General features: G+C 37.8%; 3 protein-coding genes across 5 annotated transcripts in view; all 3 read right to left on the reverse strand.

Annotated features, from left to right (window-relative positions):
- LOC132154528 (ephrin type-B receptor 1-B-like) overlaps positions 1-23,391 on the reverse strand; it is a 228,184-nt gene extending 204,793 nt beyond the window's left edge. For all 3 annotated transcript variants that reach the window (XM_059563116.1, XM_059563117.1, XM_059563118.1), the window contains exon 1: positions 23,122-23,391. In XM_059563116.1, coding sequence (XP_059419099.1) covers positions 23,122-23,191 — 70 coding nt within the window. In that variant the 5' untranslated portion in view covers positions 23,192-23,391. The remainder of the gene's footprint in view (positions 1-23,121) is intronic.
- Positions 23,392-52,595: 29,204 nt separating this feature from the next.
- On the reverse strand, positions 52,596-121,112 carry LOC132154571 (glypican-1-like). Its single transcript, XM_059563180.1, has 9 exons — positions 120,627-121,112; positions 81,587-81,745; positions 71,957-72,348; positions 58,188-58,353; positions 57,945-58,075; positions 57,666-57,782; positions 56,612-56,742; positions 56,259-56,434; positions 52,596-55,330 (listed from the first exon to the last, which is right to left on the reverse strand). Exons 1-9 carry the CDS (start codon positions 120,769-120,771, stop codon positions 55,122-55,124), a joined length of 1,626 nt encoding a protein of 541 aa, XP_059419163.1. The 5' UTR covers positions 120,772-121,112; the 3' UTR covers positions 52,596-55,121.
- A 16,672-nt stretch (positions 121,113-137,784) lies between these two features.
- The window catches only part of LOC132154572 (glypican-5-like), a 121,919-nt gene continuing 116,896 nt past the window's right edge, over positions 137,785-142,807 (reverse strand). Inside the window, exon 8 of the mRNA XM_059563181.1 lies at positions 137,785-138,049. Within this exon, the coding sequence (XP_059419164.1) occupies positions 137,901-138,049 (149 nt within the window). The 3' untranslated portion in view covers positions 137,785-137,900. The remainder of the gene's footprint in view (positions 138,050-142,807) is intronic.

Genomic DNA, 142,807 nt, shown 5'->3' on the forward strand with positions numbered 1-142,807 from the left:
TAATGCACTTCCTAGTCCTACAGAGAACAAATTCAAATGCACTTCACCTAAATGCACTTTGTTTTTATGAGAGAACAGTTCATTTTAAAACCTTTCTGCAGGCCAGTAGGCCTGTACATTATTATTTAATATACACATGAGTGGGATAAATTTTTAGTTTGAATTTTATTTTAATACTGTGCATTGTTGCAATGTGCTTAATAAATATTTGCATAATTTGTAATTATGTATTTTTATGTTTTTTTTTAATAATTTATGTAATTGTAATTATCTTTGAAACTTTAATATTAATTTATGCCATTTGCAATGTCTTAATTTTAGTAAAGTTAGTACACGGTCATAGCAATAAATGCAATGGTACTAATAATTGGAATAATTTCTTTCGGTGTTTCGGTTTCGGTTTTCGGCCTTGGTTTTCTATTTTTCGGTTTTCGGTTTCGGCCAAGAATTTTCATTTCGGTGCATCCCTAATTTGAGTAACTAGAAGCATTTACGTTCACAAATTTGTATAGTGTAAGTTTTGTCCCTTTGATACAAGGAATGAGGGGAAATAAATAATGACATCTTCTCTCTTTCATACGCACAGATAAACATGCCTCACGAGCTTGCCAACTGGAAACCATTATCCAATTGAGTGGAATTACAGCATTAACATAATTAAGGCATTCACTACATTACATGGGAAAAATGCTCATTTGCTTGCCTAAATTGCAGTACAATTCCATGATTCCCTGTACATTCCTCTTTCGGCACTATGCTATAATTTCCGCTCTGGTGTCTGTTTCATCACTATCAACTTTGTGAATGGGTCCTGGTATTGGGGACCATAGTTCTTTCTCTCTGTATCATGATAGAAGGACAGAAAGGATATTCAGATCATATTTCTGCAAGAAAAAACTGCCCTTCCTGTCTCTCTGAAAAGCCACAGATCAACCAAATTCCAACCCAAAGCACTTTTATCCGTCATTTTTTTGTAATTTCTGACTGGATTCGGTTACAGATCTTCTCTGCTTTTCCACCGAGGATCAAGGACACAAAAAAGTACTTACTGTAGACATTGAAAAGATTATTGCACTGTCATATTTTTAAATTCAGTAACCTCTTCCTTCTGCCAATTACAGCCCATTATACCGCTATTATAGAGCCACTGATGTCAAGACGATGGACAACATGGCAGCTTGTAAGAGTTCCAACAGTAGGATGAGAGATGATAACTGGCATTAAAGAACTGTTTTTTCTGTACAGATTGTGGGTGTCTGAGAGGATTCCCACAGCTTCACATGTTTACACAAGTGTCCACAGTCACCGTTCCTTGAATCATTGAACATGGTTCTGTGCCTTGCAAACATAAACATTTGGTTTTCTGTGATGTACTGCTCACTGTTGATGCAAACTCAATTTAAATCTGGTATGCTAGAATTACATTATAAAACAAATTTAGTAATCTTCATTCATATTACAAGCCTGGAATATATCCGTTCAAATGAATAATGTTGCATATGCGTATTGTGGACATGTCCTTATTGGTTTCTTCCTCATCCACTCTTATAGCACATTACAAATTAATTGCAGTATTTCTGTTGTATTTTCATACAACATAAAAAATAAATTACGCACACACACACACACACACACACACACACACACACATAGGGGCTAGTGAAACCACTACCAGACCAAGTAAAAATAACTATTTGCATGGCAGAACCTGAAGAAAAATGCTTACGGTTGAGTCCTGCTATATGTGAAACATTACTGCAATAAAACACTGTGATTTGCATCAATGCACAGAACATCAGCAACATACTCTAAATGTCAAACTCATGAATAAAAGTGATGCAAGGTTCATATCGGTTGATTTATATCATTAGCCTATGCTGGATTACCAGAGCAGATTGTGCATCCAAATCTCTTTTTTCATCTTTTGACACCATGGCATTTAGAGCCAGATCTACATACTGCTGAGAGTTTCACTGTGAAGCACCTGGTAAAATAAAACCCATTTGTCCAACACTACTGTATCTGTGCTAACACAACTCATACAATAAATCATTACTTTGTTCATTAAATAAAGAAAAAAATTCCAAGCAGGTACCGTTCCATTTACAACAGAAATCGAGAGCTTTTCATTGAAAAAAAATCATTTGATGTGTTGCAGTTTTATAAGCCACTTTATCTGCATAAGATCTGCATGAAACTGTTTTGTAGAACCTTTCTACGCCTCTCTGAGGTGCCTGCCTATGTTTTTGGTAAACAGAGACTTTCTGCTAATGCGACTTTCTAATGCCACACAGTGAAAGCAAACTAACAGCAGGGTACCGAACTCTTTATGTGTCTCCCTTCAATCCTCTTTGGATTGTTTTTGTCATTTTCCCTGCTAGCCAGTGCGGGCAGCTTTTTATCAGCTGGAGAGCTCCTCTTTTACAGGGCTTTCTATCTTTAAAAGATGGCATCGAAAAAGTAATAAAGACTGCATTAAATGTTTACAGCCTGCAATCATTTGAAATAAAGCCTCTCTTTGCTGCATTTGGACTCAGTATGGAGAGAGAAAAAGAGAGAGGGACTCCAAGGTCAACATACTCTTGTGTTTCAAAGGTGCTAAAACAAACAGGCTGGAACGGGAATCCAGCTAATTCTCCACCTCTTTCTGTTTAGCGAAAAATTACATCAATTCAAGGACTATGAACAGGTCAGAAGAATGAAATGGCTGCTCGAAATGTGTATGCTTCTGAAAAACTGTAGTTAAAGGGGACAGTTCGCCCAAAAATTGAAATTCTGTCATTTTTTAGCAAATAATGGCAGTTGTGGATTTGTAGAATCGCATGACTGTCTTGAGATCACATGAACATTATGTAATTCCACTTTTCGCTTGTGAAATATTTTGAATACTGCCAAGGAAGTAAAAATGTTTAACGTTTTTATTTATTATTTGTATATATTAATCACAAGTGTATTTTATCCTATTGCTGTTGCTTTTGTTATCCAAAATGAATTGATTCACCCGTGTGTGTTTTATGCCTTTCAACAAACCTTTATTACGGTCAATCACTAACACTCAGCCTCTATAGTGTCTTTTTTGCTTTACTTCAAAGCAGTAATAAATGTAAAACTCATGTAATATTATTTAAATGAGTGTGTTTTCCACTCCAGCTGTCACCGAACTGCAGATTAAACATAAGCGCAAAGCAAATCGGCCAACAAAGAGAAACTAAACGAAAAGACCACACAGCATGATCATCAGATGTTCATGCATCACATAACTAAATGATTGTCTCCATTCGCTTTCATATATATGCTAGACATGCACAGATCCCAGAATAGCTCTATACAGACTGGCGTGGACATCGGAGTCACAATCACGGCACTGATTTTTCAAACGAAGAACCCACTGTTTGTGACAGTCATTCCAAGACGACGAAAGAACAAAAATTAGATTAAATACCCATTTAAAATACAATTATTTATGAAGAAAATTAGGACTGTCAATCAACTTAATTACATTATAATTCATTGATTTTAAATACAGGGTGAGCCAATTAATTAACAACAATTAAATTCACCAAATTAATAAACATGAAAAGTGTCATTCTAAGATGGATGAATAAAAGGGGAATAAATACTCATGAAAAAAAGAGTTTAGTAATAAAGCTAGTTTGCTATCTTTGAAATTGCTGCAATAATTTATTAAAAAAAAAAAAATATATATATATATATATAATAAAAAATCTAGGGTGGTCAATCAAAAAGGTAATTAATTAAATCACACCACAAAAGTGAAATAGAAAATAATAATAATTAAATAACCATATTTATATATATATATATATAAATTAGTCTGGAATGACTGGCATTACAGTAATAATTTATGAAAAAAAATAGGACTGTTAATTTAATTACATAATATTTAACTCATTAATTACAGGATGTGCCAATTAATTAATAAAAATGAACTGATCTGATTTATCATTCTAAGACAGCAATAGAACAAATAAATAAATTAGATTAAATACACATGAAAAAAATGGTTTAATAAAGTTAGTTTGGCATTAAAGAAATAAGTTATGAAAAAAAAGGCTGTCGTTCTTTCTAATCGCATAATATTTAATTCACTGAAATTAAAGTATATGGCAGTTAATTTATGTAATTAAATCACAATTAATGGTATATTTTTATACTGAATTAATGCTTGAAACTGAACAGCGCTTCTTAAAAACAACAAGCGCCTCGAACATATGAGAGTAAAAGATCTCCTCTGACATGTGTCCCTTCCTGTTTATCTTCACTAATCCTTAACATGAACCCTCTGAGCTCATGACATTCAGCTGAGCAACTTCAAAAAGTGTGCATGACAGACAGCAGAATATTACAGATGTCACTCAGACCAGTGATGAAATTGTGTTTCTGTCGCTCAACACAGATAGATACTCCACATATTTCAGCACTGAGCCATTTTCAGAGACTTCAAGGAGGAGCAGAGACTGTAAGGAACCGATCAATGTAAAAACAAGTCCAGTTTGTTGCACAGATTGAAAACCTGACCACTATTTAAAAAAAACTTCAAAAAGGAACTCGCAGATCTTTCTTAGATTAAAAAAACAAAACGTGTCATGTGACTACAGAATCGTCTGGATACGGAGAAAGAGAGAAAGCCTTAAGAAATACCCTTAGAGTCGAGCTCAGCTAAGAGCTTCATTTACACATTAAAGAATTGAAAAGTGGGGCATGCTATTTTCAGAGCTCAACCTTTCCACGACTCCAGCGAAAGCTGAGAGGTAAAACAGGTGTTGCTGTGGTGCATGGGAGGGCAGGTATCTGGGTTGAAAGCCGGTAGGAGACCCGGGGCTCAAATACAGTCCCAGCTAACGAGACACTGGATGAAATGTTGAGCAGCCAGCAACACACAGTTTGAACCACAGCCTACAGTCTGAAAAATAAAGCCTCCAATTAAAAGCAGGAAGACTGTACAACCTGATGCAATTCAAGAACCATTTTAAAAACAAAGAACTTTTACATATTAAGTTGCACAAAAACAAAAACAGGAACTGTCAAGGGTAGTCAATAAAATTATCATAAAAACAATACTTAAGTTATTAAACAATGCTACTGAGAAAAGATAACTTTTTTTTAGTGGCTGGGGGTATTTTTAGCTGTGCTTTAATTAAGTAATTTGATGCTTGCTTAGAGATCAGTGATGCGCGGGTCAATGTATAAACAACCCGCACCCGACCGATGTTTTCAAATAACCCGACCACAACTCGGACCGCAAAATTTTTTTAATAAAATATTTTACCAGACCCGCTTCCTGACCCGCATTTTTAAAAGTAGTAAATGCGTCGACCCTTTATATTAATATAATTACTTAAATAGGCTTTAGCCTACAGGATAATAATGAATGCACACATAAGGCTTGCCACAAAGAACCGGTTAAAGTAATGATTATGCATGTGTCTAAATTAGCAAGGAGACATTTAATTGTTTGACGATGTGGACTCGCCATGAACGCGAGAGAGAAATGCACATTTCATATGGATTACATAATCAGAGAGTAGCCTATTTATTTTGGTTAGAATATTTTCATTTAAAAGTAGACATTTCAAGCTTTCTGTAATATATTGCCTATATTTCTTTTTAAACCCACCGACTAAAAGATTAAGACACTACCTGACCCAAAATATCACCAAGTTTCTACAGCTTTTTTCTTAGCTATTTCAGAATCTGGGAAAATGACTGGGGCAAACTTGTTACTGCAGTCATGTACGGCTTGATAAATGCTCGTCACTTCTGCTGCCCAAACTTTGGCAGCCTGTGGGTCATTTGGTTTATTGAAAAACGATTGCACTGATTTGCATGTTTCTTGATGATGTGCATTTTTTTTCTGTGGTACTCACATGCACCATGTCGCTTCACGTCGTATTCTCCTCCATGTCCCACAGAAAAAAAACTCTCTCTGCTTCGCCATCTAAAGGTCTTAATCAAGGGTATGCTGCGGTCCATTCACTATTAAAAGTGCATCTTCTCTTTTTAATAAGTTAACAGTACGCCTATGGACGTATCCGTGTATTTATTAGGCAGGGTCGAATGAAAAAGCGGGACAGATGCTCAATCTGCGTGAGGCGGGACAAAGGGTAAAATTGCTGTACAACGTAAAGCGTGACAGATAGTCACTCTATTCACGCCAGCTATTCAGCCGCTCATTTTGGATCAACCCGCGCATCACTGTTAGAGATATAGATAGATAAATGGATACAGATGATAGATACAGACAGACAGACAGAAAGAAAGAAGTTAAAAAAGAAAGAAAGAAAGAAAGAAAGAAAGAAAGAAAGAAAGAAAGAAAGAAAGAAAGAAAGAAAGAAAGAAAGAAAGAAAGAAAGAAAGAAAGAAAGAAAGAAAGAAAGAAAGAAAGAAAGAAAAATGTATCAAGGGAAAATACCATTATAGCCAATTGGGGATGAAGTGTTTTTTTTTTTCTTCACCAACCACCACCAAGAACACCCTAGCAACAACATAGCAATATGATAGCAACCATTTATAACATTATAGCATTGTCTGCGAATCATATGCATGCCGAACCGTAGGGCATGGTCTGTACGGATCAAGGAGCAACTACAATTGCTACAACTACAACCGATTCACCCCTACCCAGAACCCCTTAGCAACCACACAGCAACATCCTAATAACCACTTTTAACTCTCTAGCTTAATGGTAGTGATTTTTTTCTAGGGCAAACACCACTCACATTTTCTTCATAAAATATAAAAAGCTACTTGGAAAATGTCAGGAAATAAGAAAAAGAAACCTGGAAAGAATACTCAGAGGCAAGAGAAAGAGAAATAAAAGAGAAGAAAAGGACTCCAGAAAGCCTCCTCTGAGAGACGGGGCTGGATGTGTTATTTATGTGGAGATGCTGTGGACGTCTTACTGCTTGGACACACCAGTGGGGCAGACCTACACCCCATTCATTTACTTTGCCAACACTGCACATCGCCATGGGAACCTCATTACCACACTCCTGCACTCTCTAGTCAGCGCCTTTGCCGAGCAGATTCAGCCACTTTTCAGAAAACAGGGGATGAAATGGGGAGAGAGAAATAGAGAGAGAACAGAGAGACCAGCACAAGTGAAATCAGCCTTCACCTCCAGTGTAGAGAGAGTTGGAGAATAACAATGAGTGAAGCTCAGATAAAAAGAAAGACAGCGGTTTTAATAACTTTCAGCCGAGAGGACAGACAAGGCAACAGCTTGGAAAAAAACATAGGAATATAAGAGGCACTGTAGCGAGATTCAGATAATGATCTGAGCGAATGCCAGCCCCATTAGACGGCAAGATGGTTGGTGTGTGTCCACCTGTCCATGGACGTCAGTGAGCGACTGCTGTGACGCTTGTTAGAACATGGAAGTTTGTGTCTCAGGGGAAGTACTTGAACCGGAGGGGAAATCTCTCAGACATCTTTCCTCTTGTTCTCCTTCCTCGGTTTCTGTCTCACTCCATCTCCTGCAGTGACACTTTCATATTCAGATAAGCCAGGAACAATGGCACACATGCCTGATTGAAGCATCACGCACATACGCTTCATCACACTGCCTTGTTAGACTGACCGGGGAGGTGGACGAGACAAAGGGACCAACGTCCCACTGTGGGAAATTATCTCAGAGTTTGAATCAGTGAAGCAGGAACAGCTGCTGGGGATTTAACTCTTCATACCAGGCTGTGGACAACTGCATCAGTCTGGTGATGATGATTAAAAAAGGTGGACATTCTTATTTTGGATTACTGATGTTAAACTTAACATTGAGTTTTACTGCACTAAAGTAATAAAATGCTTTTTTTTTTTTTTTTGCATAGTTTCACAAAACTACAGGCAAACCTAAAGTTCTGACATTATACTATGTAATTTTAGATTAAAAACTGCTCATGTTGCATGTATTCAGCATCTTTGTTTGGATTGTGATTAACATGCAGGGGTTGACTCTAATTTTAAATGGAAAGAGCACAGAAAAAGCATTTTTTATATGAAGAGATTTATTTTATTTGTGTTATTTATTTTATTTGGGGCTTGTTTTAAAATTTCAACATTATATTTAACTGTTGTTATTTAGCAAACGCTTTTATCCAAAGCGACTTACAAATGAGGACAATAGAAGTAATCAAAACCAACAAAAGAGCAATAATTTACCATTGCTATATTTGTATATTATTACAGTGTTATGTTTAAATTTCTCAAAGAAAAGTACAGTATTTTGTTCTGAGAGTATTTTCCCTGTGGATAAATATATGTAATAAGATTTTCTGTCGATTTACTGTATGGAGAAGTAGACGCTAGTTGCTGAAAGTCAGAGTCAGTCAGATTTGACTTATAGAAAATTTTGTTATTGGAGGATATCAAACATGTTTGATATTTTCAGCCGATTTTAGAACACATGTGGTTTTGTCAGTATTTTAAGTCAATAAGTGTATGATGTCTAGTGTTTTAAAAATCTGTTCAGATTTTAAAAGTCATGTAGTGTATTCCAGCCTTAAAACGTAAAAAAATAATAATAAACACTCACAAACAAATTACTAAATCAAAATAAATCAAATATTATACAAAATATTAACAAATGCTATAACTGTCTGTATGCAAATAACACTAAAGTACCACGGAATAGAACAGAACAGAATAGAATGTCTGTTCACAAGACTGTTTATGTATTATTAGTACTAACTGCTAAAACGACAAACTGAAATAAACTGAAATTTAAAAAGCAACTGAAATAAACTGAAATTATAAAAGCAAATGTTTAGAAATAAAAATTAAGACAAACATAAACATTACTTTTTAATTTATTTTATAAAAATAAGTTAATTGAAAATATGAATAAATACTATAGAAGTATGAATTATACTAAAATAACAGAATATAATAGAATAGAATTCATTCATTCACTTTATTTATAGAGCACTTTACAACTGCACCACTTCACAAGTGCTGTACGATCAAAAAACACTTCATTAAAACATAGTTAAAACTAGACACATCCTATTAAACAACAAAGACTAGCCCACCCTCTCACAGGCTAAAGACAAAAAGTAGTTTTTGGCTTCAATTTAAAAAGCATTTAAAGATGTGAAATCTCGAAGTTCCTGAGGAAGACTATTCCAGAGCCTCTGCCCTGCAACAGCAAAGGCCTGATCCCCCTTTAACTTTAAAATAGTATGATGGACAGTAACAATAACTAGGTGCTTGACGAATAGCAATGAGCTCAGACATGTAAGCAGGGGCCAACCCATGCACTGCTTTAAAAACATACAAGAGAGTTTTATATTTTATCCTGTAGTTCACTGGTAGCCACTTGAGAGAAGCTAAAATAGGAGAGATACAATGACTTTTGTTAGCATCCACTAGCAGCCTAGCTGCTGCATTCTGAACTAATTGCAAGCGTGAAATAGTGGTCTGGCAGGACTCCACAAACAACACATTGCAATAGCCCAGACGAGACAAAATAAAGGCATGAATAACCTTCTCTAAGTCTTTTCTTGACCGAATAGGCTTTATTCGAGCAATAGATCTAAACTGAAAACAACTCTTTATTACAGCATTAATCTGCTTGTCAAATTTCAGTTCTGGGTCTAACACCACACCAAAATTCCTTTTTTGGTCATGGCAATAATCGGACCATGAACCCAAATATGTGAACATATCTAAACATCCTCTGGCAGGGCCAAAAAACATAATCTCAGTTTTACTCTGGGTCAACTGAAGCAGATTTTGAGTCATCCAGCACTTAACCTCCTCTAGACATGCAAGTAACAAAATTGGAATCATTGTTCTCTCCCACTCTCATAGGTAAATAGATCTGTTTATCATCCGCATACAAATGGTAAGACATGCCGCATTTAAAAAAATTTAGCCCAGGGGCAACATATACAAGGAAAATAAAATAGGGCCAATAACAGAACCCTGGGGAACCCCACAAGTAACAGGCACTGCCGTTGAAACAAAGTTACCATACTTTACAGAAAATTATCTAATTGACAGATACGACTTGAACCACTCTAAAACCATCCCACTAATTCCAATTAAATGGGATAACCAGATAGAAGTAAAAAGAACAACTGGCAAATTCTCTATTCACATTTATTTTTAACACATTGTGCCTAAAGAGATTGAATTGATTCCTCCGTTAATTCCATCTCAAATTTCCCACGTCTGTTTAGCAGTTACTCAGTTAATGAACATTTTTAACAACTGAACATCTGAGTTTGTCCACATAATCTATGCAAACAGATTCTGTTTAACAACTGTGACCACTTTTAGATTCACAGTGTTTTGGCTCCTGTTTTGTGAATGCAGGACACTAACCTGACTTTATGGTCCCTCCCAAACTGCCCAGTCGCTGCATAGAAACTACTGTTGTAAAAGATTTATGTCTAGATAAAAGTAAGACTGCCATTGGGTATGAAATCCACAGCCCCCAGAGATGATACAAGATCAGCGTCATAAAAGCCCAGATGGCTGATAGCCTGTAGCAGACCTGCAGGACTATAGATGGCCATTCCACTATGGCCAATTATAGCAATTGCAACGTCTCCGAGGAAAAATGAATGGCTAGAAGTGACAACTTAGACAGACTGTTGAAAAATGGAAGGAGTAGTGCACACCGATCCATCAAAAGACAGAAGCAAAGAGAACGGCCCCAAAGTGTATTGTGTAAATTAGTAGAATGATCTTGATCTTTGTGGTGGATCTCCATGCTTCCCAACTAGACTGTAAGTTCTTCTGGCTCACTTTGTTGTTGTTTTTTGATTAATGATCAGGCTTGTGATAAGTAGAATCATCAATGCCGTCGAAATGCTGTTCCAAGCATAGCAAATCAAAAGGCCTTTATAGAGGAATGTCTTCTTAAATGTAATCTCTGTTTTTTTTTTAAGACGTTCTCCTAATTCGAGTTAAATTAGACAATGATAGGACAAGCTTCATTCACACTGACACTGTTTGTACGTTACTACAAGAACAGACAGCAGACATAAAAAATAATATATGAAAATGTCACAAGAAAAATAATATAAATAAAAATATATAAAACATACATTTATAGGTATACCGAACTCAAAAACTCTGAAATGTTTTATATTTGATGCTTTTAATTGTAATTTACTACTTTTTATAATATTACACTTGATATATATTAATATCTACTTTTCATATCTTACGGTTTTATAAAAGATGTGTATCAATATATACATTATAAATATACATTATTATATAATACTATAATAAAATAAATATATAATATATATTGAATTTGTGTGTTTGTGTGTGTGTGTGTTTGTGTGATACCTTAAAAAATATTTAAGAAAATGTTTAACATATTTCAGAATTTTTGAGTTCAGCATAACTACATAACACAAATGTTTAATATCAATATTTCAAATATTTAAATAATATTTAGTAATATAGCCAATTTTTTTTTTTCATATATTTCAACAGTTTTGAGTTGAATAACAAATAGTAAAAAAAATTTATCTGATATTAACTGGTAAAGTGAACTAGCTTATCTTGTTTTGTTTTGTTTTGCTATAAAATTATCCATCCATCCCGGATTTCTACTACATCCCGTCAGCGTGTAATCAAAAAAGCTCATTTAGGCAATAGATTCAAGGTGTTGGTTGACCACATGGGCAAAAGCCACTAATTAATCTGCTATAATGACGAGGCAGCAGCCGCTCTGGCTGGGAGCCACGCTCACCCCTATAGCACACCGCTGCAGTCCAGACACCCTCTATCTGGCAGCCAGCTGTAATTAGGACCAAATCGCCTATTTCCCATCATCTTGCATGCTTAGAAATCAATACTTAATTACCTCCGAGCCCTCCCTTTTCAAACACACACTGGTCTGAATAGAAAACCCAACACAGACGGGAAGCTTCAAACACAAAATAAAACAGACCCTCTTCTATCCATTTGAATGATCCGGATCTTTTTGCCTCATTTTCCTTTTCTTCCACCTCTTTCATCCTTTCCTACATGCTCAGTGTTTTTTTTTCTCCTGCCTAAGCTGGAGATTACACAGTGAAACAGCACAGTGAAATATGTTTTTATGATGATTCTGCATAGGCAAAGAGGTCATAATTCAGTCTTAATGAGAGAAAGAGCGAGAGAGAGAGAGAGAGAGAGAGAGAGAGAGAGAGAGAGAGAGAGAGAGAGAGAGAGAGAGAGAGAGAGAGCGAGAGAGAGACAGAGCAAGTGCAAGAGGAGGCCCAATCAACTGCCTCTTCACACATCACATATTACCCTAACTGCCACAGTAAAAATAACACCTGACAAACTGCTTTTTGATGAAATATTAATGATCTAATAACATTAGTCAGCCCTCCTGCTGACCCAAACCTTGATTTTCTGAGGTGAGCTGATTGCGTGCAGCAAGCAGTTTAAAATCAGTGAAGGTGAGCAGGAAACGCCGCATTCAGTCACACAGTGCTGGTGATACATGACACAGATGAGAGGACAGAAGATCGGAGCGGAAATAATTGTGTCAGATACAGGATGTTGAAATCCTCATGCTAATGATGTAGGCCTAAACTCAAAATATGTAAAAGACACTGGTGCGCAATGAGAGTACAAATTGTGTAGCTTTTTGAGGATAATAATAATGTTCTTTTTTTAAAGCATTTAGACTTTTGCATGGTAGACAATAAAATGGACAAAACCATGAAATTAACTTTTTTCCCCATCTTTACCAAAAATTTGGGTCAAAATGACCTGAAGAGAGGATTGGCGATAAAATTATTTCTGATACCAATAAGTCTATAATTATTTAAATGAAACAGCAAAATCTAAAATAAAATTTAAAATAAAATTAACCTATACATTGATTATACATTATACATTTAGAAGACCATTTTATCGAAAGCGACCTACATAAGAGGAAAAAAGAGCAATGTCAAAAAGCCAACATTTCTATTTTTTAAAAGCTACAAGTGAGTTTAGACATCATATACATTATAATATACAATATGAAATCTTTAGCTTTGCTAATGATTATATTTTAGCATGTTATTAAATCTTATATTTTACTATATTTTATGTTTTAAAAGATTGGAGCATTGGGGATGTTAATCTAACCTTAAACATAATGAACATATACAATCAAATATCCAATATTACCAACCCCAACACCCTAGCAACTAGACACTAAAGCCCTGGCAACCAACCACAACACCCTAACATAATGGCAGCATGTAAAGACCAATTGCTCTTCTTCAAAAAAAAAAACAGAAAAAAAAAAAAATTCACTTCACTCTTTCAATAACAACCATATAAAGACTATTAATGGCCATATGGCTGAAAAAGTTTCTGGGAGAGCAACTACGTGAGAACTCTAAAATCAACCCAGAAGCCCCTTCATCTCCCTCCACCCCAGTGTTCCTGTGCCTCCCGGACTAATTCAGGGGTTCGAGAGGTGAAATTAAACCATTATGGCAGAGCACTGGAAGAAGCTTTCATTAAGAGTTTAATAAATGAGCTGCTTTGTTTCTCAGGCTCCTAAAACTCAAACCCGTCTTTCAAACGCCCAGATCTTTACAGCCCCTCCGTCTGCAACCCAAACACAGACCTGGACTCAGGTCTGTTTCAACTCTGTTTGGAGAGGTAGAAAAAGTGGTGGAGGGGGGCAGCAAATGAAAAGGCGAAAAATTCCAACAAACTGAACAACTGCATCTGTTTAACCGAGTATAGCTGGAGAGAGCGAGAGGGAACAGAACCAATTATTGGCTGCATTCTGGGCAGGAAGCAGAACTCTCTGTTGCTGCCTGTGCCGCCTCAAGTTTTAATTAAAATGCCTCCTTTCTTTCAAAAAATGCCAGTGCAGGGTAAGAAAAAAGACAATGAGAAAAAACAGTCCCAGTCAAAACAGACCCCAGGACGACAACAGGCTTTTGTGATGTGCTGAGGGAAGTTTGGGAGTTTAAAGTAATAGTTTACTTGAAAATTACAATTCTGTCATTATTTACTCACCCTCGTATTGTCCCAAACCTGCATGCAGGCTCTATTAGGATGGCTGAATGGGCTTATTGGGAGAGTGCTTCCCTTCCCACATTCTACAACTATTCTTTTTACTGGTGTAAATCTGCCACCAAGCTATCTACAGTACATGTACTCATTTGGCAGATGCTTCCATCTAAAGCAACTTATGAATGCAACAAAGATTTATATGAAGGAGGCAGTGACATCTAAAGCAAACACCAGCCAGCTGACTTGTGATAGACCTGAAGCATCAGTTAGAATAGGGTGAAAATCATGAACAAATCTGTAACGTTTTGCACCATATGGCATCATCACCCAGAAAAACTGTTCATGAGGTTTAGAGCCGCCACTGCAAAATTTCCAGCTAATTTATATACACTACTGCACAACAGTTTTCAACATCGATAATATGAAGAAACGTATCTTCAGCACCAAATCAGCAAATACCAATGATTTCTGAAGGATCATTTGACACTGAAAACAAACTGCAAATTCACAGGAATAAACAGGAATAAATACAATTTTAAAATATAATCAAATAGATAGCAGTTATTTTAAATTGGAATAATATTTCATAATATTACTGCTTTTACTGTATTTTTGAACAAATAAATACAGCCTTGGTGAAACTTATTTAAAAAACAACAACAAAAAAGTTTTACTGACCTCAAATTTTGAACATTAGTATAAGAGAATATATTGCTTTAAATAAATGAATATGCATAGCATTTTTTCACAAATAACCAAGATTTTAAGTGAATAATGACTTTGTCTGTTCCTCGCAAAGTTTTCATATGATTTGAGAGGACTTAGGAATCTACAGTAGTGTAAGATTAGTATGGATGAAATACTTTGACAATATTTTATGATTTTTTTTGTCATTTTTAAAACTTGACAGCATTCAGCATTCCATGACAGCAACTTGACCCATTCAGTTTCACTGTAAAGATAATTTTTGAACATTCCTCATAGTGTTGTCAAAAGACCCGGTACTTCGGTACCAAGCCAGTACTACAAAAATGAAAATGTTACGGTACCATTTTTTTTTTTTTAAGTACCTGTGGTACCAAGTACCCGGTCAACCCAGTTCTTGATGGGCTATCCGAAAGGTGCGCAGATGCGCTCTCCTCATAAAAGCACTGAGAGATGGTGACCTCAAAAGGAGGAAACACACCAAACTAACAAAACACTTTAAAGACAGACACCCAGTTCAAATGAAAGAGCTCAATCGGGTAAGTTTCATTGTATTTCCCATACATTGATTTATTTGTGGTGGCCTGACACATTATCAAAACTGACCGCCACAAATAGATTTTCCAAAAGGCTTTGACTTCGTTGAATAAACATGAGCACTGCGTGTCAAAGTCGAAACCCAATGCGAGTGTTTTTATATCACCGTATTTCTGAAGGAAACCGGCTATGTTCAGAAAATTATGGATGTCATTTTTATTTCATCTTGCCTGTAATACCTAAGCAGCGCTTGTGAGCACTGGCTCAGCGCTTATCTGATTACAGCCGTTACCGGGGAAACCTCTCTCTCTCGCTCTACAAGCTCCTCCTGCTGGCAGAGAATGAATTTGCATATATGCCGACACAAATAATATTGTATAATAATATTAATAAGCGTGTTTTTGTGTTTTGCTTTGGTACCGAAACTTGTACCGAGAACTGTGGATTTTCACTGGTATTGGAACCGAATATTTAAATTTTGTACAGTGACAACACTAATTCCTCAGAATGTCTTCTTTGTTTTCTGCAGCCAAAGTTTGGCACAGAATGAGAGAGAGGATTTTTCATTTTTAAGGTGAACTATCCCTTTAATTAGGCCTGAAGCTTGGCCTTAACAAGCTTTGGAAACATGCCACAATTATCAATTTACCCTGCCACAATCTCTCCTTTCGGACACACTGGGGAGGATCCTATTATCTGCTGACGGGGCCATTTACCCAAAGCACCATTTGACCAGTCTCACATAGAGAGAAAGAGAGAAGAAAAACAAGGTGTTTGCACTTACATATATTCGCTCTGCCCCAACCAGGTGACTTTTAAATCATCTGATAAAATGTTTTTTTAAGGTGAGGCCGAGGAAGGTATTCTATGACGCAGCAGGGCGATAAATCCAAAAGGACAGCGCAGCATTTTCAGAGACTTTTTTTAAACTTTAAACTTTTATAGTATTTTTAACTATTTAACCAAACTTCGATTGTTAACACAAGAACAGAAACAAATCAATTACTGCATTAGATAAAAACAAAGTAGGAATGTATTTTTTCGTAGACATTTTTGCTGTTACCTTCAATTAGCTGGTCGGAATGTGATTTCTGGGGATATTTCAGACCTCGTTTGCCAATCTAGTGATGCTGAAAAAGCCACAGAGCGTGAAGTGGGACTGATGGCGGTCTGAGACAGGAAAATCAGAACCCATAAAAGACAAGAAATCAACCGGGCTTTGAGGTCTGCCGGTCCCACCGTGATGCCACACACCAACACACAAACACACACCCCATCGACCATCTGGCTGCTGTGTCTGGAGAGTACGGAGATCTCGAAGGACCAAAGATGGTCTCGCTGAGCTGCATCACCCAGATGCCCCGAAACAATTTATCAGGGTCCAAAACTGCAGCAGGGAGAGTGTGTGAGCACGGATACAGAGATCGACACACCTGGATACTTCAATCTGATTTATGACAACCCACACTACCCTGTTAGCTGGTCACCACAATATACTGTGTTTTGGAAGATCTCACCACCAGCAAGATTTCTTTGATCAACCGGCATGGTTATGCTGATACACAAGCTAAACTGGCACCATACTAGGGCGGTCACAAAATCAGACTTTCATTCATTCAGCCCTATTACTTACATGATATCACCCCTACACCAAACGACCAACATACCAGTAACAACCAGCACTTGCTAAAACCAACCTGAAAGCACATTAACTATCAGTTAAACCAGCATCAAACCAACACCACCCAGCTTGGACCAGCACTAAAAAATATAATCCAACCTGGACCAACATGAATTCTCAGTTAAACTAGCAAACAATAGTGTAAACCAGCCAGAACCTGCATTATTTTTCTGCTACAACCTTTTATAACTAGCACAAAATTAACTTGCACAGAACCAATCACTATCCAGCATGTAACTACCCAAAAATCAACACCAAACCAGCACTAACGAGTATAATTCAACCTGGACCAACATGAAATCATGGCTAAACTAGCAATAAACCAATCTGGACCTACATGAATTCTCAGAATAAACATTTAGAGCAAAACATAGACTTAATTAACCAGAACAGAGACATCATTATCCAGTGTGTAACTACCTAGATCAACACCAAACCAGCACTAACAAGTGTAATCCGACCTGGACCAACATAAATACTCAGCTAAACTAGCAATAAATGGCATATACCAACCTGAACCTATATGAATTCTCAGGTAAACCAGCAATGAGCAGTGTAAACCAGCCTGACCCTACATGAATTCTAAACTAAAAACTTTTAGCATAAACTTAAGACTAAATTAACCAGAACAGAACCAATACTATCCAACATGTTATTACCTATATCAACACCAAACCATCACTAATCAGTGTGATCCAACATTGAACAGCATTAATTGTCAATTAAAACCAACCAGAACAAAATTATTTCAAGTTAAACCTTTTTAAATCAGTCTAGACCAGAACTAACAAGTCTAATCAAATTTGGACCAACATAACTTCTCAGATAAACCAGCAACAAATCAGCACTAAACCAAATTAGACCAACAAAAATCTGGCAGTTTTAGCAGATTATGCAAACTAAACGGTGTGCACTCAAATCCACCCTACATTTTACAAATCTGTATTTTAGGATATTTCTTGGACATTCACATATAGCTGGAGCTGTCAGCATCAGAAGACAAACTCAATTTTAAAGTCTGACAGTCCGCATACACACACAATGAAAAGAAAACATCAGGTCAGCACATCCATAAAGATATCTAAGTCAGTGTATTCTGCCTTTATGGAGAAAAAAAATACAATATCTGTTTCCATCACCTTTCCGAGCAAGCGTTCATTTAGAGAGAGATGAGAGATCTCATTTACAGGTGCATTAGTGCTTTTCGCTCGCTGCTCTCTGAGCCTCAGACATGGCTGACAGCGATATGTAAGATAGAAGAGACATGAAAACTTATTTTAACCCCTTGTGAGTAAAGATGACTCAGCCTGTTAACGATGAAGAGGTTTATAATCATCCATATAAGAACAACTTCTCTCCCCCGAGCGCCTGTGAGTTTATGTGTGCAGTATTAGTATTTTAGCTGTCTAAAATACTTGATTCTGATTGGACAGTGGCAGCAATCAGATGTCAAATGTATTTGCATAATGACTACTAAACTGAAATGTGTGAATAACTGTTAATCAGTATTGATCACTATTTCACACAAATTAAAAGTAGCAGAATAATAAATGGGATATTATTACAATCATCTGGTCATCATTATAAAATAAGAGAGATATATGTGTTCCTGTAGCTCAAGTGGTAAAGCAAGGTTGGGGGTTCGATTCCCCGGGATCACATGATAGGTAAAAATTGATAGCCTGAGTGCACCGTAAGTCGCTTTGGATAAAAGCGTCTGCTAAATGCATTCATTTTTTAAATAAAATGTATAGAGAAAAAGATCATGATCATCCAGCATGGCTGGATCTCCACCAGCATGGCACAGCAAGAGAGAGATAAGATGAATTTGCATGCCATAGTAGAAAAAAAAAAGAGAATGGGGAAATAGGAAAAGTGTGGTCAGCATCTGTAGCTCATTATTCACATCAGCTGCAGTAATTTCTAACACACAGTCCTGTCCACCCTTAAATAAATTATGACCACGTTGTGTGCATTTAGTCAACTGCGTGATAGAGACTGATTGGAGAGAAAGCATGAATAAATCTTCACACAGACAGAGAAACACGGATGAATGTCTACATATTATAAATAGGGATATCAATAGATTTAAATATTTAACTATCAAGCAACTTATTTGTGATTATTATAGTAATATATATATATATATATATATATATATATATATATATATATATATATATATATATATATATATATATATATATATATATATATATATATATATAAAATAAAAAATAAATAAACAATATATCTCAAAGTGTGTAAATTAGTATGCTGTCCTGGGTTGACGTGTTCAACAGAGTAATCATTTAGTGGCTTGGATGGGGCCGGTGATTTGAGGTCAACTCAATACACCGATGACAGTGCCATCTCCCTGCAGCGGGTGTAGATGAACTCCACTGGGTCCTTTGTCTCGAACAGAACAACAGTGTCGGGCTGGATGTTGGCTCAGTCTGCGGTGAAGTCATTTGATAAAACGAACTTCGACCAAGGCAGTAACAGAGGACAGAATGAGTGACTTTAAATGGTGAGGGCTTGACCGAGGGTTTGGATGTCTGAGTGTGTGTGTGTTAGGAGTCTAGAGTGCTTTCTATAACCTATTTGATGTTTCCACAGAGAGAAAAAAAATGTCAAAATAATTCTTTATAATAAAGCTCACTTTTATGACTCACATCAGTTACTTATCAACTCAAGTGAAAATTCTAACAGATCATTTTCCTTTAAATCAAGATTATCAACCTACCTAATTTACCGTAATGCGATGCTTTTCTGAGTAAAACATGACGCATAATGTCAAAAAGCCAAACAATGTATGAAACAATTAATTATGAAAAATAAAGACCTAAAGCAAAACAAAAATTAAGGTGGTCAAATTCTAAATCCTATTGAATTTAAAGATGGGTCAATTATAAAGACCATTTATGTACTTGGTTAACAGGATAATAATAAAACACTTACTATAAATACATTTATACACACACACACACACATATATATACATATATATATATATATATATGTATATATATGTGTGTGTGTGTGTGTGTGTGTGTGTATATATATATATATATATATATATAATTACTATTGTTAGAAATAATATTAATATGTATTTGTTATGCTGTTATGTAAAGTTGATTTAATATTTTGTTAATTTATATATTCAAAACAATATTAAATTAATAAATGATATAATTCTATATAGTGTTGTCACGGTACTAAATTTTAAGTATTCGGTACCGATACCAGTGAAAATCCACGGTTCTCGGTACCTATTTCAGTCCCAAAGCAAAACACACAAATATGCTAATTAACACTTTTTATCACTAAAAATAAAACCAATGCCATTCTTTATACTTAATTACAATTGTGTTTAAAGTTTTTCTACAAGTAATAAAATTATGAAAAACAGTAAACAAGTTTCACCCAAATTTAATTTGTCTTTTAATTTATGAAATATAAACACATTTTATTTTTTGGAAAATAAAGGGGATTTGCTATTAAAATTAAAACATGGAAGAAATAAAAAATAAAGTTTTATAAATGTTTTCAACAGTAGTAGCAGTATCACATACATTCTACTAAATAGAAGTAATATTTCTAGCACAATGCCTTTATGTAAAAATGAACTTTTATTTTGATGGGTTACCGTGAATACCTTTAAAATTAACATTGGTTTTACTCAAATGAAACGGTAAAATGCTTGTGAAGTGACTCAGAACAGTTCTTGTGATGTTGTTTATGTATTTATGTCCTCATTGAAATTACTGCAAGCGTCAGGCGCTTCAGTCTATGTAGTAAACAAACCTTCATGTCTCTGCCATTCATTCATTCACACAAAACATGAAGGATTCAGATTTCACTCTTCAACTTTTGTGGCTTAACATTTACAGATACTGGTCCATATGGAGATTTGATTTGATTCATTTATGCTAACTTTAACAAATTATTATAAATTATTATTATACCATATTAAAATGTTAGTTTCATTTTCATGACTTTTTTCTGCTTTGCGGAAATCCTAGCGCTGTATGCGTCAAGAACCGGGTTGAGAACCAATGAAGCCACCGGTACTTAATGAAACCTCGTACCGTGACATTTTAATTTATTATTTTGTACCAACTTGGTACCGAAGTAGCGGGTCTTTTGACAACACAAATTCTATATTTATTAATTATATTAGGATTACTAATAATACTCTTACTGTGCTACATTTTTTTTTTTTTTTATAAACATCTGTTCCTTAAACCACAGACTGAAAATTGTAAACCATCTAACATCATCTAACCTGGACAGGTTTAAGCATTAGTAGCGTTTCACAAGTGCAACGAAATATGTGTGCATTCTTAATTCATCATATTTTTGATTATTAGGCACGGCTTATGAACTGTGCTCATTGACGCATGGAAAGATCTCAAAGCGGAGTCACTCCACTTTCCATTAACCCAGATGGTCCCCCAGACCCTCCTCTTCCTCACATGCACACAAACACACACACACACACACATTTTTGCTTTTCATCTCCCTCCCCCATCTCTTTCATCCGCTCTCTCGCCTTCTCAGAAGTGCACATGGCATTGACACATTGTTTGTGGTCACTAGGCTGGTTTGGCAATTAGTAGCCATAATCTGATCTGCTTGATATAGGCTCAAGGAGAGGCTAATACACACAAACCTACCACAGCAAACACACTTCAGACCACAAAGGCCAATTGCCTTTTAATTAGCCACTAAAGAAGGGATCACTAACACCTTCAGACATACTTCAACTTGAACATGGGGTTAAAACTCTCCTAAATGAATTTCAGCAATACTTTTTTCTGTTCGGTATTGCTGGAATCTAAATCAGACACATTAGAGCTTGCACAGACATCTTTTAGCGTTGACTGCCTGTGCTAAATCATTGAGAGTTTTGGTTTATCATGAAAAAATAGCATGCACGATTAAGCAAAGTGAGTTAGCGAGCAGCAGAGGGTTGCAAATAAAACTGTGTGAACAATGCACAGACTTACGCAATACCTGTAAGAGTGTTTTCAGACAGAAAAACAAGCAAATAGGATGTGTGATGGATGAAATTGGACAGGCAGTGGAGATTGAAAAAAATAGACAATCCCTTCACATTGGCTGTGTGTTTATTACTGATCTCGAGACCAGGCTCTACACACACACACACAGCATGCCGAACTGAACGTCTGATTTCTGGCATGGCCACAACAACCAGTCAACCACCATCTGTCAAATGCCAGACAAGGAGGGAGATTTTTTCTCCCCCCTCTCGTTCTCGCTGTGTTTCTGCTTGATTTTTCAGAATCAATCATGCACTGACGTGACCTGAAAACAACATGACACCGGTGATCTTCATTGGTGGTTTGTGTTCACACAAATGTTCCTAACAGGACGCTGGTATTAGCCTACTAGTCCAATACAGGTTTGCAAATTAAAGCTAAATGAAATTGTCATTATTTATTAACCCTCATATCATTCCGAAACTGTTTGACTTTCTTCTTTTGTTTCAGTGGAACACAAAAGGCTACGTTAGGCAGAATGATAGTCGCCATTCACTTTCATTACATGGAAGAAAAATGCAATTAAAGTAAATGGTGACTGAAAGCTGACAGTCTCTAACATTTTTCCTAATTTTTTAAGATACTCGGAAAATTCAGCACAAAACATGTTTGTCTTAAAGGTTACTCAGAATCCTTCACCCACACACATAAAAGCGTTAGCGGGTAGACAGACTCTTTTGAAGCAGCATAAGGTGAACCAGCTGGTTTCTCTTGTCCTAATTTAACATTAGCCAGTCCAAGATGGTCAGCTGGTTTCTAGCTGGTCCCAGTCTAGAAGACCATCTTGGACCAGCAACAAACCAGCTTAAGCGGAATAATGTTAGCTGGTTGATCGTAACATGACCCGCTACTATGTTCTTAACCACAGTTGCCATAAATCCAGCAGGGTTTTTAAGTAATGCAACCATTTAAAGTCATCTCGTTCATTCCGCAACATTCAGCACAACGCGTCTGTCAAACCACCACAGAAACTCCTTCCCAACTCCGCTGGATGCCAAAAATATATTTTTTCCACTCAACTTAGTTCTCGCGAATAAATCCCAACGCAAATCTCCGCTACGAGACATTCACCTGTCAAACCTGAAGCGCGCGGCGCGTGTAACACTCCACAGAGACAAACATCCACATATTTACCTTCCATTGCGAAAACGGCCGTTACAGCACACAATATCATTATTAATCCCACAGTCATGGTAAAAGGCATTAGCCGCTGCAGCGGTGTCCTCTTGATTTTAGAAAACAGGACGGCGTGGTGTGCGCGTAAAATCCGTCACTTGTCACGCAGGGTGATATTCCAGCGAGCGAGCGGCGTGGAGTCACATCTCAGGCAGTAGTAAAAGAGTGAGTGGATGCTGCCACGGACGCGGAGCGCAGAGATGAGAGCTTGAGAAAGACGGACACGCGCTCCCCCGAAACTCCCTTTAAAACCTATGGACCAATAAGAGACTGCACACCGAAAATCGCCAACCAATCACAGACAGGCTCTCTTTACAGCATGCATTGTTATTCCAAACAAAAACTTTTCAGTGTTTCTCAGTGAGGCAAAATACGAGTTCGGTTGGAAGGGAAACAGCGACCTCAGATGGCCAAGCTTCACCAGTGGAAATCACTTCTCTCAGGTGCTTTTAACACGATGTCTATTTTTAACTTAATATTTTGCAATGAAGCATGGCACCATGTGATATGACAAAAAGGCATCATTCTAAATTATATTTATATCTTAAAATTAATGTTTTTTTTAATGGTTTGACTCTAAAGTGAAACAGGTGGTGAAATTTAGGTTTTCTTTTTGTGATTGTTTTCTAAGCAAAAGCAGTAGTAAAAGTTTTTTTTTTTTTGTGAGATAGTAATATATAACGCTAATATAATATTGAAAAATAATAATAATAATAATAATAATAATATAATAATACATAACTGTACAACTAAATCTATTATTAAACATTAAAACAATAATTTATATCTTTCATATTTATGAGTTATATATATATATATATATATATATATATATATATATATATATATATATATAATGAAATTATAATATTTTATAATATTTTTACCTGTGTGACAGTGTTAAATAATAATAATTATTATTATAATAATAATTATTATTATTATACATTTTGTAAAAAAAAACAAATAATAATAATAACATACTGTACAATTAAGTTTACAATGATATTACATTTAGTGTCCTTTAGTTTTCCTGAAATAACGTGCGATAAATCTACACAGATAACTAAAGCAGATAAATAAATCTGGATGTTGCTGCTTTTGTAATCAACCTTAGAAATAACTAAATTAAAAATATCATAATGAATGGCTACATTTAGAGAATGAATAAAGACTGTGTCAGTGGAACATGATTCAGGACTGAACAACAGAAAAGCATTTGTCTAAAGACAGATTTGGCCCTGGTTTGTGTCTTTTCTCTTATGGTGACTAATAGTTTTAGAATAAGCGTTTGACATGAAACTTAATAAAAATGACAGGGTCTGGGTCTCTCTTGCAACAGGTCTGTCAGGAGGTATAAATCAAATAGTTCCTTGTCTCGCTAATCATCTGGGCACGTTGTAGTAGTAAATGATTTTGAAAGCAATAGAACAAGGCATAAATGCAACGTCTTTCATCATCCTGCAAGACTCAAGCCCAAAGATAGAGAGCAATTACAATTAAAGTAATGAGCAAAGTGAAAGTGGCGTTCAAGAAGCTGGGCAAAATGAAGAGAGACAAAGAGCAAGTCAGAGAGACCATACGGTTGATTCACTTAAGGAGAGATACAAGGTGAACACACCATTATTGTCTTTCCTTTAGGCCTAAATGCAATGTAAGACATATAAAAGTCATATGGCAGCATTTTTGCACCCTTATCTTGAATTTTTGTGAATTATAATAGTATTTTAATCGACTAAATCACACAGTGAAAGCGGGAACTCTAAATATGCTCGAGCTGTTTCCATATATCATGTAGTGTATGCATGCATTCTCTGCATTTATTTTAGTTTTTTACGATATATTAGATAATGTCAAATATTATCACAATATTATCACAATATTATCGCATACCCCTAGATCTCAGTCATATCGATATGAGATTTTTATATTTATCTAAATGTCATTTTTAGAAAATAGCTACAAAAATGCTAAAAGGTGATCAAAACAAACTACTTCCCTATAGCAATTTAAAATTATTCATATAAAAAGAAAATCACATAGGCAATAATCACATAAGAAAAATCTTATTGTTGTTAAACTTCTTTAACCAGTTACCAGCTACCCTGAACCCATGTTGAATTCCTTCCGAAAGCAAGTGTATGGTTTCTTTATGAACCATGTCCGCTTAATAAACATTGTGAAATGTATTGGTGTTAATTGGAGCTCTCTTCATTTGCACACGGAGCTTAATAAGCAGAGGATATAAATGAGTTTGAGCTGGCTGTGCGCAGTGGGCCATTGCTCGGGAACCGCTATTCTCGAGCACTGACTTTACAAGACTACTAGCAAGATAAGAACAAAACCGACCTGTCAGGTGTTCACCACACACACACAGAGACGCATGCACCTCGAGGTTTGTGTGATGCACGCAGCCAAACGGGTGTGCACGTGCCCTTCCCAGTGCCAGCAGAGTTGTTTTGAGAATTGTGTGTGCATGCTGAAACCATCATTATCTTCATAAGGGCAGGAGAAAGACATTTGCATTCAAATTGGACTCTAATTGCACTGCAAAGTCATGGACATTTTGTAATAATATTTTTCACAGTTTCTACACTCCCTTACTCTGTTCCCTTGGATTAACTATTTTAAAAGTACACAGGCATATAGTATACAAATGTTCATATATGCGTGCATATGCATGGAAGACCCTGATGATTCTCAGCAAACATTATTGAATACTGTATCTCACAATCGAATGTCTTCGACTTGATCTAAATTTTACAGAGTGACAAATGAACCAGAATTATGATTTTAAAACATCTATTCTGATGTATTTGATAGCAAATGCCGAAAGTTCAGAGACTTAAAATTGGTTAACAACATGCCAACTGGCTGCATATACTGAGGTCATATAACAACAGGATACTACTTCTTGAAATATTCATCATTACATTTTGCATACAAGGGTTTTGCATTTCTCCAAGGTGGAAAAATTGGATGAGAAAAAAATTGACAGTACAGAAATTAGCTTACCTTGGGGTATAAATATCCATGAATAAATGCACACAAATGTAAAAAAAAATTATTTAAGTCATTGTGGACCATGCAACTGAATGTGAACTTTTCCTTTAATGTAACACAATATTTACATTTTAAAAAAATTCTGCTCTTTTTAACTTTATATTCATCAAAAAAAAAAAAAGTATCACAGCTTCCAAATATTAGGCAGCATAACTGTTTTTAAAATTGATAATAATAATTCTAATAATAATACATATTTATTGAGCAGCAAATCAGCATATTACAATGATTTCTGAAGAATCACTGAAGACTAAAATAATAATGCGCAAAATGTAGCTTTGTCATCACAGGAATAAATTACATTTAAAAATATTTTATTTTAAATTGTAATGATATTTCACATTATTATTGTGTTTACTGTATTTCTGGTCAAATAAGTGCAGCCTTGGTGAGCATAAGAGACTTTTATCAAATTCAAATACTGACCAAAAACCTTTGAAAGGTAGTGTAGGCGGACTCCACCCACTGTCGACCTGAGCCAATAAGATTTTAGAACATTTTGCTACTTGAATATATAGTTAGATAATAGTCTGATGAGGTCACAGTGTTAAACACCATTTAAACAGTATTTCAATATAAATTATAATATAATTTGTTGTGTTTTAATAGCAGTCAGTATATAGTATACTCCCACTAAGACTGTGTTCTGAATTGAATACAGAATACTGTGCAGAACACAGTGGATCTAATCTACGTGTAATCTACCAGCAGTGTGCTGTCTTTTCTTTGTGTTCAATGGCCCTCTCTCAAAGGTGTGCTAAAACAGATGGTCTATAGACAAAGAGTCTTCCGTAAGGGACAGACATCAGAGTGGGGTTTACAGACTGGTCCTACAGTTATCAATAAAGAGGCCGTCCCACCTGCCTCGCTCTTTTCCAGTTCATCTCCTCATCTGCATCCCATCAGCCTGATTTGGCATTGGCCATCCTGCACCTGATAACACTCAAAAAGTGTCCACTCTTTCTCTCTCTTTCTTTCACACACTGGCTCATATCACTCCTTGGTTCCTTCCCCAATACTGGAGAAGAAATGTTATCGTTCTTTAATAATCTCGTCGAGGCCCGCAGCCAGACCGGGCTACACCAACATGACCGTCACACAACAGTATTACATAAGAAACACCCAGCATGCCGTTTTCTCCACTCCAATAACAGCAGTACATGGTAAGAGGCCGCTGTATGCTGACAGACTATTGATTACGCCTTGCAAATTACAGTTAGATCCTGGACGAGCTGAAACACCAGCACTGGCCCAGAAACACACTTCAAGGCTGAAAATATTCACAAGAGGGATCAACACAGGATGTGCTGGGAACCTACAGTCTGCCGAAAGCATTTACCCTAGGACTAGGATGGGGGAGAAATACTTAGAATACAACTTACAAATTAAGAAAAGTATCATATAAATTCACTAACTATGTGATAAACCTGGAGGTAAAGACTCAAATCATAACTAATAATTTTTCTTAAAGCAATCATAATTGGGAGTGCAATCAAATAATGAGTCAAGAAAGAGATGGGCTGAATTCGGAATATTGCATAGGGCTATTTCTATCATATATAGCAAGTATAGTAAGAGATGTGAAAAATCATGACTAAAATATCATCCAGTTCAACACACTGGAAATGGAAGGTCACGTCGAATACACTGTATTGTGGAATAAAGTATTCCACAGAGTATCACTTCTGTATAATGTTTATTTCTGCAAAGATCATTCAGGTATTCCATGTAAATGCAGCAATTAGTCCAGCATTTCAAGAAAACAAATGAGGTTTATAATAAAAGTTGTATCCAAAACCAACACGTAACCTTGTATATTAAAGCTGTGGTGTTCTTCTACCTCTAATTTAAGCTAAAAATGCAAGGTTATGCTGGGTAACTTGGTAATTGTGAGTATTATACAGAGTAATGATTTTTCACAGAAAGACAGCAGTATAAACTCAAACAGAGCTCTAAACACCTTGAGATTTCTCCCCCGGGGAAACTTCAAGGGCAGAAGCAGAGATTCAAACAGACGATTCGTGCTCTAACTGCATTTAAACAGAAGCAGGATCCATGCACATCATTTATTAAAACTCAAAATGCAACTATAAGGCCACAGTATCAAAATGAATCATTAACTAAAACTAACAGATACTTTAAAAAGTTAATGCAACATCCAACAGAGCAGAATTACTTAGATGAATAAGTTGAAATGCATTGCCACATGAAACCACCTGCTCAGCATCTCACAAAATTCTATAGTGCAAGAGTACAGACACTTTTGGAAGGCGGGCAATGAGGAAAGATGTTTTTTGATGCATAATGGTCAATACTAAAACAATGTGAATGTGTGCTTGAAACTTGAAACTGTGCTTGAAACTTTATTAACTTGAAGCCAGTTAATAAAAGTATAATGACAAAAACCTCTGATGACACAGCAGGGAACACCCAGAAATGGGATATGACATTCCTTGGACAGGAAACACATCTTAAAGAAATAAATCTCCAATAAAAGAAAAGCTAAGAAAATTAAAGCATATTATTAGTTACTAAAAGTACCCTTTATTACAGCACTTTAAACACTGATCTGTGTGAACATGGTTTCACACCAATACCAAACTGCACAACATGGCATGTGACTGACCTTCACCATTGAAATATCAGTTGTTTCAATAATAATAATTAAAAAAAAAATCATAGTTTATTAGCATGTATTCTATCAGATTAAAAATATACTCAATTGAGCGCATCATTTTTTTCTGCACATTTTTAGAATTTATTCACATCATGGTCTTTCCATCCCGCATTTTTTATGTGATACCCCAAATTTGCATAAAAATAGCTGAATGGAAACATGGCTTCTGTTTGATGTAAGAAAAGGTTTAGATTTCAACAAGGTCTATGAATGTTGAGTCGCCTTGCAAAATATAAACAAAATTCTAAACAAACATCAGCTTTTCAACCTTGATCCAATCTTAATGTTCTAGAAACACTGAACCAATAGTATTAAAAAAAAGAAAGAAAGAAAAAACAGACCAGTAGATAAGAACTAGATTGAAACAAGAGCAGTGAAGACTTCAGAATCGCTCTAGATTGAGTGTGTATGTGTCAGGTACCGAACTAGGACAGAGTTTTACCCTAAACACAGCACTTTGTGCCACTGCTTCTGTCATCTGCTTCTGCTGCTTTCTGAGCCCATTCATCATTTTTAATGGTGTCTCTCTGCCTCCTCGTTTCAGTGAGTGTGTGTGTACTCTTCTGTGGATTTACGATGGTGTGGATTCTTCATGTCTACTTCCAACACACTTAATCCAACCTCTGACCTCTCTCTAGAGAGGAACTGCAGCCTTGACCAATCAATCCCTGTCTGCTTGTGCTCTGGAAACACACAAGTGAGTGAGACAAGGAAACACACTTCAGTTTGAACTTGTTCCTTCTGTTACACATTTGCATTCTGGTCATTTTCATGCAATAAAGATACATAAAACACACAAAACACGGCCCAGCTCACAGAGCAGTGGACAAAGAAGAAACAAATACCCAGAGGAGGGTAAACAAATTCTGCTCAAATCAATCTGGGTTTTGTTTGGGCTTTATTGATACAGGTGTTGAGTGAGAGCGAAGGAGAAGAGAGAAACACAATAATGGAGAGAAAAGAAAGTCACCTCCATGTTTAAGAATTTAGTCATGCTTAAATAAACTACATTTAGTCTGGACAATCAAATAAACTAATAAATAAATAAAGACTCAAATTATTATAAATAAATAACAAATATATTACATTATATATTATAAATAAAGGTAAATATTATAAATATAAACAAATAATATTTTAAATATAAGATAAATATTATTAATAAATAATATATATGAATAAATCAATAAATACAAATACTAATATTATTATAAAATTAAACATACATATTATAAATAAGGTAAATATTATGAATATAAATACTATTTAAGTATAAATAAGATAAATAATATTAATAAATAGGATAAATAAATAGGGAAAATATTTTACATATTAAACGGAAACATTCAGTAAAACATCAGGTTTGAAAAGACATATGGTTGAACAAATATAGGTTTGTAAAAGCATATGGTTGAACAAATAATGACATAATTTTGATTTCTTGGGTGAACTAAGGTTTACTTTTAGTTCAAACTGCTGTGGGTTGGCTCTCGGTTATTAAAGTAGGTCACCACGAGCAGGACTGTGGTTTCTCAGGTCACTGAATCACACAAATGGCCCTTCAACCATTTCTTTTAAACAGCTGGGAGTTGCTCTGTGTGGATTCTAATTCTAAACAATTTTGTCAAGTTGCATTGTAGCTGAAAGCAGTTGGTACACAGGAGATTTTTAGACACTGTTTGGGCTGATCCACCTCAAATACATTAGATGGTGCAGTTAATAATGAAAAACATACTCACCAAGGCAAAACAGAGAGCCTGCCACAAGACTGGGGCTAAATGTAGAAGACTTATTAATCCACTCAACACAGAGACAGATTGTTCCTGCTCTCTCCAAATATATACACACACACAAGTATTTTAGGGGGCATTTACATAGCGCTGTTTTCAACTAAAAAGTAAAAAAAAGAAATTTAATAAAATAAAGATTTTATGAGTTTTGACCATTCCTTTACAGGACAACAGTGATTTGGCCTGAAAACGCAAACTTTTGAATACGGGTTTCAAAGCTGTTTTGTAAACTACAAAAAAGTGAATTTGTGAAACATTATGCATATTTGTGTTACATTTTAAGTCTATAATTAAGTACATACAGTGTTTCTTAACACAGCGACATCGCCAACTACTGGCCTAGCATGCATAATACAGCGTTTTAGCTGTTTTTGTGCATCTGTGTGGACGGGGATCAAATCTGCATGCAAATCTTTTAATAAATAACTACATAGTTTTTAATAAAAACTATAATAGTATCTCAATAATATGAAAATTACATTGGCTTTGCCTGAACTTCTGTCCATTTTGTAAGTTCCAATTATTTCACATATTAACATTTTTGTTTGGTATGGTACAATAGTTTGTGCATACTGAGGTACACAAAATGAGCAAGTTTAGAAAAAGGAATATTATAACATTGCATGTGTATCTGCACGTGAGTTAGTGAAGCTCTGAAGCTTTCATAATTAAAACACAGGCCCTGTTTGCCATCTTGGTCTCTCAGCAGCAGTCATGGTGATCTTTTGTTTATTGAATTTTGTTGGATTAATAAGCGTCAGCTCCGTTTGAGACTCTGAGCTGACACTCCAGCAGAAGGTGTGCAGGTGGCAGGAGGTAATCAACCTCTGACCTTTACTCATAAACACAACATCATCCATCGCCGAGAGGGTGATCAGCCAGATCTCTAACAGCTAATACGACAGCATGTACAGAACAACCTCTGGGTCCTGCTGGGAGTTTTATTTCATTATTGAAAGAGTGAACACACACTGATGAGCTTGAGAGACACATAAACAACTGTTTCCTGAATGCTGACATTCAGATGCAAACTCATACACATATTTTGAAATATCAGATATATGCTCAAGGGAAATTGGAGTGTTTAACAGACTTAATTGAAACTATTTTAAATGTTGAATGTTGGCCAGTGTAATGCAAGTCTTTTGCTATCTTCATACGCTTAACTCTGAGGAAAAGGGGAGCCATTTATCAGAGCCACAATGAATAATGAATTTTCTAAAATTAAACACATAAAACATTTATAATTAAGGTCATTAACCATTTTCAGGGTTAATTGGTGTTTCGTTCACCCCAAATGAGCCAAATAACTTTTTTTTGGGGGGGGGGGGGGGGTTGTCTGTTTGGATGGGCTTCTATAATTAGCTGGTGACACTACTGACCGTCAGTACAATGACAACCATGAATTTTAAAAGAGATGTTTTTTGACAAAAGCATCAGCTGAGCTGAGCTGCGGACATCAACATGATCTTAAATGTCTGTGATTTTATTTCTCCTACAAATAACAAGTCTAGAAGTAAATGAACAACACGAATCAAGGAATTATTTTTTTTTTCTTTCACTATTTAAGTTGGTCAATCGGGCAGTACAGTAATATATTTTGGCAGGCCAACTGGAAGACACAATAGCCCCGGGATATAGGGCTACCAATTTTGCTAGCCCTAAATATTTACATAGTATCATGTAATTATTAAGTCTTAAAAGTTATGAGCAAAAACAGCCTGTTTAATCTGTAACACTGGGGATAAATGGTTGTGTAAAACTTATTAAAAAAAAATTATTCAAGAAAAATTTACTTATTGTTACATTACCTTTAGTCAACTTCAGTGTGAAAAACAGAACAATACGAAACTCTAAATCACTACCTGATAAATAATGACTGAAGAGGTAAGTGACTGACATGGGGAACTTCTTCAGATTCACCTAACTGCCGGTTCTGCTGTATTCATTTGAAAAAGAAATGATTCTCAAAACCATTTCTGACTACTTTCTAGTCAACTTTCCAAAGTTTTTTTTTTCCCTTAAGAGAGACTGATGTTCTAGAGATAGCAGTAACATCAATACAACATGCTTTCTTTTCTTCTGACGGTTGTGGAGACACACACATCACCTTAGATAAAAACTTTCCCCAATGACATTGCAGAGAAAAGCTAGAATCATTTCTTTTTCAGATCCCTTAAAATCTCCAGACTCGCCCACTGCGGCATCACAGGAGTGTACCTATGGCTGCCAGAGAGCAAAGCGAGAACTCACCCTGGCAGAAAGCTTTATCACATCTCCATGACACATGAAGATGTTTCTCTAATCTCTTCCAGAAAAGCATTTGAACTTTACCTCTCTGAGCTGGCAGTCTTGTGAGAGCAGCTGAGCTCTGACTGATAAAGATGGAGCAGAGAGATGGAGCAGCACTGCACATGTCTGAGGGTAAGGGTCAAGCCATTAAATCACGCTCTTATCTGCCGACACAATAATGAAAGTATTCCTCCATTTCTCTTATAGCAAAGTCACAGACCTGAAGCAGAAACCCAACAAAACTCTTTCAACTTTGTGATTTCATTATGTTAATTAAATACAATTCCGATATTTTTAGAATATAATCATAACATGATTTTATTTTTCGCAAACCAATTCTAATTCTGTTATAAAACAGGATATGCACGGAGGAAAAGGAAAAGAGTAAACTTAAATTTTTCCATAGGTAAATAATTGGATTTAGAATGCTACAGCAACACCAAAGTCATAAGTTTGATTACCAAAGGCAAAATGAATGGCTCAAATTTACTCAGGTAGCTATATAATTTAATATATAGCTGTAATGAATTAAACCTTGCTAATCATCGGGAAGAAGGAGGCGGGAACCGGCGGACAATCAAAGGACATTTTAATAATTCAAAATAAACACAAAACAGCGCACCAGCCCCTCACGGACGACTGGTGCGCTCAAATAAAAACACAAAATACAACTAAAAGCCCAGGCCTGGTCCTCTCTCGTCCTTCACTGTCGTCGCTCCAGTTTTATATCCTTCCGTCTCCTCTGTGGGACTCAAGACCGGTGGTGGGTCGCAGGTGTAGCGGATTTCCCAATCACTCCACCGGCCTCACTCGTGTTCCCACATCCCTCGGCCCCGCCCCACTCGTCACATACCCCAATCGCCCCTAGCAGGCCGGGGGGTACCCTCGAGACTGCGCTCTACTCCCCCCCCCCTCCCTCCGGGGGGGACCGCTCACGGGGACCTGCGGGAACCTGGGGGTAGGACAGACGAGGCAAGAGAAACGGAGATGGAAGGAGGACCGACAGAGACGAGAGAGGGGAGAGAGAGAGAGAAAAAAAAATAAAATAAATTCCGGTTCCCAGACGCACTGCTGCTCGGCCCTCCACTGGTTGGGTGATCTCCTCCGCGGTGCCTTGCGGTGGCACTGGATGGCCCTCGGCGAACGGCACGACACTCCTCCGCTGCCCGGTGGACGGTGACGGCTCCTCCGGTTTTGGGCAGCCGGCAGGAGTCCCCCGTTCCCTGCTCCTCCGGATACCTTCACGGAGGCAGCAGGCTCCGGTCCCCTGGCGAACGGCGCCGACTCCTCCGCTCCCTCACGGACGGCAGCCGTCCCTCCATATCGTGGGCGGTCGGCAGCGAGCTCGCCCGTCCCCGGCAACTCGCTCCAGTCCACCGCCTCGAGCGTCCATGGCGGCATCCTCCTCGCCTGCTCTGTGGTACCGCGGATTCACCACAGCGGCAAGGGGATTTTCAGCAGCGCGTCCCTCCTTCTCCCGGGCTTCGGCACCACTGTAATGAATTAACCCTTAATAATCATCGGGAAGAAGGAGGCGGGAACCGGCGGACAATCAAAGGACATTTTAATAATAACAAAATAAACACAAAGCAGCGCACCAGCCCCTCACGGACGACTGGTGCGCCTGGTCCTCTCTCGTCCTTCACTGTCGTCGCTCCAGTTTTATATCCTTCCATCTCCTCTGTGGGACTCAAGACCGGTGGTGGGTCGCAGGTGTAGCGGATTTCCCAATCACTCAACCGGCCTCACTCGTGTTCCCACATCCCTCGGCCCCGCCCCACTCGTCACAATAGCCTAGATAAGCTTTGGATAAAAGTGTCTTCCAAATGCGTAAATTATGAGGAATTTTTTTCTTTGGAATAACATTTACCGATTAATTGTGGACAAGGAGATGCTTTCATAATGTTCACATTGACATTATACATAAAACATCTCCCTCGTTCTGTCTTCAGTGTGTTATGACTGGTATATGTGGCATTATCACATATCAGCTAACAGGATTATCAGTACAAATATTACAATAGTCCCATAATACCAATCAGCCAGCTTGCTGGTGCTACAAAGACAAACCTTTCCTGTGACATTTCTGCAGTCTGACAGCGTAATGTAGACAAACTTGAAGTTCATGTTCAAAGAGTCACATTATCTTAAAGTAGTTTCATCACAAAGATGCACGCTCTCCCTATATTTTAGAGGAAGTCTCCTCTGTAGCGCTCAGATTGCATTGGTTCTTGTGCATGTTATAATTTGCTCTATTGCATCAAGATGTCAGATTTGTAGTGTCAGCTTTGATGTCTGTGAACTGCCATTGGTTCTAATCTAAGAGCTACAGTGAAGAGCAAGAATTTGAGTGAAATTTCACTGAGTTCCTCTAGAAACCAGGTTTTTAGAAAAAGGCAGCTGGTTTGTTGCTAGTCCAAATCCTGCTAGGCTTGACCAATATCTACCAGGCAAAATAAGACCCCAATTACAGGTCCAAATGACAGACCATCTTGGATGGGTTTATGACTATAAAAGGCCTGAATCTGAAATTCAAGTTAAACCAGAATTTGATCGGATATGATCCATACTTTCAGTACTGTTGGTAACAGTTCATCTCCTGTAGCATGTAAGATAAGTGTGATCTAGAGAGAATAGGCCAAGCACTGCCATGCCACAGGAGCAGACTGTCTCATTCACATGGAACGAGAAGAAGGATGAGCATTTAGACAAACAAATCATTTCAGCACAAGATTGCTCCGGCAGCACAGAGCTATTCCATTATCATGCCACGGCTATCTGGGTTACACTCAATAACAGTGTCATTAGGCTGAAGAGTGGAGCTGCCAGCACTTGGAAATGAGGGGCTGACGAGAGAGAGATTGAGGGAGACCCTGAACAAAGAAGATACTAGAATTGACTTAAAGAATCGAGCCTATAAGCCTGGGTTTTTCTAAGTAAGGCTAGGCTTGCTTAACTATTACATTTGAAATCCAATTAAGTAAATATTCAGAAACCTGTAGTCCCAGGTCTTGTTTACTGGGCGGCTGAAACTAAACTTTCTGTACTGAAGAATTTAAATGAAGAACTCCAGATTTATTCCAGATGAGTTGATAAGAGGAAGATGAAGCTAAAGCTAAATCATAAGAGAAATTATGACTTATCACTGTTGATTAACCCTGAGTGGTTTTGTTTCCCAACATAACAGACGACAAGTGGAGTGTTTTAGAAGAACAGAACTAGATTTTCTAGCTTGAATTACAATATACCAATATAAACTGTATACCACTTACTTTTTAAATGACATTATTTAGTGTCAGCTATTAAAATAATTTCATATATTTCAAACATGCCCATTATTTTTTACTTCCACATAAATAACTAATAACAGCACAAACATCTGTTACTCAAAATTCTCTTCAAAACTACACTATAAACACTCTTCACATCAAACACATCATATACTACATTCACTTAATGTAGCTGCATTGAAAAGCTCTGTGAAATAATGTAAAATAGATACCAAGTCTTTCAACTGTTGTCATCAAGTTAGAGATGTTGTCTGAAAGGAAGGGTAAATCCATTTACATCCTCAAGCAAGTAAAAAAATCCAGACTGTTTCTTCCAACCATTGAGTCTATTTCAGAGAATTAATTCCACAGAGAATTAAATGCCCTATAACTGACTTTCTTCAATTATTTCAAATAATGAATTCATGCATGTACAAAAAATGCAGTTCTCTAGCTTCTCTGTATAGAACACACCCACTTCTCCATTGCTGCTACGTATGCTTCGATTGTCCTATAAAGTAGTCAGTACCTGACAGAATAAAGCCATTTTTTCAAAATAACAGTATATTTGCCGAAACTGGTTGGTAATTACGGAACAGTTGACCCTATTGGTACAGTAGATGCTGAAATTACATCAATATAACAGAAATGTATCTTTCTACATATGACCGCAATTCAAATTTAACAGCATATTCTAAAAAATAAAAATAAATAAAAAATAATAAAAACGTTTGAATAAATCTACATTTGTTACTACATAGAGATATACTGTAGGATATAATCAGCAATCAGTGTCATCCATACAAATTCCCGACTCAATTTTCATGTCGCGTCATTCAGAAACACTCGATTCTGATTGGTCAATCGCGGCATATATTCTAACAATGGCAACGCTACAAAATCACTCTGATTATCGTGCGTTACTTTCAATCCTTTTATAAAACATATAACTAGCACCATTTTGCGTCTGTTGTTGCGTTCTATTATTTTGAAAATTAATTTCAGTTCTTTTGTATAGAGTATTTGTATAGAGTATTAGAGTATACTACTTTATACAAATGCTTCACAGAGAAAAAGGAAAACATCAGAATCAGTTGTGATTCTATGGAGATACTTTATTCTGATTGTCCACTTTGAACATTCTTCTAAATAGGCCTATAAGTAACTTGCAACATGCAACTACATGTCAACTAACTCTCATTAGAGTACTAGTAGACTGGTTATATGGTTAGGGTAAGTAGTTGACGTTGCAAAGTCACTTATAGTCAGTAGAATGTCTGTTGGGGAAAATCAAAACAAAGTTGTTACCTTCTTTAGCCTCAAGTCTGTTCAGTGTTAGTTCAGTTCAGAACATTTTGAACTTCATCGACTTGAAATGAGTTCAATTCAGCTGTATAAGCAGTCGTACAAAATATTAATATTTTAATGTTAAAATAGTCATCACTAAAATGTTAAATCATCATTTATTTTTCGTTTGTCTATTACATTTTTTATGTAAACTAGCTTGCTCACCCAGTAAATAGAAATTAGCCTGAATTCAACTAAACAACAAACATCCAATCATCGTCAATTATGCTGTATTAAAAAGGTTGATATTCTAAAATTAAAATGTTGTCATTTTGACCTACACATTTCAATGTGAGATTCACAGCTGAAACGCATAGATACCTTTTAGTAGCTTGGTTACATGTCATTTTGCAGACACCTTTTCCAAAGTGACTTTTTGACAGCAGAAACTAATTACATTGAGGGTCCCTCTGGAGCAGCCTGATATTAACCGCTTTGCTAATAAAAATGTGCCTATCTCTCAGAGATACTGAAAGTCTTGCCGATGCACATGACCCTGTGGGTCCACCAATCAAAGGAGAACAAAGAACTGGGACACTGTCCGAGCCGGTTGCTGATTAGCAATTCAAAGAAAATGTTGCTGCCTCCATGAATGTTTTTCTGACCAGCCAGAGTTGTGTCTCTTTAGATTTTGCACGGGTGGGTCTAGAGATATAATTGGCCATTCGTAATGCCGTGCCAAAATATTTTGTCTTCATAAAATCTCAATAATTTTTTTGGGTTTGAATAAGTCTTTTAGTTGTGCTTGCTAAGGCACACATAACTTGTGCTATTCCTCATATCAAGGGTTAGAGATTTCAACAAACCTTGTATGCATGTGACTATTCCTGTATCATTTGTAGGTATGCATGATGTCTAAAATCATGTGGCTTGTTGAGGAGAGATGTGCTATTACTTTTCACTTTTCATGATTTTCACCTGTGGACAAACAGGCACAAAATCCCATAGATTTATACCGAGGAAGAGCTCCAACAGAGACTTCTAAGTGTAACTGTAAGGGAGTTCTGAGTGGTTCTAGGTTACTGGTCATCTTTTAACACATTAGCAACCATTCAGAACTCCCTAACAATCACCCAGAACTTCCTAAGTCACCGGGAATTCGCTTGCAACCACTTAGAAAACCATAACACTGGAACTCCCTAGCATCCACCTGGAAAAACCTAGCAATCCCTAACAATCAGCTAGAAATCCCTTGCACCCACTCAGAACATCCCAGCAACCACCTAGAACAGCCTAGAAAACACTCAGAACCCACAGAACACCCTATATATCAAACCACCCAGAACACATTAATAATCACACAGAACTCCCTAAAAGTCACCCGGAATTCCTGAGAGCAACCTCCAAAAAACTCCCTAACAATCAAACACTAGGAACTCCGTATTATCCATCAGGAACATCCTACAAATGACTAGAAAACCCTAGCAACTGCCCAGATCATCCTGGGAACAACTCATAACTCCCTAACAATCTCTCTGAACTCCCTAACATTCACCACGAGCATTCTAGTAATTATCTAGAAAACCAGAATAACTGCAGAGATAATCCTAGCAACCACCCTTAAGTCCCTAACAACCAGCAAAATCCAAGTAACCTCATTTCAGAACTCCCTAACAACCATCATGAACATCCTAGAAATTACCTAGAAAACTCTACTAACTGCATAGACCATCCTAGCAGCCACCCTTATGTCCCTAACAAAGTCTTAGCAACCACCCATAACACCCTGGCAACCACTCTGGACACCATAACAACCACCCAGAACTTTATAAAAAAATATAAAAAAATAGTTATTATATTTTCTGCAATACTGTTGCACCATCATAACAGCTGTCATTTGTAAAATAACAGGAAGGAACGATCCTGTCACAGTGTCTGGGTTGTGTTCCCTGGGTTTCCACTAGGTGTCCTCAGTTCCCACGGTGTTTATCATATTATCACCTCCTGTCTCCTTATTTGGTCACCTTCCTCCTTGTTTAGTTAATTGATTGTTCCCCACCTGTCTCCTGTTTCCCCATTATCCTTTTGTGTATTTATACCTGGTCTGTCTGAGTCTTAGTCACGGAGTCCTTGTTGTATGTGAGATACAGTTCGTAGTCTTGCCCTTGCCGTGTGTTCTGTTCTGTTTTCTTGTTGGTTTGGATTCTCTGGTTTTGACCCTGCCTGGACTGTTTACCCTTTGGATTTGCCCTTTAATAAAGTCACATACCTGCACTTGGATCTCTCCTCGTTTTCTGTATCACCGTACGTGACAGAAGGACTCCGTCACACTGAGATCCAGTGGTATGTCTTTTTCCCGTTCCCCAGCCAAGATGGCGGAGCGGAGAGCTAAGTATCTCCGGCTGATCGCCCTCCGCCAAGAGGGCAATGAGGTGGGTGCCCTGGCACAGGTGTTCTGGTCCCTGGCCGAGGGTATGGGATACAACGATGCGGCCCTGAAGGATTATTTCAACAGCGGGCTGGATGATCCAGTTTCTCAGGAGGAGATGGGGCATTTAGAGACACTGGAATTCTGGGAATCCGTGTACTTCTTGCAGCATAGGCTTCCGTGGGATGCCCCAGCCACTCCTGTCTCTTCCGCCAAGATGGCCGCTTACCCAGCGCCAATGCCCAAGTCAGTCACCGATCCAGATTCATGGCCCAAGATGGCCGCCAGCCCAGTGCCACAGCACAAGATGGCCGCCAGCTTACAGCCACAGCACAAGATGGCCGCCAGCCCAGCACCACAGCACAAGATGGCCGACTCAACACCTGAGTCTCCAGACAAGGTGCCACCGACTCGCCATCATAGAGGGCGGAGGAGGAGACAGGCGTCTACCGTTCCTCAAAGCCCGGAGAATGTTCCCGAGCGGACCGCTGCCGTCCAGGAGGACATTCCCGAGGCGGTGCCCGAGACTGTTCCGGAGGCCGAGGCGGTGCCCGATGCTGTTCCGGAGGCCGAGGCGGTGCCCGATGCCGAGGCGGTCCCCGATGCTGTTCCGGAGGCCGAGGCGGTGCCCGATGCCGTTCCGGAGGCCGAGGCGGTGCCCGATGCCGTTCCGGAGGCCGAGGCGGTGCCCGATGCTGTTTTCCGGAGGCCGAGGCGGTGCCCGATGCTGTTTTCCGGAGGCCGAGGCGGTGCCCGATGCTGTTTTCCGGAGGCCGAGGCGGTGCCCGATGCTGTTTTCCGGAGGCCGAGGCGGTGCCCGATGCTGTTTTCCGGAGGCCGAGGCGGTGCCCGATGCTGTTTTCCGGAGGCCGAGGCGGTGCCCGATGCTGTTTTCCGGAGGCCGAGGCGGTGCCCGATGCTGTTTTCCGGAGGCCGAGGCGGTGCCCGATGCCGTTCCGGAGGCCGAGGCGGTGCCCGATGCCGTTCCGGAGGCCGAGGCGGTGCCCGATGCCGAGGCGGTGCCCGAGGCCGCTCCCGATGCGGTGCCCGAGACCGGTCTAGAGTCAGGGCTAGTTCCTGTTGACCTTCCAGAGTCGAGTCAGGTTCCAGTTGACCCTCCAGAGTCGAGTCAGATGTTTGTGGACCCTCCAGAGTCAGGGTTAGTTACCGTTTACCCTCTAGAGTTAGGGCTAGCTCCTGTTGATCATCCAGAATCGAGTCATGTTCCAGTTGTTACTCTTGAATCAAGTAGTGTTCCTTTTGACCCTCCAAGGTCGAGTCAAGTTCCTGTTGACCTTCCAGAGTCGAGTCAGGTGACTGTTGAATTTTCAGAGTTGAGTGAGGTTCCGGTTGACCTTCCAGAGGCTAGTCAGTTGCTTGTGGACCCTCCAGATTCAGGGTTAGTCACCGTTGACCTCCCAGAGTCAGGGCTAGTCACCGTTGACCTCCCAGAGTCAGGGCTAGTCACCGATGACCTCCCAGAGTCAGGGCTAGTCACCGATGACCTCCCAGAGTCAGGGCCAATCCCCGATGACCATCCAGAGTCAGGACCAGTCACAGATGACCTTCCAGAGCCAGGGCTAGGTACCATGGACTTTCAAGAGACAAGGCTAGTCATCGTGGACCTTTCAGAGTCAGGTCAAGTCACTGGGTGGCCTTCTGCTCCGCCCTGTTGGACTCCGGCATCGACCACAGGGGCGTGGTGGTCATCTGCTCCGCCCTGGGGGGCTTCCGCTCTGACCACACGGACATGGTTGTCTTCTGCTCCGCCCTGGGGGGCGCTTGCCCTTACTACACGGTTGTGGTGGTCCTCTGCTCTGCCCTGGGGGGCTTCCGCTCTGACCACGCGGACGTGGTGGTCCTCTGCTCCGCCCTGGGGGGCTTCCGCTCTGACCACACGGACGTGGTGGTCTTCTGCTCCGCCCTGGGGGGCTTCCGCTCTAACCACACGGACATGGTGGTCTTCTGCTCCGCCCTGGGGGGCGCTTGCCCTGACTACACGGTTGTGGAGGTCTTCCGCTCCGCCCTGGAGGACTCTGGCCTTGACCACAAGGGTGTGGTGGTCTTCTGCTCCGCCCTGGGGGGCTTCATGTTTTTTCCTTTTGTTTTTGTGTTTATGTCTGGCCCTCCGGTCCTCCTCCCTCCTGGTCTTTCTGTGTTGTGTTTACATTCTGGTGCCTTTTCCCCATGTTTTTCTTTTCTGGCCCTCCGTCCCTCCCCCTGAGCCTCCACCTGTCCGCCTCCCTCCTGGTCTCTGTTTTGTGTCTGTCTTGGAGCGTCTGGGAGCCGCTCCGTAGAAGGGGGGTACTGTCACAGTGTCTGGGTTGTGTTCCCTGGGTTTCCACTAGGTGTCCTCAGTTCCCACGGTGTTTATCATATTATCACTTCCTGTCTCCTTATTTGGTCACCTTCCTCCTTGTTTAGTTAATTGATTGTTCCCCACCTGTTTCCTGTTTCCCCATTATCCTTTTGTGTATTTATACCTGGTCTGTCTGAGTCTTAGTCACGGAGTCCTTGTTGTATGTGAGATACAGTTCGTAGTCTTGCCCTTGCCTTGTGTTCTGTTCTGTTTTCTTGTTGGTTTGGATTCTCTGGTTTTGACCCTGCCTGGACTGTTTACCCTTTGGATTTGCCCTTTAATAAAGTCACATACCTGCACTTGGATCTCTCCTCGTTTTCTGTATCACCGTACGTGACAGATCCATTGTTCTGATGCTTTTCATGCATGTTACAAATTGCATGCACCGATAAAAAGCATTGTATGATTGCATAATTTTATACATGCAGCGGAGAATCAGCTCTTGGTCAGTCATTACACTCTTTGTTTTAATCTTATAAATATTTAAAAGGCATCTGCTCTTTTTCATACTTAATTTGATATTCAAACAGGGCCACAAAGACAGACTCGATTAACACACCCCACCCCTACCCAAAGCCCCCACCCCATAGACTCTAACTCACTATCAAATTGTGTTGAGATCTTGTTAAACTGCAGTGAGGTCCTGTTACTTGCCAATTTGTGGGAGGTGGGGGTGGGTTTGTGTTCCAGGCATCCGGAAAACAAACAGCAGCATTAGGGAATGCAAATTGAAACCACAGACATGCTGGAAAGGCCCCATCGCAGACACAAATGTAGCACATCCTTGTCTCCTTATTGAAATATATCAGCAAACACTTTGCCCTAAGGGACGTTTAGCATCACGAATAACCTGTCGTAATCCATATCTGTGCCAGCGAATATTCAGCCAAAACACAATTTGCTTCAGTGACTGCTGATATATTATTACCTGTCCCTGAACTCATCGCCCTCAGAGTGTAATTTGTTTATGCCAATCAGATGTAAATACAGCATTTGCCTCTCATTTTCACATCTTGCTTTCGGTTGGCCACAGATTTTGTCTGGAGCCATGAAGTCTACTGATGACTGGTATCTGAAAGAAATGATTGGCATGTTCCTAGAAGACACTGTCCATCTTTATTAATTCATACAGTATGTCACCATGACAAGTTAAGAATCATTTACTTTACAAGAAATCTTCCTCTTTATTACTGGCTAATCAGTTCTATTGCTCCCTGCCTCCAGAGCCTGGGTTACCGTATTTTCCGGACTATAAGTCTAAATTTTTGGACTGATGCGACTTATACTCCGGTGCGACTTATAGTCCGATAAATACGGTATATAAAAAATCATGTTGCAGAGGCAAAGTTCATTCAAATATTGCATTTAAAAAAATTTTTTTTACACAATATTTCAATATAAAAATTAAACATACATTTTACATGTATATATAAAAGTAAAATACGACGTATACATGTACTGTATGTATGCTGTATATATACTTTTTAAATATATTAATATAAATTTTAAACACTACACTACTTACATTGACATTACTTATAAAATATAAATAAAATATAATGTTTAATGTATCGTTTTACACTATTTATGTATATATACATACTTTCTAAAAAATACTGTACATTTCTTTTAACAACTGAACTATTTATAAGCTATAAATATATAAAATGTTGTGTACATTATTTAATAATTTACATATAAAGATTATGAAAACATGAACACATAATGGAGCTATTCCACAAACCAATCTGTATCCTTATTTATGTAAATAATGCTATTATATATATATATATATATATATATATATATATATATATATATATATATATATATATATATATATATATATATATATATATATATATATATATTATATATAGAAATATATAATATTTGTTTATTTTTTATAATATGTTGGCATGTATTTTAAAATCTATTTAAATATGTGTATATACAAACATACATATACATTATATATGTGTGTGCACATGCATGATTGGGTATAATTTATAATCTATTTGAAAGGAAATAAATATAATGGACAGAAAAAAAAGAAAGAAAAATGCACATAACTTTCATCTACTAATGGCTTCATTTCCTGTGCCTCACACGGGGTATCGTGATGCTTTTGGGGGCAGTCTTGCGCTAATATCAGAGAGTCGGACTTAACCCGAAGTTTGTGGGTTTGAGTCTCAGGACAGGATTGTAGGTTGGGGAAGTGAATAACCAGCTCTCTCTTCCACCCTCATTACCACGACTGAGGTGAGGCACTTGAGCAAGTCACCAAAACCCCCAACTGCTCCCCAGGTGCGTGCGTGCGTGTGTGTGAGTGCGCGCGCGCGCACTTGGATGGGTTAAATGCAGAGCATTAACTCCAACTCGAGTATGGGACAGCGTACTGCACTTGGCCAAACTTCACTTAATTTGGTGTTTTCAAAGTATTGTTTTCATAATATTGTTAAATAGTATAGGCATATTTTATGTTCTGTATAATATGTTTAAATATGTGTGCCCTAGCCTTAAATGTCTCAATGTTTCCAGTGAAACAGCTGGACAGATGGTTGCAGGTTAATGCAGTTGTGGTTCCCTCGCTGCACCAGAGCGTTTCTGACTTCACCTGACACTTTCTTTTTTACTGGTCAGATAAGAAAGGCAGGGTAGTTTTGGAATATGGAATATTGACTTAGTTCTGTTGCACTCCACCAGGTTGATCAATAAGAATCTGGGGAGTAAAATGAAATGCATTACTGAGTTATTCCACTCACTCATCCGTATCCTTAATTTTGTAAATAATAAGAAAACACACCTGAAATAAAAAATATTGGGTTGTAATGGAATTTTTTTTATTGATTATAACCTTCTTAATGGAACCAAGCTGATTTCAGATTAGACCTTAAATGTGTGTGTGTAACAGTTTATCTTACTGAAAGTGTATTTGCATTGCAATCCCTTTCTTTACAGAGTTTATGCCAACACGCTTAATGGGTTTAAGACTTCTCTGAGTCTGATTATGCACTTTTCTGTGAATATTACCAACTACATTTGAAAACGGCATCACACAGTGCAACACATTCAACTTTTACCAAAATGTCAAAAGCACATTTGTTTCCACCATCAACTAAATGATCACACTGCCAGGAGATTAAACCTTTATCCAAAATCGAAACAGTTTCTGCCTAGTTTAAACTGACTTTTTTATTTTAGTACGTTATTATTTGCAAATGTCGATGCATTGTTTTCCAGTGAAGATTTAAGCAGCATTTAAAATTAAGTAATGCTTTGCTCCATTTCATAACGATTTTTGCAGGTTGCTAATGAAAAGCAGTTTTATGAGTGCATTTAACAATGTTCCTCTATAATGACTTTATTTCAATATGCCACAGATTCTCTTACATAAGGACTAGCCATTTTTACACCGGCTGGGCAGTGTTTTGAGATGTATGGTATAAGATGTTGCTTAAGGGAAGCCACCAAGGCTTGTGTTTTTATTTTATTTCTTTATTTATTCAGATGAAGCTTCAAGCTTCCTCTCTCACACACTTCAGCATGGCTACAGTAAAATGTTCTGGAAGCTCAGGACGTTCTCCAGGATTGCTGAGAATTACATCTAACTCACATCCTTTCTCCTATGATAACGTGTCTCCCTGGTATAATGCCCTCAAACACCCTCACATATAATTGGATGCAGGATTTGTATAGAATAATATTAAAATACGACATGATTTCCTCTTCTGAATGAACTGAACTCAGGTTGAGTGTGTTTCTCAGGGTTTTTACACTCAAAAAGTACTTTGATGTTAACACACTGCTCATACCTTGATATATAAAATAAAACATATATTTTAAAGAAAGTAATAATTTTATTCAATAAGGATGCATTCAGTTTATTAGTTAAGACATGTATGTTTGTTATTTCAAATAAATGATGTTAAACGTTCTATTCATAAAAATGAGTCAATTTCCACAAACAATTTCCACAGCAAATCAGCATATTAGAATGATTTCATGTGACACTGAAAACGGGAGTAATGATGCTGAAAAATCAACAATGCATCACAGGAATTAATTAAATGACTTTAAAATGTATTAAAATATAAAACATTTATTGTAAATTGTAACATTATTTCACAATATTACTGTTTTGATCAAATAAATGCAGCCTCTGAAAACACACACACACACACACCTTAACAACCCCAAATGGTAGTATGTGTGCTAGGTTTATATGTATTTCAAAACATACAGTGATTCTTCAAAAAAATAGGTAGTACACAGTAAAAAAAATAATAATAAATAAAAAAATTGTTAGTGCTGTAGACTCTCTACACTAGTTTTCTTTTGTTTATTCCTTCATTTCTGCAAAAATTTCACAGTGAAAACTTTCTCATAAGCCATGTGCTTTACTGCCTACCAATGGACAGGTGAAGAATTGAAGCTCACAGTTTCAATTCCAAATGTGTCATTCTTTCTATTCATGAGCACAAAAGGAGAAATGTCTCATGTGATAACAAAGGAGACTGTTTCTTTCAAGCTTCAAAAAAGACACAAGCGATATAAAAGTAGCTCCTATAATATATATATTCCAAGTCATTTGAAACCTGTGTTTATGAAACAGACTGAAATTTAATATGAAAATTTTAGCATTCACCCCCTAAGTCTCCTTGGTTACAGATGCCTGATTCATTAATTAATCAATCTTTTGTGTTGATCTTTTACATTTTTTAAATGTATTTATTTGTATTAATCAATTAATCAGAATCACACAACTGTCTGAAATTCTGATATAATGTAGAAGGACAAATACACAGACAAATCATGCTCTGAGTCTGATTTGCACATGATGTTTAACTTAAAATTCTCTATAAAATAAGGTGGTCACTGCAGCATTGAGCCATTTTTGTTGCTCTTTGTAAGATTACACTCACCTAAAGGATTATTAGGAACACCATACTAATACTGTGTTTGACCCCCTTTCACCTTCAGAACTGCCTTAATTCTACGTGGCATTGATTCAACGAGGTGCTGAAAGCATTCTTTAGAAATGTTGGCCCATATTGATAGGATAGCATCTTGCAGTTGATGGAGATTTGTGGGATGCACATCCAGGGCACGAAGCTCCCGTTCCACCACATCCCAAAGATGCTCTATTGGGTTGAGATCTGGTGACTGTGGGCGCCATTTTAGTACAGTGAACTCATTGTCATGTTCAAGAAACCAATTTGAAATGTTCGAGCTTTCATTATCCTGCTGGAAGTAGCCATCAGAGGATGGGTACATGGTGGTCATAAAGGGATGCACATGGTCAGAAACAATGCTCAGGTAGGCCGTGGCATTTAAACGATGCCCAATTGGCACTAAGGGGCCTAAAGTGTGCCAAGAAAACATCCCTCACACCATTACACCACCACCACCAGCCTGCACAGTGGTAACAAGGCATGATGGATCCATGTTCTCATTCTGTTTACGCCAAATTCTGACTCTACCATCTGAATGTCTCAACAGAAATCGAGACTCATCAGACCAGGCAACAATTTTCCAGTCTTCAACGGTCCAATTTTGGTGAGCTCGTGCAAATTGTAGCCTCTTTTTCCTATTTGTAGTGGAGATGAGTGGTACCCGGTGGGGTCTTCTGCTGTTGTAGCCCATCCGCCTCAAGGTTGTGCGTGTTGTGGCTTCACAAATGCTTTGCTGCATACCTCGGTTGTAACGAGTGGTTATTTCAGTCAAAGTTGCTCTTCTATCAGCTTAAATCAGTCGGCCCATTCTCCTCTGACCTCTAGCATCAACAAGGCATTTTCGCCCACAGGACAGCCGCATACTGGATGTTTTTCCCTTTTCACACCATTCTTTGTAAACCCTAGAAATGGTTGTGCGTGAAAATCCCAGTAACTGAGCAGATTGTGAAATACTCAGACCGGCCCGTGTGGCACCAACAACCATGCCACGCTCAAAATTGCTTAAATCACCTTTCTTTACCATTCTGACTTTCAGTTTGGAGTTCAGGAGATTGTCTTGACCAGGACTACACCCCTAAATGCATTGAAGCAACTGCCATGTGATTGGTTGATTAGATAATTGCATTAATGAGAAATTGAACAGGTGTTCCTAATAATCCTTTAGGTGAGTGTATATGGGCCATTGAAAAAAAAAAAAAACACACCCTGTTTTCTGGCTTTTCTGTCTGTCATAAAAATATATACTAAACTTTAACCTGCTCCACTCCATCAGAGCCGGTGGAATTGATTATCTTTGTGTGAAGTGACCCAGAACCACACCAACCAAGCAAGTGAGTTGGAATGTAGGCCAACCTCACAATTATCTGAGAAGTTCAGACTCTCTCCTCGTCTGACTCTCTCCTCCAAATGTCTTTAAGAGGTGGGATGTTAAAGCCTTAAAGCCAGGAGAGACAGGAGAGAGTAGTAGAATGCTTTCTAAACACCTGCACTATGAACAACACATGTGGCTGCTGTTGAATATCACCCTAAATAATGTCTATTGGGTAATATGGGGTACACTGAAATAATAATAATAATAATAATATAAAATGCTTTATTATTATCATTGTTATTATTTGTGTAGAAATAAACAGAATGCCATGGATATTTTAGTTTGAATACAAAAAAAATCCTTTATATTAAGTAATAACCACTTGATGGCAGCAAATGCTAATGAAATGGCTTATATTTAAAAACGTTCTAATTTCCATTAGAATTTCTAAAAACTTCAAATCTGCATTTATTTATTAAATCAGCAACGCATAATAAGACGCAGCATTTTATTTATTTATTTATTTTTAATAAATGTTTTAAATTTTTATTAACAAGAAAATCAGGACGTTGACTTTTGGACTCACAGCTTTAATAATACTTACTAAATTGTTCCAGTGGTTTGCCTTATGTGTATTTTATTGTTAAAGGTAAACAAACTCACTGCAAATTTAAGGCTTGAAATGCATCAGATGTTACTAGGATCAAAACCAGCTAACTTTAAAACTTAGAGGTTTATTCTGAATATAAGTTATGCAAGTATTGGAAAGGCCTGCTGAGAAAGAGTTCCCTTACGAAAATTAACCATCATTTTACTACAAAAAAACAAACAAACAAACAAAAAACTTATAACCACAAATTAGCCATGGTTTTGATTCGAATTTTCCAGTGAGTCGAGTCTTTTTATTATGTTCTTCAAAAATATTCCTTTAAAGATTAATTCAGTGAGGACATTGTATTACATATTTACGCCTGCAGATGGCGGCAAACGATCGTTTTCACGGGTTATGAGGGAATCACTTAATCTTTGAATTGATTCGTCAAAAATAAACTGTTCCTTAACATTTGCATGTCTACAAATCTACAGTTTTTAGATCCACTGTATAGTATTTCCTCCACTTTATGACCTGCTAATAACTATAAAACAGCCTATAGGCTACAAACAAACAACAGCACAAAAGAGATTCACTTTGGGGAGGTTTGGTCAAATCACTTAACCTTTGTATTAAGATTTGTCATCTAGCTCATCCTGCCTTTTTGCTGCGAACATCAATGATGCTTCAAGATTATTTTGAGGAGATGATAATAAGGCAATAATTTACATTGAAAAGGGCATATCTATGGACTTTTTTTTTTTTTGGGACAAATTAACTTAGCTTGAGTTACCCAAAACAACCTACTGTCTATGCTATATGTCTTGTTTAAAAACCAAGTTAATGCAAGGTATTAAAAACCCCAGTGTGTGTGGGAAAGTGAAGGGTAGCTTTTTAAAAAATTTCAGGAAACAGCATCCAAAATTATGCCTGGAAACAGTCAGACCGTACCTTTCTTGTCTAGCCTTCAGTGACATATTTCAGGAAAAATAAGCAATAAACTTGTGGTTTACAGTGTTCCCGAAGACACTGCACAAAATATTTTAAAAGGATTTTCATTCTGTCAGCAAGGTCAAGGCCATGCTAATATGAAATGCTATGAATCAGTGAAGAGTTTGCTGATGCGGATAAATAACATCAATGGTCAATTTAGTCTAGCGAGAAAGGAATGTTTAACAGAGATGGAAGAACATCTGAAAGATATGCAGCCCTTGAACAACAAATACAATAAAATACAGTTTGGACTCGCTCTTAAGAGCCCAAATAAGAACCGTATGGCATTTTATTTCTGGCCGGTGGCTCAACAAACACGAGAGGAATCTCAGATGAGGAATATAGCGCTGTTGATGTTGGAAGTGCACATTGTCTCATTATTAACCATCATCCATCTGGAGGTAGAAAGTGATACGCTTCAGATCTTCCTACAGACATCCATCGCTCTGCAAAATAAACACAGAGGATGACACATTGTCGCATTGAAGCCTTTCTTTCATGGGGAGTCTGCCTGGTATCAATCTGTTGGAGGAAGACAGCGGAAGCGGATGTGGGGCGTTCTAAGCACACAGGAAAAAGAGGATGTGCGTCGCATTGCCTGCTGACCAGATTTCATCAAAGTGAGGGACATGCAGCAGGCCTTCATGTCACATAAAAGAAATATGCTTCAAACACACCAATATGAAGCTGGGCCGCAGGCCTCTATGTGGGGTGTGGAAAGAAATGTCAGGTTCGAGCGATGAAGCAGCCACGGTTCTCCATAAAGCTCTTTATACAATGATTGATCATTTACTGCAGTTATGTAGAATGGTATACTTTGATATATAACATGGCAATGTATGATTAAAATATTTATACACTGTGGTATTTACAGGGTACTTCAAATAGTGTCCAAAAGCATGATATGTGATGCAATTGGAATTTTACAAGCAGATTTGTTGGGCCTCTGTCCCGTTTCAGGTCTCTAGAAACACGCACTCAAGCAAATAACACTTTAGGACTTTCAGTAAACCATTATTATTATTTGCACAAAACAAGTAAACTATTACCATGATGTTCTTAGGATTAGTAAAATACCATGGCAGTAACACAGTACGTGTCCAAAATAACCACTGTAGTACAAAAATGGTATTTACTTGTAAGGAACAGCCAGAGACAGCTAGAAAAACTAGCCAATTAAATATACTGTATCTAAAAATCTGAAATGACATGGAAAAACAGATGCACTTTTCTATGTTCGATCCCTGTTTGAGGATTTGCCAGTTTGAATTTATTTGCCAGAGTAATTGCCTTGGTCAAGGCTGTGTTTTGTGGAAACAAAATGAATGGATATAAAACCCTATGTTTCTTAATGTAGAAATTGTCCATCTGCTGTACTGAGCGTGGCGTCTGTGTGTTTTGGGAAGAAATAAGATGCTATTTTAGTACCAGAATGAGAGATAAGAGTTTTGTCTTACTGCAGAGCAGCTCACAATATGAATGATGTCTGTTCCAGTAATCAGTCTCCACAATTGGGTGAAATTAACACAGACCCACCTGATCAGCAGGGAAAGAGAAAGAAACCGCATGAGCCAAGCATGTCGAGAGAGAGCGAGACAGAGAGAGAGAGAGAGTTGTAGAACAAATGAGATTATGCAGAATAATCAATGAGGCACTGACACTGATCCCAGAGCAGATACACTGGCATGAATAGACTGGCACAATTAGACAGGAAATGGCTGTTGACATCATCAGTCGTGTAGAGGGCACAGATGGGCTCTACCCAGGAGACGAGCAGGTGAGAGGGAAGAAAACATTGGAACAGACCCTCATAGCTGAGAGGATTTTTTTTTTTAAAGAAGGTCAATGTGTGTTTTTTCATGGTTTCCAGCAATAAAAGAGAAAATGGTGTGTAACACTGAAATATTAATCTTGGTTTTCACACTTGTCTTGTGTATTGCACAAATACTGTAAATAAATGTGAGTAGTTTTGGTCTCGAATTTCAGTCTCACAGGACTGTTCATATTAAATACATTCAGTGACCTGACATACTGCCAAGTATGGTGACCCATACTCAGAATTAATGCTCTGCATTTAACCCATCCAAAGTGCACACACACACACACACACACACACACACACACACACACACACACACACAGCAGTGAACACACACCCGGAGCAGTGGGCAGCCATTTATGCTGCAGCACCCAGGGAGCAGACCTTCACAGGACATATATATAGTAATTGGTTATGTATACAAATTGTAATCATATCAAATACTATGATATTCAAAGTTTCTACATTCAAAAATTTTACAATTTAATTAAATTGTGTGTATAATATAATTTGTGACATGTGTGTGTGTGTGTGTGTGTGTGTGTGTGTGCGTGCGTGCGTGTGTGTGTGTGAACAAAATGAACATGACACAGATATTTTCAAAATCTTTTGATCTATATAATTGACAAAAGGGTTTCTCCTCTTTCTTTTTAAAGAACATACAATAACAATGGACAGTAATTTCCTCAGTCTCTTCAAAATGTTCTACTTTCAACCTTAAACACAAACAACCTTAAAAAAAACAGGAACAAAAGTATATACCAGAATGCATTTCAATTCTCAACACATTTTGACGATATCAGCCACATTCATCAGTAAAGAGCGACCACCGTTACGCCATTGAACCTAAAGGTGGGACTGTTTACCTGACCTGGGGTCAGACTACCAACTGTCAATGATTCAACAAACGTGTTAAAGACAGTTAAGACTGATTTCAGGTCAGATCACTCTATAGATAGTTAGTGAATTGTGCCGTGGGTCCATTTCTCCAACCACATCTGATCCGATCGATCAACAAACCATCCATAACACTGCCGTGGGATGTTTTTCTCTTATCGACCCCGGATCATGTGCTGTAGTCATGCGGACTTGGCCGTGTGCATCATGCAAAGTGCAGCATTTCTAAACTGGAAGGGAGGGGGTGTTATTCTCCATCTCATTGACCTGGTCAGATCTGTACACAACTTCATAGTGACCGAAACTGAAGCACTTTCTCTGCAGAGCCAGCGGCAACCTTAATCATCATTAAGGAAAATTACATCACTTCCTGTAAACCCTACAAAGGCAAAGTTCATAAAACTTATGCTCTTCCCAGGCTTGGTCAAAACTTGTCATTCTCTCTTCGGCCTGAAACTCTATGCAAGTATGAAAACACAAATGCTTCTGTCCATGCTTAATTTTACATTGCATTATAATAGTTTATCCGTCCTATCCTCTGTAGGGTCATGGGAATGCTGGAAATTGTATCTTCAATGTATATTATAATGTAACATAAGTACAAAAGGTGCACAATTGTGGGTATTAAGCCATTTTCAGCTAAATTTTACCCACTATCATGATGGAGCCACAGTGAATTTAGCTTAGCAAGCTATTTTAGTTGGTCCAAAAGTCAACATTCATGACATTCAATTCAATAACGCAGACATTTGATGGTAACTCTATCGCCCCCTTGAGAAAAGTCATTCTAACAATCCATCTATACTCCAAACGAATTAGACTCTGTGTATTTCATAATGTAACATAAGTATGGGAGGCATGCATGCTATTTAGCTTAGCAAGCTAGTTCAAGTTAGTCCAAGAGAAAACATATTTATAGATATAGTTAACTTAATAACAACAACATTTAATTTAATAACGCAAACATTTGATGGTAACTCTATCACCCCGTTGAGTACTAAGGTGTGCTAGCGCTACATTGACGCAAAAATATTAGTATACATACTAACGTTATTTGTGTTTACATACTTGCATAGAGAATGATTCTTACCTTCATCCAACACACATTGTCTGTGTACCATAAACAATCCAACTTGTCTGCTAACGAAGGGCAGGGTGCAGAGCTGAGAAATATTTGAGACACACATCTGTGACTCACTGAACTAATCTGATCTGACGTGGATGCAGCATGAGTAAACGTGTATATTTTGTATAGTGAGTACTTACAAAGCAACACTTTCTCTGAAGTGCAATCACACATAACACATCTCTGTGTGGTCTGAATCAATATCAAATTAACAATGTCCAGAAACCCCTCCACATCCCTTCGGTTTCAAGTCTTTCATTCTCCAGCTTGTCTTTTCCCACGTGTAAAATCACTTTCTGTCATTGTAAATCTGTCCCATGGATTAGAGTGCATCGTAAAACACATCTGTCTCTTTCTCATTTCTGGTGCATTAACATTTCATCCCAAATGTTGCTCTAGTGCTACTGAGGCTCCTCAAGGATATACTGAAAATGTGACAGTGGTTAGTACACGTTTATTTACATCCAGAGTAAATACATTTTGTGTTTTCTTTAAAATGGCCCCTGAAACCCATTTGCAAAGCGGAGTGCAAAAACTAGTACAATAAACGCAAGAGAGAGACAGACACAGTGTGAGACAGCTGGTTTTCATGAAACAAGACTCAGTTAAGCTTGTTTGCATGTTCAGAAAAGCTTTAAAACAAAGATAAGAAGAACACACGGTTCGTTTTTGATCGAGTGTTGAAGGACATTCTCATGCTTGAGGGGCCAGAGACGTCTTATCGTTATGGGTCTTAATTAATAAATAAATATAATTTTAAATGATTTTTGAATAAGGAAAAACCAGCATGTCTTGTTTGTTGGGGTGGATTTTTATAGCTATTGTTACAGACTGGCGCATTCTCAGAGATCTTTTTCACCACAGACATAAAGACAAGCAAAAGACCAGCTCTAGGGGTGTCATATATCAAATAAGAGACAAAAAAGTACACAGATCTAAGAATATTCCATGGTGTTCTTATTCAAGACAAAAAAAAAGTGATGCATTCGCCGGTTTCTGTTGATGTTTGCATGTTTGTTTTGGCAATGTGACTAACCCCGCCCCTCCACAATCCAACCTAGTCCTGTACTCAGTCCCAGTTGGTGGAATTGCCTGTCAATTATCGCCTAAGCAAGACTGTGACCAATGAGAGAAGGTAGAGGCTGACACAAGGAAGGTTCTTGCTGCTTCTTCCTGTCACCACCTTCTTCTTCTCTGATGGATAGCTGTATACATTGGGTTTGTCCGTGTTTGGGGCCGATAAACGCGTATCACGAGAACACTGATCGTCGGCGCACATTCCACTTCCTGAACCGCTGATATCATCACCTAGAGATGAGAACACCACAAGGAGATTGAAGTGAGACAGAGTTCAGGAACGTTCCGCAGCAATGATGAAGCTACATTCCAGGATTGAAGAGTAACTAACTTAAAATAGCTGCAATTCTAAGTTAACTTCAGTTTTTATAGCCAGTAGATTTTTTTTTTTTTAAATTAGACTCATTTTAGTAAGTGAAATAGTTTGTAAATTTGTTATCAATCATTTAGTGTCCCTTCTTTTTGTAGCAACTTTCTAAATAACCATGTTATAGCTATCCAATGGGGAAAGTTTAACAGTTTATATATATATATATATATATATATATATATATATATATATATAATGCCAAATAATGTCAGATATTTAAAGAACAATTTGATTAACAGCAGTGGTCCTAAAGGCAATGTTGTTTGATTATTTTGTCCATACATACACGTACAGTATATATATATATATACATATATATATATATATATATATATATATATATATATATATATATATATATATATATATATATATGGTCTGTATATATTGGTCTGCCCAATCAGTTTTACGTGGATATTGCTGATCCTTGACCATTCCAACAATTACAATAGGGTCTCAGCGCTACACGCTTTAATTACTAACTAATATTTTGAATTGGATTTAAATTCTATTTAAGTATTTCAAATGTAATTTATTGCTTTAATGGCCAATCACATGATCCTGAATGAAAAATTTATTATTATCAATACTGAAAAAAGTTATGCTGCTTAATATTTCTGTGGAAATCATATTTTTTTTAGGATTCCTTAAAAGTTCAAAAGAAATGCCTTCATTTGAAATAACTGGAAATGTTTTCTAACATGATAAATGTCTGCGCTGTTACTTTCTGAATAAAAGTATTTTTTTTTTTTGCGAAAGACTCCAAGTGTACAGTATGTGTATACTTACTGGTGTCCTGGAATTCCACATCATTTCCATTGATGGCGTACGTTAGTCGGTTGATCATTATCTTAAGCTGCATGATCTGTTTGCGTACAGCCATGTCTGGTTTGGTAATGTCAATCTCCACCTCAGGATTATTGATCTGATTGGCCAGCCCGTCTCCCATCACTTCTGGCAGATACCTGACAGAACACAACACAACAAGAAAGATGCATGTGATCTGTTTTGTGATTGATAAGTGATATCTATGCTCCCTGGCTTTTGAAAAGCTGCAGATTTTGTACTATAAAACTGCTATAAAATAATCCTGTACTCACTAAGCATGAATGAGGTTGAATGAGTTGTTTATGTGCATTTACCTATCCACATTCATTCCGTTCCAACATCTGTCTGTTTCACTCGGTCCAGAATCGCGATCCACACACAGTTTTCTGGGCAAATGGACCCAGTACTGCATGATATCCCGCAACATTCTGGACACATCGGATAACTGAGAGAAAGAAAATGGGATGGAAAATGGGATCTCACAAACAGGGTCATAGACAGCAATGAAAAAATATTTCTAATTACAAATAATAAAATAAATAACACTTCAGCTGTTGTTTATGCATTTACAAAATGTTCCTACTTTACATATTATTGAGCCTGTGCAGTTCACAGTAATATTAACCCTATAAAACCTATTGTGTCATATTTGATAAGCAAATTTTTAAGTCCTCTAAATTATCAAATGTTTGCTGAAAAATCTGTTTTTACACAATCTGCTCCATGCCTTCTTTGGTCTGATTGATTGTTTATTCTTTTTAGCAAGTAAAAGGCCCTTTAGTATCACTTCATGATTCAAGTGTCTTTTTGAAGTAACATCTATTACATATTAAAATGTAATCACTGTATGGCATAGCATTATATGTTTTTCCCTCCACAATTTAAATTTTACAAAGCATTTAAGCATTTTACTAAAACATAATATTGGGAGATATAAAGGCAATTGATATTTGTATACTGTTATAAAAATCTCATTGATTTACTTTACAAACTAATAGAAAAGAATTTTACTTTTCGCCCATATAAATACTAGCAAGTTCACCAAAATATGTATTTGAGCTTTGTTTGGACAACTGAATACAGTACTTTTATTTTTATTTATTTTTCTATAAATATTTTTTTTCTCCTCAAGTATGAGCTACTGTACATTTTCTTCTAAATCATACCATATGAGTCCAAAACGCCTGATGTATCGATACTCATCAAATATCACCAACCTTTACTGAGTTAATAAACATCAGTGTTCATCAGGACATTTTGTGTACATTTTGTACATTAAACAATTTTATTACTGTGCTGGGTTGCCACTTGATTTCTGATGTAAAGCAGGGTCCTGAAGCAAAAACTACACACCATGCAAACACTCACCAGTTTCTCCAGCTGGGCTCCTGGGGTGCCGCTCACTTCTTCTGCTGTGTTTCTCCCTCTCTTGATCTGGTCCTCAGATTTGAAGCTCTGAGCAGGAGAACCACATGCTTGAAGCACCTGAAGAACAGGAAAGGGTTCTGGTTAACTCTAGCTCAAGATTTCATAAGAAGAAGTTTAACACATTTTTAGCATCATAATTGTTGGGGACATGGGATATATTTATGATTTAATATCTTAAAGGTTAGGTCTTTTCAGACAGGTTTATAGTGTAGCACTGACCTTATTGTTGAACGTGTTGAGGTTGTCTTGCATGTAGAGAATAGCTTCAGCAATGCGTTTTGGCAGAGACAGAACCACTGAATCTACACTGTAAGGCCGGCTCAGTTTGTCAACTACTTCCAGCATAGTATCTACACATAAACACAAAGTCTTTATATCATGAATGTATGGGAAAATGAATGGAATTTGTACTTCCAGAACCCGAATGTTGCTCTATTAAGGCTCCATCTTGGTCCCGCCTACCTGCCAAGTTCCTCCACTCAGAGTCCAGATCTGCTTGATTGGCGAGGCAGCCCTTCATGACATTCTTACAGTAGTTTGAGCAGGGTTTGGCAAAGGCCATGCCGCTACAGTGAGGACAGTATGTCATCTTCATGACGGCGCGCACACATTCAGTGCTCATATACACCTGTGTGTAACAAACAAAGAATTTAGAGAACAGCCTAGGCATATTTATACTGACTCATGTACCCAATGAAAATGCCCTGTGAATTGTTTTGTAATAAAATGTGATAATTACATCCTGCAAACAAGTCTTTATCAGTTCCTACAGTTTCCCATGAGGTCCAAAGATGTTGGATGGTACATTTTGGAATGATTATTAATAGCTTTTCTACACATTCTCTGACAGTAACCCCCATGAGGTCGGAGACATCTTTCACAATATTCCCTCTTTATCAAAAACCTCCACCCCTCTGATGTCAAAGCATGGGATTCATTTAGGGCCCCTTAGGGAAAAGAAATTTGGATAGGAGAGAAAAAACTTGACATTTGCTTGTGTATGTTTAAATAAATCGAATTTCACGGATTTTGGAGCCAAATCTAGTCTTTGTTTAGGTGTAAATAAAAATGCAGTCAGCGTGACATTTGATTTATGTAAATGTACCGTTTTCTTTCTGTGTCTTAACTGCATTAGGCTGCATGAAACATTCAGTCATGACTGTGACAAGCAACTTTGACACAGTTTCACAAAGATGAATGTACTCAGCTGTATATTGCAATGACTTGTGTGAGGTAACCAGTTCTTAACATTTTTCAATCAAAGCCTTTAATGCAATCAGATGATGAAACATTTGCAATCCTATGCATTCCTTTGTTATCGAGTAGGAGTCTTTCAGAAAGCAAAGAAATCTTGTGGACTTTTAGTGGCGGGTCCTTTTGTCACATAAACAAGCTGTGTGAATAAATTTGCATTTAATTGTAAACTCTACTTTTAAATTCAAATAGAATCAGACAAGTAACCCCAGATGACATCAGTGCAGTTAATGCTGAGCTACAGTTCTGTCATATGCGTTCAGCTGGATAAAAGAAAACGTACTCGGTTACTAAACGTAACCTCGGTTCTCTCTAGAAGAGCGAACGAGTACTGCGTCTTAGCTAAGACGCTACGGGAAAAGTCTCTTTTCACGAAATACTGAAGCAAAAAATTATCCTTAATTTTGTATTTTTGTAAAGCGCATTTGCAGCAGTACACAGCCATAGGCGAGACGGCTCGTTCGCTCATTGGCTTGTTCTGCGGCAACTGCACAGCCTATCGAGCGCGGGCTGATGCTTCGCGCCCTTCTTGCCACTTCCCGCCGAAACGGGTGTGGCCCAACCTATAAAAGGAGCTCGAAAAGGCTGACTCACCTGATTTATTTCATCGCCGAAGCGAACCAGAGTGAATCGTGCGCGCGGCAGAGGACGCAGTACTCGTTCGCTCTTCTAGAGAGAACCGAGGTTACGTTTAGTAACCGAGTACGTTCTCTTACGAGAGCTCTTTCGTACTGCGTCTTAGCTAAGACGCTACGGGAACCCAATGTAAAACGCAGTGCGCGCAGGGATCACACACCAATAAACCTGAAGCAACGCCCAGGATTTACAGTGCACAGTCACCTGAGGGACTCACAGAGAGTCCAGGACAGAAAAGGGAAAAAGCCCTCCGTCCTATATCTAGCAGCATCCGTAGATGCGGCAATATGACATCACACAGCCGAGGCAAGGCCTGACCAATGTTGCAATGCGGGTCTTACGCAATACTGCCCATATAACAGTCGGCAGCGCATAGCGCTCGTGAACTCAGAATTCCCCTCAGGGCCCTAATTCGACTATAACGACAACAGCCTTGCTTGCAAGGCGGGGACCTCCAGGTTATAGAACCTGATGAATGTAGACGGCAAGGCCCAACCTGCCGCCATACATATATCCTGCAAGGAGATCCCAGTAGACCACGCCCACGACGAGGCGACGCCTCTTGTGGAGTGTGCTCTGACGCCCAACGGGCACTGAAGGCCCCTGGAAGCGTAAGCTAACGCTATGGCGTCAACTATCCATCTGGATAGAGTCTGTCTCGAAACAGCCATTCCCTTGGAACGTCCACCGAACGAGACAAACAGCTGCTCCGTCTGCCGAAAGGCAGCAGAGCGAGACACATAAGCTCTTAAAACCCTGACAGGGCAAAGAAGACTCGAGTCTCCATCCTCCCCTGACACCGGCAGGGCAGACAGGGCAATAACCTGAGCCCGAAACGGTGTGTTGAGGGATTTCGGCACATAACCGTGCCTAGGTTTGAGTATGACTCTTGAGTCATTGGGCCCAAACTCCAAGCACGACTGGCTCACCGAGAGCGCGTGCAAATCACCCACACGCTTCACAGAAGCGAGAGCCAACAAGAATACTGTCTTGAACGACAGATGCTGAAGGCTAACCGATTGGATAGGCTCAAAAGGGGGACCCTTCAAGGCCTCCAAAACCGCCGCGAGGTCCCACATAGGGACTGACGGAGGTCTGGGAGGATTCAGCCTCCTAGCTCCTCTGAGGAACCGGATGACTAAATCGTTCCTTCCTTTTGACTGACCGGACGCCGTTTCAGAAAACGCTGCGATGGCCGCCACATAAACTTTGAGCGTGGATGGGGCTCTGCCCTTATCCAACAGCTCCTGTAGGAAGGAGAGGACCTCCGTCACCTCACAACTAAGGGGTGAATAACCTCGAGCTGTGCACCAGCTGGAGAACACCGACCACTTCGAGGCATACAGACGTCGTGTCGACGGAGCTCTAGCCTGAGTGATGGTATTTAGCACTCCCACTGCGAGATCAGCGGGTAACCGTTGAGCGCCCACACATGGAGGGACCACAACTCCGGTTGAGGGTGCCAAATCGAGCCCCTGGCCTGCGAGAGGAGGTCCCTCCTCAACGGTACCGGCCACGGGGCGACATCTGCTAACTGCATCAAATCTGGGAACCATGGTTGGTTCTTCCAAAGAGGTGCTACAAGCAATATTGAACATCTCGTTTCTCTCACCCGTTCTATCACCTGCGGAAGGAGGGAGACCGGAGGGAACGCATAAAGCGGGCAGCACGGCCATCTCCGTGACAGCGCGCTTTTGTTCTTGGAAAAGAACGCGGGGCAGTGAGCGTTTTCGTGGGACGCAAAGAGGTCCACCTCCGCCATGCCAAATCTCTCCCACAACAGCCGGATTGTTTGCAGGTATAGAGACCATTCGCCCGTAGGAACATTGCCTCTGGACAGCCTGTCTGGACCCAGATTCTGCAGTCCAGGCCCATGCACTGCTCTCAGCGAGTGCACGTTGCGCTGAGCCCAAACCAGGAGGCGTTCCGTCAGCCTGCACAGGTTTCGGGACCCGAGACCGCCCTGGCGATTTATGTAGGACACCACGGACATGTTGTCCGCACGGACTACGACGTGGTGATCCTTGATATGGGGACAAAAGCGCGTCAGCGCGTTCTCCACTGCCAGAATTTCCAGGCAGTTGATATGATGGAGCTTTTCCCGTTCTGACCATAGGCCAAAGGACGGTCTGCCTTCGAGCAGCGCTCCCCATCCCGAAGTGGAGGCGTCCGTCGACACCATTTTCACACTCGGGGAAGTCCCCAGGCTTACACCTGATCGGTACCAGCCGTTCACTGTCCAAGGTGCTAGAGCCGCAACACAGCTCTGATCGACCTTGAAATGCAGCCGGCCAGACGGCCACGTTCTGCGCGGCACCCGAGCCTTCAGCCAGAACTGCAGGGGGCGCATGCGGAGCAGGCCCAGCCGCAGAACCGGAGATGCTGAGGCCATGAGACCCAGCTTCTTTTGACAGTGTTTGAACGATACGGTTGCGCCGCAGCGGAAAGAACTCGCTGCGCGCTGAATGCCCATCGCGCGCTGTGGTGACAGCCGCGCCGTCATGGAACACGAGTTCAGAACTATACCCAGAACTATGGTCTGACTGGGGTTCAGCGAACTCTTCGCCCAATTGACACTGAGGCTGAGCTTCTCGAGGTGATCGAGTAAAACAGCCCTGTGGTCCACGAGCTCCCCCGCGGTGCGGGGCGACGGCCGGTAGAGCGAGAACGGGGGTCTCGAGCTGCGTTGCTGAAGCTGTTGTGATAATGGCTTTTGTGTGCAGGCAAGCAGGCAACTGTGCAGGCTTGCACATTGCAGAAAATGCTGAGACAGTCACAATTCCTGGAACTGAAACAGCGGCGCACTTGGGTGAGAGCTCGGCCACAGCGGAACTCGTACACCTGCGCTTCGATGAAGCAGCCATCGTTAGTAGTGCCGACGCAGCGTCACACAGCAGGCTTTAGATGGCAACACCGCTTTTGCCGGCGTCCAGCAGAGGGCAGACAAAGGTGCGTCGCTATCGCCTGTTCCACCGGCGGAAGTGAGTGGTAGTTCCTGTTTTTAGCATCATCAGTGTGGAGAATGCTAGTGAGACAGACGAACGAGTTCGCGCTGAATATGGAGCGTTCCAAGCCTTCGCCACCTCTTCGTGAAGCTCAGGAAGAAATGAGGCGGGCTTTGAGAAGTACGCTCATCCGAAAGGGAAATACCATCCAGCCGGGAATGAGAGGGGGGGCGCTGGTGCAAACCACTCGCGGCCGAGACTCATCGCGGCCAACACGAGCATTCGCCCCGGCTCCTTCTTGATGTCAGGACGTCTGCTGGGCTTCTGAGCAGAAGGCGCGAGATCCTCGGAGCTCGCCCAGCCCTCACTGCCCGAAGCTAGCAGAGAGCGCGTGTCCTCTTCCCCCGACGCGGCCCTGAGATCGACTTCCTCGGACAACGCGCCGGCAAACAGCGGGTGCTGCCCACCGGGAAGCGATGCAGGGGGGGGCGGTGAAGCAGGGCGAACCGGCGAGCCTGGTTGAGCTGAAGACGGTTCCGGAATCCGCTGGAAGCGATGCTTTTACGGCGCCTCAGCGCAGCGGAGAATGCAGGCTCAGAGAAAAAGGGCCAGGCGAGTCCTCAGAGTCACCATGGCAACAGCTCGCAGTGGGGGCATCCGCCGTCAGCGAGCACGAGCGCTGCATGATCTTCACCCAGGCAGGAGACACAGATGACGTTCCGGTCTCCCTCGCTGAGTGGGGCTCTGACGAGCCGCAGGAAGGCATCTTAAAAAAGACGCGAGCTCTTTTACGAGTGTGTGTCGCAGGGCGAACACACACACACACATAAAGAACAGCTTGGATATAACAGAATTGAAAGGATATAGGCGCCGGATAGCGCAGCAGGAACGGCAGTGGAAGGCGGCGATGCCAGCAGCTTCAGAATGGCTCGTCCTGCTGATGTGCTTTCTCAGACGGCGCTTGCTTCCTCCGTGATCCAGCGATGCGTGAGCTTCGCTGAAGAGATGAAAAATCAGGTGAGTCAGCCTTTTCGAGCTCCCTTTATAGGTTGGGCCACACCCGTTTCGGCGGGAAGTGGCAAGAAGGGCGCGAAGTCTGATGTTGCATCAGCCCGCGCTCGATAGGCTGTGCAGTTGCCGCAGAACAAGCCAATGAGCGAACGAGCCGTCTCGCCTATGGCTGTGTACTGCTGCAAATGCGCTTTACAAAAATACAAAATTAAGGATAATATTTTGCTTCAGTATTTCGTGAAAAGAGACTTTTCCCGTAGCGTCTTAGCTAAGACGCAGTACGAGAGAGCTCTCGTAAGAGAACTCCGTTGCCCATTATTAATCCTAGACAAAAACTGAAAAATGTTTGAATTCTGGTTGAGGGATGAATCAACATATATTGCTAAATATATATATATATATATATATATGCTCAAACCCTTTAATTCATCAAGAACATAAATAACTCTTTATGAGTAAGTCACTGAATCATTCACTCAATCAATTCTTTCAAAAACACGAATTGCAGAACAAAACGCCAGACTGTCTTTATAAGTGAGTAATTGAATCATTCACTCAAACAATTTCTTTAAACATACTGATTTATTAAGAAACAAACCACTGAATAACTTTAAGAGTGTATTTAAAGTGAATGCTTTTAATTGTTCATTCAAACGATTTGCTCAAGATACAGATTTATTGTGGAGCAAAACATATGTGAGAGATTGATTCATTCACTTAAAATGCGTTAAAACACAGATTGATTCAGGAACAAAATGCCACAACCTGTTTGTGTTGCTTTATTAACTGAATCTAAAAGTAATATTGTGTCAGTTACTCTGTATTATCTTCTTGTTTATTGAACTGTTATAAATGCAATAGCAGTCTTTTTCTTTCTTCTTTCTTGATGTATATAATGACAGCTATGACATAAAATGTGATTGAAAGGCACCACATGACATGGCTAGCAGATTTACGTCACTCTAGATATTAATAGGCACATATCATCACTTCATAGTGAAAATAAGCAGCATCAAGAAATACATCATTGTCACACGCTGACACATATATAACTGAATTGGACTGAGGTAAAAAGACTCCTACACACACATACAGCACATACGCACACCACCCTTCAGGGAGACCTGGCAGTGCTTGTTACCCGAAGGATGACTCAAGCACACACTCTTTAATGAGGAGAGAAGAGAAGAAGCAGAAGAAGAGAGAATAAGATGAGAAAGATACAGAGAATAGACAAATGGAGTGAATGAGAGAGAAAAAAAGATGTGTGAAGATGCGCAGGAAGCGACGGAAGGGAGGGAAAGTGAGGAGAGAAGAAGGCTGAGAGTGTGACAGAGGGAAGCAGAGAGATAGAATAAGTTGAGGGAGGATAATATGGCACATCAAAGCCTCTGAGCATCTGTGATTCATCAGATCAGAGCAGGATAGAGAGAGATTGCTGCTCAGTGTACGGCTCAGTTCTGACACCGGACTCACGTTTGGGAGCCTCTTGGACTTCAGTTCTGGAATGCCAGCCTGGACGTTCAGCAATCTTGAGATCAGTTGATTGAACCAATCTACGAATTCACCATTCGCTCACTGAATTGGTCTGGGCGTTTCATACTGAGGTTGATATAAACACTTACCAAATTTTGCTATTTAAGAATAATATTTATATCTAACATTTTAAATCAGAATATTCATAAGAATATGAATTTCAGTATTATTTATTGTTCAAATCACTATTAATGAGAAAAATCATGGCTGATGTAAAACAAGGGGGAGTTGCTTAAGACAAATGAACTATATTCTATGCTTAAAGAAACACTCCGACTTTTTGGGACTTTAGCTTATTCACAGTATCCCCCAGAGTTAGATAAGTCCATACATACCTTTTTCATTTCTGTGCGTTCTGTAAGTGTTATTTGACGCACCCACCGCTAGCCTAGCTTAGCACAAAGACTGGATGTAAATGGATACTGGTAGCATAGTAATCCCTATAAGTGACAAAATAATGCAAACATTTTCCTATTTACATGTTGTTATCTGTATAGTCACAGCGTGTACAAATAACAAGGCTATATGAGACAGAGAGCATTTTTAATCGTATAAATACTGGGAACTATATTCTCACTAGGCGTAGGAGCACAGCTAACGTTACTTGGGCGGAGTGGCTACTTGGGCGGAGTGATTAGCGCAGCACATGAGACCGTAAACAAAAACAAACGTGACTAACTAGCTATACGTGACTCGTGATCATGGCTGACTTTGAGGAATTGTCAGACTCAGAGGAATTTTACTGTCTATCAAACCAAGATCCAGAACCATATAGTTTTGAGCCAGAATACACAGACGAAGAGTTACAAACTTTGGAAGCTGTAAGGATCAGAATGAACACGGACTGGTGGTGTAAATGTGGAACATGCCGACAGAAACCGAGTGCCTTTGTTGTAATGAATGGGACCGGGTATTGCCATCAATGTCAAGGCTTGATGACAATCAAAATATTTGCGTCACTACCACGGAAGATTTCTCTGCCCTAATACACCCGGCAGTTGTCTTTTTTTCCCCCATTGTGACAAGATTAACTGGAAGAAACGCCCCATGCCGAGTGAACCTAATGGTCAGCTGTCCACCAAGTAAGTGATTTTGTTATAATGATCATTCATAGTTCAATGAAATTGTAGTATAGCTATTGCATACAGGGTGTCACAATAATAACAATAAAGGGGATACACGGACCCCCTATTCACGTTATAGTGTCACTACTAAGGTTATATCACATTAGCATGGCACTGTTACAGTATGGCTAATGTTAGTCATCTCAAAACATGATGGAACACTTACCGCAGCAACAGGTGATCCAATTTGCCCTGTCTTTATTATCGATGGGATGGCTGTATCCTTTAGCACACGTTTCATGGTCCGTGTGGCAACTTGCATTTTTTCAAAATAGTCGTCTACAGTAAAATGTTCAAAGCAAACGAAATACTTCGTGATGGTGTTTACAGGTGTGTTTGGATCTATTTCCAGAGCAAGTAGCCATCGATTCATCAGGTCAGCGTTTGTGGTTGGAACTCTATGAAACATCATAGTAATACCTGGTCTCCCCTGTTTATTGTCGCAGTTATTTACAATACAGCGAACACCCATGATTGTACAATATAAATCTACTATCTAGTAATTGCTGACTCTATTACTCCAACTCTGAGCGAACTCTCTTCTCCTCACCAGGGCACGTCTCATGTGCTGCGCTAATCACTCCGCCCAAGTAGCCAGTCCGCCCAAGTAACGTTAGCTGTGCTCCTACGCCTAGTGAGAATATAGTTCCCAGTATTTATACGATTAAAAATGCTCTCTGTCTCATATAGCCTTGTTATTAGTACACGCTGTGACTATACAGATCACAACATGTAAATAGGAAAATGTTTGCATTATTTTGTCACTTATTGGGATTACTATGCTACCAGTATCCATTAACATCCAGTCTTTGTGCTAAGCTAGGCTAGCGGTGGGTGCGTCAAATAACACTTACAGAACGCACAGAAATGAAAAAGGTATGTATGGACTTATCTAACTCTGGGAGATACTGTGAATAAGCTAAAGTCCCAAAAAGTCGGAGTGTTCCTTTAAGGCATAAATATAAAAATTTTATCTTACAGCATCTCTGTCTGTATGGGTTATGTAACTCCACAGGTGCTATAATGTAGGCAATCTAATCAATATAACCTATGATTTGTCGATTTGTCAAAATAATGAAGATGCAAATGTAGATTTGGGAGACGTTTGTTGATTTCATTCTGCCATAATTCATGTTTCACATTTCACTGTTATTTTTCATATATCATATTTCAAGGATACATACACATCTGCTTATCTCTGGTGACATTTCTTTCTGTATTATTATATTCTAGCTAAATAAAATAAAATAAAAAAATCTTTACTTTAATTGGAGATTAACAGCAAGTGCTTGATCTGAGTCATTTAATATATTTATTTAATATGCCAGAAAAGTGCTGTAGGCAACAACGTGACCTTGAGTGAAATTAATCTCAATTTGACTGAACTGGAACACATGAGAATAAACGAGTTGTTTGTTGAACTGTTTGAAGGAACCAAATATGCAGAAATGAGTCATAGTTTCCAAACTTGTGCCTAGAGATTCTAAACATTGTAGGTTTAAGATCTGAGTTTCCTATTGCCGTGATTAAAAAGGAAACAGCAGATGGAGGAAAGAACGATAAAAAATAGTGTGAGATGAACTCATCCTTCATTTACAGATACCGTACATTTGAGTTAAATATCTGTTTAACAAAAACAAGCACTCTGAAATTTCTAGGCCTGTATTTTACTTGCCATCCAGCCTTTGAATCCTAATGAGGACTCTACTGCACATATGCCAGAATCTATTTGGCACCAAAATCCCAAAACAAAGGGCTTAATAGAATTAGTGGTTTAGTTAATTCTATGATAGCTAGAGGTTAATGTCAGCAATGGTGTGTAATGTAATCCTTTTATCTGTTGCCATTATATCTATCACCTCACATTATTAATTTCAACCCCGAATCAGAGACCCTAGGGAACAGATTACGCACGTATCCCTGATTCCTGATTATTAGAAGGAACTGCTGGGATATGTGTCAGGAAAACATACCAACCAGACCACAGCACAGCAAATCAAAAGCTTTGGAGTAACTGAACAGGATACAAGTGCAAAATGAACCGAAAACACTTCTGGGAGATTTTTCTTGGACAGAAATGAAACATTCTTGGACTAAACCTCCCAAACCAAAAGTAGTTCAGAGAAGGCCAGACTAAATTAGACTTAATTAAGCTTAAATAGGCTACTGTCGACTCTGTTTATCTAAAGTGGTTTAGGAAGTATGTTGTTTGCATGGAAAAAACCTGAGTTTATTCCACTGGGCGGCAAATGTTGTCTTCCTCAAGAGGACTTTAGTAATATACACAAATATATATATATATATATATACACACACACACACATATATATATATATATATATCTGTGATGGCAAAGCTGAATTTTCAGTATTCAGTACTTCAGTCTTCAGTGTTAAATCATTTTAATATGGTGACATATGTCACATTACACCAGTAAAATGGGTTGTAAATGGGGTTTCAAATTCACTTTATACATTAGATCACCAGCTTGTCGGTTTCACAGAATTTAGGCAACAGCAATACAGTAACTCTCTAGGCACACAATCAAATTATATGAAGTTGAAGTGCCACTGAACTATTTCAGAACACTGGGTGACAATTTCAGAGAAGATAACTTGCTCTCTTGAGAGCTCAGACTATGGTTAAAAATATCACCAGAGCTTATTGCTCTCATTATGCTTTGTGTGAGCAACACATAATTATATTCTGCTTTGGGTAAATTAGTAAAACCTACATGAAGCAGATTCACAGAATCACACATTAGAAATAAAGAAGAACTTTAGATTTTCAGACTGCTAACAACACTGAAAAAAAGGAAAAAACAACAACATTATTTTAGTCTTAACATCTTTATAACAAGCTAAATATAGCTGAGCAGCAAAACTGTGTAAGATAATACTAATTGATTGTATTTTGTGAGATCCAAAAGCCTGAGATCACAATGAAAATGTTGTTGTTGTTGTCATCGGGAAACCATTTGTACGCATGGTTTATAATGTCCGTACATATTTACGCCAAGTTTATTTTTTATAAATCCTGATATGTGCATAAAAAAATGTGTACGCAATATCTATGCCTATTTTGTGCATACGCAACGTTTATAAATGAGACCCCTGGTCCTGTGAGGTCTGCTGCGATCGTCTGCTAGTGTCACAATCACCAGCTGGAGTGACCATGAGCTCCACCATGGGGCACTTCTTACTACTACTTTGCCATTCCATCACAAAATACATTTCCCATAAGCCTTTGCCTGGACTCATTGCTCATTGTTCTGATTACTCCCACCTGTGTGTCATTAGCTTGTTAAGGTCTGTGCTTCAGTAGTTTGTCGGTCGTTGTTCCTGTATGCGTGTTCCCAGTTGATACTCTCTTGCTTTCTGTGTGTGGATTGCACCCTGGTTCTTGGCTTGGATTATCTGTTTTTGTGTTTTGATGAACCTTTGTGCTTGCACTCGGATTCTCGCTCCTCCTCGTCCTGACTCACACGTGACAGCTCATCTTATCCAACAAAAGCCCTGTGTTTCAGAGGATTCTCATGCTATTTATTCAACTACAGCAGCATAATACCATGGTACTTTAAAAGAGTTTCCACTTTTGCTTGATTTATTCATTCATTAACGTATGCTTAAATTTCTTGCCAATGTCTTCCCATCCGTCATCTGATTTATAAGGCTCTACTTGTTCTTCTGTGCTTAAATGGCAAGTCTGATAAGGGATGTATGTATGTGGTCGGTGTCACAGTGCAGTCTAGATGTGCTCTCTTTACAGACGATCTTCTCTTTAGTAATTAGAAAGAAATATGGCTGCGCTCCTCCCAGTGTGTGGAGAAAGATGTGCAGCGACTGGCCTACTTCTGAAGTCACAGGGAGCACATGCCGTCCTTAATAAAAATTGATAAAATGCAGGAATGGCTAGAGAGGAAAGAAGGGAAGACCAGCTGTGCTTCTTCTCTTTTATTCTTTCATTTCCTTCTTTTATTTCAGGTGTGTTCGACTTGAAACGGCCCTGCGCAGACCCATACGTGTATGACATCAAATCACATCACATTGAATGTTTGCATCATTGAAACATCATTTTCCTGTTTAACAATGTTAAGCTGTTTTGACCATTGGATTGAATAAAGCACTACATAAATAAAGGTGACTTGCCTTAACTTGAAATACATGTGCTGCTGTCTTAGAATGGTGGTCAGCTCACTGGGTTTTGGAATTATTCTTTCACTCTTACACGATGAGGTTAAAAGACATCTCTTGGTCAGACAAAACAGATTCCCCCACCTCAGTTCACACACACACACGCACATACATTGCCCTTTTCCATAAACATTGCTGGCAGTTTCTCTGTGTTGTCAACCTTGACTTACTTTAAAGAGGTCAGAGAGAGTTACATTCCCTTCACTGCTCATTTAGATTTCAGGAGAGAAGGGAATTAAGAAGAGAAGCAGAGGAAAAGAATGAGAAGTAAACAACACATGAACCAGAGTGGACAACAACAACAAAAGGAAATCAAAGATCTATCCTTTATCAGTGATAATGTAATATGTATTTTTTTTTTTTTAATTTAAGTATTTAAGCCTTTGTGGAACTGTCTGAATGACTCTCAATTTCCCTTGAATGGAATCAATCAGCATGGTCCAACATGGTTTGGAACGCTTACCTCGGGTTTGGACAACATGATAGTGAGTAAATAATGACACATTGTTCATTTTCGGGTGAAGTATTTCTTTATAACCGAAGTTTTAGGGGATATCATGAGAAGGCCTTACCCAGAATGCTACATTTTACTAATTTTACCAAAAAAGAATTCAACTTCTTTAAAGCCGTAAGTAGCTTGCACTTTCAAAGTAGCTCCTTAACATTGTTAATAAACTTAAAATATCAATATGAGGTCAGGTTGGTTTGATCTATCATTACTATTACTCTCTCCTCACAATATAACAGGGCCGTGGTCCTATGTCTGTGGAACATTTTAGGTTTCAATTACATTTTGTTTCCCATGTCAGGAAATACAGGAACTTTTACTGAGTAAGGAAACAGAATCTTGCCTCCAAGGATTTCAAACAACTAAATGGTCTTTACAAGAAGGCAGCAGCTGTGCTTTACACTGACAGCATCTCTGTCTAATGTCAGCATTAATTGGAAAGACACTAAACTTTTGCTGCATTGTGTTTGTATGTGGGTGCAGGTGTGTGTTTATTGATTGTTGAAGCCTCAGGGATATTCAATGTGTCTTGTTTCCTGATGCATTGATCCTACACTTTTTACCGCAATGCTTCAGCATGCACCTGCATTTGTATGTCTGTTTGTGTCTTGGCTCTAGTAGGAGGTATTCGGTTTGTACATTGCCACACGTATGAATTATGAATGCAATGAATACTAAGAAGGAAATGTCTCTGAAATATCTAACCAGTGCAGGACAACATTTCCAGTGTCAAGACATTTTTCTTTCCTCCATGAAAGCTGAAATTCTGCGTAAAGTGAAGAAATCACAGCAAATCACAACATAGTTTATGTTTAAAGGAATAGCTCACACCAAAATGCTAATTTTATGATTATTTAGCAACCTCGTGCCATTCATTGTATGCTGTTACTAAAAGTAGAAGCAGTGATCAGAGGCTGTGTGAAAAAATAAAAAGCTTGTCAGAATGTCTTTATGTACATTGAGGCTTGTTGGGACAAAACATTATGGAAACATGAGAAGACACAGAGAGTGGAAGTTCTCCTACCTGTGAAACCTTCCGGACGGCTTCGCCGCTGATCACCAGACTCTGTGCGAATGTTCTGGCTGCAATAACTGTGCGTGTGATTTTGGTCTTAAGCTCTCTCGGCGTGTCTCCAAATGGCTTCAGTGTTTCTGACTGCTTGGCTACGCACTCCAGATACTCCTCTCCAATAATGTACTGAGCGTTTAAAGCTTTAAAGAGTTTTTCCAGCAGACGGACCCAGAATTCATTCAGCGCCTCCTCGAGATTGATGTTGGACCCTCGGTAGTAGCGCCGAAGTTCGGAGTACAGATCCTGAAACACCTTTGCATTTTGGGAGAAGAGAGGTCCAAACCCGGTCTGGATAGAGGTTTGGAGCGATGCTTCAGAACGGTTGAACAGCTCCAAGAAATAATCTGGAAACACACAGGCAAGAGCATCATTAGAGCAGCTCTTCAAGTTTGGAAAGCTCAAGGGTAACACTCCTAATTTAAAAAATCAATATCCTGAATCAATGAGGTGACAAATATTTTACATATAAAACTTACTATATAATATATATTGTTTATATATATAATGTTTTTTATATATATAGTTTATTTATATATATATATATATTTAAGTAACAGATAACATAAACATGTACACATAATAAATAAATTGCATAGGCATGCAGTAGTGTCTATTTTTGAATTAAATATTTTACAAATGTCCTGTACTTCATCTCATTTGATTATTTCCTTTTTATTGTAAACTTGATGCATGTACCCAAAATATAAAATTATTAATAACAAATGAACAAATCTGACATCAGTGCAAAAAAAGATTAATTGCAACTTTCTAGCTCATTTTTTAGCTCACTTTTTTCTCTGAGGAAAATAAAATAAAAACGTGAATAAAAGATTAAGGTAACTGTGACTTTTTATCTTAGAATTCTGAGGTTTTTCTTGGAATAATGAGTTTATCTTGCAATTCTTTTTTTCTAAGAATTCCAATAATAAAGTATGAATAGTATATAAAAAAGTCACAAATATCTTTTAATTAGTTAAAAAAAAAATTATTATTATTAATCCAATGGCAGAAACAAGCTTTCTTACCAAACAACTCAGAATATAATTCTTTACAATTGTAATAAATCTGATTTGGATGAGGCACTATATCTATGGGAAATGTATTCTTGACATATTTATGTTTATTCGCTTAGCTCAAGCTATGTATCCCCACATAAACTTACAAGACATACTGTACATATAAAATAAATACCATAGCTAGACAATAGTCAGTTGTCCAGTTTGTGTACTATCACAATGAAAAGCAATGATAGAAATATGAATTGAGTTTTTTCACACACACACACACACACACACACACACACACACACACACACACACACACACATGAAAAAATGTTCAGAGAGAAAGTCAATAAGTATGAATTGTGTTATGTAATACAGTGACATCATGAGCTCCCAGTAACCCGGTCACACATCAATCAATCCCACATTACCCATGATAGACTGTGCAGAAAGAAAGTGGATATAAGAGTGTATAAATTCAGCTATGGGTCTGTACATTTATAACACACACCAGAAGCACAACAAATCATAATGGTGAACCCAAACCAGGTCAGAATTAATCTTTCTAAAACCTACACTGCTTCTCCAAACCCAGAGACACTGCACCAATGGGATTATGTCTGTACTAATACATTCATGATGAAATACAGAGCAGTGTGCTGTAAAAAAGACCTTTTTGTGCCCTACATCTGATTAAGTTCACATTAATCATGCTTTTGAAATGACCAAACAAATGATGCATAAAGCATAATGCACACAGACTTGATTAAGCACTGCAAAACATTTATATTAAACAGTTCACTGGCCACCAGGGTTTCCAGCAGGAATGTTTTTGTTATTTTTTATTGTAATTTTTTGGATTAAATGATTGTTACTGGACTTTTGTCTAAATCTCATCACATTCACATCCACACCCATTTTATCTCTTCATGCTTCAGTGGACTCTTTTTTCACATCTCATATTTCCATTTCAATAAAAGCTTCTCCAAAGTGTGATACCACTGACCCAGATGAATCTGGCTTCTCTCTGAATGCAAGTTTTTGGAGTTTGCAAACTCCTGATTCACAACATGACAGCCTGTAGGGCACAAATCTTACAACTAAACAACTAAAGTTCAATGTCTCATTGTTCCTCCCACATTAACATGTATTCAGTTGCTGATCTTTTTAACTATATATTCATCAAATAATCCTTATTATATAATACAACTGAATGATTGATTATGCATTTTACACAAGATATTTTGAAGATTTTGATGGAGTTTCCATTTTAGGGTGAATTATACCTTTAAGTGTGTGGCTATATTTGGGGTCACTGTATGAGGTGAGGAAACATCCAGACTTCAAAAAAAGAGAAAACTGATATCAAAAAAGAGAAAAAGAAAGGACATGAAAGTAGATACTCCATTCTTTATATTCCTGTCACACTCCTCTGACCCTCCACCCCCTCACTACACCTCTCTCATTCTCCCTCTCCTCCATCTATCTCTCTGACAGGCGAGCGGGTGTAATGATATCAGCAGCATCGTAACAGAACATGCCGGACTGTTAATTTGCGGCTGAGCACGTGATGGAGAGACAAGCAGCTGGGGACCACAGAGGGATGGAATGAGAGGAGAGAGAAAGGGATGAAAGAAGAGAGGGATTTGAATGCGGTTACATGTAATTGTATTTGTGTATTCTGACAAAGTGTTGAATGACTGAATTAAAGGATTGCCAGCCCTCCCTCATTTTAATCTATATTTTAAATGAATGCACGCACACACAGAACTTTGAAGCTGTATTAGTGAGGACCTTTCTATAATTTCCAAACAAAGATTACGATATTCTGCTAGCCGGCCAAGTTCACAACAGGAACAATAACTGTAACCATAACTATATTAGCTTCCAATGGACAATCACATTCTGTTTATTGTAAGAGTGTGCTGCAGTTTTTGGTCTGCCACATTAAATGCTGTTAAAAGTTGGGTGGATTCTGTTTAGCTGTAAATGAGGCTATTGTTCAATATCTGGAAAACAAATGTTCTGAAAGTGATTCCAATGATATTGTTCCTCTCTGTTGTTATCGTTCTTGTTGTCCTTGGTATGATTGAGCCTTAAAGGGACAGTTCACACAAAAATGAAAATTCTGTAAAGTTATTATTTGTTATTATGTTGTACTAAACCTGTATGAGTTTCACGCACACACACACACACACACACACACACACACACACACACACACACACACTGGTATTCCAATCATTATGGGAACATTCCATATACTTAATGGTTTTTATACTGTACAAACTGTATTTTCTATCCCCAAACTTTCTGCACTTTTAGATTTTCAAAAAACTTAATTCTGCATGATTTAAAATCTTGTTTCCACATTGGGACCAAAAAATGTCCTCAAAATGTACTAGTATTATTATGCTTGTGGGGACATTTGGTCATCATAACAAAGGGAACCAGGACACACACACACACACAAAGATATTTGAAAGACATATGAATACATAGAACAGTTTCAGATCCCATTGACCTCCACTGTATTGACAAAAATGTTTGGTTTTGTCCCTTGTAGACATTACACCTATTCAGTTTAAAGCATTTGGCCAATTTATAGTGACCGTTTTATAAGCTTTTTCAACAGAGAGCACCACTTCACATGTTATTTTGAATTTGTGAAGACATTTTCATTAAATTTGAAGTATACCAATCCTGTACACATATTGTTATTATTATTATTTATCTTCATACAGACTTTTCATTTTGTTATACCATGTTAATGATACTGTCGATCGATAACACCAAATTTAACTCTCAAACAAACATTTTAGTTTATTAAAGGGTTAGTTCACCGAAAAATCAAAATTATGTCATTAATGACTCACCCTCATGTTGTTCTAAACCCGTAAGACCTCCGTCTTCGGAACACAGTTTATGATATTTAAGATTTAGTCCGAGAGCTTTCTGTCCCTCCATTGAAACTGTGTGTACGGTATACTGTCCATGTCCAGAAAGGTAAGAAAAACATCTTATAGTCAGTTCGAAAATACATTTTGGTCCAAAAATAGCAAAAACTATGACTTTATTCAGCATTGTCTTCTCTTCCGTGTCTGTTGTGAGAGAGTTCAAAACAAAGCAGTTTGTGATATCCGGTTCGCGAACGAATCACTCAATGTAACCGGATCTTTTTGAACCAGTTCACCAAATCGAACTGAATCGTTTGAAACGGTTCGCGTCTCCAATAAGCATTAATCCACAAATCACTTAAGCTGTTAACATTTTTAATGTGGCTGACACTCCCTCGGAGTTAAAACAAACCAATATCTCGGAGTAATTCATTTACTCAAACAGTACACTGACTGAACTGCTGTGAAGAGAGAACTGAAGATGAATTACATTACACTTATCTGAAACTCAAGGCTTTATATGCTTTTTTTTTTACTTATTTATTTATCCATCAACAAACGTGGTTACTGTGGTATTAAAAAAAAATTATATGTAAAATCACTGATTATTGTATTAATAAGGTTAAGAAGGCATACACACAGTATCTTGCCCACCACTGGCATCTCATTATAAATATTAGGCATTTGAATATGAAAACAAGGTTTAAGTAAACCAAATTAATGTTAATTAATAAAGGAAATGTAAAATACAATACAACAAAATCAAACTGACCTACTATGATGCAAAAAAAAACACGAATAGAACAGAATAGAATAGATGTGAAATGAAAGATTAACTTAACTAAACTGAACAGACTTTTTCTGAAATTTGCCCCTCACACAACAACACAAACATGCATAAAAACACACTTTTTAGCACTTGACCTATGAAAGGCTGCAGGGGTCAGTCACCTAAGCTGAAGAGGTCTGATAAGGGCTTGAACCCACGTGTGGCCAAGCAGAGACGCAGCCTCCATCTGCAGGTCTATCTACACCTAGCATTAGACATCATGCATTTGGAAAGTACATGAGCTTTATGATCACAGAGGAGCTCTTTAAACCAGCTCATAAACTCTGCAGCTGTGTCTGAAGGCTCTTAAATCAGATAGTACACCAGCTGTGGCCTGAATCGCCTCCTGATACCATGCATGTCAACTGCACGACTGGAGTCTCCACAGGTGCGCACAGGTGTGTCTACATATATAAATTAACAATTTTATTCAGCAAGGACACATTCAATTGATTAAAGGTGACAATAAAGACTTAATTAAGAAAATAATTAATACATTAAGAAATTTTTTTTTAATTAAATTTAATTAACATTTAATTAAAATTATAAATTAAATTAAGAATTGTATATTTAAATTAAGAAAATAAATAATTTGAATAAAAGCCCTGACTGGAGCAATGATGCTGAAAATTTAGCATTGCATCACAGGAAGAAACGACATTTTACAATACAATTAAAATTAGTTTTAATGTTTTTTTATTTAAATAAATGTTACCTTGGTTAGCATAAGAAATGTATTTCAAAAGGTCAGTTACTTTTGAATGGTAGTGTATTAAAATAGTAAAGCAGTAAGGGTAGTAGAGGGTTAGCGTAATAAAAAATAAAAAAAAAAGTATTTTAGTATTTTATGTCTGCACCCCCCCCCCCAGTCAGTTCCTTATAAAACTCTGCTAGTGTGTGTCAGGGAGAGAGATATAGAAAGAAATGTCTCTGGGATCATAGGTCTGTGTCACCGTAGGTCTTCCTTAACGTGATTAGCGTGCCAACATGAAATGGCCTCTGAGGACATGCGACAGAGCAGCTGTCTTTGTCGCAATGATATCATCGGAGATGACCTCCAATAGGACATTTTTTCTTGGATGACTCTGTAATCCAAAATATTCTTTCAATATATCAGCTCTTGAACTGCTCAGCTGCTATTCAATCTCAAAATCAGGATTATAACAAATATATTCCACTAAGAATATGTCACCAATTAATCTGTAGTAATTCAGACAAAGGCACTTGTGAACTTAATAAAATGAACAATATGATATGATAAAAGAGATTTATTATCTTCTATGCTGTGGTTTAATTAAATCTGTTGCCTTTAACACAGATGCGTTAATCTTCTAGTCTGAAAAGTCTTTTTCTACAAGTGCTGTTTAGTTTTATATCTACAGTAAATGTGGCCTGTGTTGGATTCGATCAGAAATGATCCCCTACAGCAAAAAGCTGCTCTGAAAAATCTCCTAAACCTTACAGAGAATCCAGTTCTCAACACACACACACACACACACAATGAAAACACATCAACAGCCATACTTAACCTCCTAAAACAGACACATAACAGCTCATTATGCTCTAGTATGCTTTTAGCTGTGATTCTAGAAAGACAAAACAAACTTTCCTAGAGACAAACCTTAACAAATAGAACATAAATCCAAATCAAAGAGACATCAGAGGACACAACCAGTTACACAGACTGTAAAAGAAGTAAAAGAAGTGGTGTACAAGATTACATGACTTATCATAGGTGGATGACAGACAGAATGATAGAACGAACAGGATGCATGGATGGATGCATGGATGGATGGATGGATGGATGGATGGATGCCAATTTCCTCTTTTAAATTCATTTTTTATGAAGCTATTACACTCAAACTAGAAAACTGTGAGAGAAAGAATGAAGGAGAACAGCGTAGAAATGACAACAGCCTGAGATTTATGTTTTGAGAGTCTTAACCCCCAATTTGCTGTAAATTGATCTCTTTTCCAGATAATAAAGGCCAGAACTGGAAACAAATGTTTGTATGACAGCACACATTAAGAGAGGCTGTTTCATTATGCGTGTAAGAAATATTGTCATATATTGCACTGTTAATGCCTTTAGTCTTTCAAATCATGCATAAATAGTTGCACACAAACACAGACACACACACACACACACAAACATTTGGTTTACTATCCTTGTGGGGACTCTCCATAGGCGTAATAGGTTTTATACTGTACAAACCGTATATTCTATCACCATATACCTAAACCTATCCCTCACAGAAAACTACAGGCATGTTTACATTCTCAAAAAAACTCATTCTGCATGATTTAGAAACTTGTTTCACCACGGGGAACTCAATTTAGGTCCCCAATGTGACACGAGTCCCCATGAGCCAATGTGTATTTAGGTTAAAGTCTCCACCGGGATAGAAAAACATGTATGCACACACACACACAAAACCACACACACACACACACACCCTGGGTATAATCTGCCATAGCTGCGTACTGTTCCAAGCATAATTCATACTGGGAAACACACACTGACCAGATCCCCTCCCTGTGCCACAACACTTAGAAAATAATCACAGTTCAAGTCTTCTACAAACACACCATATTATTTGTGTGAGTGTGTGTGTGCTTGTACTGTACACACACACACACACAGGACTCCTGGAGGTGAGCTGGCACAGACATGTTTTAAATTTGCACTTATGAACTTCAGAACGACAGAGAAACTGACTTTTTCTAACTTTTCTAACTTCAAGTTGCAAAGCCACCATCTGCACAAAATAGAGAGAAATTAAATTTACTTGTAACCTTCAAATTCAACAATTATAGACTTCATAAAAGCTTTAAAAAGTGCTATATATTCTGCCTGTTCTCTAGGCTATGTTTCATAGGATTATGAAATGATCTGCTTGTCCAACAATAAAATTAATCAACAGCTACATTTGTCCAAGCTCACGATTAGGATGCCAGGCCAAACCAAAGCCCCCTTTTGAAAGCAGGAATAATTAAATGCTATTTAATCTTTTTCCCATTTTATTTTGCACTACTTTTGTTTATAATAATAATAATAAAAAGAAAATAATAATAAATAGTATTGATGATGTTGGTATTGTTGTTGGATTGCTATTTTTATTACTTAATGTAAAAAAATATTGAAGAATTTTAAAATATTAAAAAATTAGCTTAAAAAATTTAGCAATTTAAAAAAAAAAATATATATTATTTGAATGTATTGTCTTATTGAAATGCCCATGTTTAGTGAGTATAATATACACCACGATGCCTTTGATTGTATTATCATTATTTTGTTGTTGTTGTATTTTTAAAGATTCACCCATCCAAAGCAGCAAAACACACAGTTAATGCATTTCATTTGTAAAGCATGATTTGATGTCATAGAGAAGTTGTTTGTGCCTAACAGGCAGAACTAATCAAAACAAATCACACCCACACACACACATACCATTCTACACAAAAAGCAAAAACACTGATTAAAACGCCTACACAGAGTGAGAGAGAAGGATAAGTTTATGGAGCCAGAGAAAGATAGAGGGAGAGAATTATCTACACACACACACACACAAACACACACATATACAGTACAGACCAAAAGTTTGGAAACATTACTATTTTTAATGTTTTTGAAAGAAGTTTCTTCTGCTCATCAAGCCTGCATTTATTTGATCAAAAATACAGAAAAAACTGAAAAAACAGTAATATTGTGAAATATTATTACATATATTTATATTAAATATATTATTCCTGTGATGCAAAGCTGAATTTTCAGCATCATTACTCCAGCCTTCAGTGTCACATGTAAAATCCAGTCTATCACATGATCATTTAGAAATCATTATAAAATTTTTGATTTATTATGAGTGTTGGAAACAGTTCTGCTGTCTAATATATTTGATGAATAAAAGGTTAAAAAGAACTGCATTTATTAAAAAAAAAAATTCTAATAATATATATTCTAATAATATATTCCCTTTTTTATCAATTTAACACATCCTTGCTGAATAAAAGTATTTATTTTATTAAAAAAAAAGAAAGAAAAAAAATTACTGACCCCAAATTACTGACCAGTAGTGTATATTGTTATTACAAAATATTTATATTTTAAAAACATAGCTTCTTTTTTTTCTTTTCTTTTTTTTACTTTTTATTCATCAAAGTATCCTAAAAAAGTATCAGATGTTCTGAAAAATATTAAGCAGCAGAACTGTTTCCACCTTTGATAATGAATCATCATATAAGAATGATTTCTAAAGGATCATGTGATAATGATCCTAAAAATTCAGCTTTGCATCACAGAAATAAATGATAATTTAAAGTATAATAAATTTAAAAACAATGATTTTAAATTGTAATAATATATCACAATATTGCATTTTTTTCTGTATTTTTGATCAAATAAATGTAGGCTTGATGAGCAGAAGAAACTTCTTTCAAAAACATAAAAAATAGTAATGTTTCCAAACTTGGTCTGTACTGTATATACAGACATTATACACATTATTGTAAGACAAGTGTGATGCTGTCAAAACATTTGCTTGTATAACTCGATCTCTGTTTCTCTAAACACAATCATTCAGGTGAACAATGTGAATAACATTCACACTCACAGGCTTGAGAAATACACACTGGTAATACACACACACACACACACACACACACACACATAGAGAGTCCATCTGTTTAACGTCGTTAGAAGGTTTTATCAGCGCTGCTCTGAGATATCAAACACAGTTCTTTACAGACAAACAAACCGTCAGTTTCTCAACCTGCTTTAGTCCAGCAGACCGATTCTCCTCAATATTGAGAGCTTCATGTGCATCATGTGATGTTACTCAGGTGTAACTCACCGTCAAAGCTTTTGAACTGACTGTTGAGCGAGGCCTGTAAGGTGCGTCCAGACTCCTTCACCTGAGTCTCAAACTCTCGTCGGCTCAGGTTCAGGAGGTTTTCCTCCATCCCAGACGTGCAGCAGGTGTAACCCTGAGAACAAACCCCCAGGTGCTCACCTGAGAGATAGAGAGAGAGAGAGAGTTAACAAAGAGACAGTCAGTAGAAATGCATTTGACCATCCATGATCTTCGCCTATCCATTTATTCATTCATCCATCTATATAACCCATAATATATTCAAGCGTTTGGGGTTGGCATCTCTTATGCTCACCAAAGCTGTGTTTATTTGATCAAAATACAGAAGGAAAAAAAACAGTAGTGATATTGTGAAATATTATTACAATTTAAAATATTGTTTTCTATTTTAATAAATTGTAAAATGTATTTTAATCCTGTGATGCATAACTGAATTTTCATCATCATTACTCCAGTCTTCAGTGTCACATGATCCTTCAGAAATTATTCATTGAATATACTGCAACGATTTGGTGCTCAAGAAAACATTCCTATTATCAATGTTGAAAAAAGGTGTGCTGCTCAACATTTTTCCAACTGCACTCTAACAAATCATTGATGAATATATATACATATTTTTATTTATTTACAGTCACTTTAACTTTCAATCAATTTAACACATTCTTGCTGAATAAAAGTTTTATTTATTTTTTTAATACTGCCCCCAAATGTTTGAACAGTTGTGTTTTTCCACATTTTTTGCACATTTCATTTATATATCCATCTAAATCTTCATTCATTTAGTCATTAACCAACCAACCAACCAACCAACCATTCCTTTTTTTCCATTCATCTATCCTCTATATCTCTTTTTGTTTTCGCTTGTTTCTCCAAAATTCTTGGTGAGAAAGAAATGCAAAAGAGTGAAAGAGAGAGCGAATAAGAAAGAAAAAAGCACAGAAGTGTATAATGGGCTTAGACTAGTTTAGGGATCTGATCTGTGGACTGTAATTACACATGGACCTCTGACCTGATCTGAGCGCAGACACATGCTCTCTGAAGTCTGCACATGCTCTTAGTAAATACTTTCAGTCTGCATATTACAAACAATGCATCTTAAGATAATTAAATACTTAAAAATGTGTTTACAGATATAAATAACCCCCCCCCCCCCCAGTGTTGAAGCTATGAATCTGTCGTCTCTGAGTGTGTGACTGACAGCTGAACTTCACAATTATATAAGAGAGTACAAACGATTTTTATGATGGGGGTGGAGGGGGAGGGGGCTAAATAGTAATTGAAAATTTCCACTCAATCGACTGCTGTTCTGCCATGTGCTTGGTCAAATATCAAACAGTAGAAGAGATGCCATGGTCAATCGATATGTCCATTCCAGCTCAGTAGCATACAAGGAAAATAGTGCTAAATAAAAACTAGCCAATAATAATATTTATTGTATGAATAATAATAAAAAAAAGTTGTTTCATCTTTTTCCAGTTTTATTTTAAACTACTTGTTTTGAAGGATATATTTATATTTATATATTTCTTACAAACATGCAGATATACACTTCACAAGACATTAAGTAATGGACTGGAGTCGTGTGGATTACTTGTGGATTATTGTGAGGTTTTTCTTATCTGTTTGGCCTCTCGTTCTGATGGCACCCATTCACTGCACAGGATCCATTGGTGAGCGAGTAACGCAATGCTTCATTTTTTCCAATCTGTTCCAACAAAGAAGCAAACTCATCTATATCTCGGCTGGTCTGGGGGTGGGTACATATTCAGGAAATTTTCATTTTGGGGTGAACTATTCCTTTAAGTTCTCACGGATCAGCCAAATGCTTGTGCCTGCAAAACTTTCATCAGTATCCTGTTTCTTTAAAACATTTTTAGCAATTAGCAAGGTATTTAATTCTTATATAATGGTATCTTTAGCCATAGAAATGTGTAATTGCATGTTAGTGTGTGTATCTCGTGTGGTTTGTCAGGATGGTTGTCAGTGTAAAAAAAAGCGAGTGTCTACTTGTGACTTGTGTGTGTGCGTGCACGTGTGTTTGCCAGCGGGTGAGAGTACACACTGTCAGAGACAGGATTCTTTTTCTAAAGAGCTGGGCTGTCAGCCATTTCTATCCTGAGCCTTTTCTCCCATCCAAGGACAGAGGAAGAGAGAAAGAAAGACTCCAACAGCACAGGTCATTTCCCACTATCACACATAAAAGCACACTGTAAACAGATGGAATTTAATGCAGCTCTTATCAGAGCTTAATGTTACTGCTCAAGAAGGTTTACAGACACTTGAACACCTGATGAAACCCACACAACCAATGTGTTTGGCCTGTAGCACAACCCAATGAAAACAGAAACCAAGGAGCTGATAAAATGTGTTGCTGTGAACATGGCTGGCTGGGAAAAAACACATTAATATGGAAAGTATATGGCATTCATCATTATTTACTTTGTGAGACTGTGGACTGAACCACTCTAGGTTCAGCAGTCAGACAGAAGATTCAGATTCTTATTTATTTTACCCAATGGCAAAAAAAAACATTTAAATTAGTGTAAAATTTAAAAATGTAAATTTTTTTAATTTAATTAAATTTAAAAAGGGCATTCTGGCATTCATCTTATTAATTTCACACACATATACACACACAAATGAAATGAAATAAAATTAGAAAAATTGGCATTCTGTCAAGAGAAAATGGTAGAAAATAATTATACATTGTTTATACACTACAAACTCAAATTGAGATAATCATTATATATATATATATATATATATATATATATATATATATATATATATATATATATACTGTATACACACACACACAGGAAAATATACTGTTGCAGAGGTGGCAGACAATTTTCTGCGATCTTTTGGCAGCTAGTATTCAGTGTTTTTGCCGCTGCAACCCCTGTTCGATTCAGACTCACGGTGCGCTTACTACATTACCCCTCAGAGATCAATAAAGCACATCTCTCTGTAAAGTGAGCTGGGCTGGAGTTCTATTCCACCTCAACAAATTACAGTTGATATAAAATAGATCACTCAGTACTTAAATCTAGAATCATATAAACATCTTGTAAACATCCTCGGGTTTCTGCCTTGTACAAACTAATGAAAGCATTTAAAACGGTGAATAAAGCCAGTGGTACTTTTTCCCTTTAAGGTCTCTCATGGCCCACACACTTATAGAGAGCTTGGAGATTGAAGAAAGACCAATTCACAGACCATTAACTTATCAGAGAACTCTAGGGAAGAAAGCTCCTATTAGAATCCAATTACACAGAATGAGATTCCAAAAAACCCTCTAACTGTGTATGTGTATGTGTAGTGTGTGAGAGAAAGAGATACTTAAAAAGATGAGTGAGTTAATTCTGACAGAGAGAGGAAGGAAATGTTCACTTTAACTTTACTGTTCGCCTCAAAAGCTGTTATACAGATACAACACCAAAAATTACACACACAAAGCATGCAGACTCTATCAGTAGCAGTAACTATATAGCATCACCACATTCAAGAGCAAGTGATTATGGATATCAGTCTTGAAGAAAACCTTTGAAGGAGGACATTTATTTCATTAGTTTCCCAGAATGCATTTCCTCCCTACCTACCTCCCTATCTTTCAAAAGTTTTTGGGTGGTAAGATTTCTAAAGGGTTTTGAAGTCTCTTATGCTCTTCAAGGCTAATTTACTAAAAAAAAAAAAAACTGTAATGTGGTGAAACTTTATTACAATTTAAAATAGTTTTAAATATATGAATATATTTTAAAATCTTGTTTGTTCCTGTGCAGAGCATGATCCTTCAGAAATCATTCTAACATGCTGATTTTTTTTTTTTTTTTTTTTGCTAAAGTAACATTTTACATTTTCATCTTTAGCTAACCACTAAGCACATGACTTCCTGTGTTTCTGTAATCCTTTTCACCTCAACCAGCCATCCAAACATTTTACAGTAAACAGTTATTACCTTTCATTTCCCAACCATTTCCTTCACAGTGTTGCTAATTGTGCTGCATAACCATCTACACAGTTAGTCCAGCAGTTAGCCTATTGACATATCCTGAAGAAGGTGCTTCACTTCAAAACAGACAAACCTAGATACGTTAGCAATTATTTTAATTTCAGCACATTATTTAGCTGAGAATGCAGGAGCATCACGATTAATGCTAAGGTCAATGCATGCTAGTGAAAAAAATGTGTAAAGCAGAAGACATTCAGTAGCATGACCCAGTTTAAAAATGTCTCACATATAGTACACACAGTCTGAGTTAGTTAGTGAGTAAGTGATTTGATATGAAACATTTAACATGCTAGCTCTTCACCACCCAATCAATACAACACAAGAGCTCTCATACCAAAACACAATCGCTGTTCAGAGGTTTCTGATAAATGAGTTTGCCAGTGGCATGCATTTCTCCTAATGATCCACCACAAACAGCTACGAAGGTGGAGCTGCGTGTCTTGCATTAACAGGGGAATTTGAAGTCTCTTATGCTCACAAATAAACAAAATTATTATAATACAGTATATTTTAAAATGTCATCAACTCCTGTGATGACAAAGCTGAATTATCAGCATCATTACTCCAGTCTTCAGTGTCACACGATCCCTCGGAAATCATTCCGATATGCTGAGTTGCTGCTCAAGAGAGATCTGTTATTATTATCAATGTTGAAAAAGAGTTGTGTTGCTTAATATAGCTTAATAAAATGTGTGGAAAAGGTGGTTGTTGTTTTTTCAGGATTCTTTGATGAATAGAAAGCAAAGAGAGAAAAAAACAGCATCTATTTGAAATATCAATCTTTTGTGACATCTCATATTTTATCAATTAAATGTCTACATCTACCAGCAGGTGCTCACTGGACTATGATAACCACACCAGTTCTCAAATCAGCTGACCTCAGAATTAAATAGGAATTTCAGATCTAATGAATTAATATCAGAGCTCAATAATATATGCACATTAGAGTATTTTTGACTTGCTTGCATCGGTTGAGAAGAAGTTGAGATATCATACGACTGGAAGTTGAAAGATGTGACCCATTCTAGCGAGACGCACCGTTAAATAAAACCCAGACAGAAATCCCACCCACACACTGTTCCTGTCACACACACGCAGAAAGAGAGAAAGAAAGAGAGAGTTATCAGGAACATGATGGATTACAGCACGTTTTAGAAGTGAAGCCTGCTGAACAGACACACACACACACACACTGGAATTCAGTATGAGTGAGCTGTATAGCATTGTGTGCAGAGAGACAGGACAGATGATGTGTAAAACCAAACACAGTATTATCACTGTAATATTTTCCTGTCTGCCGCTGGATCGCAGCGTTTATCTCTCTGTGAATATTTACCTCCAATTCAACTAACACACTTATTGGGTTTCTGAATGAATGTTTTTTTTTTTTTTGCACACGCCTGCTTTGTTTTAGATGTGAATTCACAAAATATAGCATGCAAATAATGTACAGTATGAAGAGAACTGTGCAAAAAAAAAAAAAAAAAAATATTGCTTGACCATGCATAAAGGTTATGTCATTTGGGCATTATTTAATAATTTACCACTGTTATGATAAGTAGAAAATGTACACAAACATCCAAAATGCGAGCTTTCTTTAGACCAAAATGCCACAAAATGGATATATTCTATAATGGGCCTCATTTTTTAAAAGAAGAAGGGGTGTTTACATCCGTATTACAAGTAACACGAGTTACGTAATCAGATTACTTTTTTTCAGGTAACTAGTAAACTAACGCATTACTTTTTAACTTACACGAAAATATCTGAGTGACATTTTTCAAATAAGTAACGTCAGTTTGTTTTCATATTTATTGATTGATGGCTGTTTGAGATGCATAATGTTCGTGTGAATTTACATTTCCTTCAGCCAGACGCATATTCATATCAAATTTGGTATGAAAGGGCTTTTACATTTGCCAAAAAATATATATATATTTTTTTAAATCAAAAGCAAACAAGCAAGCCTTGCTCTTACGAGAAAAATGAATGCAAAATTAACATAACACATTACCTTGGCAGTCAATTTTTGGGGGAGTAATGCAATTTTAAAATGCATTTTTTTTAAATGTAACTTGCCCCAACACTGGTTTTAGTGTTGTCACGGTACCAAAATTTCAGTATTCGGTACCGATACCAGTGAAAATCCACGGTTCTCGGTACCAATTTCGGTACCAAAACAAAACACAAAAATATGCTAATTTAAAAAAAAAAACTTTTTATCACTAAAACTAAAACCAATGCCATTCTTTATACTTATTTACAATTGCGTTTAAAGTTCTTCTACAAGTAATATAATTATGAAAAACAGTAAACAAGTTTCACCCAAATTTAATTTGTCTTTTAATTTATGAAATTTAAACACATTTTATTTTTTGGTAAATAAAGTGGATTTGCTATTAAAATTAAAACATGGAAGACATATTGTGCGATTAATTTTTAATTAACAGTAGTAGCAGTATCACATACATTTTACAAAATAATAGTAATATTTCTAGCACAATGCCTTTATGTAAAAATGAATTTGTAATGAATGCATATTTGTCATTTTAACTGAACTTAAGACTGGTGGTGATGCTTAAGACATTTTTGTTCATTGAGGGTTTCTGTAAAAAAAAATAGTAATAGATCATAATAATTATTATTAAAAGATAATAATACAACTAATTCTACTACCATACTAACAATATACAATGCACTATGGATTGATGAGCTGCTGGGTTCATGAATATTAATCACGTTGTCTGCGTTCGGTCAAACTGATTTGCTGAAATCAAAACAGGGACGGTAAAAGATGAGCGGCAGCCAATGAAATTGCCATTTGCGCATTAGCTCCGCCCACTACCGGAGAAACTGGCATATCTTCTGCTTGTTCGAAAACATGAATAATTCTAAATGAACTACATTATTTTGACAGGAGAAGACAACAAAGAATATAGTTTACATGTAGCATGTCGATTCAGCGTGGTAAGACTCTCGCTCTCTCTCTTTGCATGTGTGAGAAACAGAGCTATCAGCAAAGCGACGGCGAGTCGTGCGCCTTCACACAAAGTTTACAGTTCGGCAAATACCAAAGACAGTAAAAGAGGCAAATACAGGTGTACTGTGCGTCCATTGAGATGAATTGAAAAGTACAGATCGCTTGATGGAGAGAGAACTATGAAGCGCTCAGTCAGTGTTCAGCGAGTGAAAATATATCTGCGCCAATCTTATAATAGCCTCGGAAACACACACACTGGCGAGTAAAATCTAAGAATTTATTAGCCAATGGCTAACAATAGACATAATTTACTCGCCCTGAGTAAAATTTATTCACATATGCGAGTGATTTACTCGCAATGTAGAGGCTGTTTTGACGGTTTTGCGTGAATACCTTTAAATTGACACTGGTTTTACTCAAATGAAACAGTAAAATGCTTGTGAAGTGACTCAGAACAGTTCTGGTGATGTTGTATGTCCTCATTGCTGCAAGCGTCATGCGCTTCAGTCTATGTAGTAAACAAACCATTCATTCATTCACACAGAGACGCGCAGAACATGTAGGATGCAGATTTCAACCAACTTTTGTGGCTTAACATTTACAGATAGGCCTAACTTACTGGTCCATATGAAATTTGATTTGATTAATTTATGGAGATTTGATTTGATTAATTTATGCTAACCTTGACAAATTCCGTGACTGTCCATATTAAAATGTAAGTTTCATTTTCATGACTGGATTTTGAGATTCCGTCCGCGTATTCTGCTTCGCGGAAATCATAGCGCTGTATGCATCCAGAACCGGGTTTGAACGGGTCCTCGGTACTACCGGTACTTAAAGAAACCTGGTACCGTCACATTTTAATTTTTTTAGTACCGACTTGGTACCGAAGTACCGGGTCTTTTGACAACACTAACTGGTTTACACAGAAATTAATCACAAAGACTTAATTTAAATGAATAAATAAATTACTTTTTTACGTGAAACTAAATCCATACAACAAAATGTGATTAACTGTCATTATTCTCCTCAAATTAAACATGGCGCTGTTCATTGTGTCAGTAATGGATATGAAACATGAGTGATCCATAATATTTCATGTCACTGAAATCCAACCTGCGAGAGCCATTCATTCGAGAGTTATGGAGGATTGGAATATTTCCCGTTTAGTGTCAGAAAACCTCTTTCCCTGCACTTTTTGCTGTTTCAGCTCAGTACAAAACAGCACCACACGCCACTAACAGCAGGCCTTGTTAAACAGACAGGTAATGCTGAGATGACATTTAAATCATCAAGTTTTGCTGAGAGGAATCTGGATTTCTGATCCACCCGTCTGCATTTGTCTCAGCTGTTGAGAATCACAAGCAAAAATCACTTTAGCAGAGTTGACTGGACAGTGTTTTCACACGCAGCTCCATCAGCAGGCATTAATCAGCGTAAATGAGGGATCTGAGAAATGAACCGAACAAAAAATATGATAAGTTGAGACGCTGTCAGATGTTGCATAATTCACTGAATGTTTATACGAGAGTCATTCGTTTATTAATTTTCCTAGAGGAAAAAATTTAGGGATTTTCTAAAAAAACAAAACACTTTGCAGTTGCTTGGAAATTCAGAATTATAGCCAAAAATATGAAATATCTGCAGTGCCTGGTACTATGGCTTCATTACTCAGCATGAGTAAATGAATGACTGTAAACCTGGCTTGCAGTTAGTCATTCAGGATCAGCTTTTAAAAAAAATTTAACTGATGTTTTATTTATTCATTTTAGAACATCAGTATATAACCTAAATGTTCAGAATTCCCCCTTGCAAAATCAACCGAAATTGTATTTTTCTAAATTAAAATCATGTGGACTTGCCAAGAAAGTGAAACCAACCAACAAAAATTAAAAAAAATATATATTTATATTATTCATTATAATATTCATTTATCTATATAAATTTTTTATGTTTTATATATAGGCAACATATTTTTTTGTATATTGTTTCTTTATTTTATTATGTTTCTGCCAAAGATAGATGATTTCACGAACACATTTTGGCCTTTCCTCATATCATAGAGACCTCTCTGATATTTACTATTTTCTCGACCAGTGAGACGAAGATGAATTCACCTGTTTTTTAAACATAAAGCACTGTAAGTGTACATGTTAAATGTTATGAGATACCATTTTGTTTTACACCATGGTACTGAATGTTGACTTGACTACATCAAGGTGTTCTGGAGAATAAAATGATTTTCTTTATAGCAGATGGAGTCCTGAATGCTAACTACAAGCTATGTTTACAGCAGTAGGACATTAGTGATGGAAGTGAGTCAGAGGCAGCTGGACTCTGCTCTCCATGGGAGAGTTTTTCAAGGACACTGACATGGATCTAAATCAGAGTCTAATGCGTCAGCTGTCAGCTGTCAGGCCGACTGGCACCACACAGGTACGCCCCAGCACCCTACATCTGCACACTAACCTGCTTTTGAGTGCGAATGTTGATTCACTTCTCTGACCTGTTGTCCCACTTTCTGAATGAAGCATTGAGCCATAAACACGTTGGATGAATTGCAATGCAACTGGTGTGTTTGAGACGACCTAAACATTTTTATTATAGTTGCATGAAACATAATTTTCATAATTTTCAGCTCTTTTGGTGATCTATTGAATTACACATGCAGTTTACTACTGTACCTTTAAGACTTTACTTGTAAAGTGTTTTACTTGTAAAGCGGTAAAGAATTAAACACATGAGGCAGCACAGTGCCATACTTTTGAGCGATTGTACTGCTGTTTAACATACTGATTGTTCAGCTGATGAAACATCTTTCAGAAAGTAACTTTCAGTAGAGAAAAACACCATAAAAATGTGAAAATGACATGATCTATGACCTTTATACAGTGTGTGCCATTGTAATGACTGTATGTACGTCCTATCATACAGTCTTGTTTTATCTGCATTAAATTCAATACGGCGTCCTACATGATTAATGACTATAGGCATTTATATGTAAATAACATGTAATACATATGTAAATTATATGCAAATTAGAACAATCATATGTAACAGTACACATGATATGAATAAAATCGTGCTAATTTCAGCTTTTTTTTTGCATAATTTACATTTTGTAACATTTCAAAAAGTTAAAATGTTCTCAGTGGACTAAAAATGTCTACAAAGTAAACTCTTTTACACCCACTGAGGAAGAAAACTTTTGTTTTCATGACAAAGAGGTGAAAGGGTCATTTAGCGGCTGAGAAAAATGAACACGAGAAGACAGTCTTTGACCTGATCTACAGATGGGCTCGGGGTAATCCATTTCCTTCTGTTTTTGTTTTAACATTCATTATGGACACAGACTACTGGATAAGTCAATTCCCTCTGTGTCTTTGTGTGTTTTGACAGCATGAAATATTTTGGACTTGTGTGATTTGGTGTGTGCGTGTGTGTGCGTGTGTGCGTGTGTGCATGTGTGTGTGTGTGTGTGTGTGTGTGTGTGTGTGTGTGTGTGTGTGTGTGTGTGTGTGTGTGTCTGTGTGTGTCTGTGTGTGTGCCTGTGAGAGTCAGGACAGTCTGCTGTTTAGTGAGCCTTGTTGCTGAGCCTGAAGGAAGTATTCATCAAGAATGAATGTAAAGCAGGTAATGGCACAAACAGACCCACAAAATTACTGCTTATCTCAATTTGCATGGTGCAACTGCCCAGCCAAGCCAGTTAAGCACTTTAGGGCTGAAGAGGATCCAGTGGACCACCACAAACATGATTGGGCAAACTTTTTTGGATCATTGACAACGTGAAAAGCAAATAATGCAGCTTAATAATTTAGAAAATTATATATAATTAATGCATTTTTATAATTTGAACAAATAAATGTATGGATATATATATATAGTTGGGGGGAGAGAGAGAAAGAGATAGTTTTGAAAATTGGGATAAACTTTTAATAGAAAGAACGCAATTGGAATTTGCAAAAAAATAAAAAAAAATAGTATTTTACATACACTTAAAATGCTTTGGCAATACTATAATACAAATGTCATGCCAATAAAGCAAGTTGAACTTGAACTTGAGAGAGGGAGACACACACACAAACTATCTGATATGCAATCAATGGAGAATAAAATGCTGTATGAAAATTATAGTAAGTTATACTTAATTTCTAAATAATATTAAAAAATATATAGATAAATGTGTATTTAAATAATGATACATCGATTATGTAATTAATGTATCAATGATATAAAACAAAACAAAAATAATAAACTGTTAATACAAATAGTAATAATAATAATAACAACAACAACATTATCTGGATACAATAATTGGAATGCTGTCAATGGAGAATAAAATTAATAATTTGAAATGGCTATCTAAGGGGAAATATGCTTTTATAGATGGTGTAATTACAAAATGGGCCAGCAGGGGCTAACTGGGCCATGCCAACCAGCCCAACATTTAGTGCAATTAATGTTAATGTTTCTAAATCTGGCATATTCTACAAACCTCATTTGCTTAGAATGTGTGTTAATGACAATAAATGTCTGACTGTTTGAAATCTAGTTGTGTAGTATAGCACATTCAGCGAATGGAGAAGTTCGATTGGAGGTTGTACACAGCTCTTGTCAAGAAACTTTCTGCACACTCTGCAAGGCCTAGAGCAGCTGTCCATGAATCAGCAGACACTGTGGTCTCATCATTTAGTAAGGACACAGAAAACACAAGTCTTTCTTTCATCCATTCTGTTCTTCACTCTTTCAACACAACACCCACATCAGTCACCAGCGACTGATGAATCACACACATGCACACATTCGTGTTAGTCTGGAATATCTCAGCACCTCAGGCTGGATCAGAGCAAGTGCAAACCTCTTCTTGTTTAATGCCATTATTTTCTATGCATCAGCCTGTCTGTCTGTTTCCTTCACTTGTTTGCTCTCTTTCTCTCTCTGCTGTTGCTGAAATCTGTCAGCTCTTTCTCAAGAGAACAGAATCACAGTCGCCCCAAACGCCACCAGTTTACTTGACTATACCTGTGTTTGAACTAGGAAATAGACTGAGTTTTAGTGAAAGAAATGCAATGCAACGAACCAAGGGTTGAATGAGTCAAATCTGACACCCACATAGAGAAGAAATAACACGAAAGGAAAATCAAATGAAGAACGATTTGCATAAATGAGAAAAGGTTCACTTCCGGTGGAGAGAACGCTGGTATGTTTGGTTGCCGCTTCTCCGCTCTGCAATTTTAATTGTTTTTTTATTTTCATTGTTTATTTATTTATTATTATACTTTATTGTTGGATTCCATTCTTTGGTTGTGCTACCACATTCCTGACTGGGATCGGACACACTCACGCTGTGCCTGGATTTTTCACTCCTGTGTGCTCACCCTGTTCGTGTAACCGTGCTTCAGAAGATCTGTTTTATTACAACGCTTTTGGATTTACTCTGACATTTTAGACTGGATCAAACGGTGTCCTGTGCAGCAGTCTATGATTTTAGGTTCATCACAACATCTTTGTCCTAATTTTGACATTGCTATGTGGATATGTCTGCTATCTTCTGTCATCTGTATTTTGCCAGTGACTGGGCTCTGTAGAGAGCGGATCCTCGAACACCCGGACCACGCTATGATAAGGTACTCTCGGCCTGAACTGCTTTCACAGAAACACCAGTTGGTGCTCAACATACGTGTTCGTGAAACTTTACGATCACTTCACCTTCTACGTCGGCCTAAATATGTTCATAGGGGTTCAAAGCGGAATTTTAACATCACAGGGACTGACATTAAGGTCTTATGTTCCCGTCCCGCATGTACTGATATTAAACAAAACATCTCTCATGGGGTTTGCCCTGCGAACTTATGCTATCCACAACAAGTGTCTACAACATACTCTGATAAAGTACGCCCTGATTCCATCAGGTTTGTCCATCTCAATGTACGTTTTTTAAACAAAAAGTCTGATTTACTCTATGACATCATCTTGGACAAAAAACTTGATGTCTTCTGTATTTCTGAAACTTGACACCAAGAGAATGACTTTTTAAATCTTAATTTATGTACTCCACCGGGATATAGATATCTTGACAAATCCAGAGCAACTGGAAAAGGCGGTGGCCTTGCTGTTGTGTACAGTTCTGATGTCTCTGTAACTGAAATTGTTGTTCCTTCTGTTTTATCGTTTGAGAGTATTGTTTTTAAAATTAGCGGTGCTTCTCCTGTTCTGATTTTGTTTATTTATCGGCCACCGAAGCCTAACCCTCTGTTCTTTGATGAACTCACAGAGCTAATTGCATTTGTGAATCCCCTTTGTCCATCTATGATTCTTATTGGAGATATTAACATTCATGTTGACAATCCTAGTTGTAATCATACTGCTAATTTGATGGAGATTCTAGACTGTTTTAACCTGATACAGCATGTCAAATTTCCAACTCATAGAAAAGGTCTTTGTGTATAGAAAAAATTTGTGTATTAGTGACCATAAGCTCTTGAGTTTTAACTTATCTGTTTCTCTGCAAAAACTACAAAAGAGGGTTATTAGTTTTAGAAATCTTAAAAATATCGATCTTAATCAATTTTCATGTACTGTATGATAAATGACAGTTCTGCAGGAAATACTGTTGATCATTATAATTCAATTTTATCATCAACTCTAGATGTGCTGGCCCCCAGGAAGGAACGTGTTGTTTCATTTTTGAAATCATCACCCTGGTTTACTACTGAGCTCAGGGCTCTTAAAGCAAAAAATAGGCAGTTGGAATGACAATTTAAAAAATCAGGGCTCACTGTCCATAAACTTATGTATGATGAGCATTTGGTTCAGTACAGCGATGCCCTCAAAATAGCAAGAACTGAATACTACTCTCAAATCATTAATGATGGTACTGCTAATCCAAATAAGATGTTTAAAGTAATCAGCAAACTTCTTAAACCTTCCAATTCATTTATTTGTTCCACTGTGCAGCAGTGTAATACGTTTTTGAATTTTTTTGCTGAAAAAATTTATAATATTTATCAGTCTATTACTTGTGCCTCTCTGAGTGCACCTCCTGAGTGAGATTCAGCCTTTAAAGAAAGTGACGTGACATTCAGCCAGGTAGGGTGACCCATACTCAGAATTCGTGCTCTGCATTTAACCCATCCAAAGTGCACACACACAGAGCAGTGAACACACACACACACACACACACACTGTGAACACACACCCAGAGCAGTGGGCAGCCATTCATGCTGCGGCGCCCGGGGAGCAGTTGGGGGTTCAATGCCTTGCTCAAGGGCACCTAAGTCGTGGTACTGAAGGTGGAGAGAGCACTGTACATGCACTCCCCCCACCCACAATTCCTGCCGGCCCGAGCCTCGAACTCACAACCCTTCGATTGTGAGTCCAATTCTCTAACCACTAGGCCACGACTTCCCTTAAAAAAAAATTGTCCGTCTACTTGGTTCTCTAGTTTTAAAACGGTCACCAATGATTACATTTCCAAATGAATTATGACTATAAGTTCCTCTACCTGTACCTTGGATCCTATTCCAACTCATGTTCTCAAAGAGTGTCTGCCAGCTATCAGTCCTCTCATTTTAAACATTGTTAATACTTCCATTACCACTGGACTTGTTCCTCAAGCCCTTAAGGTTGCCTCCATCACACCAGTTCTTAAAAAGCCTGGGTGTGATGTGTCTGATGTGTCACAACTTCATTCACACTTGTCCACGAACGAGCTTTTAGAACCTTTTCAATCTGGGTTTCGTTCGGGACATAGTACTGAGCCTGCCTTGGTCCGAGTTATGAACGATCTCCTCGTCTCTGCTGACTCTGGTGCCCTTACTATCTTGGTGCTCTTAGATTTGAGTGCAGCCTTCGACACGGTGTGTCACTCTATACTGCTTGAGAGACTCGAGACCTGGCTTGGTATTTCCGGTACAGAGCTGGAGTGGTTTAAATCTTACCTGACTGATCGTACCCAGTTTGTTATTTTAGAAAATAATAAATCTAACTTTGGACAGGTGTGTCATGGTGTTCCTCAGGGGTCTGTCCTTGGCCCGATACTTTTTAATATTAACATGCTTCCTTTAGGGCAGATTATCAGAAAGTATGGTCTCGGGTACCACTTCTATGCTGATGATAAACAGATTTATATTAGCACAAAAACTATCACAGGTGTATCAGAAACCCTTTCTGACTGTCTACAGGAAATTAAATTATGGATGTACCAAAATTTTCTTAAATTAAATGGTACAAAGTCCGAGGTTCTTTTAGTTGGTACCCCTGCAGCTACCTGTAATGGTAAAAATTTTAATTTGGAGACTGAAAATAATGTACTGTCTGCATCACCACAAGTACGCAACCTTGGAATAATTTTTGATTCTCACTTGACACTTGAAGCACATATCAAGAGCATTTCAAAATCTGCATTCATCCATCTTAGGAATATTGCTAGGATCAGGTCCTTTCTTTCATTACCTGATGCAGAAAGGCTTGTCCATGCACTTGTGACCTCTAGGCTTGATTATTGTAATGCCTTTTATCTTGGGCTACCAGCAAAATCTATTAAGCGCCTGCAACCTATACAGAATTCAGCTGCTCGTGTTCTTACACATACTCCTTTTCGTCAGCATATCTCTGGGGTGCTTAGGAACCTGCATTGGCTTCCGATCCATGACCGTATTGATTTTAAAACTCTTATCTTAACATATAAAGCTGTACATGGAATTGCACCATCATATATATGTGATTTAATTACGTTATATATGCCCTCTCGATCTCTCCGTTCTGCCAACTCTCTTCTACTTAAACAGCCTTCTTGCAGACTGAAAACGATGGGTGAAAGAGCTTTCTCTGTGTCCGCCCCCAGGTTGTGGAATGCACTTCCTTCAACTGTTAGGAATGCACCAACACTAACAAGTTTCAAGAAACAGTTAAAAACCCATCTTTTTAAGATGTCTGTGTCTTAATTGGTGACACTCGATGTATATTCTATTATACTTCTTGTTGTTTTCTTTTTCTTTTTTAATATATTTACTTTTGTACTGTACTTTGGGTACAAGAAAAGCGCAATATAAATAAAATGTATTATTATTATTATTATTATTATTATAGTTTTAGTGAGAATATATCTCAATAAATTCTCTTAAACAGCAAAGAGAAGGAACTGACTCAATTTATTTAATGTGAAGTAACTCAGAGTGAAGTTAACTACATCTTTAATAAAGCTAACTTTTTTCATAATAGTGAAGCTTTTCCCGTAATAAGCTACATTTCCCAAGTAGCCTTGCAGTGCACTGTAGTTTGATAAAACACTGCATCACTGTTTTATGTCACACTCCATTGCAAACACAGTGAGCAAAGGCAAACAAACATGTTCTCGTAAAACATCCTCTCTCGGATGTCTTAAGACAAGACATGTCAGGCGGTTAGTCATCTTGGTTACAACCCAGGGCAGCTTTTTCCAGTCACTAATGTACAACTCCTATCTTCTATCTATCTTCGGCAAAAAAAGGTAAATTTCTCTCTCTCTCTCTCTCTCTCTCTCTCTATATATATATATATATATATATATATATATATATATATATATTGCTTGGTTTCAGATAGACCATAAAAAGCAGTAATACTGTGAAATATTATTATAATTCAAAAGATTAAACAGTTTATTTGATTATTATTATTATTATTATTTATTTTATTTTTTACAATATGTCTTTATTGTGAATATAAATTGTATGTATATCTTTCATAATATAACTGGTTATGACTATATTTTTGATCAAATAAATGCAGCCTTGGTGAACATAAAAAACATCAAAATCAGGAATCACATTTTAAAAACTGAACATAAAAGGCACAACAAAATGTAACAACATAAAATGTTCAAATATGAAAGCTCCTGCACTTTTTTTTATTGCATTAATTTATTTATTTGAAGTCTTCTGAGTTTTGGAAGAGCAACCTCCGAGCAATAAAATCTACCTCTGGCCAGCTGTCAGACTATTCTCAAGAGCGCAGATGCAGTTGCCCCCAACTAACTAGAAGTAGACTCAACTTTAGAGGAAGAGGTGCTGTGCACTGAGCACGGGTCAAATGAGGCAATTCTGACCTCCACAGAGAAACAACATCTCAAAATACACATATGTATTATCTCTCACACACACATATTCCTTTGTGCCCATGTGGGTGGGATACACTCACTATCTCACTGGTAGCCTAAGGTGGGGTACTGTTAAATGTGTGTTTGTGTGTGTGAGAATAACGACAGCAATCTCTGTGTCCTGAGGGTTACATGTCTGTTCATATGCAGAAGGTTCAAGTAACATTGACTAGCCTTTGTTTCCCCCTATACAGAAACCACTTTATTCTAACATTTAACACCCAGCAGGCAAGAATCATGTTCATCCAGGCAGACTTAAATACTCTCTGGAAAACTGAAATATGCATCGTATCACCTCAGGAGATAAGAATGAGAGGTGAAGGCAAATATAATTTAGCTGTCAGGGAGGAGATGTGGTGGGGTTCTGCCAGTTTGCAGAGGAAGAACTATGGTGTCTTACACCGCAGGAGCGCTAACTGGACAGGCTAAATCCTTAACACATCATAACATAAACCATTAAGAGCTTTTCTTTCAACTACAACAGCATCTAAAACGTATTAGTGTGTGTGGTTGTGAGTCCATTGCTAAGGTGTTCTGGGTGGTTTTTAAAAGATTGTTTTTGTCAACTGTACACCTGTAGAGTTTGACATTAGCATGTTGCTACGCTTCCGTCTGTCAGACACAAAGCAGGACAGCTTTCCTGGAACCAAAGCAACATACACAAATACTGGGTAAAATTGTGTTTTTCTAATTATATCATGTATCATGACCTACTGGTATTAAATGTAATATAAGTACACTACACTTCAAAAGGGATCTGTAAGATTTTCTCTTATGCTCCTGAGGCTACATTAATTTGATCAAAAACGCTGTAAAAACAATATTGTGACATTATTACAATTTAGAATATCTGTTTTATATATATATATATATTCAGAAAAATATCCTTCAGAAATCATTGTAATATGCTGATTTGGTGCTCAAGAAACACTTATTATTATCATTGTTGAAAACAGTGGGTTGCTTAATATTTTTGCGAAAACCATAAATGTGGTTTAAAATGGCATAAATGTACCTGGGTGCACTTTTTAGCAAGACCCAAAAGTACACCAAGTACATCACTGCAGTTTCAAAAATAGATGAACACTAGAGGCAATAAAACTCTGACGCCTTTTATTCCTTTTCAAACAAATGTACAAAGTTTTGATTAATAAAACATAATTTTCATAATTTTCACAATTACTTGAAGAAAATCATGTTATGACTTCAAAACAATATTAATATCCTGGGAGTTTTGAAAACTGATGCTTTTGAACATTAGCCTCGCACATATCAAGCTTCATATCTGTGGATTTTCATAGTTATTCGGTTTGATCGGTGGCTCACAGAGTGTGGAGATGTACTTGAGAGGCGAAGAGCTACGGTTCAAATTCCGTGTAACCACTTTTGTCCACAAGGGTTTTGTGATTATTTTCTTATTACAGTATTATTTAAGTGTTCGCCAGTTCCCGCCTCCTTCTTCCCGTACTACAAACGTTGTTACAACGGTGTTGTAACCACTTTTGTCCACAAGGGTTTTGTGTTTATTTTCTTATTAAAGTTTTATTTAAGTGTTCGCCGGTTCCCGCCTCCTTCTTCCCGTACTACAAACATTGTTACAATGGTGTTGCACAAAAAGTGCAGAGAGGTACATATTTTTTTGAGACCAGGTAGAAAAAAAAGCATTTATTTGAAACAGAAATCTTTTGTAACATAATAAATGTCTTTACTGTCACTGATCAAATTCATTCTTGCATCCTTACTGAATAAGAGTATTAATTTCATTAAATTGTTTTTACTAATGTCACCAGTTACAACATCATCCAAAAACGTGCACCATTTTTATGTAAAAGTCCTTTACTGTTAAACTCCGATCATTTTTTACAGTCTGTCTACCTGGATGATATCTAATGGAATGGGGGAGGGGACTGATTTAAGCATAAACAGCTTTTTTCAATATATTCAGAATACTTAAACTCTCATACCAAACAGGACATGATGACGCACTCCTTATCTTTCCCAAGGTCTTCCATTGTAACCAATGGCCACGTTGACCATAACAGTGTGTGTCTCACCATCAGATGGGCATCTGACACAAAGAAGCCTGGGACACAGTCATAGGACCCATTCTGTTGACTCATGTGAGTCCATAATGTGATATTTCACACAATGTGCATCTTTGAGTGATATTGAACAAGCACTGGCATGAACGCTGGCACAAAGCAATCTCAAGGGTTAGCTCAAGAAATCTGACGCACTCCTGCCAGAATCATTTGGAATCATTCAGAATCATAAATTCCATTCGCCTGATGTGATTTGCAAGCAACAAATATCAATTAAATTGCATTTTAGTCAATAAACAACAGCATCTTTTACATAGTGAGAAATCGAGTCTAATATTTTGATTGATTAGTCAACTGACATAACATCACAAATTAAGATGTGAATGAGAGCAGAAGTCAAGTGGGAAGCTGGGCCGCATACAGCCTGAAACGCTTCTCAACCGGGCATCATGCCAGCCAGTCCTATCAGGCCGACACATGCAACAACACACACACACACAGTACGCATGGGTCCACAAAAGTTCATCTGTCCCTGTCTCTGTCTGAGTACAATCCAATTTAAAGTTTTCAAATTTCAAACACACATCATTCACACTGTCCACCACTCAAGTGGCACCACAGAGACAAAAGCACAGAGAAATAGTAATAGAAGGTAAGGAATGGCTACATGTTCAGTATCAGCTTTCTTAATATTTTTACATACACAGAGACAGCAGTGAGAGATGGAGAATGAATTAAAGCATTTTGACGGATGAATGGAATCGGCGTTTAGAGGAATGCACTGTTCTCTCTCACCATCCCCTTCTCCCTAATCCCTCTTTCACAGTCGCACTGAAAGGAAGCTTTTCATCAACAGAAGTTTGAAAGGCATGAATGGCCATCTCTCTAACCATCTCTCCCTGTGTATCTCTTTTTATCCCACTTTCGTTTTAAAAAACACATTCCTGCTCCAGTGTTCAGGTACTGACCTTTTGTTCCAAAGCCCATTTTTCTCTTTCCATCTCTCTCTCCCCCTATGGCCACAAATTTTAGACAGATTGCATCTTACACTTGTTTGAAACAAAAATTCCAGTTCTTAACAAATCCCAGCCACATTTCTGAATTGCCAACTAGACTCCACTTTAAGTTCACCACGGTAAAATATCAGTAAGTCTTACTGGAAAGGAATTTTCAGCATTAAAAGAGAGATTGGCAGTAAATTAGCTCTTTCTACTGGGTCAGCAGGAAAACAAAGATACAGAAGTGTTAGATCGCATCTAAGTTCCCTTCACTAAATAGTTGCAACACTATAACACATAGAATTTCTGTGTAAAACCATATTTAATATCACATACACGCAATAAGTGAATGTGTGCAAGAAAAGAGTGCAATAGCAAAAACGGCAATACATTATTTGACAGCTTTTATATTTTATTAGCAAATATAATCTTTTAATTTCATACTATAAAAGCTGAGCTACTACTCAGATAGGTGGAAAAGCCACCGATTTCTTTCCAAAATGGGCTGGTCAGGCCTGTCAATCAAACCAACAATAGCTCAACCTTAAAGCTTGTTCTCCTTGATCCTCAAATAAGATCAAAACTTGACAGCCAGACCATCCACATGCACATCAACATGAATAGACTTCAAGTTCCAGAATCACATGCTGTTTTCTGATTGGCTGAAGACTGAAAAACTGTGACTTGTTTAATTTTTCAGTCTGGGTAATAGTTGTCAGACATTCAAATATTAGCTGAAAGCATCAGTATGACAACACATGTGTTTGTATAAAGGTTGCTGGTTGGAATATTTCAGAAGGGACCACACTTACATCATTTTACCCTTTACCCTCAACCACAGTGGCAAAAGCACATATTATCCCTTACTTTCTCTCATTATAAAGAGCTGGCTGAGTGAATGGATGAAAGGACAGACAATCTGACAGTCTGCTACGTGTTGTGCCAAAAACACAAAGAGCATGTCAGATCATGTGCCACAGGATCATTGAGAAGATCTCTTCCTCTCTTTTCCATATAATATTTCCAAAGCAGCCAATCGATACAGGAACAGTATTGGATGGAAACCCAACAGAGCTCACAGGCATTGGCGATCATCATGAGCAACGGAAGAGTTTGCCGAGTTTATGCCTATTACTAAATTACACAAAACATACACAAAAAGGATGATGCAAATAGACATTAAAGTGCAGGTGTTCATTAGCAAAAGCTGATGGCAAGGTTGAGATTTCCTCATTGTTCCAATGATACATTTTGCAGAAATTTGGAAAGTTTCACAGATAGTCTGCGGTTGCCAGTTCACCTTCTGACTTCATCTTAAAGGTGCAGTTTGTCATTTCTGTCCCACAGAATTGCATAAATAATTATTGTTTTCAAAAGGGTTACAATTACAGGGGGAAGTCGTGGCCTTACAGGGGGAAGTCGTGGCCTTACAGGGGGAAGTCGTGGCCTAATGGTTAGAGAGTCGGACTCCCAATCGAAAGGTTGTGAGTTCGAGTCCCGGGCCGGCAGGAATTGTGGGTGGGGGGAGTGCATGTACAGTTCTCTCTCCGCCCTCAATACCACGACTTAGGTGCCCTTGAGCAAGGCATCGAACCCCCAACTGCTCCCCGGGCGCCGCAGCATAAATGGCTGCCCACTGCTCCGGGTGTGTGCTCACAGTGTGTGTGTGTGTTCACTGCTCTGTGTGTGTGCATTTCGGATGGGTTAAATGCAGAGCACAAATTTTGAGTATGGGTCACCATACTTGGCTGAATGTCACTTCACTCAATGACTACCCAGCCTAATCCTGTCCCAAATCACAACATTGGATGAGTCATAGTTGCTATGTCAGGCTGCTCAAACAAACAGATTCTATTAGGTGACACTAGTGGCACAGAAATACACACTTTACCTTTAAGAAAAAATAGTCTTTTAGGTTTAAAGAAGAACTTTTTAAACTCTATAAGGAACATTTTATTCGGTAGTATTTCAGAAAACAATATGTACTGGTGCTTTAAAGAATCCTGAAACCAAAACACTCATCTGAAGAACCTATATAACATTTTAAATCTCCAAAACACATAATCGTCAACTCAAGAGTCCTATAAAGCAAAAACGAGGCTTATGTGTGAAATTTAATGACTGCAGGTGTATGTTTTCTGGGATGATTCTAGAAAAATTTTCAATGATTAGCACAAACTAAAGTCCCCCACCACTGAATATTGATCCATGTGATTACAGAACCGCCCAAAACATAAGCTAAAGGTTAGAGTATGCAGAAGACTGTGGTGATGCTTTCAAATCAGATACGCCAATACTCTAACCTCTTTCCAGAAACCAAACAGCTCATTAAAACTGAATGACCTCACATGTGAGTCAGACTCCTTAAGTCATCTGTCAGAGGGAAGGCAAAGGTTGCATAAAGAACACGTCCTGGAGGGGCAACTATTCAAACTGAGCTGAGATTTTCTGGAGGGCCCTTAAACAGCAAAGGCAATCACTCAAAATAAGATTGAATAAGCAGTACTTAAAACATACTTTAAACCAACAACTAGATTTTTCCATTTACTGGCGATGTAAGTGGTGCTTGATTGTGCTGTTGCTAAGGAGTTCTGTAAGGTTTTTAGCATGTTCCTGTGCTTTTGCTAAGTGGTTTCAAGGGTGGTTCCTTGCTGGCCCAAGTCAAAAGAGCTCATTTAAAGCCTTTATAATATTACACCATCTTAAAAATAATGTCTCTTTATTGGGATCTGATTCCAAGAAGAACCTTTAACAATCATAGAATCTTTTCTATGCAGAAAAGCTTCTTTAACCTGGAAAAGGGTTATTTTAGAACCTTTAGAATGTTCTTTACACCAAGAAAAAATGGTTCTTCTAAGAGGGTTCTCTGAGAAAACACAAAATGGTTCTTCTATGGCATCACAACAAAAACCCAGTTTTGGAACCTTTATTTTTAAGAGTATGTAATGTTAGTGTTACGTTCATTCAAAACATCTCAGGTTACAAATGTAACCTTTGTTCCCTGAGAACAGGGAATGAGACAATACGTCATTGACGTTATGGGGAATGGCTCAGGCATGACAGGTGTCTGAAATCAAATATCAACTCACAGCAATCATGCTGACCGGCGACAGCCGTGAATCATCAGCTTGATTGATGAGCGTGCGACCTGGAAATATAAAAAGGGCGCCTTGAAACCATGACATTATCCTTTCGTCTGAAGGGACTGTTTGGCAGGAAGACCCCGAGGCATGGCTGGGAGATGTATTGTCTTGTTCCCTGTTCTCAGGGAACAAAGGTTACATTTGTAACCTGAGACGAAATACCCACGCCGCCATGCTAAAGGGAGTGCATGCCCAATGGCAGTGACAACTGTCAGAACCAGCAATTCAGTGAACGCTAGAACCACTCACCCTCAGGTCACACTGGGCTGTCAGTGACAGCACTCCCTACGGTCATAGCCCAAGCTATATGATACCACAGAAAATCTCCATAAACATAGTTTAGTGAAAGGTCTACCTGGGCCTGCTCAAGGGCCTAGGACCACAACTTCAACTTCTTAGAAGGAGTCCCTTCTAGGGAATGTGGCTAGGGAACCCAAGGGAACCCCAGCCAGTCACTATTCAGGGGAACGTGCCACTTGAAATGCCACCAGGCAGGCCTGACCTGGTGTCACTACATAAGACACTACAGTCTGGCCACTTCCTGTCTGTCCGAAGACAGAGCCTCTGGACACTTGCCTTTAGGAAGGCATCCAACCCGAGGAACTGCGGAGCAGCAAGTGAACCACTCGGCCCGGATCTCAGAGACGGGATATCCTGGAGAGTATGACTCAGCATAGTGCTTTACAACCCTTGCCAGCGAGGGGAGTTTCTCTACTCGATCCACGGATCTACCCAGTGTTTGTGTTTCAAAACACTGAGGAGGCCTGTGAGGGCCTAAGGACTGATCTAACTGGGAGGCCTCATGAGAGGCCTACGACCGACTGACCAGACTCAGGAGACCACATACTCATATTGACCCTCAGTGAGGGGAGCATAAGATCAACCTGGTAGGCAACCAGGCTGTAGCAGGATAAAGAGGGTCCAGGAGGGAACCCGTAGCAGAGAATAAACACTTGAGTCGACCCAGGGCGCAAGCTCACCTTCAGTAGCTGCCTGATAAGGACTGCTAAACTGAAAGTAAGCGGCCACTAGCTTACAAAACCTAGCATCACTGTGAAACTACTCTCAGGGAGACCTGGAGAGGCCTACTACCTGACAATCACAGTATGTGGGAGCTCACCTTCAGAGAGGCCTGGTGAAGCCTACTACCTGATAACCACAATATGTGGGAGTTCACCTACAGAGAGGCCTAGAGAGGCCTACTACCTGTTACCAGATAACCACCTTAAGTGGAAACTCAAAGTAATTTGGAACTCAACTCCAGGGAGGCCTGGTGAGGCCTACTACCTGACAACCACAAAACATGGGAGCACGCTTACAGAGAGGCCTGGAGGGGCCTACTACCTGAAAAACCATGCTATTTCGTGGAAACACACAGTATGTGGGAGCTCAACTTCAGGGAGGCCTAGTGTGGCCTACTACCTGATAAACACAGTGCATGGGAGTTCTTTTACAGAGAGGCCTAGAGAGGCTTACTACCTGTTACCAGAAAACCACCCTAAGTGGAAACTCAAAGTATGAAAACCATGACATGAAGGAGCTTACGTTCAGGGAGGCCTGGAGAGGCCTACTACCTGAAAACCATAGCTGATAGTGAGCCAGACTGGCAGTCCAGTTGACTGTCTTTGGGGCTTTGCCTTCAGGGAGGCCTTATGAGGCCTACTACCTGATAGTTCAGAAAAGCGGGAATTCAACTTCAGGGAGGCCTGTGGGGCCTGCCACCTAGTAACCACAGTATGTGGGATTTAACCCTCAGGGAGGTCTAGTAAAGCCTACTACCTGACCACCACAAAATGTGGGAGCCCACCTTCAGGGAGGCCTGAAGAGGCCTACTACCTGAAACAGTCTAATCAGCTGGATGTGACTGCTGCTGGGGACTCGCCTAACAGGGAGGCCTGGTCGAGCCTACTAGCTGATAGCAAGTTTATTCTGCTACTTTAACGAACACTGCTGGAACCATACTATTAAAAAACTTTTCCTATAGTTTTGTCCTGGTGTATGTTCCACAATGTTGTGACCCACCTCCGAGGAGGCCTGTTAAGGCCTACTACTCGGCAGTGAGCCTTCTGCCCGAACTACCAGGGCCAACCCACGAAGGTGAGCTGGCCTAGGAGCCCTATTTGGGGGCTATCCGGTCAAGGAGGCCTGCTGGAGCCTACTACCTAACCGTGCAGCCTTTGCGGCAGAAAGCTGTTACTACAGCATCCTGGTACCTAATCACATTGTCAAAGGCAGTGTACTCAGCAAAAAGCAATACCCTTATAGCAGGGGAGTACAACATACGCCATTCTTCCTAGTGGAGGGGCCATTAGGGGCCTACCTACTAAATGCATAGGCGTCAGCCCATGGCAATGCTCTGGCTTCAAGGGAGCGGAGTTCAAAAACCGGAATGAAATGTAGTAGAGACTGTCAACGAGCTCCATCTGGGAGCCCCATGAAGCGCGTCGCCGCTCTGCTTCGGCACGAGCGGGACCCGATCCGCGAGGACCAGATGCTGAACTCTCTTCCCTCGAGAAGAGAGCCCGATGAGAGCGGAGCGTTCTCATAGGAAAACGCTCACAATTTGCACAGGACGCTCCCTCAAGAGCATCCTGTGCGTGCTCTTCACCCAAACAGTACACACACATCTCGTGAGTGTCACCCGGCGACAAATATCTTGGGCATGGGTCAACACATTTCACAAAATCTTTAGGACTTGCCTTAGATGTGCGTTTCATTTTCGCTGTAAGCAGACGTTTAAATCAGACAAAACAGTCCCTGAAGACGAAAAGGATATTGTCATGGTTTCAAGGCGCCCTTTTTATATATCCAGGTCGCATGCTCATCATTCAAGCTGATGACTCACGGCTGTCGCCGGTCAGCATGATTGCTGTGAGTTGATATTTGATTTCAGACACCTGTCACGCCTGAGGCGTTACCCATAACGTCGATGACGTATTGTCGAAGTTCCCTTCGAAAGGGAACATAAGATAAAATTCAGTGACATTTTGGTGAAAAAAAGAAAAGAAAAAAAGTTAGGATAAAATCTTCTTCACACTAAGAAAATAAAAAAAAATCTAGATTTCCAATATATACATATATATATATTATTTTTTTTCCGAAGGGTGAAATCGTGAAATTGAAATTCCCAATTGCATGGATTCCTATTTTAATTACTGGATTTGGCCCGTGAAAATTCACAGAACAACAGTAAATATGACCCCACCTTAAGTGTGAGCAATAACCTGAACCTCAGCAAGTACCGCTTGTTCATATTTCAGAACAATGTCCACACACACATGCACTTGCCTGTCTGGACAAACTCAGTCCAAAATTACAGCTGGCATGGAGCTGATGTTCTCTAGCAATCTGAACGTGCATGACACACAAACACACTTTACCGCCTGCCTCCCAGACTGAATCTGCTCTTGCTAAATGACAAGGTATTTTGTGTCTGTTTCTGGGTGCGGGTCTGGGTTTGTCTACTTTATATGCATAAATAAATGAAAATATAATTCTGTTGTACTCTTGTATGAACAAGCACCCTCACATTTTCTTCGGGAAAATATAAATTCAGTTTAGTTTGTATTATCAGTTGCCTACCCTGCTTTTTCTTGGGCAATACATCATTGGGCAAATTCCAGTTAAACACAATTTTCAGTGCACTGAGCGAGAGAGATAAAGAGAAAGAAATGTGGGAATGAGGGATTGCATAGTAACAGACACACACACACACACACACACACACACTAAAACACATCATCCTAAGTTTCTGTTTGCCCTCCAGTTGAGTGTGTAAGACATATCGCTTGTGCCCTCAGAGGGGGCGTAGGATCCCAAAGACCACGATTAGGGGATGTTTGACAAACACGTCATGAATTCTGTCCTTGCTTTAAGTGCAGGACTTAAAAAAAATAAAAATAAAAAAATACCTAGAGGATTAAAAATCAAGAATATCAGTTCTGCTTTTTTTTTTTTAACACACACATGTATCCATATATACATTCACACTCAAATTCTGAAGCTGCAGTGCTTTTCACAAGATAAGGAGGTCGTTCACATGAACATTTTAGCAAAATTACATACACATCATTTTAAGCTGCTAAATGAGATGTGAGCAAGATGTGCAACTTCTACACAGAAAACCATCAACGGAGAAACCATGACAACTAAATATTGGTAGGAACTAGAACAAAGGAAACTGACCAAAAACAAATTAAAAGTCCATGAAAATGAATTTAAATGAAACATGTCTAATAATTTGTTACAGAGATGACGAGAGAGAGACAGAATTAATCTTGTTCTATTTACTATAGTAATTTAATGTTTTGGTAAATTTGTTGATTATTTCTTGGTTTAATATTTACTTATTCTATATTGCATTTTAATATGCACTTATTCTATTTTGCACTATTGAATATTGACTTAATTACTTAAGTAGTTGATTTTTCCTTTCCTTTTTTGTGTTTTTTGTGTTTTTTGCTCGTCTTGCTTTAATAATCAAATTAAATTAAGACTTTTTTAATTACTTTTAAAAACATTAATTTCATTTTATTTATAATACTTAAAAATAATTTATTCATTATAATTACAGTAATTTAGTCTTTCTGTAAATGTATTTATTATTATTTCTTAGTCTAACATACACTTACTAAATTTTTCACTATTGATTTGTTTTATCAATGTTAACTCAACTGTTGTATTGGCTGATTTTTACTTATTTTATTTTTAGTTTTAGTTTTACATTTTTTTTAGATGGACAGATGGAGGAAAGCAGAAAAGTGAGTCAAGGACAAGGAGAGAGAATGATTGATAGAAGATGGATGCAGAGAAAGAGGAGCGAAGAAAAACAAGAAGCTTTTGTGTTCCGCTATGAAATGGATTACGGCATTGATGTTCCTCAGATATTCAATTTCTCAGAGGCATTTTAATCCCACGGGAAACAACCCCAGCAATATCTTTCTCTCTCTGTGTGTTTGTGTCTTGTGTCTCTTCTGATGCATTTCTGTCTGTAGTTAGACTGAAGAACAAACAATGAGTTCACCAAGATGTACGGAACACCACATCATTGCCAAAAACCCAACAGAGGCCAAACACTTCCCTCACCTCCACTAACAAACCACACACTGGGTTTGGCTTCTGCTTAAACTGTCCTCACTTTTTCATTAAACCATGACAAGGTCAACACAGGTGCCAAGAGAAGCTGAAGAAGTCGTGTCATGGAGTTTACAGCTTAGTTTTAAAAGGGCCATCTTCACTTTTGTAGAAAGTCTCCCCTTACAGAGAGAGTCCACCCAAAAATTTGAGTTTATATATAGAACTTTAAAAAAAATCTTACTGAACCTGTCATTCACAATAAAGAAACCACAACTGGGCTTGTAATATAAAGATCAGCTGTTTCCTGTGATGTCTGTGACTATGTCAGAGTTTTGTGTGGTTGTCTTTGTGTGGTTGAGTCTCTTTCATACACGCGGCCCACTGAGTTTCTGTCTACACATTCATTGTCATCTCATCAGCAGTGAAAGGCTTTAATCTGAGAGCGGCTGTAACATGCTGTATCATGGCCCAGCTCTGCTTAATCTTAACATGATGTCATTAGACTCCCAGCATGCATCTGAATGGTCTATTACTACCAGGCTGCCCACTGTGATAATCTAACCCATGATGGCCTGCAGAGGAGGATTACACATAGACTGACACATTACTGCACAGCGGTTGGGGCTCTGAACGCCATCACCCAACCAACACCACACTGATGGGTGATGAACACCCTGAAAATATAATGCAAGTTGATCAGGAGTTCAGACCAATTATTATTAATGAAGTCTATGCATGGGACTACATGTTAACAATCATACCCAAAAAGAATTGCTTCAGATGGCCATTCTGAAGGAATGTCTTCTAAAATTCCAGACAGTTCACTAGGTAGGGATCACTTGCAATTGTAAGAAATTTAGTAAGGAATTTATGATTCCACAATTCCATTAACAAAGTTTTTGTATTAGTGAGCAAAAAAGAATGAACAGCATCTGGAAAATGGTAGACGTTTTGTTTAGCTCCTTTTAGTTACCGTTGCTAACTTGCAGGATCTTTACACAACATCCCATCAAAATTATTTGAAGATTTCTAAGAAGCATGTCTTTTTCTGTTGAGTAAAATTAAACATCATAAAAAATACTTAGTATTTTTTTAAGCAGTAGTTCCAGTTCTTGATTCCCAAACCTACTTGATTAGTCGTGATATTCAGACCTTTATAGTGTCAGTCAACAGTTGCTAGTTTCATGTAATTATATCACTTCAATGTAACCTTTGTCCTCTGAACAAAGTATGTGTGAAGCATGAACATGTCAATTTAATTCTTTCAAATTTTATGAAGGTTTATGCTGCTTTATCAATAAACAACTGCTTGTATAACTGCTGATAAATCTAATCAGCAGCCACGAAACTATCAAATGTGCCCAGGTGAATCAACAATGTAAAAAACTACAAAACCTGGATCTAACAGCTGTGATTTTTCCAGCGCAGCTGTAGCGGCTCTGCGCAGTTGGCTGGAAATAAGAAAATTACAAATTAAAGCAACAAGCAGCTTATTGGAAACGAGGCAGCTTTCAAACTGAGCCGATGTTGCTGGAGTATATCAATAACCACAAAATGCTCATCATTCATGAAGGTAATGAAAGATTAGACTAAACAGCCCAAGCACCTGGAGAACAGAACACACATTGATCACAATATGATTACACACAAACACACTTTTGCCAACCTCTCAAAAGGATCTAGTCCTAATCTCAGCCTCAGACAGCACAAACAAAACTGTTTACCAACCATCTGATGCAGATGCAGATGATCCAGCCCCAAAATCAGACACAAAAACAAAATGTACTGTGGTTGGTTTCTTAACATGTCAATCAGCTGATATGTGGACCAGACCTTATACAGTATATTTAAAGGTCTGACAATGCTAGACCAACCTAGCCCTTACATACACACACAGGCGTAATGTCCTGGGCTCCTGCTCCCAAATAATCTCAGAATCCATACATCACACCACAAATGTAACATTAGCACAGGCTTTAAAGAGAAAGGTATGTATTAGGTGATCCCTGACAAGGATCAATAACTGTCACATCTGCTGCTTAAGCTAAAGCCTAGAAAAGCCAGAAAGTCTCATCCACCAGCTTATATCAATACACACACTCCCCACCCACAGCCAGACCTGTGTGAGCTACATCTATTCAATACAAAGCAACAAACTGCAAGCTTGATATTCGCCAAATGTCAATAACTGAGAAAGAGAAATCAGATAAAGGTCATTGTTGTTGGTCGAATAGATCAAGACTGGAATTGTGTGTTTGTAAAGGGGATATGGGTACATTTTTATCAAGTTAAAACACATTTTCCTCTCCTGTCTTAAAGTGCAGAGATAACTGTCAGTGTAAGTGTCGCCTCTGGCTTGCTTGGTCGGGGACACTTAATATCCAGCGATATCGTCGACTTGATTGCACAGATATTATTTAAACTGAACTGAGCTGGATAATGACATCACAGAATACAATGATGAACTGCCTTTAACGGAGAATTGAGTGTTTAGCATAAAAAAATTAGCAGTGAACCTGCAGGACTACAAATTCTTCTTAGGCAAAGATTCTTCATAATGGCAATTCTTTTTCCATCTATTAGCAAGTCCCACTATAAGCAATCAATGAATAGCACTTTTGGGCAATTTTTGCCACTTCTGGTGTATGTGTGAAGTTTCATGAGTTTTCAAACATGTTTAAGCCCTCAAAAATACAAAGAAGAAGAAGAAATGGAGCAATTCCAATGGGGTCCCCACACCGCGGTGCTTGGGCCCTAATAACAAAACATTGTGCCAGATTTGTACAGATGTTCTTAAAATGTAAGTAATTTGCAGGCCTTTTCTTATCAACAAGTTGGTTTCCAGCTGGAGTTTCTCTTTAGTGATTCAGAATAGGACTTCTACTTCCATTAATCAACGTCTATTAAACTGCTGACAACTTGATTGCTATTTAGACCAATCAAAGATCTCTGGTGGAAACTGAAAACATGTATTCAAGCATAAAAACATTGATGTTGGCAGCTACATTCAGATTATTGATTAACAGTGTATTCTTACTTATAATGAATTGGAAAACAGAAATCAATGTGCTGGAAACATACATTTGAAGCTCAAACATTGAGAACAGATTCAGAAATGATGGAAAAGGGGAAAATGCTGTAAGAACAGGAATAGGTTTTCTGTAAAAGGGCTGTATATTTCCATAGAAAGCAACAGAGAGATGGACTTGGACTTGTCATGGTTAGGTGTGATGTACTGTAATGACTTTGAGGAGAGCCACTGGTAAAACGGATGTGTCAGCATTGCTCCCTTTCTTACAGTCTTTCTCTCCCACCCCATCCATCTCCCTCCTCTCCTTCCTCCCATGTGGATTTGCGATGCAATTTTGTTGAGTGATGCCATGTGGTTGGGTCACAGAACAGAAACACCCCTTTTTAGCCAAAGAGACAGATTCCCTCTATATGCTGGACTAATTTAAGCGAAGCTCAGTTCACACTGACCAGCTCCATCTGCCATAAAACTCTTGAGAGCAACCTGATAAGCTATAACTACTAATGTTAATAGATAACATCTATTAACTAATATCCATATTTCAAAATCCTCATGTGAAGAGGGGCAGACAGACAGACAGACAGACAGACAGACAGATAGATAGACAGATAGATAGATAGATAGATAGATAGATAGATAGATAGATAGATAGATAGATAGATAGATAGATAGATAGATAGATAGATAGATAGATAGATAGATAGATAGATAGATAGATAGATAGATAGATAGATAGATAGATAGATAGATAGATAGATAGATAGATCTGTGTCTCAGGGGGAAAGCTGCCCCTGATATACTCCAGTCCACTGAACAAAACCCCTCATCCACTCGCATAACATGGCTGGCCACCCCATAGATCTCCACTGGAAACCACTTCATTTTGACATCATACTCGAAAAATACATTTCAAATAGATCAGCATGCAGAGATGGATGGGGGGGGGGGGGCTGTAACCCTCCGGCAGGGTCATTTCACTGAACATGGGATTTAAAGAGACAGAGCTGTGGAAACAGCGGACACATGCCACATGCAGCATTTAGTTCATTAAAATAACTACAGCATGAACATGTTTCACCGATGTTTGACAAGCAGAAAGTATCTATTTGTCTTTATTTTGAACAGTGTCTATTGTTTTAACTTATTTGCGTGAAAAGTTTTGTTTGAAAAGTGACTTTCGGTATTTTTCATTAAAATGAATGTTATTTGGTTTGATGCTTTGTTTTATAATGCAAAGACACTCGTGCATTTTTAAGTGTCACATAAATGTCCAAATACTTTGTGGCCTGTGCACACACACATGCACACACACACATGCATATTCAGCTGAGCATGAACTGTCTACATCAAAACAAAGCTGGATTATCTATATTATTTATGAACAACTTTGGCTCAGAGGAACAGAAAATGAGAAAGAGAGGAATAAAAATAGCAAACAAGAAAACAAGAAAGAATTTTCCAGTTTGTCTCTAATCACACACACAGGCTGATGCGTGAGATGACAGTTTACACATCTTTTTGTGCTGTTATCTTAACATTAGCTGTTTCTCCAGAGAATTAAACAGATAAATGGATCCCCCTGAGCTTTTAGCACATCTAAAAATACATCAATATCATCCAACTCACAGAGAAAGAAAGAAAAAAATCTGACTCCCCATCTCGAGGGGCTGTCTCTAAAAGACAACACAAGGAAATTTACAGCAAGTGGGGGTCTTGGTAACTTAACGGTTAAATTTCTAAGCACAAATTTAAAGGTTCATTCCCAAGTAACTCATGACCCATGAACTAGACTTCTGAAAATCCTACTTCATCTCCACTGTAGCTGTCAACACACCATTTAACCCCTTGATTGCCATAGGGAGGACAGACACCGCAATCAGCACACTGTTTGTTCAAAGACTCTTCATCTTCTAAGGCACAATGGAAATTCTCATTAGAGTCATAATAAATTCATATTTCAGCCAAAGGAGAAGGAAACTACACAACTTAGCATTACAAAATTATGAACTGCAAAACATTTTGTTTTCTGGGATAAATATCCAATTTGTCATAGTTGGTTTCAACAGATACACACTATCTCTAAATTTCTCACTGGTTCCATCAACAGACTAATGATGAAAACCAACCCACACGATGCTGTGCAAGAAGACTTTGTTTGAATCTGATTACTAATGGATTATTTGGGTGCATGTAAATATACTGTAGCTATTAAAAACTGAAAAGGAAAATCTGCACTACTCAATATGTTGGCATTAAGAACAGAAGTCCCGCCTTTCTGTTAAACAAGTGAAGTGTAGGTGAAGTTATCGAATCTACCAATCTAACTAAGCCAAGCTAACCAGCCAAACCCCTGGTCTGAACCCATCAGCATGTGTATACTTGCAGTGTAATTTTGAATACCACACAATGAATCATCAAGGCTAGCTGGAAATGTGGTTAGGATTATAAAGATTAAACTGTTTTCCAGAAAACACAGTGTGACTCTTTTTCTCAGAGTCAGGGTAAATTTAACTTCACTGGGATGAAACGAACTGTCAAAACATTCGAATGCCACACAGCAAAGGTTTCTAAAATAAAAGCAACATGTTAAAGTCAGTGTAAAAAGTATGTAACATAAATATGCCCAAACAAATGTCTAAATTGACTTGGCTTTGACAGTTATGGCAAAAAAGCTCATTTTGGACCCTGTATATATCAGGTTATGGCATGTATATATAGATAGCAGCTTTGAGGGAATGTGACCTCCGTCTCTCTCTCTGTCTGTCTCTCTCTTCCTTCAAAGGATGTCACACAATAGCAAATCCATCAAAAATGTCTTCCTCTAAAGGTCACCTTGGTCCATCACATCCCTCTCTCTCTCTCTCTCTCTCCTCTGGGAGAGCTGTAAAGAAGGCTGAGAACTACATTACACTGCATGCATTACAATCTGAGTCAGTTATTTGTCATATTTAGTGGCTAGATAATTCAATAGGTCTCGCTACGGACTGGAGATTTACATCACGGCACTGTCCTGTAGTTCTCTGATTTCATAAGTATCGTATTCATCTGCGGCTCACATCCTGGGAGAGAGACCAGGGTCTTGTATAGACAAGCAGTTTTGTTACACCAATTACCAAAAACATCAGGATCCACCTAAAAGGAGACAATTACAGCCAAGGCAAATCTCTGATAAGTGCCCTTTTTCAGCCCTGATGAAAAGACCAGCATAGTTTGTCCTAGTTGCTAGTTTAAGCTGGTTCTGTCTGGTTGAGATGGATGGTCCCATCAAACCTTAGCAGTCTTGCTGGTTAAGCTAGTTCGAGTCTATTCTAAAAAAATAAAAAATAAAATAAAAAAAATTGTACACACCCTTGTTCCATCTCATCATTCCAAACCTGTGTGACTTTCTTCCTTTAAAATTAATTTTAATGTAAAAAGTACTAACTCATGAGAAGTCCACAAAACCAGTCTGAATGATTCGGTCAGGGATTAAGTTCATCTAGTTCTTGATCTCACCCTCAGGCCATCCAAAATGAATAAGTTTGTTTCTCAATCAGAACAGATTTGAAGAAATTTGGCATTACATCAATTACTCACCAGAGCTTCGAAAAAGAAAGTAATTTTATGGATAGAGGACTCAAAGTTAAAAACATCTTAATTTTGGATTTGTTTATTAGAAACACACATCTTTTCACTTCACAAGACATTAACTGATGGACTGGAGTCATGTGGATTACTTGGAGATTTTTTATCAGCTGTCTGGATTTGACGGAATCCATTCATTGCAGAGGATCTATTTAGGAGCAAGTGACGTATAAATTTCTCCAAATCTCTTGCGAACTCACCTACTGTATGCCTTGGATGGCTTGAGGATGAGTACATTTTTGGTTAAACTATTTCTTTAATTGTAATTGCATTTAAAAGAGCAGCCACAAGTAAGTCATGCAAGTTTGGAACAACATGAGTTGAGTAAATGAGGTCAGTTTTCAATTTTGGGCAGATTTATCCAGTAAACCAGCATCCAAAACACAACATATGCTTGCTAGCCATAAGAATCTTGTCAGCATCAAGAAGGAAACAACACATCAAGAGATGTTTTAATAAAACACTAGTACTTCTAAAGTCTAACAATCTGTTTTTCTTATTTTAAAGGACAGAAGAAGCAGCAGATTGGAAGAGAAGGGAATCTCAATATCAGTTCTCCCTTCCTCTTTCCCTGTATCATTTTTTTTCCTTCACTGCTGCAGTGTGCTGAGCGGTTTCTCAGCTCTGCATGATATCAAACACTATGTGGTGAGTTTCAGGCTCCAGAGGGCAGATTACAGCTTAATGCCTTCAACATCTACTGCATCAGCACTATAAACACTTCACTCAGTGTCTATGTGTGTGTGCGTATGAGTCTAGGAATACCCATTCTCAATTCATCCTGCTATGGATTGGAGGATAAGTGCACAAATCTATTGTGAAAGCATGAGTGTGACCCCAACAAACATTTAAAATCAATGCATGCGAATCAATACGCATTTATAACAAATCAGTACAAAATGCAATGCTCTCTTTATGCTACACACACGCACAGCTGTGACCTATAGCAAATGTGCTCAACTTAAATATTGAAATATACATGCACGAAATATTCTGCAGCCTTTGATGTTACCATGGGCCATTTTGCTTTTTAGCATCTGTTATTTGCCTCCAGCAGATGCACTAGCGGCCATCATCCAGTGTCCCGCACGGCTCAGGGACCTCATTAGTGCTTTCATGCTCGACTGTGTCCATGGCTTAAACATGACTAATGACAACTGCTATGACCACTGCCTACTCTACAGTCACAGCTAGGGGGTGCTACACGTCATCATCATCATGGTCAATGTGGTTTGAGACGCTACAAGTTACAGCCGGTGTTCTATTGTAATTTTATTACTGAGTTTAGAAGGGGAGGTTGGGTTAGTTGGCAAATAAATAAATAAACAAACATTCTTTTTTTGTTTTATATGATATTAAAACTTCATAATGATGCTAATAAAAAGGCTACATGTTACATCTACTTCTATTCTGACATGATTAGACTAAAGCGAAAACTAGTTCAGTTTTTCATTCATTATTCAAACTTAGTTCAGAAGGGGAAATTGGTTATTTGGTATGGCAAATACATAAATAAATACATTTGTTTTCATATTATAAAATTATTATAAATACAGGGCTAGCAACAGAGAAAATCTATTTATACAGTTTATATTTATACATATATGTACATATAAATATATTTTCATGATTCATATTTTCATGATTAATATCATTCATTTGTTTTTGTAAAAATCATTAAAAAATTTGTACAATTTTAATCCACATTTCATGCAGGCTGGACTCAAACCCAGATGTGCCACATGAGCACCGTGACTCAGTATGACCCTTGCTTTTTTTATTACATAATCCATTTATTAAGGATAACTATTTGTTAAACCTACAGTGACTGACCTCTAATTTTTAAAAGTATGTTTGCAGGTACTATTACAGTAATTCAATAAATGATTGGAACATATTAGACAATTCCCCAGCTGTTTTCTATTGCTTCAAAACATTTGAAAGACTTTACAAGATGACAGCCTTTACATTGGGTTAAACTCCATCCACTACACAAGGAGGGTGAGAGAGAGAAAAATGAAAACAAGAAGCACATCGAGACAAAGGTGAGATGAACTTGGCTAGCTTTCCTAAGATGATTCCTGATATGAGTCTGATAAGAACTGACAGGAGCCATCTTGACCTGATCTGTCACTGAATCCCTCTTGAAATGAGGTCAGGTAGAGATTATCGTTGTGTATTGTCACAACCTCCAGCTCTGGTGTTGGTCGCTCAGCTTGTTCGGGCTTTTAGCAGGGTGTGCCATAGTTCGCCGAGGATCCCCTCTCCGAATCACTAGGGGAATATCATCACTCACTTAAAAGTAAAACAGAACGCATGGGGACTGATAGAAGACAGCTGCATGCTTTTAGATGAGCTTTGCAATGTTCTACTAGATAAAACACGATCAACATAAACACACACTCACAAACATGACCAAAGGCCAAAACGTTTCTCTCACAGGGTTGGTGTCAAGTACATCTCAGATGAGTCAGAGCGAAAGATGATATGCAACCCAGCTGAATGTTCAACTCCAGTCTTAGAAATTCATACAAAGCTTTTAAGACTTTTCATATCAAAAATTTAAGCCACATCCCAAATGAAATTCATCCATCTAAGATTAATGCTGATCATCGACTATATCAGCAGGAGAGAAAAGAGTGGAAAAAGAGCGAGAAGACTCGGAAAAGCGAGTGGATCCATTAATGTCAAAGAAACCGCTAAAGAAAATCTCGAGTTTGTGTCCAGATTTCCCATCCAGGCAGCTGACACAGTCATTCAACTTTAATATACACAAAAACCAAAATCAGATTCCCGCAGTTTTATGCATGGGAGGACAAGTATGTCAGCTCCTGAGTGGAGAACCAGAGAAACATCTCTGCAGTATAAAAAAAAAAACTGCAGTATGTATAGTTGCTGAACATTTCCTATGGGGAAACTCTTGACTCTGAAACAATTACTTTCAATTAAATCTCCTTGTTTCCATATGGATGAGAAGTTAGGGATAGGGTTTTGATCGGCATCACTTAGACACGTTACAGCTTGCTATTTAAACACAGTGGCATTAATGTGTCTGATTGAAGGGGATCAATGATGCATTACTCTGATTGAATGCATCTGGACATGTTGTGCGTGTTTATGAGAATAATAACTACATCACATTAATGTACAGTCCCTAACGTTTGATTTTCACCTCTATTAATCTTCTAAATGGAGGACACTTTCTGATCATTAGGGAATACCGACCGGGATTAGCTCGTGCATCATACGCAAAGGGATGATGGGTAAAAATACATTCAGTCTGCAGTGCTGAGCATAGTAGAGCGGTGATAGAAAAATGTAATGAAACAAAAAGAAGTCAAGGTCCTCTGTGCGTGTGAAATCACTAGAGCTTTACCACCCACTGAGGTTTCATCTTTTCAACTCAAAAATCAAAAGTGAAAACTCAACCTTCATGGAACAGTTGTGGATAAGATGATACTCCACCCTGACACACACACACACACACACCAGCAGTGGCTGCAGAAAGCTCATAATCACTAGTAAATCTCTGTAACTATGCCACACGACCAAATCAGCTGGCAGCAGAAGAAGCAGTCTGGAAAACTGTTATGGAATCTTGGGTCATGGAAAATGATTAAGTCCAAAGACCTGTGGGAGTGTCACATATGTGCAGGAGAGGGTCAGTGACAGACAGTGAGATGAACAAACGAGTTTCATGCATAAGAAGCTCTTCAGAGAGAGAGAAAAAAAAACACGTGTAAAAAATCGGCAGATTTTTAGGCAAGAGTCCTTTATAGTTAGTTCAGTTAACAGCACTTTGATTTACTGTAACATAATGTCGTGTATGAAACTTGCCTTGCCTGCTAACATAAGATGATGATGCATTAGAATCGCACAGTAACGACTTGCATTAAAGTTTGTCTTTGTTGGCTACCCAATGTCTTCATCACAGCTGTCATTCGTGCTGAAGAAAGAAGGGTTGAGCGGTTCACCTACCGGATATTTCTGTTTGCGGGGCTCCGTTCAGACTGAACCCCTTGCTGCTGTAGAACTGCCTGAGGTCCGAGCATGTCTTGGGTTTACTGTCCCCTAACACCAGCCCGGTAAGAGCGCACAGAAGCACCAGCACGACAAAACCCATCCTGGACAGAAGAAAGAAGCGTGATGTGTGAATCAAATCCAAGGGCGAAGAGCAGCGGATAAACGCGTCCACAGCAAAGCCTCCCGTTTCCAAAAGCGCACCGGGTCGCTCCCACGCGCAGTGTCTTATTCAGTGGCAACCACTTGAATTAACAAGGAGAGCGAGATCCAGTGAGAGATGACGGAGCGAAGAGGGAGGGAGGAATGACACGAACTCACGGGAGCGCACAGTCCAGAGACGCGTCTGTGCACTCGCGTTCGCGTTCGGTCTGTGAGGCGGAGCGGGGCGAGCGCGCGACCGAGCGAAGGCACCGTCTGCGGGGCATCGGGTTCGTCTATGGGTTCGTCTGCCGCGATCCTACACAGGATGTTACATCAAATCACCCCGCCGGCCAATGAACACGGGATTCCATTTCCCCAAAGGCTCTCCTGTATGACGGAATAAGGATCTCTGAGATTGCTTATTTAATTTAGTGAAACTCTGGTTTTGAGCTGACTTTGACATGTCTTTGAGCTGGATCTGTGTCTAGTCCTAAGGGGATACAGTACGGACTTTAAATTCAGCTTGGGATCAAACTTTGGAACCAATCCTAAAATTTTCTTATAGGATTTCAACAAGACATAAAAACTAGAGCTATGTTGAAGTGGACAAACGCACATGACCTCACAGCATCTGTAGAATAAATGTTAATCTGGCCTGATGTGTACTAGATAAGGACACAGATTTTAACATTTTACAGTTGTGTCTGGCTTGTAAAGAAAATAACTGTCTGTTCAAAAAAAAAATTTCAAATTGTTTATTGCATGCAACTTTATATAGTTGTATGCTATATAACTCGCTCCCATACTTGCTCACTTAACTCATTCATGATATCCGTAAATGGCGATTATCACACAACTCTGAAATCCAATGACGTCAAGGTTGTAATGTGAATAGTTATTAAGGCACATGTGATCTAAGTTGGGCTTTATGCTTTCTCCAATAGTAGGTAATACAGACCCTCGTATCTCCTAATAGTAAGACAATCTCTGGCTATACACGTGCATTTGTTGATGCTGTAATGCAATCCGCCCTTTTAGAGGAAATTTCTTACCCGCTCACCAAACATACATACTCCTAGAACAGATATTTGACAGGAGAGTGTGGAAAAGATGATTAGAAGTCAGTGCACCATTAGAATAATTTTGAAACTTATATTTCAAGGTTAAAAAAATGGACAGGATGAGGTCGGGTTAAGCACACTGAATTGTGGAACAAAGTGATTTGTTTTTTTAACTCTTCCTTTCTATTGCCACAAAAATGCCTCTAAATATGAGAGCTGGAAGATTATATTGAATTATTTATAAGGGAAATAACAGGTAAGGTCCCAGCCTCTCTACTTCTCTCTGCTAAGTTACATGTAATGCTCTGCCATACTTATTATAGTCCCAGACTGTCAAGCCCTCTGCGGACAGGCCAGATCTTGACATGCTTCAAAGATCCAGTAAATTTTTGAACAGACTGCAGCTCGCCTGCGACAATACACACAGACGTAGTTACTCCTTGACATCCACAGCATTTTCAGAGCCATGTCTGCATCCAGCAGTTTGACAAATATGACAGGAAACACTCCTCACACTGAGAGAAAATACCAGCCCCTGGGCCACGAACAAGAGCTGGTGGTATATTACAGAGATAATCTAGGAAATGTGCTGGTGAAAAGAGAATAAAGGAGAGCAATGAACAGGTTAGTGATAAACAGTGGCACACTTACATGGGTAAGAATTGAATACAGCCATTATACTTACATAACAACTGAATGGAGCTGCCAGGGACATTTGTGTGAGTGAATAGCGGGGTGTGGCCAGATAAAACTGTTTCAGAGAGGCACACAGCTAGTTATATGCATTGCCCTTTCTGGTCACACTTTATTTTAAGGTCCAATTCTCACTATTAACTAACCATTAACTATGACTTTTGCCTCAATTAACTCCTTATTTGCTGCTTATTATTAGTTTATAAGGTAGTTGTTAGGTTTAGGGTATTGGGTAGGATTATGGATGTCATGCAATATATGTACTTTATAAGCACTAATAAACAGCCAATATGTTAATAATAGGCATGCTAATAAGCAACTAGTTATTAGTGAGAATTGGACCCTATACTCAAGTGTTACCTAATTAAAAATTTAAGTGAACAAATTGGGTTTCTAAATATTTTATGCACATTAAATAAAACAATAATAATAATAAATAAAATAAAAATCAAAGAAAACACTTATCACATATTGATAAGCAGTTGAAATCAAGATATCATTTGCTACAAAAACAAAGAAAATCTAAAATTATCTTCTAGGAACATATAGAAACCCCAATGAGTCACAAAATGCTTAAATGATCCTTAAGATTCAACTCTGAACTCACAGTCAGTAGAGATCGGAATATCGGAGCTTCATAATACACTTAATACACAAAAAAAAAAAATTCAGACCTCTCCAAATCAATCGACCGATCAAAACTAAATTTTTCAATGGGTCTAACTGAATTTGTGTGAATTAGTGATCACATCTAAATGTTTCAATTAGAAACTGGTTACAAAAATTAGATGTAACCAGTCACTAAAAAATTGTTCTAGTTAGTTGGAGAGGTATATCCTCTTCCACAGTGTCAGAAATCAACTAAACCCAGCTGAATTTCATGGTGCAGTTATTACCAAAGGTCCATCAGATTTGCTGGTCTTGACCCATACGCTGGTCTCATGCTGAATAAGGTTGCCTAGTGGCATTTATGTTTGTTCAGCTTGAGTCGGGTCTTCTGGGAGCTGAAAAGCCACTGAATACAGTGGTTTGGGACCTGTATTCAGATCATGTCATGTGTCATGTGTCATGTGATCAAAGCCTTTTGGACAGAGCTGACTCATCCATGCCCACTCATCTGGCCAGTCATCATAACACGACATGTCTGTGATGTCACAAAAACACACAGTCACCCCCCCCCCCCCCAAAAAAAAACAACTCTCTGAGTATGATTCATCTTTAGCTATCTTTTGTGTGTGTGTGTTCACTACTGTGTGTATGCATGTTGGATGGATTAAATGCAGAGCAGAATTGTGAGTATGGGTTACCATACTTGGCTGTATGTCACCTTCACTCACTAAACCAGTGGAAGAGATGAAGTGCATCCTCCATTACAAAATTATAGTAAATTGATTCTTAACACATAATTTATTATTTATCAGTTACAATAACTTTTTTTTTCTAAAATAATTGCTGGAGTTTATTAACACCTACACTACTTGGAAATATTTGTTTTACACTTATTAAAGAGTGAATGTTTCCAAATATAAAAAGAGGTATAAAAATAAAAAATGAAAAAATATAAAAAGTGTTTTAGCAAACAAAAGCAAAAGTTCATTAAGACAAACTTCAAAACATTAGTGTGATGCAAGCTTGGTCTTGCATACATTTTTTTTTTTTAAATTAATGAGATGGAGATTACAACGGATGGATGGCCTGCCAGACAGACAGATGCTCAAAACTGCTGAAAATCAAGCTCAAATTTAAACAATTATATAATAATATTTGAATTTCCCTCTGAGAAGAGTGATGTGGGCTTGCTGATGTGGGGTAATGTGGTTGAGCCCCCGTAGAGCTGGAGTGGTAGTCGTGGCAGGTGGCGGAAGATCTGCTACAGGGTTGTGCTGCGATAATTACGCAAATAGGCTTCCCTGCCCATGTTTGCTCCAGACAGACGCATTCAAGTTTTATTGGATCTGACCATGAAATACCCTTCTGCCTAATGAAGAACAGGAGCTGTGTGTTTGGGGGGTGGGTGGAGGGATTAAGCTATAGTTTGTCCCCAGAATTTTGCTAAAGCTGATAAAATCTTCCTCCAGTAACATCCAAGGAATTTTTTCTTTTAGGGTATGTTAGGGTTAGTCTATATTCATTAGACTGTATTGGTGTGGTACAAAGGACATGCGGAATGATTTTAAATAAAGGAATTGATGGTTTTAGGCCCTCTTCTTAACACACACACACATTTGAGCCGAGTTCGAAGTGACAAAATGTAGTGTGACAGTTAAGAGGATGGTGATGTTAAAACAGTTAGCAAAGTATGAAAGCTGAGAAGTGTTCAGCAAAAAAGTGCGTTCATATATATTTAACAAAAGAGCTAAAAAGAGAAAGAGAGAGAGGGCCGGAATGTGTTGGTGTATCTCCAGGCATGCTGGCATGGAAAAGCCAAGTAATTACTGAGACAGAAACCACACTTCTGTCTCACACTCCTGAGAGTGTAGGACGTGCACACACGCACACACACACCACAAAACGAACAACTTTCAAAATGACTCACAGAACTAAAGCTCTGTAACATTTAAAGCCCTTTTAAAAAATGAGCTACAGTTTGTGCATGTTACAGATTTTACAGTCGTACACATATTTAGACACTTTTTTAGCCAAAAGGTCAAAATGATGGATGAAAATACAGTACAACAATACTGTATATTAAACCAAGCTGTATCTGCAAAACAAATACAAGAGTTCTCAGAGCTAACTTCAATGTTCTTGAACAATTTCCTTTTAAGCCTGGTTGTCTTTCAGTCATTTTGAACTGCAGAGGATTTTCTTTTTCCTGAAACTGCTAATTAATGTTTCACATTTGACAGCTTACAAAAGAAAAGCACTCGTTATTCTATATTAGTACCAAAAAAAAAAAAAAAGTGAGATTTTGAGGATGCTTTAGAAATGAATACATTTTCACATTGTAGTGTGGTCTTTGAAAACTGAATTAACTGAATTATATTTAGTCATGACACATATCATCCTAATAGATATTAGTAGATAACAGTATGATAGCAGTATGTGCCTGTTATGCGCTATTCACTTTTAGTGTTGCTAAAGATATTACTTTGTACAATCTTCATTCCTGCAAATAGAAAAGAATATTTACTCGCAATTGCTGTCATGAATCATGACGTTGCATTTTAGACCATACATGGAAATAGGAGAGAAATGTAGTGAATAAAATGATTGTGGCCAGAAGAATAGCACGAGAGCTTTATTATATCTGGTCTCTCTGTATCATTACACACAATTTCTGATGTAGCCTATTATCTTCCAAACATTAGTGTGAATGAGAACTTTGCGAAAATGCAAGAAAATTTGTGGACAGAGAGTGTTTTGAAACAGAAATGCTGTTTTCAAGTGTATTGTAAATGTAGACAACCAGAAAGGTTTCAAAACCTTTGTAATATTTATAACATAATGCAATGACATTAATACATGTAAAAAGTGTGGCTGCCATGTCTAGATACAGTGCAGCAGAATAACAGTCCTGCCAAAGAAACCTCACCTCACTTCAGAGTCCTAGAGTATCAGCCTGGAAATCTGGAAACCTGTTCTTTGATGAAACAAGTACACACAGTAGCATAAGGCTTCTTAATTTCCAAACAGCCTGTATGTGTTTGCTCTGTTTGAACATTATGGTCTTATATCGTGACTTGACTCCCTTTTTCACCTTGCATCTCTCTACAAAACGGTTTGAGATGTCCATTAATGAGAAACATTAACTTCTCATTGTTCTGCACTGACACTTAAAGTGTTATTCCCTCAAAGGTCATGTGTTAATCTTAAGAAATGATTCATTTTGATTTCATACACTACTGTTCAAAAGTCAGAAAGACTTTTAATGTTTTTTTTTTTAAGACTCTTATGCTCACTAAAGCTGTATTTATTTAAAATAAAATTAAAATTAAAAATACAATAAATTCTTGGGATAATAATAGTGAAATATGATAATTTTAGATAACTATTTTCTATTTTTATTTTAGCCATTTTTAATGTCAGTCTTCAATGTCACAAGCTTTTTCAGAAGTCATTCTAATGTGCTGATTTGGTGCTCGAGAATCATTTATTATTATTATTATCAATGTGGAAACTATTTTTGCTCTTTATAGTATTGTGAAAGCTGTGATACATTCTTCTTTGATTCTGTAAAAGTTTAAAAGAACAACATTTGAATTAATTTTAAGTGTATTAATTTGCACCGTTTTACAAACTGTACTAACTAAACATTTTAAGCAATGAATTAATTCTCATTATAAAATGTGCTTTCAAGTTACTGCATTATATATATATATATATATATATATATATATATAAAACAAAAAAATGAGCATCTCATCATTTATTTAATATGAGTTCACAGAAAATCTGCTCTACCAAACGACTGACAGGCCTGATTAAGGGAGAAAGGGATGGAACGGAACAGAGAGAGAAGACCACAGTGTTGGTTTCTCACAAGCTGTCTGCTATCATCAGATATTGTTAAAAGCTCTCTGACATTTTGATAAATGGATATTTCATCACATCTCCCCCATGGCACTTTAAAATGCTTGATAAATCTAAGTGTTTATGCCAAGCGCTCCACTAAGCTCAGTCCATCTTCTACATGAATTAACTCCACATCTAAACCATTGAGAGAGAACTACAAATAAAAGTCATATACGCGTGCTTTTACTATGTTCATCTCCAGATATTTTGTAACAAGGAGGAGATTTTAAAGCCTTTTGTTCTCAATTAAAGAAAACTGCTTCATGAGAAAATCTTTCTCACAGGCGATGTACACTTACGAAAAATCAACCACACACCACAGTCTCTGCAGAACATGACATGCTTCCTGAATGATTGAGCAAAGGTCTGCCATGAGTTAATGACCTCTGTCAAACCATGAAGCCAGGCGATCTAAATGTGAAATGAAAGGGAGCCGATTGCTCTAAATTTTGCCCACAGCCCTGGCATTTGAACAAAATGTTTTAATATTATCTGCTTTTCCTGCTACCAGTTGCAGCTTTTTTTGCCAAATAGAAGCCCACACAAGTCTGATACAATGTGTGTGTGTGTGTGTGTGTGTGTGTGTGTGTGTGTGTGTGTGTGTGTGTGTGTGTGTGGTTTATGAGGACACAAATTTGCATAATGACATAGTTATGACACAGATATTACATTATGAAGGTGGTTTATGAGGACACTTCCTGTGTCCCCATAATTCAAAAGGCTTAATGGTGTTTTTTTTTTTTTTATCTAAAAATGCACAAAATTTTCTGCGAAGGGTTGGTTTAAACTGTAAACGCAAGATACACACACAAACATACTCTCAAAATGTACTGTTATTATCACGCACATACTTAAAGAGGTGAATGACAGAGATAAATGTATCAGACTTTTATCTCCATTTCAGAGCGAACTGTCCAACAAGACTCATGAGCCACAAAGAGAAAAAGACAAGGAAAAATAATGAAAGAGAAAGAGAAGCTGTGTATCTCCTATGAAAGATCTCTTTCTTTTAATTCCACAGAACTCTGTGTACACACTAACCATTCATGTGTGTTTAATGGGCTCTTTTGTACTGGGAGAACTGGGAAAATGTACAAAACTCCAGTGGCTGGAACCACAGAATGGAGAACCACTGATATCTGATCCGCTCTGAGCTGAAATGTTGCGGCGAATTAAGACTTTCAAAGACATATTGAAGTAGAAAGACTTCTGAAAGACGTTCAACCATTGATTCATGTTCAAATGTTCAAAAATCGATGCTTGCAAGCTCTGAGGAAAGGGGGTCTTTAAGACCCGTTAATGACCAATGAGTCACAAATTGGTTAATATGTAAAACAAGTTCTTAAATTGTTTTAGGCTCCCTGAGAATTATTCATCTGAAAAATATGTGAGACTTTTCTCACATGAATTCCGTGAGAGATGCTGTGAGAGGGAGAGAGAGAGAGAGACGCTGTAGGGCTTGTGGGAAGAGTTTAGAAAGTAGTTCAGAGATGCTTTACAGTCATCAGCTGAAATAAATTTACATACATTAGACACAGTTCTCAAGAGAAAAATATCTTGCATAATAAACACTACATGGCTCCTGAGAAATCTATTCTTTTTTTCCTTACCACACTTTCCTGCATTCTTTCTCACTAGAATCTAAGCATTAGCCAGTATTGCATGCATCCTCCATGAAATCCCAGAATGCATTGCAACAATCTCTGTGAGGGGAAAATATGCTGGACAAGTCAAGGGAATCTAAATCTTAATAACAAGTAATAACATTTAATAAAACCCTTTTAATAACAAGTAATACAGGAATGAATGAATGAACGAATTAATGAATGAATGAATGAATGAACTATTAAATACAAGTAATTATTTTATATGAATATACACTACCAAAAGTGTGGGGTCAGTAAGTTTCTATTTCTACTACTTCTACTACAAATCCTGTTCTTTAACATCCTGTTCTTTTGAACTTTTTATTTTGCATAGAATTATTTTCATAGAATTATGGGGGGGGGGGGTACCATGATTTCCACAAATTAATTAGAAACTGTACTAATATTTCACAATATTACTGTTTTTCACTGTATTTTTAATCAAATAATAGAAACTTATAAATACCTTACTGACCCCAAATTTTGAATGGTAGTGTAAATATAATGAAAAAGAAAATATTTTCAAAGAAACATCTTTAATCTTTGCAAGAAAAAGTGAAAATGTATCCACTTCTAAAAAGTCATATTTGGAGTTTTATTTGCCCACATCTTGCTAGTTTGCTTGGAAAACCAAACTAGTTTTGTTTTCCTTTCAAGAAATAAAAAATAAAAACATCTTTATTCATCTTTATTCATAGAAAAAGAACAGGACTAACAATTTTGTTTATGCTATCGACCTTTGTCGAGATAACATATCATTCATGTATCTTTCTGTCTATCATCTCAGTCGTCTCCATAGAGCCTCCATCTGGTCATAATGAGTCCATATTGAGCTGGACTGCTCTGGGCCAATGCTGTATATTATTGAGCGTCTGCAATCCACAGAGTGAGAGACGGATACAGAGATGATCAAACACGTCACGCACACTCACTTCCTATTTCTCTGCTGCAAAAGCTCCTCCAATCCCCCTGTCTGTTTTCATTTAATAAACTCCAGAATATGTCCACATTCCTGTGGGATCGACTTTATTATCTGGCTTTTCGACACAGCACATCACAATCCATGTTTATTTCCGTTTGCCCCTCAAATCCTCATATATGAATTAATAGTTCAACCCTCTAGCTACTGCTGAGACTGAGAGCGACACACGTAAAGGAAGAAATAGATAATAAAGTTTGCGTGCTTGTTTGTATAACCATCTCTACACCATTCTAAAGCTCTCTGGTTCTGGCCAGCTTCACTCATGAGCTCATTACTGTCTGATTAGATCCAAAAGAAAGTTTTATTGCTGTTTCATAGCCCAGGAGACATAATTTATCCAAAAAATTATCATTCTGTCATTATTTATTCACCCTCATGTCGATCCAAACCTTATGAAGTTCTTTATTTTGGGGAATACAAAATCAGATTGTAAACGGTCCAATTCATTTTGGACATAGCAGTACATTAACAGTGGTCCTGAGAGCTTCGATGGAAATTTTGGAAACAAACCTGAATCTGTTTCACAAATGCCATTTAGTATCATACACATTCAAACCACTATTAGTTATAACAAATGAAAAAATAAGATGTGTTTTGAGACCCATACTGGAATTCTCAGTTATGATTAATAAAAGGATTAACTGCAAAACTTATACTTCACCTTCAAGTTGATGTTTCTTCTAAAATAACCTTTGGAGAAATAAAACGGACACAAATTAGACAATTGTAGACATGCACTAAGCACAGTTCATGACTAAATAATAAGACTTTGATTACAGACTTTGTATACTTAAAAAAAAATTCCAGATAATTTCACAATGCCAAAATGGCATGATCATCACACTCTGCGTAAATATTCAACTGTGAGATTGGTTTCGAATCGGGCTACTCCGTATCAAAGCATCGACTATTCAGGGTCACCCCTACACTCTAATAAATAATGTTAACTTAACTGAATGCTTCACTTTCACTTTAAATACAAAGGTCAATTGGGAAGCACAGGTGATATCAATGGAACATTATCAAACTAAACGAGGACAGGAGAATGACCAAATAAGGACAAACAGGAACAGAAACTGGGCCAAAACACTATACAGCCAGTCCAGAATCCTGACATTATGCCCCCTCCAGGAAGGCACGTCCTCGCGCCATATAAACTACACAACAGCATATGGTATGGTAACAGGTTTTTATGGTAGGATTTCTACATTCTGACTATATCTATCTATATATGTGACCTTGGACCAGGACCTGGAGAAAACTCTCTCATTATTTACTCACCCTCATGTTGTTCCAAACCTGTATGACTTGCAGAATATATTTTGAAGAATGTTGATAAACAAAGAGTTTCAGTTCCTATTGAATTACATTATATTTTTTGACCATACTGTACAATGGAAGTCAATGGGAATTGGAACTCTTTGGTTACCATAATATCTTCTTTTGTGTTGCACAGACTAAACAAAATAATTCTGGCTTGGAACAGAATGAAGGTGAGTAAAAGATAACAAAATTTTCATTTTTGGTTGGACCATCCATTTAAGCATAAGTGCCATCTATTACTGTACTTCAGATTCCTGTCACAAAGAAACAGCTGATATTAAAGAGGTGTTTTTTTCCTATGGGAAGAGCTGAATGTTCTGCCTGTGCTTCACACAGAATGCACACTGGACAGTGGGCATCTAAATCCTAAATCAAAGAGAAACAGTACACAAATATTTGGAACCCAGAAATAAAGCATGTGATTTTCCCCTGAGCTATGCCTACCACAATTTCTCTCTCCATTCCTTCCTTCATCATGGAGGATCCAAAGCTCCGGATGGATTTTAAATCATAAATACTCATTAGTAATGATGTGGATAGTTTTTGATCATGTCATGATCTCCAGCCCAGCTGTCTCAAAGTGGTTCTGGACTCAGGAGAGTTCAGCTCACTGGATCTGACTGGAATTAAGGCGATGTTGAGAAAACAGAATAGAGACAGAAAAAGTGAGACAGTGTTTTGGTGAATCTCCAGGGGAGTTTGAGCCCATGTTTATATTCACAGGAATTGTCTTACTCATCATGTGAATAGGAGTGGTCTGAAAAGTGAAGATGCATAAAGATTTCATCACAAATATAAAATGGAGCTGCAATGGACACACTAATGAGAATCCATTTGAAAGCTTTTAAAGACAAAATGTGATAGACAGAAATAGAGGCAGATTGGTATGGAGTGCAAGTGAATCTGAGAAAGACAGGAAGTGTGGGCGTGAGACAGTCAAGAATAGAGTGAGACAGACAGAAAAAGATTCAGAGAGAACCTGAGAAAGACAGATGGAAACTGAGAAAAAGCAGAGACTGTGAGAGAAATGCCTAGAGTTAACAAATACGTGATAGTCAAATTCATTCACAGGTTGACATTAGTTGTGTTCAAAGTCATGTACATTACTGTACAAAAATTTGGAGTCAGAAGTTTTTTTTTTTTTTTTGTATAAATAGTTTTATTCATCAATGACACATTAAAGGTGCAGTAAAGTGATTTCTGAGAAACGTTTAATCAACATCCAGGGTTTAACAAACATTAAGCAGTACAACTCTTTTCAACACTGATAATAATACGAAATGTTTCTTAAGCAGTATATCAGCATATTAGAATGATTTCTGAAGGATCATGTGACACTGAAGACTGGAATAATGATGCTGAAAATACAGCCTTGCCAACACAGGAATAAATTACTGATTTACTATTTTAAAGTATATCAAAATAGATTTTTTTTATTTTAAATCATTGCTGTTTCTCTATATTTTTGATCAAATAAATGCACCCTTGTGTACTTTCATGTGTTCAGTTAATAACTTGAAGCACATCCTGTATACACAAACAGAATCATTTCCCTGATATACATCCACATGTTGGAGTTATCCTTCAAACTGCATTTTCTTTGACCTACACCATACTATTAACATACACACACACACACACACACACACACACACACACACACACACAAAAGATTAAAAACAAGTAGCCTACAATTGAACCATGATGAACAACTTTATACGCAAAATCGAATCCTTGTCAATTTGAGTCTTGTTAAAGTTTTAAATCGCTGCTACCAAGATGCTCCTCTGTCGGTCACATGTTATCGAAATTTAAACTTAACTTAAATCTATAAGGGTGGTTGGAATTATTCACGCAGTTAAAAATATTTATTTGAAGCTCCTTTCTTGCAGATTCTTATAGCATTATCTTAATTGGCTGCATATTAACCTTTTGGGAGAAAACCAGTAGTTCTATGTGAAATGAGACATTTAAGCACCCCCATATAGCCAATATGGCATGATCATAACACTAAATATTCAACTGTGAGATTGGTATCGAATTGGGCTCTTCTGAATCAAAGCATCGACTATTCTAGGTCACCCCTACACTCTACTAAATAATGTTAACTTAACCGACTGCTTCACTTCCACTTTAAATACAAAGGTTAATGTGGAAGCACAGGTGACATCAATGGAACATTATCAAACTAAACGAGGACAGGAACATGACCAAATAAGGACAAACAAGAACAGAAACTGGGGCAAAAAAAAGAAGCCTACAATTTAACCGTTGAACAACTTTATCAGTTTCTTTTGTCCAGTTTAAGAAAGCGGAAGATCCTCCGAGTCCAACACATTCGATTATATTACTGTCTCTCATTCAGCTCTATTTAAAGGCTGTGTGCTGGCTAGGCAGTTATGTAGGCTCCAGTAGTTGCTATATTACCGTTAGCTGTGTGTGTGTGTGTGTGTGTGTGTGTGTGTGTGTGCCAGACTGACCGTCAGCTCTACCAACTCAAGAGAGAACACGAGACACAAATAACTGCATTCCTTTACACTGCCCGAAAGAGACAGAGACAGAGACAGAAAGACTCCAGAGTGAATGGAATTCAAAAAGAAGGCAAATACGTTGCTGTCATTGTTGTGGAGATTAAATTTAACAAAATATTCACAGAAATATAGTGAAACCTGCCCTGAATTAAGGGGAAAAATGGAAGTGGCTACATAATAGATCTGTTCCTAAACTAATAAGCTGCCTTGTACTACTCTGTGTGTGAATCATTATTAGTAATACTAACTATTATTACAAGTAATAATAAATGAAATACCTGTAAAGCCTAGAAATGTTGCCTAGTTGGGCAGCTTAGTTTTTGGAACAAATCCAAAATTCTAGAATTGTAAAAGTTCCAAATGGTGTCTTTTAGGGCACAGTTTTATTTTAAATAAGCATTTACCCTGAAATCATACAGTAAATGTCTGTTTTTAAATATAATTATCTTAAATTGAGAACAAATGGAGTACAAGGAAAGTTCCTTTAAGGACATACACTACCAAAACACAGGAATTTGTGCTTCTTGTGATCTTAAAGATTTTGATCCTCTCTTCCTAATTGGTTATTTAAAGTAATTCAGTGTAGGTGAGAATTTTATCCATTTGGTTGAGAGAATACATATAGTCTGCAATGAAAAATGAAACACTGTACCATTTGAAATGATGATTCAAATGAAAGTCTAAAAATAATCACGTGTCCACACTCTGTGGACTCACATTTATGACTCATCAACTTCTGTGCAGACCTCAACTGCAGAAAAATCTCTCAGACGCTTCTCAGCGCTTCACTCAAAATGGAAGGAAAGTAGCACTCTTATGTGGATTTTCCACATTTAACAGAAAAATAAATGAGGTCTCGGGTTCCATAAAAGCATATTATTCTGGACTGGTTCTCCAGATAGATGTCAAGTAAAAGCTTTGCAATTCATGACTTTGTTCGTTCACTATGAGGAGTTCCATTCAAAGACAGATAAAGTGCTGTGAAATCCATCTGTAATATCAAAACACATATGAGCTTATTCAAAAACATCTAAAAAGATATAGTTTGGTATTTTACCACACTAGTACAGACTGTTTAACTTCGGAGAAAGGCATTTTATTAAAATAAAGAGTTCCCCACCTTTTTATAATATTCAGCTGACTAGTTCAAATCACGTTGTTAGTGGAAGCATTGACTCATTTTGAGTAGATTAAGTATCTGTGTGGTGAATAGAGAGGAGAATTAGGGAAATGAACCTTGTGACTTTTGTGACTGTGGCTTTGAAAAAAAATTAATAACCCGCACTTGAAAATGTTATCATTATTTACTCACCATCATGTTGTTCCAAACCTGTAGACAAAGTATGAACATCAAAAAAGCACCATTAAAGTCGTCGATATTAACTTGTGAGCAATATTCAAAATTTTTCTAAAGCCATAAAATAACTCAGCATGACCAAAAAAAAAATTAAGTAATAATCAGAGATGATATTTCCAGCCAGCACATCCCAGATCACAGAATCAGTGAGTTGAAGAGGACAGGATCAGTGAACAAATCATCTTTTCCAGTTGGTTCTTGCCAAAGAACCTGCTTACTCGATCATGTTTCTGTCATACGGGTTTGGAACTACATAAAGGGCAGCAGGTCAACATAATTAATCTTCATGAATAGGGACTGAGATTAAAAGAAGACTGATTTTCTAGAAAAAAATTAATATACTTTAGACCCAATAAGGCCCTGGGAGAGGTATGTTATTTACCATTTAAATTATTAAGAAATATATCTTTTTTTAATTCAATTGATTTTTGAAACCCCTTATTTAGATTTTTCTCAGAAAGGAAAAGAGCAGAGAATCGAGCTATCACTTTAATAGCATTTGAACTTTTTAATAAGCGCTGTGTATATCTGATTTTTCAGTAGCTTCATTCGCTGAGCCATAGGTGTTTATCTGTACCAACCAAACTATGAACAAACAAATAAAACACAGCAAACTACATGTAATCACAATCCATTTTACAGTCATACACAGAAATGTACCACACTGGTGTAAAAACATTAGTTTTGTACTTGCATAACTCCCTTCAGAGTGCGAATTACACATTGATCTTTATAACTTTTATTAATATAAAAAAAACAATTAACCCAAAAATCTAAATTATATCGTCATTTACTCACCCTCATGTCATTCCAAACTGGTATGACATACTTTCTTCTGCAGAAAACAAAAGGTGAACTTTTAAACAATATCCTTAGGGTGAAGAGTTCATCATGCAATCCCAAGATTCATGAACATGAAGGTTAATATAAAAACATTATAGAACCAACATGAGAGATATATAAAAGGAAATCAAATGTAGCAATCCATGTGCAATCAGACACAGAAATTGTTTTTTTACAGACTCATTAGACCTCTGCTTAAGAACAATTTTGTAATACAGACTCTTAAATGTTAACATATAATAGAAATTAAAAACATTTTATGTTGCTAAAGAAGCTATTATATAAAATATTTGGTATCTCTAAACATCTTGCATTGCTTTGCTTTGAGTTTATTGTTTATAAAAGAAAGGCATTCTGCACATCTGTGATTTTGTTGATCTTTTTTCTTCTTCTTCTTCATTAAACATGACAGCATTCACGCAAACGCTGTGCCACACTTTTTTATATATTTATATAAGTACAATTAGTGCAGTTTCAAATATGTAATTCTGTAAAATTGTTACCTCATGAAATTGACAGGTATAAACTCCAATTGGCAAGGTATATCTCAAATATGTTTAATAAACTTTCATCTTTAAGTTAAAAGCGCATTTTCTTAGAAAAGCAGTGCACTTGGAAGGTAATTGTGGGAATTATTTATTTTTTTATTTTATTTTTTAAGTTAAGTATTAAAGGGATGTTTGAGCCCTTTAAATCCATGAAAGTCGTGCAAACAGGCCCAAGAACATTGCCACTACTTTGTAAGATTTATGTGATACTTAACTATTCGTTCTATAAATTCAGCGGCAGTTCAAACTATATACATACTACAATGTGCATATCATTCATAGACTCAATAATGCTCTGTATCTATGGTGGAAAAATCCCTTGCTGACTATGCAGACAGATTCTGTTTCTTTTTTTGTTGTGTGGTCACGAGCGATGATTCCACATACTGTATACTTTGTCCCAAGTCAGTGATGATAAGAGTTTTGTCCTGATTCTACAGGTCAGTGGATAGGGTTACACCCCATCACACACCCCAAACAGAACCGCTAGTTTCCCGGCTGGATTCTTCCACAAAAATGGGTCTGGGAACATAATGAAACAACCCTGCGATGTGAATATTTAGGGGTGCAGTGTAGGTGATCGCTTATGAACAGTCAGGAAATGACTGGGTCATATTTCACCCCGAAATCAAAAGAAAGAAACAAGAAATTATAGTTAACATTAAGACCACGATGCTTATTGTATATTATAACATATATTAGCCATAAATTAACCAAATTTAAACAATGCCCTCCACCAATTCTTAGTAGCCAACTGCAATGCAAAAATTAATAGCTAAATTAAAAATTATTTTAATGTATTTTAAAGCAGGATCTTATGCGAATCAAGGCGGCATTTAATACAGCTAAAATAGTACATTTGTGAAATATTATTACAATTTAAAATAACACAATTATTATACATTAAAATATAATTTATTTCTGTGATGGCAAAGCATTATTTTCATCAGCCAATCTTACTCCAGTCTTCTGTGTCATATGACTCTTCAAAAATCATTCTGATATGATGATTTAATATCAATATTGGAAACATTTGTGCTGCTTAATTTATTTATTTATTTATTATTTTATTTTTTTGGAACCCGTGATACTTTTTTTCAGGATTCTTAAAATAACAGCATTTATTCAAAATATAAATATTGTGCAACAATATAAGTATTAACTATTACTTTTTTATCAATTTAACTTTCCTGAATGGAAGTATTAATTTCTTTCAATTAAAAAAAAAGACCCCAAACTTTTGAATGGTTGTGTAAACTGTTACAGAATACTTATATTTCATAATTTTTTTCCAACACTGATAATTCAGCATATTAGAATGATTTCTGAAGGATCATGTGACACTGAAGAGTTGAGTAATGGCTGATAAAAATATAACTATATTTTTATGATTTAATCGTGAATTAAATAATTTCACAATGCCAAATTTATATATATATATATATATATATATATATGTATATATATATATATATTTTATTTTATTTTTTTGTTTTTGTTTTTTTGAGGTAAATGTGACCCTGACACTTCTTCATGATGTTCACCCATGTGTGCATATGATCACTGTGTGTGTATACAGTTGTGGCCTTTCAGATGAAGGGCCAGTGCAGTGCCAGAGCGAGGATGATGATGATGAAGCTGGCCATGGGAAGAGAAGCATCCGATTTGTTCTGGGTGATGGGCGAGTCATGGAAGGAGACCTTTACTGCATTTTTGGATACATCAGCTTCTGTGAGAGCTGGAAAAGAGAGAAAGAGAGAAAGAGTGCGAGATCAGGAGAGAGAAATAAGGAGAGAGCAACAACATCACAATCACATGTCTGATCCAGTGTCTCATTGTTGAGGCAACAGTGTCTTATCAGGACATGAAATGAGACAGCCAATCCAATATAAATCTGAGAAATGGAGTCCTTCTTGGTGTGTCTCATTACCTAGACTTCTTCTGTGCTGCTGACTTCAGCACTTCCTAACCTGATCCTGTCTCAATGAAAAGTTTTGTAGCTCTGTACTATCTCTTTTTATAATTCTGCTCTCACCCTGTCCCAGTCTTTCATGCATTTACATTCAACTCTCTCTTTATTATTAATCTTTGTCTTTCTTTCCCAGTTTTACCCTTTTAAATTCCCTGCAACCCTGTCTTTCCTCTCTCTATAGAGCCGTTCAGTCATGATGGCAATTTGTAGGCCAACTCGAAAGGCTAATTCACCATGGGTTCCCTCATGAATTTACAATGGCTTTTGAGAAAAGCGGTTACGATTTATGAGCAAACAAGCTCTTTGGTTACATTTACTTGAAGAAACTTTCACATTTTGCTTTACAACATACATTAAACTCAGTCAAACCTCAAAAGTGAGTTTTGAAGCCGCAGTTTTTAACTCAAGTTGATAAGTATCTTGAGAAGCTTCTTCTGGACTCATGTCTTATATTGTGATTGTTTTCACTTAAATTATATCTAATCACATGACCACAGGAGGCTATCCAGGGCATTTTGGAGCAAAGAAGGGGTTTCTGGCATTTGAAAACAATGACTTGCTATTAAAAGCCCTAGTTATCCACACATCAAAGTGACTGAACTCTCCTGTCGAAGTTTGCAGCCATTCTGCAGTGACATCTTAATGACCAATATCTCTGACTCTCAGACAGTCTCAGGACTCCTGAAGCATCAGATTCTGTGGCCTAATGCGTATGTTGTTACACAGAACAATGGACAATGAGCAGCCTATCCTTGGTGAGAATAAAGGTGATTGTTCTGGTGGAGGAGAAGGCCTTGCGTGAGGTGTGGATGACACAGAAGGCTTGTAGACTGTAAAACAATAGAGAATGAGACTCTATGGTGCTTACAGCATAAGACTTTCCATACACTTATAAGAACGGCCAGAAGAAATCTGAAGATTACATTTTGTAACATATTGCAAACAAATATTGCTACTTACTATGCAATCACATTATAATTGCTGTTAATAGTGTTCATCGTCTGGTTGGCTATGTCGTGTATTAATTTTTCTGAAAATTCCTGTCATATGCACATCAACTGATCACCACTTATAAGCTACTACTAAATATTGTAGAAACATAATTTTCTGTAAAGTTGCTTTGCAATGATTTGTATCGTAAAAAGCGCTATACAAATAAACTTGAATTGAAACTTGAATTAATAAAAAAAAATCCAATGATTAACTATTAATAGGCTGTATAATATAATATAATATAATATAAAATAATATAATATAATATAATATAATATAATATTGTTAGTGTCTGAGAATAAAATGTTTAATTTATTAATTTAATTAAAAAAAATTAATTAAAAATTAATTTCTGAGGATAGAATTTTAATTATCATTATTTAATATAAAAAATTAAATTAAGATCAATAAATAGGCTGTAATAAATAATATAAGATAAATGTAAATTACAACTATAAAAAATATATTACATTTAAATTCAATTAGTTTAAATACCAAGATCCCCAATATCAACACCAGTAGAGGTACTGCTAATAAATGGAAAGCTTTGCAAAATTTCTAAGGATAAAATGATTAATTTTGACTGTTAAATATAAATAAAATAAAATAAAGAGCACACATGTAGATTTCTCTACACTCCCATAGTTCTAAAATCACTTCATGAACACCAACAAACATAACTGTTTATTTTAAATATATGTTTTGCAGACTTTGTTAGCTCTGAAATAAAGAACTCAAACAGTAATGCTCTATGTGTGGAATGAAAAACAATGTTCATGCCAAAAACAGCCATGATTTCATTAGCAGCCACAGAACCAAGAAAAAAAATCAGCCTCTGTCACAACTCTCTTTCATGGTAATAAAGTTATCAGCTCGCAATCATCACCCCGGCATTAACAACAATTTTGTCTGAGAGCATAATTGCCATCATCCAAAGTGATTACAGGCTGAATCATCATCTCTAAATTTCTCAAACATTCTCAGAGAAGACCTGTTTGCTCTTAAGAGTCAAGTTTAGCCTTCACGTTCACAGGTTTCATGCTGTGCACCAAGAGCTGTCAGGGATCGGCCTATCTGACTGCTTTCTGGTGTGAGAAAGGTTGCTGTGTTGGAGTGTGTCTGTGTGTGTGTGTGTGTGTGTGTGTGTGTGTGTGTGTTTGTGAATGTTATGTTTGTCTCTGTTGAGGGTGTGTGAGAGAGAAAGAGGGTGTTGGGTAAGACTTGCCAATTATTCACCAATTAACAGAAAACCCACACAAACCCATATCAACAAAGACTCAAAGACAGACGTTTAGATACATTTTAAGAAACAGTATTTCAAAAGTTTTCATGAGATACTGTACCTAAATGCATGTGGAAGAAGATACTTAGCCATGTGCCATAGCTGCCAAATGAGCTATAATTATGATCATTTAAAGGTATTTTAACTTTTCATTAGTAGCTTGCAGTGTGGCTTGTAGTGTTACTAAAAACATATTTTACAAGTATCATGGCTGTAGTTTAACTACATTAAATGATGCATGATGATTGCTGTTTATAACTGTTGTTAATCCCACTGCACCCCTAAAATAAACACTTGTTTATCTTACAGCGCTCGTAACCAGGGCACTAACATAGCTGCACTATTTACAGTTTTACCAAAATAGACCCAGACTGTCTCAACAACCTGTGAGAAACAGACAGAAAAGCAACACTACAAATCTCTGGAGAGTGTGTCATATCGTCTGGTTCGCGCTCTCAAAACCAACTCTAAAAGCTACAAAACATGACAAAAATCAAAACACCTACCAGCTCTCTTTAAAAAGCATTTGCACGCCACAGCAACCAAACCAATCCTTGGGTTTATTCCACCGATCAGTCTACCCTTTGGTTTATTTCTTGCTTCAGCCTTTCTCTGGGTGACCTGCAAGTCCCACTGGTCACAACCTGCCTTCACTTCTGAAAGTCATTAGGAGAGAATGTATCCAGAGGCTATCATTTGCCATGTAATCAAAACTGCACGTGAATGCAGACTTTGCTACTTAAGCCACATTGGGTGTTGCTCATTTGCAAAAAAAAAAAAGGAAGAAGTGAAAAGAAGAAAGGAAAGCTTTCACTTGTATTTGGTTAAATGTCTCCAACCATTAGGTATTTAAAGCTAGACTGATTCAGATTCAGCTGGATTACAGAAGTCACTGTTTTCATATATCAGACTTAGACTCTAAAGCTTTGTTGGCGTGACTTGCAGCCTTGCTTATTGTAAGTTGATTCAGCATTATGGTGCTGTGGTAGGAAAGACGGACTGAGAGAAAGAGAGAAGTGTATTGGGTTTTTCATGACTCAGACTGGGTGAACAGCAGCTGATGGGAAAGATGACGATTACCCATGACCTCTCTCTTTCAGTGTTGCCAGTCTGGGAATTTTGTCACTAAATTCATTGACTTCGACATTGCTGCATCTACTTTTATTAATGTTTTGTGACAAGGACCTATTTTGTGATATTATTGGCAATTTTGGGCAAAAAATACGGCAGAAATTGTTTTTATATCGAGATTTAAGCAGTTCAGAGCAGTTCTGAAACACAAACATAAAAATATGTAAATCAGAACAAGTTTCTTTGGAATTTGGCTGTATTAAAATAGGAATAGGCTGTATAAAATGGAAATGAATGAAGGGCCGATATGATGTTATGACATAATCAATATGCTAATTAGCGCATAATGTCCTCTAGCGACATTTAGTGACTTTTTCAAGCAGGCTTTAGCTACTTTTCATTGAAGGCATTTGGCAACACTGTTTTTCAGGTTTTTTGTTGTTGTTGTTAAATGAAGTCACATTACAATAATTTTCAGTGCTTTCTCTATGGTTTGTATTGTTTCCCCAGACTCTGAACCCTTAAATACAAAAATCTATTTAAAAAACTATTAATATAACATTTATAAAACTATGATGCAAAAATCAAATAAACCATTACCATATTTATTTATCAATTCTTATACTTATTATGACCGTCTGTTGGTTGCCATTTATAACACAACCAACAAATTTATGCCAAGCTGGCGTACTTGGTTTGTGAACAGATTTTTTTTTTTTTTTTTTTAAATGCATGTCCAATCAACCTGTACTTTTTCTAAGATATAACAAATTAAAATAGGCTTTAGCAAAACAAAGGAGTCTATCACGCAATAATTATGTATTTTTTTACATTTTGCATCAAAATTTCCCAAAGTAAGATAAACACTAAAAATACTACAAAAATAGGACCCGTGTTATTTCAGTGTTTTAAAAGCATCACTGCATTAATATTCCTTAAACTAAAACTTATAAGTTGAACTACATTTTTCCTGCCTTTCAAGCACTGCTACTTCAGTTCCAGTTTTAGCTCAGTTGTAATGAATCTTTCACATCAGTTTTAGATTAATTAATTTAGATTAATTAATTAATTGGCCTCATCTCTGATTATGTCCCCATGTTTCTGATCTCTACCGGGGCTGTACTGACGTTGGGCAAGCATTAAAGCGATCAATAAAACAGCCTTGCCATCCCTGAAGG

Source organism: Carassius carassius, chromosome 12, assembly GCF_963082965.1.
Source record: "Carassius carassius chromosome 12, fCarCar2.1, whole genome shotgun sequence".
Lineage (NCBI taxonomy): Eukaryota > Metazoa > Chordata > Actinopteri > Cypriniformes > Cyprinidae > Carassius > Carassius carassius.

Bases quoted from the DNA above. Each gene is read 5' to 3' on its own strand.
- LOC132154571 (XM_059563180.1), bottom strand. From the start codon at position 120,771: ATGGGTTTTGTCGTGCTGGTGCTTCTGTGCGCTCTTACCGGGCTGGTG. The intron at 72,349-81,586 runs GTGAGTTACACC...GTGTGTTTCCAG, and splicing joins TCAGTTCAAAAGCTTTGACG to ATTATTTCTTGGAGCTGTTC. The intron at 58,354-71,956 runs GTAGGAGAACTT...TGTTACACACAG, and splicing joins CCGTCCGGAAGGTTTCACAG to GTGTATATGAGCACTGAATG.